This window comes from Sorex araneus, chromosome 1 (assembly GCF_027595985.1).
Source record: "Sorex araneus isolate mSorAra2 chromosome 1, mSorAra2.pri, whole genome shotgun sequence".
NCBI lineage: Eukaryota > Metazoa > Chordata > Mammalia > Eulipotyphla > Soricidae > Sorex > Sorex araneus.
This window is the reverse complement of record NC_073302.1, coordinates 361,073,002-361,216,413: the sequence shown is the minus strand read 5'-3', so window position 1 is coordinate 361,216,413 and position 143,412 is coordinate 361,073,002. Positions and strand designations below refer to the sequence as shown.

The 143,412-nt window shown below is 47.2% G+C and overlaps 2 protein-coding genes across 3 annotated transcripts; both read right to left on the bottom strand.

Moving 5' to 3' along the window:
• Positions 1-22,605: 22,605 nt before the first annotated feature.
• NOD1 (nucleotide binding oligomerization domain containing 1) lies at positions 22,606-62,894 on the bottom strand. Of its 2 annotated transcripts, XM_004604250.2 has the most exons (12): positions 62,831-62,894; positions 44,315-44,730; positions 43,287-43,461; positions 39,907-41,731; positions 36,719-36,802; positions 35,289-35,372; positions 33,775-33,858; positions 31,315-31,398; positions 30,830-30,913; positions 27,297-27,380; positions 26,462-26,545; positions 22,606-23,584 (listed from the first exon to the last, which is right to left on the bottom strand). In XM_004604250.2, the coding sequence occupies exons 2-12, from the start codon at positions 44,513-44,515 to the stop codon at positions 23,512-23,514; spliced, it is 2,862 nt and encodes a 953-aa protein (XP_004604307.1). In that variant the 5' UTR covers positions 44,516-44,730; positions 62,831-62,894; the 3' UTR covers positions 22,606-23,511. The 2 variants fall into 2 exon arrangements, with proteins under 2 accessions (XP_004604307.1, XP_054997014.1); XM_055141039.1 differs by lacking the exon at positions 31,315-31,398.
• Positions 62,895-67,505: 4,611 nt separating this feature from the next.
• On the bottom strand, positions 67,506-77,904 carry GGCT (gamma-glutamylcyclotransferase). The gene is made up of 4 exons (XM_012931804.2): positions 77,634-77,904; positions 73,011-73,156; positions 71,929-72,064; positions 67,506-70,065 (listed from the first exon to the last, which is right to left on the bottom strand). The coding sequence occupies exons 1-4, from the start codon at positions 77,775-77,777 to the stop codon at positions 69,922-69,924; spliced, it is 570 nt and encodes a 189-aa protein (XP_012787258.1). The 5' UTR covers positions 77,778-77,904; the 3' UTR covers positions 67,506-69,921.
• Positions 77,905-143,412: the final 65,508 nt, after the last annotated feature.

The following is a 143,412-nucleotide window of genomic DNA, read 5'->3' as shown; positions in this document are numbered from 1 at the left end:
ATTGGCTCCCTGCACAGGCCGGAGACTGTCTCCAGGCCTGGTGCTGGGGCCCCGGGGTCTCCGGCCAGAGATGCTTAGGGGACCGTGTGGTGCCGGGAGCTGAGCCTGCGTTAGGCTTGCCCACTCACTGCTGTCCTATCTCCCCGCCCCTGCAGAGAGACATTTTAATCAAATGGAAGGTTTGCCAGTACATAACATGCACAGCTTGCCACTTTGTCCTCTTAGTCGTGTTTTCTCTCCTCCTCTTCGTGGTGCTGGGGTTGGGGGTGTCAGTCCCGTCTCCTGAGCAACACATACGCTCAGCCACGGAGCGATGGTCTCCAGCCCCTCCAGTGACTTCCAAAGAGTGAGATATAAATTTTTATCAAGTCCAGCTTGCTTGTTCTCTCCCTATGTGTGCACGTGGCGTCCTGTCTTAAGGTCCTTATGTAATAAGACCCGCAACAATCTTTTTATACCCTCGCATTAAGATCTACAATAAAATTTAATTTTTGTATATTGTGTGACAGATGGCAGATATTAAGGTCCTCGAGTGTATTTCACATCATTTGTTGAAACGGTTTTCTGTTTCAAAGAAACCTGGCATCTCTGTTGAAAATCAGAGCTAATATACATGGGTCAGTTTCTATGATGTATTTAGTAAAATTAACCTATTTATACTTATGCCAATGTCATACTTACTTGATTACTGCAGATTTATAATAGCACTGTAGCACTGTCATCCCATTGTTCATTGATTTGCTCAAGCGGGCACCAGTAATGTCTCCATTGTGAGACTTGTTACTGTTTTTGGCATATCAAATACGCCACGGGTAGCTTACCAGGCTCTGCCATGCGGGCGAGATACTCTCGGTAGCTTGCCATGCTCTCCGAGAGGGACAGAGGAATCGAACCCGGGTTGGCAAGGCAAACACCCTACCCGCTGTGCTATTGCTCCAGTCCACAGATTTATAATCCATGAAATTATCCTGCTCAGTTTTAACTAATCTGGAGACTATGTTTTCTCCCCACCACTCACCCCACCCCACCCCCTTTTCCCTGTTGCTTCGGTAGTGACCAGGAGTTGCACGCATGGTGATGATCTGATGATCGCACCAGGGAGCGCACTCTTGGTTTCGGACACACTTTGGTCACAGCATGCTCTGGGATCTGCATGTATGGTTGCCATGTGCCGAGGAACCCAGGCAGCACAAAGCCTGGAATCAGACTCAGGCACGTGGGATGCAGTGAGGGGTGGTGGGGGGGAGAACTGAGCTTCGCCTCATGGCCCCTTGCTCTCTCCTACAATCCTTCCTCGGCCTCTTACTTTCTTTCTAAGCTTCTTCTTCATGGCCTTCTCCCCTTTTCACCGCCAAGCAAGCTCACCGTCTTTTCCACTCACATCCCTTAAAGGCTCAACTCAGTGCTTTTAGTATATTCACCTGGATGAAACCACCACCCCACTTTCTCTTGGTCCACAAGACTTGCATCACTTCCAAAGACACTCATACCCTGTAGCGGTCCCTTTCCACCCTCCCCTTTCCCTGGCAACCTCTAGTCTACTTTTCTCTCTACAGACCTGTTTAGAGTGGACATTCCGTTAAGTAGGATCATAGATGCCCTTTTCTTTCTAACCCACTGCTCACCTTGGGGTAATAATATTCTCAAATGCTTTTTCATGGTTTAGTCCATATGTCAAATATTCTTGTTGGACCGTGTATTTTTTACTCATTGGCTATGTTAAATAATGCTGCGATGAGCTTTATGTGTACAAATCTTTTTGTGAACATGTGCTTTCACTTACCTCAGGTACATATCAGGAGTAGAATTGTCATCCATCTGGTGACTCATTTAACTTTCTGGAAACTGCCAAGCTTTTTCCAAAATGACTACCATTTTACACTGCTATTGGCAGTGTGTCAGGGTTCCAGTTTCTTTGGACCCTTACCAATATTTTCTGTGTTTGTTTTTGAGCCATGGACTGGAGCGATAGCACAGCAGGTAGGGCGTTTGCCTTGTACACGGCTGACCCAGGTTTAATTCCTCCGTTCCTCTCAGAGAGCCCAGTAAGCTACTGAGAGTATCTCGCCTGCACAGCAGAGCCTGGCAAGCTCCCCGTGGCGTTTTCAGTATGCCAAAAACAGTAACAACAAGTCTCACAATGGAGATGTTACTGGTGCCTGCTCGAGCATATCGATGAACAACGGCACAACAGTGCTACAACAGTGCTACAGTGCTCCATCATAATTATAGAAACTAGGGACTATGAAGTGGTATTTTATCATAGCTTTGATTTGCATTTTCATGATTAATTACAGTCTGTGCCTTTCAAAGTTTGTTGGCTATTTCTCTTCAAAGAAAAGTGTTGAAATCCTTTCCCCATTTAAACCATCTTTCTCTTAATGTTGAGCTTTAAGATTTCTTACATGTTCTGGATTCTTACCAGATATTTAGTGGACAGATTAATCTCCCTTTCTGTGGGTTATCTTTTAATATTGAACTTGGTTGGTTCAATAAGCACAAATGTTCTTAATTTTGATGTCTGGTTTATCTGTTTATTTCCTTTGCATAGATACCAGATCCAAAGTTAAGAAGATTTATACCTATGGTTTCTAAGAGTATATCAGTTCTGCTCAGACACTAGGTCTTTAGATCCACTTGTAGTTAATATATTTTATATAGTATGAGCTGCCGGAGTACAACTTCATTCTTTGACATGTGGGTATCTACTCATTCCATTACTATTTCTATACTTCATTCCATTCTATTACTATTGAAGGGACAATTCTTAGACCCTTTTGATCTATCTTGCCTCCCTTATTAGAAATCAGTTGACTATAAATGTAAGGGTTTACACTCTTAATTTTATTCCATTAGTGTATGTTTCAATGATTGTGTTTTTGTAATAATTATCTTGGCTATGGAATTCCTAGAGGAATGAGAGCTCAAGTATGAAAAGGACTTGGGAGCTTTCTGCCTCCAAAAACAGATGACCTGGAGACCTCAAAGCTAGGAGTAGCTTGGAAGTTTATCAACTTGAAGAATATAGAGATAAATGCTTACTGTTTTGTTCAGGTACTAGATTGTTTGTGTTTTGTTTTGTTTGTTTTGGAGCTATGCCTAAAAGTACTCAGGGTTTACTCCTGGCTCTGTGCTCAGGGATCACTCCTGGTTGCACTCAGAGGACCATATGGAATGCTAGGGATCAAATTCAGCAAGCACTCTATCTGTCCAGCTAATCTTTGTATTCTTTTTAGTAGTTAATTCTACATTTGCCTACATAATTCAACAGTCTGCCAGTATCAACATTATACTACTTTAAGTGGAGTGTAGAAATAGACCAGTGGGTATTCAGGATTTTATTTCCTTTTTGTGATAAAACTGCTCTCAAGTGAACAATGTTTCCCAACCAAGTTTTCCCAAAATGCTTCCTGCAATATCTAATTGGCCTGGATGAAATTAAGCAATTTGAAAAGATAGGTGCATGATTTGACCAAATAACAGAGAATCATGAAGCTTCCTTAAGAATGTCTGGTTTAAAGAGAGTGCAGACTGAACTAAAAAAAATTCCTTTAGAGAATATTACAGTTATGATGTGTTCGTGTGACCATGTAGTCTCCAGTTGTGCCAATGGAGGACTCATCGTGGACATTTTAGCATCATCACTGCCACCAGTGCCACTATGGTCATCATCATCATCAAGCTCTACAGAGAACACAACTGATGAAAGAAATTCTTCAAACATCTTAAAAACAGAAGGTTGTGCATTGAATTGTGTTTCCCAAAAGGATGTGTGGAAGGCTAAACCCCAGGTAGCTGTGAATGTGTCTGATTTGGAAATCCGGTGAAGCTGAAGTCAGAATGGAGGAAGGTGACACCTAACACAGACTGGCATCTTTCTAGGGAAAAGGAGATGGATTACACAGGTACAAAGATCCCATAGACCATATAATGACAGAGAGGTTGGGGTGCTACACTCACTACACACCCAGGAACAGCGACCAGGAGCTAGACTAGGCTCTTCCCTACAGACTTCAGAGTGAGCATGGTCCTGCTGTCCCTTTGAGTTTGGATGTCTACTCTTCAGAGATGTGTAAGAATTACAGTCTGTTGTTTTAAGTCCCCTGTTTGCAGTGATTTGTTATGGCAGTCCTCCCAGACTAATGCAGTGACCCAAGACAAAGTTTGTTCTAGTGGTCATGTCTGATCAGACTTTCTGAATTCATGACCCATCAGAAGTAGGGTTTTTTTTTCTTATAGAGCTATAACAGCCAATGCCACAAGCAACTAGATGAATAAGAAGACTGAGTTAAGAAATGAGGTGTTTTCTTTGTTGTTGTTTTTGTTTTTTTTTCCCACTCAGGAGAAGTACAAACTGGTTAGAATTCAAAAGCCCTAGCAGGAACCAAATAGAAACCTAACCCTGAAGGGTTTACAAATTATATTTGGAGTTCATATTCAGCTATTTTGTCCTAGAAATATGAATATTTAAGGTACTTGAGAATTGTGAAGGGCTTCCTTGTAAAAATATTGGATCAAAATTAACAGGTTTAAATTTGTGCCACGTGATTCAAGAAAACATTAACAGAAGTTGGGATCTTATATTCAGTGTCTTCTAATACTTTCAGTAAACAGTGTCTTGCTATTCAATAATTATTTTCCTTAGTAATTTTAACCAGGAGGAAGTACGTGGAAAGCAAAGCCAGATGTAATTTTCCGTCTGGTTGCATTGTTTTGTCTGTCCCTTGTTCCAGTGAGGGTCACCGTTGCTATGCTCTGACTTGGTTGACTATGGTGCAGAGTTGCCTTGTCTGATCATTGTATGCTGTGACCATCTTCACACACTTTCACATCCCTTCTGTCTGCTGTCTTTCTAAATGCTCAGCCCTGGAATAGCAGATGCTACAGCTATGTACATTTCAATGATTATAATGTAGTCATGTTGGCTATAACCATGACTGGGAAGTGGATTTTAATTACATGCCTAGAAGGTAATGTGGATCAAGTTTAGTAGTTACATAATATTACTCTTAACATGGTGGCGGGGGGGGGGGGTGCGGAGTGGGGTTTGTTGTTCTCTTAAAATTATTTTCTCCCCTTCTTGTCCTCAATCCCATACATAGAAACAAACATCCTACTATTTTTAACTTATGTTCTTCCAATTTGCATGATCCATTATTTATTTATTTATTCTTTGTTTTGGGGTCGCACCTGGAAGTGCTTAGGGCTTACTCCTGACTCTGCATTCAAGAATCACTCCAGGCAGACCATATGGCATGTCGGGCATTGTACCACGGTCAGTCAAGTGCAAGGCAAGCACCCTACCCGCTGTTCTATCGTTCCTGTCCTCTACTTTTAATTGGATTTTAACGAGCCTTTGAAAAATTAATAAAATTGCCTGAAACGACTGTATTATTAACAACTTTATAAATCATGGTGCTAAAATTTTTACTTTAATCATAGGATTGTTCTGTGCTTTAAAATTAGTGTTCATTTTCTAATAATTTTTTCAGTCTGCTTTTTGGTAAAGATGTATGCTTCTACATAGAAAGCTGATACATCACGCTGGTTGCTTCAAAATATGCCATGTTATTTATTTGTTCAACTTCAGTAGTTGGGGCTGGGGTTTGAGTCAGCTGCAGGGCTCCTGGATTCAGCTCATGTACTCTGACCCTCCGAGCTATCTCCCAGCCCTCGCTTATTCAGCTCATGGCCAACATGTGACAGCTGTGCCCTTGCTTCCCCAAGTACAATATTGTTATAAATAAAACTTGTGGGCCAGAGCCATAGTACATCGGGTAGGGTGTTTGCCTTGCACACAGACAACCAAGAGTCCATTTGGGCATCCCATATGGTCCCTGGAGCACCACCAGGAGTAATTCCTGAGCATAGAGCCAGGAATAATCCCTGAGCATTACCAGGTGTGGCCCCTAAATAAAAAACAACAACAAAATTTTAAATGAAACTTTCAATTTCATCCATCAGTGCTTCAGTGTATGTGTATAAAAGATAGACTCTTTAAAAACATAACACAATAGGGGTTGGATAGATAATATGGCAGTAGGGCACTTGCCTTACATTCAGTCAACCCGGGTTCAATCCCTGCTACAACATATGGTCTCCGGAGCACTACCAGGAATGATCGATTCCTGAGTGCAGAATAAACCCTGATGATAACTGAGTATGGTCCAAAAACCCCCCAAAATTATTTTTTTTAAATCACATTTAAAATCTAACAGATTTTTAGTTAGATTTTAGTTTAGTTTTTAGTGTGAGCTGTTGACACACGCAAATGTTTATCATAATTGGCAAATGAAGTGAAGATATGTATGGGCCTACAATCTGGAGAAAAAAATGTATCGTCTCTGAATCTACATTACAGGAGGTTCCAGTCTGTCAGGTCTTCCTCTGCTGCTGAGGGCAACACCCATCTTCCGATCCTAATAAATCCCCTCTTGTGATAACACTGGGTGACCTAGACATTTGTCACTTATATTAGGCAATTCCATGACTAACACCTCTGCTGTGAGATGACTTGGTTATCACTATTTTCTCGCTGGACTCTGACTTATTCCTCAAAGCCTTCAATTTTGTCATAATGATAACACCAATAGCTGTATTTATTGAAAGCTTGTCCCATGAGACACACTAGCAGGCACTTTATAGTCAGTCCCCACAAAAACCCACAGAAGTTTCCCTGCCTTGCTAATGAAATGAAGGTTTACATGCATTAGGTCATTTGTTCAGGTTATATATTTAGTAAGTGTGGCATTGAAGTACTGTCTCAATCTTTCTAGCCACACCACACTGAATCTGAAAGATGCGATTTTTTTTATTTCTCGGGAAAAAAATATCCCGTAGCTAGAGATAATACAGTGGGTAGGATGTTTGACTTATGTGGTTAGTTTCAATCCCTGACACCATATATGGTCCTGGAAACACTACCAGGACTGATCCCTGACTAAACGCCAGATATGGCCCCATACCCAAGAAGACAGGAAGACCCAGGACAATTCTACAGCAGACTGTCTGCTCATCTTTCTAGGCACACTACTAAACTTTGTTGTAGTTAGGCTTGGCAGTGCTCCTGCCTGTGCAGAGAGAGCAAAAGAGAGAGCCCCTCGTTCCTGACCGGGCGTGCTGGGAGCTCCCATTTGCCACCTCTCTGCTCTCTGCATTTGTTCTCTAGCTCGAGCCGCCTACGAGGACTTGAAAAAATACACATCAATGGTGGCGGTGTCCCCAGCCTGCGTTCCTAAGCTCCTTCCCACCAGTCTGAAGCAACCTTGGACTGTTTACATAAGCACCAGGTAAAAGTCTATTAGCGGTAAAGCACTGTGTGGCTGGTGGTGTATTTATTAGCACAGTTGCCCTTCTTTATTTTTTATGTCCTATTTAATTAGCCTTTGCTGGGAAACAAGCCACCCAAAAATTAGTGGCTTAAAAGTAGCTTAACACAGCCTTAATTAACTCATGGTTCTGAGTCAGAAGTGTAGGCTCTTGTCTTTGCTTGTTCACGCGGAGTGTCTGGGAAGGGTCCGCTGGGGACTGCTTAGATCTTCCTTCTCCCGTCTGGAGACAGGGCTGCAGCTGGTGGCACCACGCCCCTCATTCAGGCAGGTCTGACCGGGCTCCTCACTTGCCGGCAAGGAGGAGCCTTCTCAGAGGCAAGAGAGGGCAAGCCCTGAGCTCCAAGTGCCTTTCAGGCTCCTGTGGCTTGCCAGGGTGCCGTTTCCAGCGCAGGCGGCACAGGTGGAGGATATGTGATTTATTGAAGAGCATTTACAACTACCACCCATATCATAGCACAAATGTGCACGTTGTGCGAACAAGTTGTAGACAGACCTAAGCCATGTTGGGTGACAGTCTCCTGTGTCGCTGTTTTGGGAACAGTGCCCATGAACCAGCTCCCATTTCAGAGTTGAGTAGAATAAAAATCACAGGGATTTTACTTCAGACTTTTACTTTCGGTCTCTACGTAAGAGTGAAACATTTACCAATACAGCTGAAGTTTAGGTTAAAAGGATTGGCATTTATAAGAGTCATTTCTCTAAACCAGTTGTTTTCAACCATAGCTCCTGCCTCTCCAAAAGAGTTAATGCTGCCAGATGGGTGGGATATGCTGTAGAGCCCCCAAAAAATAACGTTTTACTAAGATGCCCGCTTTGCCAGAGATTCAATGCCTAGAACACCTCAAGGTTCCATGAATTTGTAGTCAAATTCCTAGATACAAACTCGAACTTCTAAAGAATTTTTTTTTGCTTGTTTTATTTTGGGCCACACCAGCAAGGCTCAGGGGTTACTCCTGGCTCTGCACTCAGGAATTACTCCTGGCAGTGCTCAGGGACCACATTGGATGCCAGTGGGTCAAACCTGGGTCACCTGCGGGCAAGGCAAGCACCCTACCTGCTGTATTATCTCTAGACCCAAGAAATTATTTTTCTAAATTCCTTGTCCACTTTCTTTTCATGTATGCTACATTGAAAGCAGAGTTCTTTCTTCCTCTGGATTAGGGCAAAGTGCTCCCCGAGCTTTAGCTCCGTGATCTGAGGTGTGGGACGCTGGGTAAGAGCATGAGATGTGGAGCCAGAGTCTTCAGGTTCTAATCGATCACTTTTGTTTATTATATGACTGGGCACATGGTAAGGGACATGATTCAATTTATGTCTCAGTGTAGCCAAGAGTGGAGATAAAATGACATTGTAGGATTATTATGAAGACTGTATCACTGTATCACTGTCATCCTGTTATTTATTGATTTGCTCGAGTGGGTGCCAGTAACGTCTCCATTTGTCCTAGCCCTGAGATTTTAGTGCCTCTCTTTACTCATGCCACACTGGAGGCTCTTTCAGGGTCAGGGGAATGAGACCCATCATTGTTACTGTTTTTGGCATATCAAATATGGAATAAGCTCCACAGGGAGCTTGCCAGGCTCTGCCATGAGGGCAGGATGCTCTCGGTAGCTTGCCGGGTTCCCCAAGAGGGAGAACGAGACAATAAGAGGAGCTTTGTTTTATAGTCTCTGGATCTTGGCCATTGGTGGGATTACACGGCACCGGTGGTGGAGGAAGCCCTAGACCGCTGAATTCACCTCTGCCTCTGGCCCAGAGAAGAGCCTCAGGTGTAGCCACTAATGACTCGTCAGTCTTTCCCCTGGCATTGTACAGGCAGGTTGAACCTAGTGTCTTCTTGACACAAAGATTCTCTAGTTCTTACATCCTGCAGGACAGAGATAATGACTTAAGGGAACCAGATTATTTATGAAGGATTTTTGACATGGTGCAACCCACCCACAGATGGAGTCCCATTCGGTGTGAGGTAGGGGTGAGGGGTGGTGTCAAAGGAAGAACGAGAAGCAGGGAAATGGGAGCTCTGAGATTTTTCTTCTAAGAGGTTGGCTCAAACAGTTGGCGTGCGTTCACAGCATGCTGGAGTCCTGGGTTTGATCTGTGTTGGGTTGGAGTCCTGGGTTGGAGTCCTGTGGCACAAAGCTGGCTACAACCCCTGGATACTGCCTGCAAAGTATTCCTCAGAATCACCAAATTTCATACAGCCAGGAGTACACAGAAATGAGTGAATTCATTACGGGATCTTTTAATCTACCAGCTGCTACATCAGAAGACAGAAGGTGGGACAGACAAAGAGCTGCAACTTTCCTGGTCTGTCCTGGGGGTTCCACCCTAGCCAGTGCTGGCTTTCTGTCTCCGAATTGAGAGAAAACATCTAAAGTTTTAGAGCCAAGCCCAGTTTGGTTACATTGAGGATGTTCGTTTTATTTATCTGTAAATAAAAGGGTGGATGTGGGTGGTGGATGGTGTTCAGGGCTGACTCCTGGCCCTGTACCCAGGGTCACTCCAGGTGGTGCCTAGGGAACCATATGTGGTGCCGGGAATCTAGTGGATTCAGCCACATGCATGGCAAGTGCCTTAATCCCTATCCTACCTTTCTGGCTTCTGGTCTTACTTTTAATTTTTCTTCAGGCATATATGAGAATGAAATGTTTGCCAATGCATCATACATTAGATTTTCTAGGAGACTGTTTTCTTGGGAAATGGATTCTAACATATGGATATAAAATTTCATGATCCTTGTAACTCTCAAATGCTAACAGCCAAAAGCAAAATCCATTGAAAACACATAAGAAATAGTGTTGTATGTTAAGACTTGTTAACGTCTAGAGCATGAATGTTGGGTTCAAGGTTTCTGTAGGCTTGAAGAGTAATCATAATAAAAGCTGGAGGTGGCAGAGGGGTGGAAACACTTTTACCACTTCTCTCGGTCTCCATTTCGTCTCCATCCTCACTCCCCCATCACGTCTCCAGGTCTTGTCCGCGTGGAGCCTCATCCTAGGCCCTCACTGGCGGCAGCAGTTCCACACTAGGATGGCTCAAAGGCCAGTGCATATGCTCTGTGGCCTCTGTGGAGTGACAGCTTTTCTGGAGCCATGAGCAACCCCCAGGCCCCCTAGCTTTGTCTCTCCACCCCCCACAAAAATAGCAGCATGGCATAAGTGGCTAAATATCTCCTGACATCATCCCTCTGTTCAGTGGCAGGCGCCCTAAGGAAAGAAAATTGAACAAGACTGCAAGAGCTTCTTTGAGGTCTCTTTCAAACACAAAAGGAAGTGAAATTGGAAAGTGAATTAAAAACTGAAAAATACGTCCACACTTAGGATATACATACTTTGGCTTTACTTTCTCCTAAAAACATAGCTAACAGTTAACCATCACATTAACCCTGGTATCAACAGCCTACCAGCGTTTGAGTCTACTCCCAAACTCACAAGTCTTCTAGTCTGCACCCCTGTGTGTTGTTATTTTGGGGTCACCAACAGTGCTCAGGGATCACTCCTGGCAGTGCAGACCATAAAGGATGCGATGACTGAACCCAGGTCTACTCCATGCAAGGCCAGCACCTTACCCCTGTACTAGCTCTCCAGGGCCTCTTTTTAATTCTTTTCCTTTCTTATTCTGAGAATGGTGAGGCTCTTCTCCTGGGGGGAGTTTCTGCCTCACCCATGCTGCAGGTGCCAGCCCCGCTCCTGCTCCCATGCTCCCATTCTCTCTCTGCTGCTCCCTCTGTGTTTCTCCCAATTACAGCTTTCCATCAACTGTTCAGTGCCGCCCCTGAAGTCAGATGAGGTGACCTGAACTTGGCTGCATAATCCCTTAGACTCACTGTCCTTCACACAATATTTTTGAGAGAGAGCTACCTCCTCCACGTACTCGTCAACCCGTCATCATCTAGCTTGCCTTTGCCATGATGACCGTTGTGAAGGTGACCAGTGATCTCTGTGTCACTGAATCCAGGATAGTTTTTTTTTTCAGGACTAGTCTTATACTGACCTGAAAGAAACATTCATTCACATCGACTGTCATCTACATTGTGAAACTTTTTTCTCACCATTGGCTCACTTCTCTTCTCAGAATATTGAAATCCTGTGTCTCTGACCCAAAAGTTTCATGTCTTTGGCCAACCTCACTGAAACAGAGGTTGAATGTATTAGGGTTACATTGTTAGGAGGTAGACAATGGGTCAGCGGATAAGGTATGTTCTCAGCTCTGCTTAGTACATTGCAGATGGCTGGAGTAACAGGTACATAAATAATAAATATTATTTATTATTATAAATAATTCAGAGAGTAAAGAATACAGAAAGTAGAGTGCTTGCTTTGCATGCTGTCGACCTGGGTTTGATCTCCGGCATCCCACATGGTCCCTTGAGCACTGCCAGGAGTGGTGATCCCTGAGTGCAAAGCCAGGAGAAAGCCCTGAGCACTGCTAGGTGACCCCCAAACCAAAAAAAAAAAAAAGACATTTCAGGGATCAAATCATAAGAAAAAAAGATTAATTTGATCTGTGTTTCTGAGAATGTGTTGAATTGGAGAATGTCTTCATTTGCCAACTTCTGTTAAAATAAAGAAACTGCCTGACAGGGGGAGATACTTAGATGCTTGCCTTTAATCTGAATTAATGTTGCGGGCAGGTATAACGCCCTGTTCGTTGACTGCGACCATGATACTTTAGGACCTGGAGCTGATGTCGCAGCCTGGGGCGTGCAGAGGACTAAGCTCTGTTTCAAAGGGGAAATTCTGAACATTTCCGGGTCTCTGGGGTGCTGGGACGTGTGAGAGGGTGGGGGAGCCAGGAAGTGGGAAAAGGAAGTGGGAGGAAGCAAAGGCAGACGCGGTCAGCCTCAAGTTCTGTCCACAGGCCTGGTGGCCACAGCCAGAGACACGTTCGTCTCTGAAGCTGCCATTGCGGGTGTGATTAGACAGCGGCTGTCCCTGTCCGGAAAGGCTGTTCCCCTTTTGCAAACAGAACTTACTTTATAGCAAAAGCAAGGCTGTTGCGTTGCAGGGAAAACAAAAGGTGAAAAAGAATGAGAATGTTAAATTTATAAACTGGATAAGATCTATTGGGTCGGGCAGAACTATGCCTAACCACAGAAAGGCAAAGGGCGTTTCTGATGACGGCGGCACTGCTTGGAGATGAGGCCCACTCCTTGTGAACAAAACAGAACTCAGATCAGAAAGAGCTGGAGAGGTGGGACGGGGGAAGCCTCTCACACAGCTGAGCTGGGCTCCATCTCTGGGCCCCCAGCAGGGACATAGCTAGGTGTGGCCCCAAACAAAAAAACAACTCCGTGGCTATTTAGTGGTTTCTGATCCTCCAAAGGGCAAAAGTCCATAAACACAATGGGAAACACAGTGTCTGTGTGGGGCTGCAGCTCACTGAGGGGGAGGAGAAGACAGGTGGGCTGGCCGGGGGGGGGAGGGGGGGTGGAGTGGAATGATAAGGCTGAAAAACACTGAACTAAATGGAAGGATTTTGTTGACCACCAGCCTCCTGGGAAAATTCACTGCAAAGTGTTTTATTTCAACAGCAAAAAAATATTATGCATTGCCTAGTGAGTATCCAAGAGGAACTCTAAAATCATCAGCGGGACGCTGGGGCATATGTATCCCTGAGAGCTGCTCTATTATAGGCGAGGGACTGTGGGTCCCCCTAATGTCAGTGCCCAGGGCGCCAGGCTGGAGGCCCTGGGCACACAGAGCCAGTTCCTGGAGGGAATAGACAAGGCTGCAGGTGGTAACCCAATCAGCCCCCACCCTCCCTGTCTCCTTTGTTCTCCAGTCTACTGTCTGCCTGATGCCTGCTCCATCTCCTCCATTGCTCACCCAAGAATCATCACTCCTTCCTGCTAGTCATCCTTCAATAGTGATGACTAAATGAAAAGAATTCCAGAAACAGACCCATGAGCTGTTTCAAAGAAAGAAATGACCTCCAGCATATGATTGAAGTGAGGTAGCACTGTAGCACTGTAGCACTGTCATCCCGTTGTTCACCGATTTGCTCCAGCGGGCACCAGTAACGTCTCCATTGTGAAACTTGTTGTACTGTTTTTGGTATGTCGAATATGCCACGGGTAGCTTGCCAAGCTCTGCCATGTGGGTAGGATACTCTCGGTAGCTTGCCAGGCTCTCCAAGAGGGACGGAGGAATCGAACCCGGGTCGGCCGCGTGCAAGGCAAATGCCCTACCTGCTGTGCTATTTATTGCTCCAATCCAGAAATGAGGTAATCCAAGTAATATGCTAAGACATCTGTGAAATCAAGTCAGAATGCAAACAGACCTTTGCCTTTCCTAGCCAATGCTTCTGCCCATGACCTGAACGTGCAGCTCCTGAACAGCACTGGAGGGAAGGTCCTGGTTAGGTCACAGGAGTTGCTACTGGACCCCCCACGACTGGTCAGACAATGAGATTATGCATGTACATAATACACATACACACATACACAGAAATATTTTTAATACCAAAATAAAAAATATTTTTAATGCTCCTCTGTGAGGAGCATTATTGTTCTGCATAAAAACTCAAACACAGAAAAACTAAGTTATCTGTCCTTGGTCACAGAGCCACTAAGTAGCACTGGCATTTGAACCCAGCTCCTCAGGACACAAAGAACTTACCATGACTCGATTCTTCAGTTGACCTGCATAGGGGCTGACTCTTCCTACTAACCAATGTCTTTGAACTTCTGGGTGAATGGAAATAATGTGAAATTGACCTTTTTTAGGGGGTGGAGTTGGCGAGGGGGATAAGTGTACACCTGGCAGTGCTCAGGGCTATATAATCAGGCTATATAATCAGGTCACTCCCTGGGATGCTCAGGGACCATATAAGGTGATGGGGATCGAATCAGGGTCCACTGTATCCAAAGCAAGTATCTTCCCTGCTGTACACTCTTCGGCCCAGATAAAATTGCTCTTACCACTATCAATATACTTTGGCTTGAGTCTTACTGAAATATTAGAAGAGTCCCCAGGCCCCTGTACAATTGAATCCTTACATAATGGACTAATTGCTGGAGACGTGCTGCCCTCTTGTGATAAGACACATCCAAACATAACCCTCTCCAGCTTTCTGGAATGTGCCAGCTTCCTGGAGTCCGGTTCCAAGGTGGAGGGAGCTGTGTGGCCATCAAGCTGCTGACCCTGTAGTCACTCTCATGTCACGACATTCTCCAAGGGTGCCTGTGGCCTCGTGGCTCCCAGTGTGAGAGGCTGTAAAGGCACAGCCCTGTGTAACTTTAAGCACTGTGGAGACAGGAACAAAGGATGCTACAGAGCCCTCTGCACGCCCTGGGAGAAGAGGTCCCTTTTGTTTCACTTGCCCAACTGGATTGGGACCGCATTTAACCGACGGGGAAGAAAGACCATTGCAAAATGAACTGAAGACCACAAGGGTGGCGGGGAGGGACTCTCTCTGTGACTTTTTCTGAAACTGGTAAGCACTGTTACAGATGCTGAGCAGAAAGTGTGTAGTTAGGAGAAAGGCTTAACAACTAAGATGCTCATATTCTGCATTCTTATATCCAGCACCAATGAACGTGAGGTCACCTGGCAGGTAAGAAGACAGGTGACCCTGGGCTGGTCACCTTTGCACTCTGAGTTTCCTCACTGGCGGGATGAGGGGACTGAACCTGGTGAGCGTGACACTTTCCATGTTGCCACAGGAACATACCAAAGGCCCTTTTCTGAGGGTTTTGCTCTCCCAATCCCAGTGTTTATGCAAGTCCTAATTAAACCATCCATATGCATGAATTCTTCTTTTCCTGGGTCATGAAATAATTCCTGCCCCATAGGATTGCTGGGAATAAGCAAGTCTCCATTTTATCCCATGTTCCTGGGTTAGTCAGACCGGGATCGTGTATGCAAAGCTAGGGCACGTTAATTCGTAGTTCTTTAGAGTCAAGGAAAACTTGTTTTAAAGATGGCAACAACTGCCCACTAAAGAGCCACTTGCTTCAGACCACTCAGCAAAGCCATGCCCACTTTTGCCTTTTTCATTCTTTAGTTCAGTATTATTACTACTGTCGTTCTGTGTCTCTAACACGTCTGTATGTTTGGAGGGGCCTGACTATCTAAGGTTAGGGTCAGGCCAAGGGGCTCATTGCTGTCCCAAGAAACCCTCTGGATTCACATTTCATTTTCTACCTGTACGTAAACCATTACCCCAAAGTCTGGTTCGGTAACACAGATCAAAAATGAAAATTTCACCGTCAGAATTTGACTTCATAATCCTACTTGAAGGAAATAACCCAAAAGATATTTACCTCCAGAGAAGCCTGGTAATAATCACCACTGCTAATGGCAAGCTGAGTATCCAACATTTAGGATATAATTAGACAAATTATCAAACGAAGGGACTCTGAGCTTACCATTGTAAAGGTGGAAAAATTGGGGGAGTATCTGAAAGAGCAGCTACATGCTGAGTGGAACTGAAAGGAAGTCTCCCTCCATCAGTCTTACTGGGGCTGACAAACACGGCATGGAAAAGGCTTGCAGCAGTCACAGAAAGAAACGCGCCATATTACCCAGGGCTAAGTACCCCCAAAAGGGAATTGTTGGGTCATATGGCAGCCCAATTTTAAGTTGACTGAGAACTCTCCACACTGTCTTCCACAAGGGCAGGACCAGACAGCATTACCACAGGTAGTGGGTGAGAGTTACTTTTCATTCAAAAGGATGCAGGCACACCATTACTCACTGCAGCACTCAGTACAGTAGTGAAGATTTGGAATCAACCTAGATGTCCAATAACAAATCGGTGGTTCATGAAGATATGGTATATATACAATGGGATGCTATTTGGCAGTAAACAATGATGAAATCATGCAATTTGCGGCAATAATGATGGAACTGGAAGATAAATATATGAAATGAGGTAAACCAGAAAAATAAACAAAGGATGATATCACTTAGATGTGGGATTAAGAGTAACTGGATGTGGAAATGCAATGGTTTAAAAGAGGGATGGTTTGATCACCCTCGGTCCCAAAGTATAGGGAGGTGAAGAATAGAAAAGGTGGTGGGAGAAGACAGATGAGAAGCAACGAGGGGCAAGGGGCAAGGTAGAGCAGTGGTGCTAAGGAATGATAGAGCTGAGTATCAAAACCACAGAGCCAACAACACTGAAATCATGAAACCCAACCTTCACTGTATCACTGTATCACTGTCATCCCGTTGATCATTGATTTACTCGAGCAGGCGCCAGTAACATTTCCATTCTTCCCAGCCCTGAGATTTTAGCAGCCTCTCCTTATTCATTTTTCCCAACAATTGGAGGCTCTTATCAGGGTCAGGGGAATGAGACCTCTTATTGTTACTGTATTTGGTATATCGAATATGCCATGGGGAGCTTGCCAGGCTCTTCCATGCAGGCAGGATACTCTTGGTAGCTTGCGGGCTCTCCAAGAGGGATGGAGGAATTGAACCCGGGTCAGCCACATGCAAGGCAAACGCCCTACCTGCTGTGCTATGGCTCTAGCCCATATTATATATATATGTATATATGTAAACATATTATTATATGTATTTCCCTTTATGAGGATGTGCCACGTGGCTGGCTGCACGGTCCAAGAATATGTTTACTCATGTGTGAGGATGGGCCCGAGCATGTGAAAAGCGGCCTGGAGCATGGCAGCAGTTGGGTGGTGGAGGTCCGTTGCCGGGGCTGGGTTCCTTGGGGCGGGGAGGGCTCTCACCCACCCCCCTCTGGGACACCCTTGGTGCGGAGTCCGGTGACATGGTTATAGGGCCTCATTTTATGCTCCCGGGAGAAGCAGCCATGAGTTCTGGAGGGTGGCCGATGAGATTATCTGGTGCCAGCAGGAGGTGGCTTAGGGGTGTGACCCCTGGGTGACCGGACACTGGGGGAAGCAGGCAGAGGATCTCTGCTCCCGGGTCCCACTGAGCCCAGAGTCCCAGATCACAAAGTTCCACATTACCTGGGTTCTGTGCGAAATCGAAGTCTCATGCGAAGGCCCACGCACACACACATAACACCCAAACTTAAACAAACAAACTCAAAAGGTGCTTGAAAAGATGGCAGAGGGTGGGGGTGGGTGGGGGTGAGAGGGGAAACCTGGGTATTGCGCACTGGCGGTTTCCCAACCTGGTGGCAGGATCGGAGATGGAGCACTGCATGACTTAAACCCGGCTATGAATAACTTTGTAAATCACGGTGCTTTCATAGAATAAATTTGGGGGAATAAAGTGCCATATGATTCCACTCACAATGGGGCCCAGGGCATGAAGGGTGTAGATAGTAGAAGGGGAACTGCCAGGTGCCAGGAGAGACCAGACTGGGGAGCTGCTGTTCAATGGACACAGAGTTTCAGTTTTACAAGAGGAAAAGACTTTCAGAGGGGGGAGGGGTGGTGACTGCAGGCAGGGACGTGGTCACAGTGCTGCTCTGAAGTACGGTTAATAGGGCCCAGAGCATGGACATGGAGAGTATCATGCTAAGTGAAAGGAGTCAGAAAGAGAGGGACAGACATAGAAGGACTGCACTCATTTGTGGAGTATAAAACAACATAATATGAGACTGACACCCAAGGGCAGTAGAGACAAGGGCCAGGAATATTGCCCATAGTTGGAAGTCTGCCTCATAAACTGAGAGATAAGGCAGCTGGAATAGAGACGGGATCTCTAAGTCAACGATGGTTGGAGGAATCATTCGGGATGGGAGATGTGTGCCGAAAGTAGATAAAGGACGAAATATGATGGCCTTTCAGTATCTGTATGCCAACCATAACGCCCCAAAAAAGAGAATATGGGGGAGATTGTCTGCCATAGAACCAGGGGGAGGGGTGGGTTGGGATGGGGGATACTGGGGACATTAGTGGTGGAGAATGTGCACTGTTGGAGGGATGGGTGTTTGATCATTGTATGACTGAAACTCAAACATGAAAGCTTTGTAACTGTATCTCATGGTGATTCAATAAAATAATAATATAATAATAATAATGATGATGATGATGATGATGATGAAGGGTCGGAGCAATAGTACAGCGGGTACAGCACTTGTCTTCCTCATGGTCAACCTGAGTTAGATCTCTGACACCCTACATGGTCCCCCTGCCCCCAGTCTGCCAGGAGTATTACCTGAGCACAAGACCAGGAGTAAGGCCTTAGCACACTGTCAGGTGTGCTCCCACTTACCCACCCCCACCAAACAAACAAACAAACATTGAATGTCTGGTGGGGTGGCAAGGAGAGCGCAGTGAGAGAACACACACAAGCTCTGGGTTTGACCCTCAACTCTACACGTCACTGAGCACTGTCAAGAGTACCCCACAAGAAAACTATTACAATGGTAAATTAGAGGGGGGGAAGTACTCTGGGCTGTTCCTGGCTCTGTCTTTAAGAATGTCCCCAGGCTGTGCCGAAGGTCAAACCAGAGTTGCAGCTTGACATAGCCACATGCAAAGCAAGTGTGGTACGTACCTCCTGTGCCACCCTGCACTCTCTCTGGCCATGCGCACTTGACTGAAATGATGGAAACTGGGAAAGCGTCAAAAGAGGCCCAAAATGAGACAGCCTGCAGGAAGTAAAGTAGTTTTGCAAGCATCATGTCAATCTGAGCATTTTTCAAATCTTGGGGGACCATATGGGAGGTTGGGAATCGAACCCTGGTCTGCCGAGTGTAAGGCAAACGCCCTACCCGCTGTGCTGTCGCTCCAGCCCCAAGATCCTTTTGGGTTTTATTGATTGTACCATTGTTTCCTTGAGCTCCCAAGCAATCATTTCTTCTCTAAAGTTCTTATCAAGAAGGTCATGTAACTAGCCGGTTATTACTGGTTGAGCCTTTAAGGATACCATCTTGGTTCGTTAAGCGTGCTGGGGTTCTGTGTTGCTTTACTGTTGTGACATTTGCACTCTGGAGGTGGCTTTTTTTTTTTTTTGCATGTTGTTTTTTGGAGGACTGGAGCGATAGCACAGAGGGTAGGGTGTTTGCCTTACATGTGGCCGATCCGGGTTCGATTCCTCCATCCCTCTCGGAGAGCCTGGCAAGCTACCGAGAATATCCTTCCTGCTCGCACAGCAGAGCCTGGCAAGCTAGCTGTGGCATGTTTGATATGTCAAAAACAGTAACAAGAAGTCTCACAATAGAGACGTTACTGGTGCCTGCTCGAGCAAATCCATGAACAACGGGATGACAGTGCTACAGTGCGAGTATCTTGATACTGCTTTTACAACCAAAAACCCACAGACAAAAAAAAAATCCAGGAGGAAGATGGGGGGTATTTTATTATGTAGAATATGCTGCCCCACACCCCAAATCACTCACAGACTCACAGGGGAAGCCTTTGACTTGTTTAACAATCCTTGCCCCGATTTTATAATTAATGTTTCATTTTTCCTACAAATCCTGAGGGGCTAGAACCTTTACAGTGCTGAAAAGTTTTCAGCGGGTCTGGATTGGGTTTACTTGTAGCCACCTGGCCAGGGCGCCATGCCACATCCAGGCCCACTGTGCCCTCCTTCATCCTCGAGAGCTGGCATGGGGTAACAATGGTGCCACAGAGTTACCTTTCGAGCAAGGCATTGCTCTGTGCGCAAGTTTTTACTTACAAGGACGGGACTTGTTTGAGCAGTCGGGAGAGATCAGACGGGGTCAGCTCCCCAGTCAGCCTCCGTGTTGAGTTCCACAAGCGTGGGCCCACGGCTGACGCTGGCAGCCTGCCTTGTTGGAGGTGCTGTGAGGCGGATCCGTCACAGACCCAGAAGAGACCTCAGAGCCTGCCACCCAGCATTCTGGCCGCTCACTAGGGCAAGGGAAGAAACGAAACTGTCTAAACCTGTCTTAAACGTCTGTGGGCAAAGACGACACTTAGCTCGGTTATCAGCATGGCCATCAGCGGCAGCTGGCGGCTGGCTGTCAGCAGGGAGCCGAGCTCTCACAGTTATTTGTCTTTAAAAAAAAAAACCAAACTGGGGCACTGTGGTTCACCACATAATTCAGGACTGTTTCAGGCGTACAGCGTTTTAACACGAATCCACCAAAGTCTACTACGCTCCACCAGGGCCCCCGGTTTCCCTCCCGCCCCGCAGCCTGCCTCTGGGACAGGTGCTTTCTTTTCTCCTTTTAGGCACTGTGGCTCACCATTCTGTCACTGACAGGGCTTCCTCATAACACCCCTCCAACACCCCGTCCTCCCCGAGTGGCCATTCCCTTCCCACTGGCATAGAGTCCCCCTCCCCTTCCTATTTACTCCACCTTCAGCTCAGCCCCTGCCTAGTAGCTCGCCTCCTACTGAAGACCAGTCAGCAACTTCTTCGTTCCTATTGCCTCTGGGCACTGTCATTCCCCTGCTCTGCTTCTTCATAGCGCCACGTAAGAGAGAGACCATTTGAGAGGGAGCAGGGCAGAGAGAGGGCCGAGCAGGCACAGGCCTCACGTGCATCAAGGCCGGAAGACCCCTGACCATGAAACAAATTACAAGTGAAGTTCCTTGCACTCGCTCGCCACCAAATAACAGGCCACTGGAAACAGCAGACATATCTGGAGTGACCCAAAGTATCCATAAGCCAAGTGCTCCTGTCAGAGTTCAAAGGGGCTTATAGAGACAGCCCAGGGGTTAAGACACTTGTCTTGCATGCAGCCAACCCTAGTTCAAATCCAGGAAGTGCAGGATCCCCCGAGCATCACCCAGAGCAGCTGCCAAGCACAGAACCATCGCCCTGAGCACTGCTGGGTGTGGAGCAAGCCAGAAAACACTTCAAAGGGCAACCTACCAGGGCCTGACTCTGCCTGGTCCCAGAGTGACCTCTCCACAGTGACCCCTCAGTGGGGGGCTCTTTGGCAATAAGGATGAGAGAAATCTAAATGCAAAGCTCTTCACTGACAACCCTAGGCCGTTGCCGGGAGCTTGCAGTTGAATATTTCTGGGCGGATTTTGAGTGCTTCCTGTCCTGTGCCATTATCTGTTGGGAACTTCCAAGGTGAGAACAATCTGTGGGTTCCATTCTGAGCAGAAATGAAGAATGGTTCTATAAGCCAGCGTACTGTTGACCTGTGACTCCTGAGCACTGTTCATGTCGTGTCATGTGTGGGAAAGGATTCTCAGGTTCTTGTTTGCCAGGAGGGAATTGGCATTCATGTCACACAGGGAGTTGAGACCACATTTTTTTTGAAATATGAGAATTATAGTCATTCTTTTTCTATTTTCAACTTTTTTTCTGGACTAAGGAAAAAAAATCTCTATTTCTCTGCCCAGAAGCTCGACTATGTGTGAAGGAATGTTCTTAACTTTCTCCTCAGCTCCTGAACTCGGTTTGCTGCTCCAGCCTTTCAGGAGAGGCAGATCTCTGCCGAGCTCACTGGCCCTCCTCGGTATGAGATGCAGAACCCTCCACACAGCCCCTGCAGCCTCCACACTTAACTGCGCTGTAGGGCTGGGCCCATCCACATCTCACAGATCTATATCTGTTTCACACAGCTCACAGTTAGACTTCCTGTCACTGGGTGAAGACAGGCAAGGAAGTAAAAGAGCAGCTCCCAGCCTAACCCCTCAGAGTCTCTCAGGGGTCTGACTAAAACACTCACCCATGGACAGCAGGAGCACCAGAGAAGTGTACTAGCAAATTAGGAGCCTGATTTCACTTTTAGAAGAGAAATTGAAAGTCTGTCACTCACCATCACAAAGAACAAAGTGTTTCCAAATGCAGTGTCAACCAACCCCCTGCAAATTCTCATTCCATTGAGGCTGTGGCCATCATGGAGGTGGCCACTAAGCTGGTTGGGCAGTGCTGAGTGAATGTGGGTGGGGAGGGGTGTTATTAGGAATTTTGTTCAGCTGAGAAACGTGGTTCCTGTAAAAATCTGAGGTTTAGCCTGAGCACCTTTGACGAGTTTATTTGTCAGAGCGTTCTGGACACTTGCTGGCTAGAGCCTATGGTCTGGAGAGTTTGTCTGACAGGGCACTCGAGTGAACTCTCCGAGCTCGGGGAAGATGAGGGGAGGGTGGGCTGGCGCTGTAGGGAAATGGTGCCACCACTGCTGGGCTTGCACACGAGACCGAGCCGGACGCCTGACACCTTCCCACTGGCTGCTGCACAGCCAGACCTGTACGGCGGCCCCCAAATGTTGGGTGCCCCCCATCATCCCACTGTATGCATCGTCCCTCCTGGGCCTTCCACTTAGCACCTAACTCTGAGGAAGGTTCTGAGCTGGCCTGAGGGTTCATCGAAGGAGCCAGGCGTGCGACTCTGGGACACCAGCTCACCGTGCTGAGTTCTCTGAAAACATCCCCGACTTGGACTGAGAGTGTTTCCGTATTTTATTAACAAAAGAATTGGCAGAGGAGCAAGTTACCTGCCCACGTTACCCCTCCCCCTGCTCAGCATTCACCTCCCAGCCTCCGTATTGGTCAGCAGTGAGCAAGGCCTCTCGGGGCTTGTCAGCTCGGGCACATTCTCGACTACTCAGGGGCAACTGCACCAAGGCTTGTGATCGCTTCTTCCTTCTGGAACACAGGAGGTTTTTCTTCGGGGAGCAAAACACCTTTGCCCATCATATTAGCCTTCCAGAGGAGTCAGCGGGACTCAAGGTCAGAGGCTTGAGTGGAAATTCGGCATCGTGAAGGCATTGTCCTTTCCCTTAGGCCAGCTAAGAGGATCTTCAGTGTTAGCAGTGAGACCCCGGAACTGAAACACAAGCCCATGACAAACCCTTTTCCCGGCACCAATCCCCAACAAAACCTTTGGATGAATCAAATCCCAGGCCTGTGCATAGCTCAGCTGCTGCAGCTGGGAAACTGGCAATCACAGCAACACACGGGCAAGGGGAGGAGAGGAAGGGAATTTTCAGGTAAAATATTTCCTGTTCATTGAGCACCACTTCTCCAGGCAGCTTGGCACCAGGTGGGCACTGCATTTTCTCAGACAGTGGTGAGATGGTCCTTAGAGACAGATGGGCTCTGGTGAGCTCGTCTCAGTCCTGCAGACTCTGGGAGAGCTTTCGGACCTCTTTCTAGTACTGTGGCGGTTCCTCAGACAGCTCACAAGGGCACTCTTCGGGAAAACTAGCACCTCCTGAGCTTGCCGGTCCCATATCCACAAGGAGGCTGAGGGAGAAGGTTCTCGGCTCCCATGGGGAAGACTCCTCACTGGGCACTCCCTTGGCCACTGCACGGCACAGGCTACGGTACCAGCGCCAAGATTACATGCAGGAGAATGTTCTCTCAGAAACAGACGATCCGTTTGTCATCTTTGAAGACACTGGTCTCCTCGGGCTTTATGGGGTTTCCATTTAGGCTGTGGGAGGGAAGCAAAACAAGTCAAATGTCAGGGGCTGCTGCATACCTCGTTCCATTCAATGTCGCTAGCATGCTTCGGTGCTTCATGTGAATAGGAAATTAAAGCTACGGGTGTGATGCAGATATTAACCCTTTGCAGCCAGTGTCACTCTAAGAATGGCATCTCACTGCTGTCGCCAACCTCTGTAACCATGAACTTAATCAAAGTTTCGGGTCCTTTCTTGTGCTTTGGAGGCATTTAGCCTGTGTTCTTTTTTCTGAAGCAGAATTGGATAGGCTCTTTATTTTGAGTGTAAGACATAAATGATTCAACATTTGGATACTTCATGATATGGTCTTCACAGTGTTTACTGACCATATTTTCTTGGATTTTTTTTTTTCAGTTTTCATATGACATGTTGAGGTTCAAACCACGGTCAGCCACATGCCAGGTAAATGCCCCACCCACTGTACTATTGTGCTGGCCCCTGTTTAGCCTTTTTTAATGTGCCAGTTGGCCATCTGCATATCTTCTTTAGGAAAATCTCTATTTCATTTCTTTGTCCATTATTTTTATTCAGAGTTTTTTTTAAAGATATATCATTTCTATGTATAGTTTTTTTATTACCCCCTTATTAGATATATGATTTGTAAATGCCTTTCCCAGTGATCACCTTTCCATTTTGTCAAAAGCTTCCCTTAATTATACAAAAGCCTTAGCTCCATTTGCTTATTTTGCTTTTGCTGCCTTTATCTTAGAGGGCAAATCCAGAAAAATATCACAAAGACCAACATCAAGGAGTTTACTATGTTTTATTTCAGGAAATCTATGGCTTTAAGGCCTTATATTGAAGACTTTTCATTCATTTTGAGTTAACTTTTATGTGTAGTAGACAGGAGGTCCAGCTTCACACTTTGGCACGTGACTGTCAATTTTCTCTGCATGTACCGAAGACAGTCTAACTATATTTAAATGATAAATGAATGTTGAACTTTGTCTATATCTGTTGACATGACCATATGATATGTATTCTTCCTTTTATTAATGTGTGATATAACATGTTGTTTTGTAACATTGAACCATCATTGTATCCCTGAAATAAAACCCATTTAATCATGGTGAATAAGCTTCAATTCTTTTTTGTTTTAGTTTTCGGGCCATACACAGTTGTGTTCAAGGCTTATTCCTGGCTCTGTGCTCAGAGATCACTCCTGGTGGGGCTCAGGGGACCATATATGGCAACAGGAATCAAGTCTGGGTTGGTCACATGCAAGTCAAGTACCTTACTTACTGTACTATCCCTCTGGACCCCTTTACACCCATTTCGTCAGGAATAATGGCCTATAATTTTTGTGTGTGGTGTTTTTTGCCTGATTTATCCTCTCAGGGCAATTTGGTGTTCGATTTCTCCACCCTTCTCGGAGAGCCCGGCAAGCTACTGAGAGTATGGAGCCCGCACGGCAGAGCCTGGCAAGCTACCTATGCATATTGGATATGCCAAAAACAGTAACAATAAGTCTCTCAATGAGAGACGTTACTGGCGCCTGCTCAAACAAATTGATGAGCAACGGGATGACAGTGACAGTGACTGCGTTTCAGAGTCTCCCTCCTCTTTAATTATTTGTAGAATTTGAGAAATGTAAGTATTATTTTTGAATGTTTGGTAGAAGTTCTCTTTGAAGCACTTTGATCATAGGAGTGAAAATCCTCAAAATACTAGCCAGCCCAATTCATAAGACATAGAAAGGTTTACTCAGGGTCCAGCTCAGTGCGTGTTAGAACGTTTCTATCCTGACACGTTCAAGGACCGGAGGGGGCACTAAGGGGCTGTCTTGCATGTGGCCGGCAAGATGCTCGTGCCTCAGCAGCTCTCACCAGCTGCTTGGAGCTTGGCTCTCTTCTCTCAGACACTGCTTTTCAAACGTTTGACCGTGTCCCACATGAAAAAGACACTTGGCCCAGTGAGCCACATCCATGTGCAGAGAAATAGGTGAGACAACTCTGTGCACTGCCTTCTCCTCCTTCCAGCCTAGGACCAATGCTACAACCACCGCAAAGGACATCCCAACCCGCTAACGAGTTTCAAAGCAGAATTTGGAAAAACTCTTTCCCAGAAGCGAAGGTCAGGGACTCTGCTCTGTCTGATTTCTGTTGTTGCTGCTTTGGCTGTGAAATTCTCCTCTCTGGTCACAAAGAACAGTAGTTAATGAGCAGCTACCCCTGGACTGAGTCTGGGATCACAGCATGGTTGCACTTCAGCTCCCGAGAAAGCCCCCGGCAGCTGCATTCCAGGGAAAAACCTGCTCAGGGTCCACCAGGGTCTCCAGGCCATGCCGCTTGCTCACTCGGCAGGGCAAGGCAGATTCCAGACACGGGTCCTCTGTGCTTCCTCACGCTGACTGCTGTCCCACAGCCCCTGTGTCCCCAGCACCTCTCTCAGGGCCTATGGCCACACTCGCAGAGCCTGCAGGCCCTGGCCCCATGCCTCCTGACTGCTCTCCACTGGCAGGAGCAAGCCCACCGGAAGTTGAGAAAGGCGGCCTGGAGATGGCTCCTGAATCCCACAAAAGGGTACAAACAACCACCCCACCCCACCCCCGGCACCCCAACTCCAGCCACCTGCCCGTCCATGGCACAGACTCATAATCACCAATTAATTCATCCTTGGTGGGAACCCCTTTCCCAGGGCCAAGGTTCTGAGCTGAATCTTGTTTCTCCTCTCAGGTGAGATGCTGGTCTGGGCGTCAGTTTCTGCATCTGTGAGATAGAGTAGCTCCCCACCTGACAGGTTGCTGGAAAGGCCAAAAATGGACACAAATCTGCCCCTGCCTGGCGCACAGCACACGGGCTGAGCACGTGGCCACGGCCAGAGCAGGAGCCGGAGGAGCGGCTTACCATATCTCCTTTATACCAGTGTTCTTCTGTAAGGCATCCGCCAGGCGGGTCACCCCCTGGGCTGTGATCTGATTCTGGATGAGCCTGAAAAATAGATCCTGTGTCACATAACGAGAGGGCATCAGATCTGTCGAGGGAAGATCATCTCTGACCACTGCATCCCACCTGCCTAAGACTGTCTAGATCACACAGAGCAGTATAAATTGGTGGATTTGGGGCCAGGAATATAGCTCAGCAATTGAGCTTTTGCCTTGCATATGCACAGTACTGGGGTCAATCCCTGGCACTAAATAATATTAATAAATTTGGAATTTGGAACTCAAACTCAAAAGGGAGCCACGGGACTGACTCAGTGGCAAAAACTGAGGGAGTACATTGCAAGACCCCAGGTGCAGTTCTGGTGCTATCCCTAGATCGCAGTGGCTCCGGAGCGCCACCACCTGGTGTGTACGAGCACTGCAGCCAGAGTGGGACACCCAAGAAGGGGTCTAAGCACCCAGGGATCCAGGGTGCACAGAACTGGTGCCTGTGACTCTGGCACACGTCACTGGTGCACGTGCCCTGGGGAGGACTAAAAGCTAAAGTCGGATGTCCACATCTAGTGGGAATGAAGGCCAAGCAAGAGGCAGCAAAGATCTGTGTCACTGAGAAGCTTCTGCATGGCTGCAGAAATGAACCAGAATAAAAGGACGCCCCAAGCACTGGGAAAAAATATTTGGCCAGCACTCATCTAATAAAGGGTTAATATCCAAGGAAGCACCAGCAGGATTTTACAGATACGAAACAACCAACCCCATCCAAAAAAACCTTTTCTTGCAAGAAGCACATGAACTACCATAAATGTTCCAGGGTCTGGTTGACTTTCAGCATTTCTGCGATGCTCTCTGCGGCTTCATCATTGAGCTCATTTTTGGTGAGCCTGGAAAGGAAAGAAGTGCTGATTCAGGACAGTCCTCCAGGCCTGGTCCCCCTCTAATGCTCTCCCTTCTAATGAGGCCAGCCCAAGGTGCTCCAGCTCGTGCAGCCAACCTCTTGCTGGGAACCCTGCAGCCAGCCGGGCCCTTGGGCTGGCCCGGAGCACCACGGATCCAGAGAGATTCATCTCCAGGGCAAGTCCTTCACACGCGCTCCTCTTTCCGGGAAGCCTGCACTTCCTCCCCAGCCATTCTCAGCCCTCAGGTCTCCCAGAAAACACGAGCCCACCAAGAACAGGTCAAGTCTGCCTTGTCCGGTCTCAGCCACCAAGGCCCCTGAATATAAGTGATAGTGTGTCACCCAAGCCAGTCCTATGCAGAGCAAGCAGAGCTGGCTGCCTGCGAGTTAGACTGCCTAGTGTTGCGTGTGGCTGGTCTGGACTTGATCCCTATCACTCTTGAGCATTGCCAGCTGTGATGCTCGAGTGCAAAGCAAGGTGTAAGCCCTGAGCACAAATAGGCATGGTCCCCAATCAAAACGTGCCCAGTGCCTTGTGCGGAGGCCACTGTGAAGGACCCAGGTCTCATGAGTGTGGGCACAGGAAGGTTCTCCATTGTTCCTGAACCAGAAGTGGTATGGATAAAGCAGGCAGGGCCTGGAGCATCCCAATGTCAAAAGAATCAAACCCTGTTGTGCCAGTAGATACAGAGAAGAATGTAATTGTTATTGGAATGGAAGAATTTTTTTTTTTAGCATTTTGGATCACAACTGGTGATGCACAGGGGTTACTCCTAGCTTTGCACTCAGGAATGACTCCCGTCGGTGCTTAGGGGACCATATTGGATGCTGGGAATTGAACCCGGGTTGGCCACATGCAAGGCAAATGCCCTACATGCTATACTATCGTTCCAGCCCCTGGAAGCAATTTTTAATTAAAAAAAATTCTTCCTTGAAGGATAATTCAATGGTGTCTATCCAGACCTTCAGTGTGTTTTTGCTTTGGGGCAATGATTAGATGTCTGGGAATGGCCCTCCAGGGTGCAAATAAGTTCACACAAGGATCCACCTCTGCACATGGGGCTGATGGCAATATTATCCACCAGAAACGTGAACGATGAGCTCAAAGAGACAAGGCAAATGGTAGAATAGATCGGGACTGTTCAATGGGACTGTGCAGCCAGAAAGAGAAGGTGCAAAGAAGGAGGCGGAGATTGGGGTGTCTGAGTGCCTTGGAGCTGCAGGGGGACTGGGACTGGCTTGGCCTGTCTCCAGAGAGACCCTGCAGATCGAGGTGAGGGTCGATGAACAACGTCTTCCCCCAATGAGAAGACGGGGAGCAATGCACAGACACACCAGCACTGGAGAACCACCCTGACATGTCACTGGGGGAGCGGTTCTCAGTAAGGGCACTTCCCCTTCTGGCAGTGGCTGGGGACACTCTTGATCATCACTGGGGACACCGAGTATTGATATGGGACATCATTGGGAGCCAGGAAAGCTGTCAAACATGATTGAGTGTACAGGTGACCCTCCCATCACGGTTGATCTACACCAAAATACCCAAAGCCTTGAGTAATGGGATGTGGTAAAACTGTCCAAAGTAAGGTACAGATTGTTTGTCTGGGGACGGACCTGATGGTGTTGAGGATGACTCCTGGCAGTGTTCAGGGGACCGAATGAGGTGTCAGGGATCAGACCCAGGTTGGCTAATTGAGAAGCAAGTACCATACCCATTGTACTATCTCTCCTATCCCCAAAGGTTCAGATTTTTAAAGACACTTGCTAAATGTGATTCTGTGTTATTATAAGTTAAAAATAATTTAAATATATGGATTGGAGCAATAGCACAGCAGGTAGGGCATCTGCCTTGCATGCGGCTGAACTGAGTTCAATTCCTCCGCCTCTCTCGGAGAGCCTGGCAAGCTATCAAGAGTATCCCACCCACACGACAGAGCCTGGCAAGCTACCCATGGCGTATTCAATATGTCAAAAACAGTAACAACACATCTCACAATGGAGACGTTACTGGTGCCCGCTTGAGCAAATCGATGAACAACGGGATGACAGTGCTACAGTGCAGTGCTACGTAGGCATGCATTCGAATATTCATCCAAATGCTAGAAAACTGGAATACAGTCCGAGACAGGAAGGAAGATTCTATTTGGGAAATGGGCAGGGATGGGGAGGGATACTTTCTCTTCCTGTCTCTGTTACTGTCACCCCGTTGCTCATTGATTTGCTTGAGTGGGAACCAGTGATGTCTCCATTGTGAGACTTGTTGTTACTGTTTTTGGCATATCAAATACGCCCCGGGGAGCTTGCCAGGCTCTGCTGTGCGGGCGAGATACTGTTGGTAGCTTGCCGGGCTGTCCGAGAGGGGTGGAGGAATCGAACCCGGGCCAGCTGCGTGCAAGGCAAACGCCCTACCACTGTGCTATCGCTCCAGCCCTACTTTTCAAATTTCCATCTCTTTTTCCTTTGGTTCAAACCATATATTACTTTCCAAAATTTTTTAAAACATATATTCTGAGGGGAAAAGCCTTAAGCAATGAACCCAGAAGGTACCAGAACTGACATCAGCAGGTCTCACTGGAACTCTGGGTGAGCCAGCCCAGAGCTGAGCTGTGAGCAGAAGAGACAGAGCTGGCGGGTGCGGCTTCCTCCTCCTCGAGCACCGGACCCAGGGGAGCAAACACCAATCAAGATGAACTGAATGGCATGTGCAGCCATCCAACATTCTCCCTGTCTGAGGTGGCATCCCTGAGCAGAGGGGGACTGTGGTCCCCCTGGGACGGGTGACAGGTGGCTGACAGAAAGCCAAATCCTGGCGTGGCTCCTAGGACAGGGAGTGGTGGGGCAGGGGGAGAGCCACGTGGACGGAAGCTGGACCCCTGGCTCCCCGAGGGCAGGGCAGCACAGAAGCTAGAGTGTCAAACCCCGTTCCCCACTTTTGCTTTGGGAACAGCGTTTCTCCAGGAGGAGGTAAAATGATGAGCCTCACGTTGAGGAAAGGCCTAGAGCTTTTCCCATCTAGAAGAAGCTCTTCAGTTAAGACTCCAGGCCGGGGGTCCAGATGGATAATACAGGGGTCAAGGCACTTCTCTTGCATGTGGTCAACCCCGGTTCTATCCCTTGTACCACATACGGTCCCCTGTGCTGGGGATAACCTCGAAGCACCTCAGGGTGTGGCCCCCAATATCCTGCTGGCAAAGGGGGGCAAGATTCCAGGCTGGGGGTTGTGTAGACAGACGGCTTAAAAGACTGCAGTCTGTGCTCTGCATGTGTTCAATGCCTGGGGACAGGTGGTGGGTCCCCACCCCAAGAGTAGCCCCTAAGCATTACCAGGTGTACCCCATCTCCCAGTACCATTCCCCCCCACACAAAATTTCAGGCAGTGACAATCTTGGGAATCATTCCTGAGCCCCACCCCACCCGGCCGACTGTGGCTATTACCAGAATATTCTGAGAGTTGTGTTCTGCTGCAGGGCCTGTGCAAGGCTCTTCCCACCTTCTGCAGAGATGCCATTGAACGCAAGACTAGGAAGAAACACACGCTGTCACATTAGACCATCTCACAGCCCCCCAACATGCCAGAACTCTACCTGCAAGGGGGTGTCCGCTGGGGCCCACTCACCCCACCAAATCAGCAGAAGGATTGACTTAACTGTCTGTCCTGTCCACATCAGGAGATAATTTACACATCCACACACATGCATACACATGCAGGGAGAAATGCGCACACAGACACACACACATACATACATACACACACATATACACATACACGCACATACACAAACACACAGATTCTCACACACACAGAGATACACACAGACACACAGACACAGCTGTCTGAGGAAAGTAACCACTTCCTGACGAACAACAGGGCAGGAAGTGGGCTGACAGCCCAGGAGCAGGGCCTCGGGGGCTGCAGTCACCTCAGGTTGACCAAGCTGGGGTGGTTCCTCAGCGCCTCGGCGAAGGCCACAGCTCCTTCATCTCCGATCCTATTGCCCCACATCCTGAGGGCAGAGACAAGGCCGTGAGCGTGGACCCCACACGGCCCTTCTCTCCTGCCGGCTGCTCGCCTGCACGTTCTCAGGCAGGAGAAGTGGCGACCCGCTGTCTGCCCGGTGCCTGGAGCAGCGGCGAGCCCAGCAGCTCTCAGCCAGCTACTCTCAGTTTCCGCTCAAAGGGAAAGGGGTTCCCAGCACATCAGCAGCCGGGAGCCCGGGGTGCATGAGAGGGACAAGCTGGCTGGGCGCGAGCACTTGTCACCGTCCCAGAAACAGCAGCTGTGCCAGCTCTCTGCCTCCACTCCAGACCTGACTTCACAATGGTGCAGTGACTCTTGCTCCATGGACTTGAATGCTGGTCCGGCCCCAGGTGGAGGTCACAACACTCCTGTTTCCTCAGGCACGGGTGCTGGCAGCAGACCCCACCCCGGTCAGCCATGCCCTCCACCTTCCAGTGCACTGTGAGGTCAGCACTCCAGCTTTAGAGGTTTCTCGCTGTGAGTTCCTCTGGGCTCAGCCATCATAAGCCGAGGACACCCGTACCCACAGCTCCTGGCAGGCGCCACTCTGTACTCGATATCATGCCAGGGGACTACATGCCAGGCACGTGCCATCCTCCCAGCCCTGCGCTGGGCAGGAACTGAGACACTTTTTTATGGTGTGGGGGGGCAAGGTTTGGGCCATACCCAGCTGTGCGCAGTACCCAATCCTGGCTCTGTACCCCGGGACACCCCATGTGGTGCTGGGCTAGGCTGCTAGTTCACTGTAAATCTGTTATTTGGCTTTACCGTTGGGGATGGGGAGATGACACACCTAGAGGTGCTGGGCAGGGGCACACAGTGTGGGAATGGAAGCCGGGGCCTGACCCCTGGGAAGCTCGTGCCACGGCAGAGCTGCAGCCTAGCCTGAGACAATTCTCAGGGGGCACCAGCAGAAACTCCCTGGCCTCAGCCCTTCCCCATGCAGGGATGGCAGCCGGCCTTGCGGGGAAGTGGCTGCCATTTGGCTGGGCCGAGCAGAAACTCTACTCTCCTCCCTCCAACAGACACCCTGAGGGACCCACCTCAAACAACCTGCCAGAGACAAGCCACGGGTGAATGGTGGACACGTGATGCCAAGAGAAATAAGGGTTACGAGAGACAAACCCTTTCCAGTGGGCACTGAAGGGCGAGTATCGGGCAGACACGGGCTGGCAACTGTGATGCCCTGAGTCTAGGCCACAGCAGCTCATGACATCCCCCCAAAACCATGGATGTGGCCCCTATAAAATGCTTTTTAATTGAAAAATGAAAATAGGGGCTGGAGTGATAGCACAGCGGGTAGGGCGTTTGCCTTCACGAAGCCAACCCAGGTTCGATTCCCAGCATCCCATATGGTCCCCTGAGCACCGCCAGAAGTAATTCCTGAGTACAGAGCCAGGAGTAACCCCTGAGCATCACCGGGTGTAACCCAAAAAGAAAAATAATGAAAATAAATTTTAAATAATAACAAGACAAATACTAGGCCAGGATGTGCCTTGGTAATATAAAGCATGTTTCATATGTGTGAGGCCCAGGGTTCTGTGCTCAACACTGCATGTATATGTGCACATGCGTGCACGTGCGCACACAGACACACACATATACATTGTGGGTGGATAGAGAGAGATAGTGCAGTAGATGGAGCACTAACCTTGCACATGGCAGACCCAGGTTCTATCCCTGGCACTACATATGGGTCTTGCCAGAAGTGATCCCTAAGCACAGAGGCAGGACTAAGCCCTTAGCACAGAGACAGGAGTAAGCCCTGAGCACTTCCGGGTGTGGACCCACCTCAAAATAAAAAAGCAAATAGAAATATTGGTGGTTCTGGGGTTGGAGGAGAGGTCAATGGGAAGGCCTGGTTATGGGGAAAGTTAAGGAAAGTCATGCTGGGTGTGGTGTGAGGGCCGCACAAGAGGAAGAATGTCCTGGGCTGTACACACAAGACTGGTGCAGATGGTTGCTTTCCTGTTACACACACTCACCACAACCTTCTAAGAGAACATAGCGTATTGGAGGTTTCTGCCCCTCCAACTTGACTTAGTTATTGTATTTCATGATTGTTTGTGGTTTTCTCCTCTATGACTGTGCCGTCACTTATAAAACAGACTCCTAAACTGCACATGTGCCTTAGAGATGCGCCACACCGGAACAGACTGACTGAATCCACAGGAATCCCACGAAGTCTATGCAGGCTCGAGCAGACCATCCCTGGCCTCCCCACACTCCCCAGAAAACATCAGTGGGCCACACAGGTCTCAGGAGCGGGCGTTCACTGCCTCTCTGCATGCTTGCCCCGGGGCCTTTCAGTATGGTTACGGACAAAACACCACCATGCACACACATGCGTACCTCTACTCACCCAATTTCAAGGATGGACTTGCTATTTTTCACTGCCAGGGCGAGACGCTTCCCTCCTTCGCTTGTGATTTTGTTTGCTCCCAGTCTGTGGAGAGAGGGGGGCCCTGTCAGCCTGGAGTTGTGAGGAGACACGGCCCTGGCACACAGGGCAGAGTGTGATGCTCTGACCTTCCTGGAAGGTGAGCACTTCCGCCCGAGGCATCCTCTCAAGGGCTCTCTATAAGACACCGGGACCTAGGCCTTGTCAAGGGTTTGAAATGGCCTCCAGTGTCCCTCATTTCCTGGCTGGTGGGGAGTTTACTACGTGAGATGCACATGGTCAAGGAGTATTCCATCACAGGGAAGAACCAGGCTCTAAGGCTGGCCCTGTGTCCAGGACACGCCAGGGCTCAGGATTAAGTGCTTGCTTACGACTACGTGTGCGTAGACGTCCCCCGCAAATTCACAAGTTAAAATCCTAGGGCTGGAGCTGGGAAGTTGAGCCTGTGAGAGGGCCTGAGGTCACGTGAGTAGAACTGCCAAAGTGGCATCAGTGAGTCCATGAGGCCCTGAGAGTTCCACTATCTCCTTTTCCACCATGTGAGGGTATGGTGAGAAGAGCAGGAAGTGAACCAGGAAATGGCCTCTCACCAGGAAGCAAACCAGGAAATGACCTTTCACTAGGAAGTGAACCAGGAAACGGCCTGTAATTAGGAAGTGAACCAAGAAATGGACTTTCACAGAAAGTGAACCCGGAAATGACCTTTCACTAGGAAGTGAACCAGGAAATGGACTTTCACAGGAAGTGAAACAGGAAATGGCCTGTCAATAGGAAGTGAACCAGGCAATGGACTCTCACCAGGAAGTGAACTCAGAATTGGATTTGAGGCTTTAGCCCTCTAGAAATGTGAAACTTATTTTCTGGTGCTTAGAAGACACCTAGTACATGGTATTTGGATTTAGTCCTGTCAAAGACTAGGCAATGAGAAGCTTCCTCAAGAGGAAAAAGGATTCCAGAAAGAGGGATCACTGTGGTCTTCTTCTGCAGGCAATCAATGTCATCCATATGCCAAGTGTGTCCCTCCCTCCCACCTACACACACACACACACACACACACACACACACACACACACACACACACACACACTAACCAATGTCCCTTCCCAAACTCAAGCTCACTTTCCACAAACCAGGTTCTTAATCTGAGTACCATGGCTCAGGGGAAAGCAAACAAGACTTTGGGGGTGAAGGCTCCTTATTATTTAACTAATGAAGGGGTGATAAGAGAAACTGGGATGGGAGCAATAGTACAGCAGGCAGAGTGCTTGCCTTGCACACAACTGACCCAGATTCAATCCCGGGTACCCCCTATGGTCCCCTGAATCCACAGGAGTGACCCCTGAGCACAGAGCCAGGAGTAAACCCTGAGCACTTCCAGTATGACTCAAAAACCAGAAAGGGAGACTACTGAGGAAATGCACTCCCTCCCCTCCACAACACACACACCTACCCCCTCCCTAAAAACACACACTTACTTGAGGTGTGTGAGTTTTTGGCATTCTTCCAGGATCCTGGCTACATAGCCAGCCCCGACATCAGTGATCTGGTTGTTGTATAGCCTTTGAGAGAAAACACAGCCACAAGACTATAAGTCCCAGTGTTCTGTGGAAGGTGTGACTCAGTAGCAGAGCATCAGTCTTACACGTGTGAGACATGGATTCAGTCCCCAGTAATACACACATAGTTGCCCTATTTTGAGCATCAGTCTTACACGTGTGAGACATGGATTCAATCCCCAGTAATACACACACAGTTGCCCTATTTTCAACTGAATATGAGCTACTGCTGCTTCCTGAAATCTGGGTTGGAAGGAGAAAGGCAGAGTACGGAGAAGCCCAGCATGGCGCACGAACGGGGTTCAAAGCAGGCCTCACTGTTCCAGCTTTTTGACGATAGACAAGTCGCTCACCCACAACCCTCATGCCCCTTTCTCCATCTACAATACAGGACAGGAACTGTGCTCTCAGAATTGTCACGAAGGGTTGATGAGACCATTCCAAGCCCACCCCTTCCCAAAGAGTCAGTAATGGTGCATGATGGGTGGCTGGGATTAAGATGACAATCAGCATCTCAGAAGGGAAATGCCACTTTTCTGGAAACCTCCACACTGTCTGGCTTCCAGTCACTGCATCACTATCATGACACAGAAGGACAGAAAGAAGAGAAAAGTGGAAATCAGACTCCAGCTTTGTGGTGGCACAAAAGTCAAGCTGGAGTGGGGAAGGCCCTCTCAGTGTCCTCACAGACAGCTTAGGGGACACAGGCTGAGAAGGCAACTGACTGGCTCCAGCTGAGCTGACAGGAGGGCTGGACTCAGCCACGATCCCTTATATCCAACTCCCAGACCCCAAAGGTGCTAAAAATACAACATTCTTCATAACTGTTCTAGCAGCCATGGTACAGGTCTTTATCTTTACCCACCTGGCCTGAGTATGCATGCATTCTGCTGCAAAACATTAAAATACTTAAGGAGGCATGGGGGGCATTATCCTCACCCCATTAATAGCAGGAGCCATTGTCACATTCCCTTAATTCAGAGCATGTACCTGAATCCAGCCTCATGTCCTTCCCCACAGGGTGTAGATAAGGGCTATGGACCCCTGGTTTGAAATCTAACACATAAACACTCCCTGGCATTCACAGAGCACATCCCCTGGTATTTCATCACATTTCCCCCCGACAGCCATAAGTGAAACTGCTCATGGGAACCAAGTGAGGGGGCTGGGACTGAGTTCTCCTGAGTTGCTCCAGTCCTGGGCCGTGGCAGAAGCGGCTCCTGGCACCGGACATCCTTTGCTGGGTGCCTGGACCTCAGTGACAGCCCTCAGGGCCACATGTTAAGCACTGTGCTGCTGCTCTATTGTATAACTTCGTAGCAGGCCCGATGCTCTCAGGAGATACCTACCCTAAGAAAGTGAGAATTTTGTATTTGGTCAGCTCTTCACAGAGTACCTTTACCCCACCGTCCGTGATCTGGTTCACGCTGAGTCTGAAACAAAATAGGGGGAGGGGAACAGATCGGAGCAGCTGCTCATTAGGAAGAATTCCACAGGGATCCAGGGACCCAAATACCCCAGAGATGCACACAAGATGAATTTCCCTGAGTGCATTGAACACCCCCGCCCCCCTCTACAGCAGAACAGCCCCTCTCAAACCTGATTATCGGCCACACCTGCGCCTGCCCCTCAGCGCCTGATTCAACAGGGGGAGATGTGGGGACACGTGAAGGAAAGGTGGGGACAGCGCCTCTGAACCTCTGAGATCCTGCTCCAGAAAAGCGTCAGGCAGACAATCTCTCTCTCTCTCTCTCTCTCTCTCTCTCTCTCTCTGTCTCTCTCTCAGGCAGACAATCTCTCTCTCATACACACACATACTCTCACATACACACTCACACACTCTCTCACACACACATACTCTCTCACAACAGTCAGATATTCTCTCACACACACATCCTCTCACATACTCTCTCTCTCACACACTCTCTCACACACACTTACACACACATACACTCTCACACATGCATATGCACATATTCTCTCACACATTATCTCACAACACACTCACATTCTCTCTCACACACACATACTCACACACTCACACACTCTCATAACACACTTACACTCACACACATTGATTTTCTCTCTCTTTCTCTCTCTTTCTCTCTCTCTCTCTCTCTTCAGTTTCTTTTAGGCCCCAATATCTTGCAAGTGGTGGGACCAGAGAGGGTCCCTCCCAGCAACTTCAGAACAGTCCACCCAAAGTGCCAACAGTCTCTCAGCTGCTAAGATTAGCTCACATGAGCAAAACCTGGCATGATGGAGCGCGAGCAGTCACCACTAGAATGGGCAGGTCTGGCACCATCATGGCCAGCTCATCCTGAATGCAGACGCTGCCTCGGTGGGCCCAGCTCGGGAGTGAGAGCAGGACAAGCGCCTTCAGGATGGGCCCACCCTGGCTGAGGACGGTCAGCTTGGCGGCCCAGCGGAATTGCTCTAGCAGGCTGCATGAAGTGGCTACCTAATCCATCCCTGGTCCTTTCTACAGCAAACTGCTTCTGTCGGCCCAAGCCTCCAAGGAACAGAAGCAGGATTGGATTGGGAGGGACAGGAGTGAGGAAGGAGGTCAGGGCTGGGGGTGAGGGAGGAGACAGACTAGTGGTCAGCACACGTTTCTCTGAGGGGACAAAGATCAAATACTTCAGGCTCTCCAAGACCTTCAGTCCCTTCACAACATCCCCCTGCCGTGTGAAGCGATTGATATGCAAACAAACAGTCTGTTATTTTTTTACAATACAGCTCAGGGCTAAACTGGGCACACAGGTTGACCTCTATAATGAGTAAAAAGCAGCAGGTAAAAGTCTTATTCTTAGGCCACATCAAAGTGGCTGACTAGCTACTTTGGAATTACCTCTCCACCGCCCCGGTCCCCTGTGCCCACTGTGTGGCAAGACACAGGGGGTATCATACTGCATGGCCACCACAGGCTAGCAGAGGCTAATAGTCACTCCCCAAAGCTAGACTTTTTTAGAAATAAGATTCCCCAATTTCCAGCTGGGCACAGCTAAAGATCTGCCCACTGAAATTCAAGCAGAAGTCTCGTGAGCAATAGCTGAGAAGTCTTCTGAAAAGAACGAGATGTGTCAGTCATGTTCTTTCTTCTTCGAAGTGGTATGCTAACTTGATGGCTGAAACTCGGCAGCCACCTTAGTCCAAGAGGTGAAGTCAGGAAGTGAATAGGGATGCATTAAGGCAGGAGAGAGCCTGGGGTCCGAGCAGGCAGGGAGGTGCCAGAGCAACTCAGAACCGCCCCTCAATAGACCCTTGCCTGATAAGAAATGGGCTTGTAACTTTCTCTTCCTCCCTCCCTCCCTCCCTTCTTTCTCCTTTTTCACTTAGTTTTGTGATGCTCAAACCCAAGGCTTAGCACATGCAAGGCATGTTGTCTGACCACTAAGTCACATTCCTGGGCCCCACTAATATGTTTTTTAAGTTTTCTCTGTCAACCTAATCTGATCTTTAGTGCACCCTCAGGCAGCTCCAAACGTTGGGACTTCTCAGTTCCCCCTGCTTTCTCCTTTGCTGGTTAGGAGTTTTCTAATGACTGTCACTTGGGGCCAGCACCTGGGCCCAGCCCTCTATGAAGCATTTCTTACAGGAGGAACTGGCTGAAACTGTGGGTGCGGAGGCCCAGGCAGCAGCCTGGTTCTTCCCTAGGACCAGGGAAGGTTCTAGGCCCTCCTAGCCCAGGCCAGGGCATCCCTGAGCTCTGCACAGCCCTCACACTTGACACTCAGGCATGGTCGTGACAGGCACCCACCTTAGCCCCAAATCTCTCCTGCTCTTCAGGCATGCCTGAGCCAGTCACGGGGATGTGAGAGACTGCACGGTTTAGCCGGTGGTGTTTGCTCCAGAACTGCTCACTGGGGAAAGAGGCAGACTTCACTGCTCCAGGCCAGGGGTGGGGAACAGGCGGCCGAGGGCTGTGTGAGGCCTGAATAGTCCTTGTCTGGCACGTGACGGGTCAGACACGGGTGCTCCCAGGGCTGCCCTCAGCCGGCCTGCCTAGACTGATGTCTGAGCCCTTTCTCCGCCCTGCTGCAATCAGGGGCAGAATCCTGCTTGCTCAGACCCCTGGTGGCTCAGGGTTGCCAGTTTAGTCCATGAAAAGCATCTGGACTAAACCTGCCACTCCTCCCTCGTCAGCACTCTACGGGCCCTGCGGCACGGGCCCTCTCTGAGCTTCCCGGGCCTCACAAGCCCACGTCCTGCTGACTCAGTGTCTACTGCGGTCCCACTGCGCGCCCTGGCCCATGTGTTCCCATCTCTGTGCCTCCACTCCCCTCTGCTTTGCACCCGTGTGCAATCAAGGCCAGTCAGCTTGTGCCTACTGGGTCACGTCTGCACTGCCACTCAGAGAGGCTGAGCAACTAGGTCGGGGTACCCACCTGGGGCTATTCTGCTGCCTCTGTTTAAAGCTTTGCCCCTCCAAGGTCCAGAAGACGGGGATGTCCCCATGCTAGAGGACATCAGAGAACCCAGGAGCGCCCACTCTCTGCTAGGACGCCCCCACAGCCTCCCAGACCGGTGGCCTCACCTGATGACCGTGAGGTGGCTGAAGCAAGGCTGCAGCTCCCGCACACCGTAGTCGTTGAGATTGTTGTTGTCCAGGTCGAGTGCCAGGTTCTTGTGGAAATGGCGCAGCACGAAGGCCAGGGCGCTGCAGTCGGCTGAGTGGGCATTGCAGTAGGTGAGCTTGAGGTAGTTGGCACAGATGCCCTTGGCCGCCAGCTGCCCCACCTTCTCACTCTGCGTCTCAAAGATGCAGCGCACCATCCAGATGAAGGTGGGCATGGCCTGCACCTGGTTGAAGCCTCCGCTGTGAACCCGGGGCAGGCCCTTCAGGTAGGAGCGCAGGCTGGCAAAGAGGTGGCCGCAGAGGGCACGGCGCTTCCTCCGCAGCAGCGCTGCGGGCACCAGCTGCTGCAGGAGCTTCTGCTTGGCCTTGGACAGCAGCCCGCACAGGAAGAGGTTGGTGAATTGCAGATGGTCCTTGGTCCGGAAGGGGTCTTCCCCCGCCAGGCTCCGGCCCCCCAGGCACTGGGGGCGGGGGAAACAGGAGCCGGAGGGGGCGGCGGGGGCCTTCCCAGGCGGCGCCCACTCCTGGAAAAAGCGGAGCAGCTCCCGCGTGCCCACCTTGTGGTCCACCACCAGGAAGAAGGCGGCCAAGAAGGCCTGGAGCGTGAGGTGGAAAAACTCGTAAGTGGGCTGCGCCCCGTCCAGCCCCAGCTCTTGACCGGCCCGCAGGAAGCCCAGCTGCAGGTCCTCGTCCTGGACCTCGGCCGCCTGCACCTCCTCCTGGTTGAAGACGAAGAGGTTTTTCTCCAGGCCCCAGCGGGCCACGCGGCCCAGCGAGAGCAGCGTGGGCCGGCCGGCGCGGAACGTCTGCATGCGGCTGCGCGTGTTGCGCTGCACCAGGCTGGTGGGCTGCGTGCGGTTCAGGTGCACCTCGGTGACCAGCAGGAAGATGTCGGTCAGCGTCAGGCTGCGGGAGGGCAGCTGCGGCGCGCAGTCGGCGGCGCGCGGGAAGTGCTGGAAGCAGCGGAAGATGATCCAGCAGAAGAGGGGCACGGCGCACAGGCTGCAGAGGCTGGGGTTGGCCTCCAGCTGCTCCAGCAGGCGGCCGTGCGTGGCGCGGTCGGGGAACACCCTGCGGGTGTAGGCGCGCAGGTGGTCGGGGGAGAAGCCGCGCAGCTGCACCTTCTTGCGCAGCAGCGGCCGCGGGATCTCGGTGCCCGTGCGCGCCGTGAGCACCTTGCGGGCCCCCTTGAGCAGCCGCCCGCTGAGCAGGCTGGCCAGCAGGGCCAGCGGGTGCGCCGGCTCCCAGGGCGAGCAGGCGTCCGGCACGCCGCTCAGGTCGAAGTCCGAGTGCAGCTCGTCCAGGCCGTCGAAGGTGAAGAGCGCCGTGTGCGGGAAGCGCAGCAGGAAGGCGAACACCTCCTCGGGGTCCTGCTCAGGGTAGCAGTAGTGCTGGAAGAGCAGGTCCCGCAGCGGCAGCGCCGCGCTCGCCTGGAAGCAGCTGAACATGCGGCAGCGGAAGTGGAAGAAGAACTTGAGCCCCGCGTCCAGCTGGCCGGCGGCCCACAGGCTCTGCAGCCGCTGCAGCAGCATGGACTTGCCCACGCCGGCATCGCCCACCACGAAGACCGTCTCGGCCTGCTCGTTCAGGACGCCCGCCGAGTGGTCCAGCAGGCCGGCCGGGCTGCCCAGGCTGCCCAGGCTCTCGTTGCTAAAGCTGACCAGCTCCGCGATGGTGTCCACATACAGCTCCTCCAGCGGCAGCTCCTCCTTCTGCGCGTAGCACAGGATGAACTTGGAGTCACGGCCCAGCTGTTGGCGCAGCTTCTGCGTGTACCTGCTCACTGCAGGGAGTGTGTGGGGCGGAGGGGGCAGACCAGGGGGTATACAGTGAGAGGGGGGAGATAGATGGGCAAAGAGAAAGGGGCAGAGACGAGTGTTGAGAGAAGTAAACACAAATTCACAACCCCGGCTGGTGTGATGTACAGTGGGTAGGGCGCTTGCCTGGCACACCGCCAACTCAGGTTGGATCCCGGACACCCCATGTGGTCCCCTGAGCCCCACCAGGAGTGAACCCTGAGTGCAGAGCCAGGAGTAAATCCTGAGCACCACTGGGAGTGGTCCCAAAACAACCCCAAACTACCAAACCCACAAGACCCAGTTCAACAGGGGTCAGGGCTTGAGACTGGCCTCTCCCATCCGCCCTGTATAGGCTCTCCCTGAACTCCCCTCCCCACCTTGTTGAATCAGCACCCTTCGGTTCAGTGAGCTGGAACTCAGGAAGGAGCCACCGCCCAGCATTCATTCCCGTGTTCCTTTGCCCTTGAAGGAACAGAATCTCACGACCCTCAAAAGCCAGAACTTCCATGAGTTGCAACCTTGGGCATTTATGTGCAGGCCAGACACACAGTGCCTGAGTGACCTCAGCACAGCCTAGGGGACGAGGGAGATCAGTGACCTTCCCACGCCGGACATTACACCCCAGGCCTGCTTCCCCCAGGCTATGGCCTGGGGACTGGGCAGCCAAGCGACTGACCCACAGTGAGTCCTGAATGCGGCTCGGGGAGAGGACCCTTGCAACCCACATGGGCCCCATGGGGTACCCAGCAAATCTGGCCTACAAATGAGGCTAGCACCAGAAGGAAGTGCTCCTTCCCCAGACCACAGAAGCTTCCTTTAAATTCATTTCTGGATTTTGTTCATAATTAGAGAAACTGACCCCATTACACAGTTCCAAATTCATGGATAACTATATCCTAATTGTGGTCCAACCTGAGTGCCTAGCCTCTGGGTCATGGATCTGCATATTAAAGCCAATTACTACTTCATTTTTGTTCCATGAAGACATTGCTCTTATGCACAAAGCGGGGTTTTTAGTAAATGTTTAACCTTATACCAGAGTCACTACAACCCGCTTCTAGAAGAAAGAACGTGCCAAGACCAGAATGATAGTACAGTGGGAAGGACACTTGCCTTGCATGTGGCTGGCCCAGGTTCTATCCTTGGCATCCCGTATGGTCCCACGAGCCCTGCCAGGAGTCGTCTCTGAGTGCAGAGCCAGGAGTCACCCATGAGCAATGCTGGGTGTGGCCCCAACTCTCCCCCAAAAAAGAAAAAAATGCCATGCTGACTGTGTGTGGCCATAAATGCCTCATTGCATCAAGCAGGCTGTGTGCAAAGCTTGGAATAGAGGTGACACCCCAATCCACAGACACGCTAGATGAGGTCCCTTTCGTGAACCCCTCACCACTGGGGTGACAGGACCAGCTATTTTCTCCTGGGGGACACAGCCGCCTCAGGACATACTTCCACGCCGTGCTGGACCCACCTCCTACAGCACTTCCCAAGTCCAAGTCCAGGCGACCTCACCCCCCCACCTACCCAGCCAAGGGTCAGTACCTGGGTCTGTGTTGACAACAGTTTTATTCTGAATGAAGCAGGAAGGAGAGAAACCCGTCTCGGACAGCCAGGGCTTGAGGTCCACGTATGCATCCCCGAGCTGCTGGAGCACGTGGAGGAAGAACTCGGACACTTCCTCGCCCTTGCTCTGGACCAAGTCCAGGATCTTGCGGACCTAGGGAAGGTTTGTGTGGGAAGGCGTGAGCTGGCAGGTGATGTCAAGATCACGTTCCAAACAGGTTCTGTCCTTCACTAACTGGGGAGGAGTTTCTGGTGCCTCCAAAGAAGGTGACACAAAACAACATGAAACCCGGGGTGACAAGAGTTCCCAGAGCAGAGAGCAGGAGACTCCCTCCCAGCCGGGATCCCATATTCTGGGTGCATCCTTTCTCAGTCTCCCCAGAGTGTAAAGACCCTGAAGAAACAACTCTGCTGGCTTACTTCTTTGTCACTGGGGGGATCTCACCCTGCAGTGCTTCTGGCTCTGCACTCTGGATTCACTCCTGGCGGGGCTCCAGGGATCACAAGTGAAGACCCATGATCATATGATCAAACTCATGTCAGCTGCGTGCAAGGCAAATGCCTAACCCATGGCACTACTACTCTGACCCAATTCTGTGAACTTTCTCTTCTCATTTGCTTGCTTTCACTTTTGCTTAATTGAAAGTTGAAAATGAGTTTTGGAGCTGGAGAGATAGTACAGCGAGTCGGGCATCCAGATCCGGTCCCCAATACCCCAAATAGTCCCTTAAACCCCACCAGGAGTAATCTCTGAGCACAGAGCCAGGAGTAAATAAACCCTGAGTACCACTAGGTGTGAACTCCTCAAAAACAGTTATTTGCTCCCACATACACAGCAAGGAGGGCTGAGAGGAACAAGGCACTTTCTCTCGTCATGAACACGAGGATGGTATCTAAGCCCACAGCTCGGGGTTCAGCCCTGCAAACAGCCCACCCCAAGAGCCTCAGCCCCATGCAGGGGGCTCTGCCCAGCTCACCCTGGACCAGGCCCTCACCCAGCCCCACACCTGGCTGGGCTTCGTGGAGCAGGCACCCACGATCTCCGCGTCCTCGATGGTGAAGTAGTCATTCTCCAGTAGGTTGTCCAGCAGACACTGAGTGTTGCGGATGTGTGTGACCAGAAACTCCCGGTGAGTTTTCAGCAACCTCCCGTATGACTGGGCCACATTCAGCCCGGGATCCATCTCACCGGGGCCTGGCATGGCCATGGCTGAAGGAGCAAGCGGCCATTTTCTGCAGAGTCATCTTGGGCCAGTATGTCTTCCCAGCGGGGGGCTGTCAGATCGCCAACTCCTGGCTCTCAGCGCTAAGCCCAAGGAGACCAGAGCACTCACCCCAGAGCCGGGACCTTGGGGGTGCTGAGACCTGTTTCCTGGTCCTGCGGCCTCACCACTTGGAGCAGGAGTGAGTCATGCTGAAGGCACTAAGATGCATTAAAGAAAGATTCGTCATTGCACTGCCTCTTGTGTGGGTTAAGTCTTTGTTTCTCAACTCTTCCCCACCATGGCCCCTTCTGGCCTTCTTCCCTTCCTGCGCGCCCCCCGACCCTCTGAGTCTCAGGCTGCAATGACCTTGTTCACAGGATTTTCCCTTTGGAATATCCCGACTGGGAAATGCAAGGTTGCATGATGGGATAGTAGACAACTATCCTGTGAAGCAAGGCTTTAGAGCAATAGAGATATAAACACTTTTAGAAAAATAAATAAAATTGTACCTCAATCCTAGACTTTGACAGATAAAGATAAAAAGTATTATTTTACATGATCACATTAAAGGGAAACCTTGTGCTGTGTTGAACTTCCTTTTTGGGTAGGAGCAGAACCAAGTTACATTTTCTAGTTTTGGTTTTTATTTTGGGGAGGTGGGGTGGGGTTCATATGTATTACCCCACAATTGCAGTGCTTTCCTTTCTCATTGCATAAGACACCTTCAGCCACTTCTTCATTCATGCTTGTGTATATAATTCTTTTTTATTTGTTTTTTTTTTTTGGGTGGGGGCCACATCTGCCTCTGCACTCAAGGATCATTTCTGCCAGTGCCCAGGGGACCATATGGGAGGTGGGGCATTGAGCCCTGGTCAGCGGCCTACAAGGCAAATGCCCTACCCGCTGTACAATCTCTCCAACCCCACTTGTGAATATAAAATGGATTGTAACCTTGCAAGGAGGTCCTGAATCAACCACTTTGTTTAGATATGAAAGCCCACACATTGCCAAAAGATCATTCCAGAAAACTTTCTGTTTCACTCAAGAAGTTCCGAACCTCTTACACGGTCAGAGCCTTTGTGCCAGAAGTCACATCTGCGAGCACTCCAACCCCGAAGTTCTCAGATTGTTCCCACTGCACCACACGAGGGGTGCCTGCTTGCTCCCACACTTCTGTTTTTAATTCTTTCCCTGATCAAGTTACTGAACATTTCCAGCCTTGGCGTCTGGCGGCCTCCCAGTTTTGTAACAAGAACAAGAGATAGGACAAGTTACCCAAGGAACAGAAGATAAGAGAGCCTTACTAAAAGGAACTTAAAGGAATGGGCAGAGAAGGAGATTCCAAGGCTGGAGCACGCATGGAACCCAGCACTCAACCCCGGTACCACATGCTCCTCTCTCCTTCCCTCCCCTCTAGCCCCTTAGCATTGCCTGTGTAGCCAGGAAAAAAAAAATTAAGAAAAAGAAATAACTTAAATGAAAACAGTTATTAGTCGCTAATATATGCTGTTAATCTATGAGATGGTGATCCAGCCTTTTCTACGGTGGTCAATTCTGTTCACTTTAAATCCACAGCATTAGGAAATGGTTCTCTTAAAGGGCTGGAGTGGTAGAACAGGGCACCTGCCTTGTATCCTGCTGGCTGTACAGAGCACAGAGCCAGGAGTAGCACCTAGCTCCACGAGCTATAGCCAATCCCTCCCCACCAAAAAAAGGAGTACCAGTTTATAATATTAAATTAAATTACTAGCTAATTATACCTTTATTAAGTTTCTGGCATCATTCTTTGAAGTCAATCAGAATATGTTACAGTAACATTCTTTCCTTAAGTCTTCAATTCCAACTATTTTTTATGGGATCTGCAAACTCAAAGAATGTATGAAAATCTTAATGTCCATCTGACTTATGGTAAACAAAGAAATGAAATTAAAATAGGAAAATTGTTGGGGGGATCCCCAGATCCAGCCGTGCTCCTGGGTTGCTGTGGTGCTCCTCTGGGGGCCAGATGCAGGGTCGGGGGTTGAACTGGTTCCGCTGGTTCAAAGGCAACACAAGAACCGCACCCTCTGGACTGTCTCTCTGGCCCCCAGGAAAACCCTCCAGACCTGCCCTCTACTTCAGGACATGTTTCTGAAGCAGCAAGTCACTCTTGGGGACGCTCACCGTGCCTTGTTTGCTCTGACTCTGGGCTGGAGAACTAGTCAAGCTAGTGAGGTTGAGGCACGTGACTTGCCTGCAGCCGACTCCAGCTTAAGCTTAAGCACCATGGCCACATTTTTGCTGTTGTTGTTTGGTTGGTTGTTTTTTGGTGGCCCCAGGCCACACCCAGCCATGGTCAGGACTTACTCCAAGGTGCTCAGGGATCACTCATGGGGACCTTATGAGGTGCCGGGGATCAGACCCTGGTCGCTGCGTGCAAGGCACGCACCGCACCAGCTGTGTCATCTCTCTGGCCCCCAGCACCACCCTGGGGCCCCACCATGGTGGCCTGGTGAATTGCTGGCACCAAGTCCAGTCTCCCACTGAACCACAGACTGGCGGCAGGGGGTCTCCAGGCGGGGCTCCAGGGGCTCCTGAGCTCTGTATGGGAGGCCCCACAAGTACAGAAAATAAAGTAAGGTAGTTTTATTTTCAATCTCTAACAGAGGGGTCCAGTGCAGGCACTACATAGAGTTCCCTGTGCACCCCCCCACCCTCATAAGTGTTCTGCGAGCATCGCCAGGTGTGGCCCCAAACCAAAAATAATAACTCTAATAGGTTAACTTTTGGGGAGAAGAAACCAATTTTAAAGAAAATTTGACCTCACGGAATGCACCACTATTGTAGATTTTTAAAATCAAGGGTTCCATTCTCCAGGGAATGGAACACACACTTTCCATGTTGGAGGCCCAGGGGGAACCCCGGCACCACATGGCCCCTCGCCCCCACTGCCAGGAGCACCCCCTGACACTGCTGGGCAGGGCTCAAGCCCTGGCTGGACGTTTCGTCTGAGTCACTGGGAGCCCGAGTGGGCAGGGGCCTGGCAGGGCAGGGACGGGGAAGAGGAAGCCAGGCCGAGCCTCCCTGGCAGACAGAACCCCAGGGGAGGCCAAACATCACTGGGCATCCTCGGGCAGGGCATGGCAGTCCAATTCCCGGGCATCCGGCCGAGGGAAGGCCCCAAGAGATTTAGGGTGCTCCTGTCTCACCAGGGGCGGGGTCCTTAATTTGGTAAAGTGTGTGTGTGGGGGACACATCTGACAGCCAGCAGGTCTGATCTTCGAATATGCTTTGTCCAAGAAACAGAAGATCAAGGCTGCTGCACGAAGGAGCCAGGAGAACAGCACCCAGCCTTGAAAGGCGGAGCTAACCGGGAAGAGCCACCCCCACCTTGCCAGCCCAGGGCCAGGGCAAGCTGGGGCAGAGTGCTAGCAGGAAGGGAGCCCCTGGAGAGTTGGGGAACATGGGACAGACGTTCGAGGGGGAAACGAGCTAGGGACAACAGAGCAGATGGTGGACTCAGAATAAGACACCAGTCATAGGGGCAGCTGAAATACTCTTGGAGACACATTCATAAAAGTGAAAAATAGTGGGCAACAAAAGTAGAGAGAGAGTATGGGGAATACTGTTTGCCATGGAGGCAGGGGGAGGGTGGGAAAAGAGGGGTATACTGGGGATATTGGTGGTGGGGAGTGTGCACTGGTGGAGGGATGGGTGTTTGATCATTGTGAGATTTTAACCCAAACATGAAAGCTTGTAACTATCTCACGGTGATTCAATAAAATTTTAAAAATTAAAAAGGAAAAGAAAAATAGTGGGCAGGGGAGATAGCACACAGGGAGTGGCCAACCGGTTTGATTCCAGCATCACATACGGTCCCCCCAGCACCAGGAGTGACCCCTGAGCTCAGCAGCAGGAGCAAGCCCTGAGCGCCATTGAGCGTGGACCCAAACTGTGAACAGATAAATCATCAAAGTGGGAACAAACTATAAAAATTTTAGCTAACCCGGGGCTGGAGCGATAGCACAGTGGGTACGGTGTTTGCCTTGCACACAGCCAACCCGGGTTCAATTCCCAGCATCCCATATGGTCTCCAGAGCACCGTCAGGAGTTAATTCCTGAGTGCATCAGTGTGGAGTAACCTCTCTACACTGCTGGGTGTGACCCAAAAAAAGAAAAAAAATTTTTTTTTAACCAAAATGTTAAAAAATTATTTTAAGGGACCAGAATGATAGTACAGCGGGTCGGGTGCTGCCTTGCACACGGCCAACCTGGGTTCGATCCCTGACATCCTATATGGTCCCCCAAGCACCGCCAGGAATAATTCCTGAGTGCATAAGCCAGGAGTAACCCCTGAGCATCACTGGGTGTGACCCAAAAAAAGCCAAAAAAAATTTTTTAAGGGGACAGAGAGTTAACACAGGAGTTAAGGGGCTTGCCTTGCATGGCCAACTCCAGTTTGATCCCCTGAGAAATGCCAGGTTAAAAAAATTTTTCAGTATGAAATAATAATCAGTATTAAAATAATTTACATTCCTCTTTACAGCAATTTGCTTGACTCTTCCGGCTCCTAGCAGTGCGAGCCGCACAGCCTCTGGGGCGGAGAGTCACACGCTTCCTTGTGGCTTCGGGAGCCCACTCGGCAGCGCCCGCCTGGAGGAAGCACCAGAGTCGGGCCAGGGTGATGGGGACCCCCGAGCTTTCAAGGACTCCGACTGCCTTTTCCCATGAGAGTCTCAGAAAGGCAGATGCGAGAGACTAAAGAAGTGCGGCCACTGACGATGCTTCAGACTCGGGAGCACGGGGTGTGCATTCTGGTCCCAGCACCCCGGGGTGTTTCTGAGCTCCAGCACGGCACAGCTCTGTGGAAGCAGCGCCAGGTGAAGACAGAGCAGATCCCCAGCAGGAGAGGCAGGGGAGTACATTCTAAAGTTGGAGAATTCTTTTTAAAGGTGCAAAAAGATGGGCCTCTTAGTTTGCAGTTCATCTGAAAATACCTCTCAACTATGAGATGCCATTTTGTAGCAAGCCCGCCATGCTTACAAAGATCAGAATAGGAGATTTAAAAAGCGCCATGACAGTCTGTCTGTATGAGAAGCTCACGGAGCACAAAGCAGGAACAAACTCTGCTGGAGAATTCTTGGGAAACCCATTCCAGTTGTTACCTAGAGCTTGTAAGAAGGCCCCGACTCTGGGGGCTGGAGCAATAGCACAGTGGGTAGGGCATTTGCCTTGAACGAGGCCGACCCGGGTTCAATTCTCAGCATCATATATGGTCCCCTGAGCACTGCCAGGAGTAATTCCTGAGTGCAAAGCCAGGAGTAACCCCTGTGCATCACCGTGTGTGACCCAAAAAGCAAAAAAAAAGAAGAAGAAGAAGAAGGCCCCGACTCAATAATATTCCATTCTAGAAATGTGCCTTCTGAAAAGCTTCGGACAGGTTGAAGAGCTCAAGGATGCTTGCCTTGAACCCATGCATTCAGCCATCCCTGTTTGGTCCTCCCCAGAGCTGCCAGGAATAATTTCTGAGCACAGAGACAGGAGTAAACCCTGAGTACTGTTGAATATGACACAAAACAACCAACAATAACCAACAACCTTGCAAACAGACAATTTAAGTGCTAGGGACCTCAAGCAATGTCTATTGAGGGAATGCTTCATGATCATCAAACATTCCTCTTCGCCTCTGCCTCATATTTCCTGTTCCTTTCATGTAACACAAGCCTCAGATGCCTGGGAAGTAATCCAATTAAGCCTTTCTGTGTAACCCTTAATATTTCATTTTGATGGCATGTATCCCTTCCCACCCAGTATTTCTATTCCCCACCCAAAAGGTCATTATGACCAATAAAATCATTTTTGAATTTTCCTTCCTTTCTCTTACGTATATCCTATTACTAAATTGAAATTAGTAAATACCATTGCCGGCAGTCACAACCTGCTCTGCGCAATATGTATGGCTTCTAAAACATGCTGTCTACCATGTTTCTAGAAAATAAAAACAGATCATTTGTATTTCTTGACTTCAATTTTAAGATAAGTCAACTCATCATTCTCTGACTATCTGAAAATCATTTGTAAACCTCGAAGCTGAGATTACTCAGATTGCAAAGTTTTTGTTTGTTTGGGGGCCACATCCAGTGTTGTTCAAGGCTTATTCCTAGCTCTCTGCTTAAGAATCACTCCTTCTGGGCTCTGGGGACCATATGGGGTGCCAAGGATCAAACCCGGGTCGGCCGCGTGCAAGGTAAGCACACTTACTACTGTACTATTGTTGCAGCACCCTGCAAAATGTTGATGAGAACAGTCTCCACCAACCTGATGGTAAAGCCCAACAAGACAGGAACACACGTGCGCATGAATGTTAAGGACTGTGTTCTCAAGAATGCTAAATGAGATTTTGGTCAAGAGACCCCATAGCCTATTCCTGAGTTCAGTGCTCCTGCAGAAGAAAACGCTAGAGGGAGACCCAAGCTGGAAGCCCAGAGCGGGCATTTGGCACCGACAGAGCATTCTGGGGCTGGCTCCCTCCGGGAGATGCATTAGTCACCCGAGAGGCCACAGTGAAACTCGGCCTTGAACAAATAAGCGCTCTGAGAGCTGGCCAGAGCACGCGGCTGGAGAGGGTGCAGGATCCAGAAGAGCCTGCGGCATCCACATTCAAGCAGCCCTTAGCTCAGCTGGAGGGGCCCATGGATGTGGGGGTGGGGTGGGGGTGGGGGGTGATGTGGGCCTGAGGGCCACCATCTTCTCCCCACTCCCAGGCCTGCCCAGTGCACCTGTAGGCTGCACGGGCTCCTGACCCCAACAAGGCACACCTGTCCTATGTTGCCTTCTGCCCTGGAAGAAGAAAGGGGGTCCTGGCAGATACCCCCAAGCATGCGAATATGGCGGACATGGCGGACATGGCGTGGCAAAGGTGGGGCCCCTAACAGGAGAGTTGGAGGCTTTCTCTGTGATCTTTCAAATGCAAAAAGTTCACTGGTGGGCAAGAGATACAGTGACCAGAATACAAAGACTATCCACAGAATGGGAAAGGATATTTACACAATACCCATCAGATAAGGGGTTGATATCAATGGTATATAAAGCACTGGTTGAACTCTACAAGAAGAAAACATCCAACCCCATCAAAAAATGGGGCGAAGAAATGAACAGAAACTTTACCAAGGAAGAAATACGAATGGCCAAAAGGCACATGAAAAAGTGCTCTGCATCACTAATCATCAGAGAGATGCAGATCAAAACAACCATGAGATACCACCTCACACCACAGAGACTAGCACACATCCAAAAGAACAAAAGCAACCGCCGTTGGAGAGGATGTGGGGAGAAAGGGACCCTTCTTCACTGCTGGTGGGAATGCCGACTGGTTCAGCCCTTCTGGAAAACAATTTGGACGATTCTCAAAAAATTAGATATTGAATTCCCATTTGACCCAGCAATACCACTGCTGGGAATATATCCCAGAGAGGCAAAAAAGTACAATCGAAACAACATCTGCACATGTATGTTCATCGCAGCACTGTTTACAATAGCCAGAATCTGGAAAAAACCCGAATGCCCCAAAACGGATGACTGGTTGAGGAAACTTTGGTACATCTATACAATGGAATACTATGCAGCTGTTAGAAAAAAGGAAGTCAAGAATTTTGTAGTTAAGTGGATGGGCATGAAAAGTTTCATGCTGAGTGAAATGAGTCAGAAAGAGAGAGACAGACATAGAAAGACTACACTCATCTATGGTATATAGAATATCAGAGTGGGAGACTAATACCCAAGAACTGTAGAAATAAGTACCAGGAGGTTGACCCCATGGCTTCGAGGCTGGCCTCACGTTCCGGGGAAAGGGCAACTCAGAGAAGCGATCACCAACTACATTGTAGTCGAAGGCCATGTGGGGGAAGGGAGTTGCGGGCTGAATGAGGGCTAGAGACTGAGCACAGAGGCCACTCAACACCTTTATTGCAAACCACAACAGCTAATTAGAGAGAGAGAACAGAAGGGAATGCCCTGCCACAGTGGCAGGGTGGGGTGGGGGGGAGATGGGATTGGGGAGGGTGGGAGGGACGCTGGGTTTACGGGTGGTGGAGAATGGGCACTGGTGAAGGGATGGGTTCCCGAACTTTGTATGAGGGAAGTATAAGCACAAAAGTGTATAAATCTGTAACTGTACCCTCACGGTGATTCTCTAATTAAAAATAAATAAATTATATATAAAAAAATAAAAAATAAAAGTCTATAAACACATAAAAAAAAAAGAAAGCTGTCAGACACGTGTGGCTTCCAATAATTCTGGGTCAAAAAACCATAAAAAAAAAAAAAGTTCACTGGTGGTTGAGTTTGGATTTTAAAAGATGAACGAGGCTGTGTGTGTAGGGGGTGGGTGGGGGCATCGGGGAGGGCTGCCGGTATGAAGTGAGGTAAATTGAATTACCCTTTTCTAAGCTTTTTGGAGAAAGCCCAGGAGAACAGAAAGAGTTAGCAGGAAAAAAATGCCCAGGCCCCTTTACCCTGGTCTCCAAGAGGGTCTCCCCATTTCATAGCTGCAGACCTAGACCCTGACATTCACACTCCCAACCTCCCTCCCCTCCGTGGGGCCTTTTGTCCCCATTTCCCAGGGGCCAGTGAGGAGTCCCAAAGTTGTTTCTGCCATTTTCACTTGGTGTTGGGTTTCAGTTCCTTCATCTAAAATTGCAGGGCACCATTTCCATCCCCAGAATTGGCCCACAGACTCAGGAAGACTTTATAAACCTTACTAAACAGGGATTCTTTTTCCTCGTAGATTAGAGAAGCACAGGTGAGAGAGATTTCCCCTCCCTAGAGTTTCTCCCATTATCCTTCATTGTGAAATTCCAAATGTTTTCCAGCACCAGAAGATCCATCTGGTCCGACGTTGCTTTACTCAGCTTTTCGCTTCTCTTCGTTCCCTCCTCAGTGCACCATACTCTTTCCCACTTCTGATCATTCAGACATGCTGTTCCCTGTGCTTGGCATGGCCTAATGCCTTCTCTCTGGGCTGGAAACTCTCCTAATCCTTGTGACACACTGTTGTCTTCACTTCCTGTCACGAAGAACTACACAATTCTGTGTGAGTTCATCACCTCTCTCTTCTCCAAGAGCCTGAAAATACCACTTGGGAGATAATGTGCTGAAGCATGAAAGCCCCACAGAGCCAAGAGGAAAGAGGAGTGCTGACTAGCTAACTGCCTTCAGGATGAGGCTGGGTGGGCATTAAACCAGCCCCCACCTTGAGAGAGTCAAAAACACAAGAGAAAAGCTACAAATCCACAACCTGTTCTGAGGATGTGGCCTTCCAGTTAGGTGCAGACCGTTTGGAAGACTTGCAAAAGCTGCTCAGGTGCGAAGAAATGAGAAGATGAGCAAGGACAGTCCTGGCAAAGGCAGTGCTCTTGGCTGCAGAGACTCAACAGTAGATCATGAGCCTCCCATACTACATTCATGCTAGGTCCTGTATTTGATCACTGCACAGCCCTAAACACCCTGGGATGCAGACATGGTTGCCCTCACACAGTCACTGAACTCTGTCATAGTAGCCCCAGGTGCCTTCGATATTGCTGGCTACGGCCCCTAAGATGAGCCATTCACTGATGACAAAGGAACCAAGAACTTACAATGGAGAACATCTCTTCAACAAGTGGTGATGGGGAACTGAACAACTACCTATGAAACTATCTCACACCATATACAATACATGAAAGCATAACATACAGAGAAAACTAACGAAAAATGAAAAACCATAGGCAAGGGGCCAGAGAGATCATACAGGGGTTAAGGTGACTGCTTTGCAGATGATGTAGTTCAAGCCCCAGTCGCCCATGGTCCCCTTGGCATCTCAAGGTTAGCTCTGAGCAACACCTCCAGTCCTAGCAGAGAACTACCAGCCAGCTTGGCCAAGAATTGCTGGGAGGGGCCCCTGGCTTCCAGGCCCACTACCACCATCCCCTCTCCCCAAAAAAAACAAAAAAGGAAAAACTTTCCAAGATACTAGCTTCAGTGGTATCTTTGGATACATGACTCTAATGGGAAGAGAAATAAAGGCAGAAGTAAAAATCTGGAGCTTCATCAAATGGAAAGGCTTTTTTCTAAAGTGAAAGAAACTATCCATAGCACAAACTGACACCCTACTGAATGGGGGAAAAATATTTGCTTATCATTCATCCAACAAGGGGCTGATATCTGAGTCACATTAAGAACTCAGAAGACACAATAATGACAAACAAAATGCCTCCATTGAAAAGCGAGCAGAAGAAATGACTAGACACACAGTAGACACACAGAGAAAGCAAGTACATGAGAAAAACTCTCATCAACACTTATGATGGGGCGATGAAAACCAAAGGTACAACAGGTCACCATTCCATACTCATGGGAAGGGTCTGTGAGGACATAGAGGAGAGCAAATCTTTGCACGTGCTGATGGGAATACATGAAGTAGTTCAACTTCTTTGGAAAATAGTTCTGGAAAGTCCTCAAGATGGTGGGGGGGGCGGGGTGAGAACTGTGATACCACCCAGCTATTCCACTCCTAGGAATCTACCCAAAGAGTATAAAACACTCACTTGAAAACACAGACACCTTCAGCGCAGCACTAGGGGCAATTGCCAAGGTATGGAAACAATCCTAGGGCCTACCTGGATGAGTGGAAGATGTGGCGCAGGCACGGTGGAATCCTACTCAGGTCTAAGGGAAGATGAAAGCTTGGCATATGCAGGAAACAGAGAAGCCCACCCAAAGGGAGCTACTGGGTTTAAATCATAAAATCAGGTATCTATATGGGGCAAGTGGAGGACACTCAAGACGTGATGGAGAGGTATTGGCCCTTCAGGGTAGGCATGGTCCAACCCTCACATGGAAATGTGTGGAAAAGAACTCCTGCAGCATGTCCAACGAGGTAAACCAATGGCACCTCAATACAAAAATTAACAAGTCAAAATTGAAAAGTCAAAACCACCATTCTTGTAAAGGGCCATGACACTTTTGATGAAATGTTTTTCAAATATGGGTGTGCCACCTGTACCCTGGGAAGCTTGAGCCTGACCTCCTGTCCTCCCCCGCAACCCTGCACACCTGTCTGTGGGGAGCTGTGTTTCCTAACACCCAGGCTAACAATATCAGGGCACTGATATGTCTGCTATCTCAGAGAAACATCATATTCCACTCTAATAGCATTTGCCAAGGCCAACAACTGGGTCCCATCAGGTTCCCAACCCTTCCCTCCTTCAGTGGATATTGGATTAGTAGTGAAAACAAAGGTTAACACTGAAAAGTTACAAATATGAGGGGTGGGTGTGTCTCACTTTGGAAGCTGGGACCCTGGGCCCAGAAACAGAGTTCTCTGCACCCTCTCCCACTCCGCAGGCATTAGGACACTGTGGTCAGCATCAGGTAGATGGGTGCAAGCAAGACTCACTCCACAAAAAGGTGTCTGGAACACCCCCCTTCAATCCTGGAGCAATTATCAGTCTTTGTGGGCTTTGATGCTAGTTACTTCATCACAGTGTGCTTCCGTTCTCTCATCTGTAAAATGGGGAAAATGATAACTTCTACACAGGGTCAATAGAAGATTAAGCAAGCAAAATCCAGACCGACCTAAGGATGTGGGCCAGGGCCAGGGCTGGCTCAAAGGGCTGGAGTGTAAGCTTTGTATGTGAGAGTACCCAGTTTACTCCTGGCATGGCATGATCCCCAGAGCCCCCAGCCAGGAGAAGCCTCCAAGCATCACTGGGTGTGACCTCACAACAAAAAACAATAACACAAAAAGGAGCACAAATCAGTGTGGCACAGAAGACCACTGAGGTGATGGCAAGTATGTAGAGTCAACCAGACCAGACATATTAATATTCATTTCATTTAATCAAGTCTGAAAGCAACCCTTCCAAATAGAGTTATCCACCTGAAGATGCACAGAGTCTCTTGCCCCCTCGCCTGGCTGTCTTCCACAGGGCCCCTCGGAGGGGGTGGACTTCAGTTTCCCTCCCCACCCCGAGCAGAGCTCCCAAGGCCGAAGACCTCTGGAACCCAGTCACAGCCATGCTCAAGGCCCCTCTCCACACATTCGGATGAGTCTCAGGCATGAAGGTACCAGCAGAGGAATCCAGGTTTGTGGGACCCGGGGCTGAGACCTCCAAGCCTGCTCGTATCAGGACTGGGCCTCTTCCACCAGATTCCTCATTTTCCAGTAGTTAGGTGGTCACACCTAGGGACTGCCCCCGGCATCGTGTAATCCCACCAACAGCTAACAAACATCCAGAGACTATAAAACCAAGCTCCCAGAAGCGCCACATCTTATAGCCTAGTTCTCTCTCTCCAGGAGAACCTGGCAAGCTACTGAGAGTTTCCTGCCTGCATGGGAGAGCCTCACAAACTCCCCATTTCATATGCCAAAACCAGTAACAATCTGGTCTCATTTCCCTGACCCTGAATGAACCTCCAATGCAGCACCATTGGAAAGGACGAGTAAAGAGAGGCTTCTAAAATCTCAGGGCTAGGATGAATGGAGACATTACTGAGACTGCTCAAGCAATTCTAAGATCAATAAGATGATGATGATGATGATGATGATGATGATGATGATGATGATGATGATGATGATGATGGAGATACAGAAACAGAGGTTCATAAATATTTTCCCAAAGCTGCACAGCTCAAAGGATGGCAAACCAGCACTTGGACCCAGGTAATCATTATAATCACTATCAACTAAAATGAAGTTGGCCTCTTACCCAGGGCTTCCCTTCCCAAGACTTCAATTACTCAGCCAACCTGTGGTCTAAGAAAATTCCAAATATAAGACACTGTGAGGAAGAAAGAGACCCCAGCTCTAGTTTCTTATAGCTAGTAAATTCTGCCTCTCGGAGACTTGTATCAGGTCTAATATCAGAAACCATCAATCTGCCTGGTTTGAAATTAAAAATTAAAAGCAAAATTAAAATTAAAAGCAAACCAAGAGCCTGCTCAGAGCAGCTCACAAGCTCACAAGGCCCTTTCCCATGAAGGGGGCCATTGTTCTAACTAGGGAACTTGATTATCCCAAAAGAAAAGCCTAGTTTTCCACCCAGTTCATTCTAGGTTTAGTTTGCTTTCATGAACGGCAGCTGGGGAGCGTGTTGAAACAGAGCAAAAGGGTGGAGAAAAGACTCAACCGGAGTGAGCACAGACTTTGCATGTGGGGAGCCTGGGTTCTGCTGCCCCGAGCACAGAGTATTCCCTGAGTACTACCCTTGTAGTCCAGAACACAAAACAAAACTGAAAGCACAGGAAGTTTTTAGTCGGCAGATTTTACATTTGGGCTATTAGTATAATGCAAGGATTTTCCCAAATAAATCATCATATGCTCTCAGTTCTTCTAGCAGGTAAGGATTTTCCTAGGAAACTGCTGCTCTGGAAACATCTATCACCTTATTTATCCTTCCATTACTTTCCTGACCCTCACAGGTTTGGGGGAGTAGACACAGAAGAACAAATACCTAGTAACTTTTCATGTTTTATTAAAATATTAACCTATCATGCGGTCAAGCATAGTAATGGATAAGTGCTTTCCTTGTACTTGTCTGACCCAGATTCAGTCCCTGGTACCCCATCTGGTGCTCTGAGCACCACCAGAAGTGATCCCTGAGCACAAAGCCAGGAGTAAGTCCTGAGCACAGCAGAGTATGGCCCGAAAACTAAAATAACGGAGATGGGCACTCAATTATATAGGTCTTCATTTCTTTATTTACTGGGATTGCGATTTGGGGTCCGCACCCGGCCATGCATGCGGGCTCTTTCTGGCTCTGTGCTCTGGGATTCCCTCCTGGCTGTGCCACGGGGACCACAGGTGACCCTAGGGATTGGACCTGGCTTCACGTTAACTCTCTAAACCAGTTTTTCATAATGTAAAGGAAAATTATTTCTCAGAAAATAAATCCCAAAGTAAGCTACCAACTGAAGAGTACTCTTTGGATTTTAAGGAAGCACAACACAAGTTTGAAAATCACTTTCCTACAACGAGCACTGATGTATTCAAAAGGTTTCCGTGAAGCAAATTTGACTTTGTGGATGGATCAGAGGAAATGCTCTGAATGAGACAGAACCACCTTTGCCTAAAAGGAAAAAAGAACACAGAACGTCCAGAAACTTCCAAATACCTACAGATTCCGCATGACAAAAAATTTGCACAAGGGCCTGGAAGATAGCTCAAAGGGGTGGTATGCTTTCATTTTTTTTTTAGCATGAGAGAAATGAGCTTTATTATACATAATGTTATTTTCTCATTCTAAAGGAAAAATATATTTTCATAAACTAAACTGGTTCCTAACAATAACAAAATTATTTTAAGCAATGACATTTCTAACGTATAAGATAAAACCCTAAGATGAGAAAAATTAAAACATAGTACCTTTGTAAAAACAGGTAGTATACTTAATAAAAATCGAAAATGCTAAAAATTCATTCAGCTGTTGCTCAAAAGTACTATCCTTGAACTTACGTTAATATTTTTTTTTCTTTTTGGGTCACATCTGGCAATGCACAGGGGTTACTCCTGGCTCACTCAGGAATCACTCCCTGGCGGTGCTCAGGGGACCATATGGGATGCTGGGAATCAAACCCAGGTCGGCTGCGTGCAAGGCAAATGCCCCACCCGCTGTGCTATTGCTCCAGCCCCACATTAATATTTTTTAATCATGTGTTAGGCCTTTTATGTTTGGATCACCCTCTTTCATCAGATATCTTTGTTCTTTCCCTGGTACCAGATTCACCTTAGACTACACAAAAATGAAAAGGTGATAAAATAGAATGTGATACAGTTAATTAAACCAATTAGCAAATATAGACAGACCTCTAAGGTGGTCTCGTGGTCTCCTTTTTCATTTCAATAAACTTCAGATACTCGTTCATCTTTAAAAATTTTTTTCCTTGGGACTTTCTAAATGTCTCGTTCAAATGATTCTTGTTAAGTCAAGAGTTATGCTGAAACAAAAATATTTTTAAAAGGGGTAGGTCTAGAAAAAACAGTCTCAAAGGGGTGGTATCCAAGCCCTAGCACCCGGGCCTGGTGTTCTGTCCCACTCCACCTCATCCCCCATTACCGGATCCTACTTTAGCATCTAAGCATCAGGTAGGTGCTACTGGGAAATACTGCCAGGAGGCCTCCAGGCCCTGGAACAAAGCTGGGGAGACCCCTAGCCACCACCCCCACCCAAACACACAAGCACACACACAAAAAGTCAGCACACACATATTTTTGCTTCTCTCCTTTCTCTTTGCCTAAAACCCTCTTCAGAAGAACTGCAGAAGATGCTGGTACCTTCATAGATTTATGTCTTAGATTTCAAAGAACTCGTGAACTCTTTTCTTTGGATGAGACAAGAAGTTGCTCTTATCCCTTGAGGAGTATCCACCATCATGCTCACCCTGTAAAAACTGTCACTATCACTGTCATCCCATTGCTCATCGATTTGTTCGAGCAGGCACCAGTAATGTCTTCTCATTGAGAGACTTATTGTTACTGTCTTTGACATATCCACATATCCAATATGCACGGGTAGCTTGCCGGGCTCTCCGAGAGGGGCGGAGGAATCGAACTCCGATCAGCCTCGTGAAAGGCAAACACCCAACCGCTGTGCTATCACTCCAGCCCACCTTGTAAAAACACTTGCTCTATATCCCAGATATAGCACTGTCCAGATATAAACTATATCCCCTGTTTCTGAGGCAAATCTCAACTCCGCTGTTATCAAGGCCAGAGCAGAGTGGGGACCTGGGAGACAGGGTTGGCTGGGCCTGGAGCAGTGACAATGGCAGGATGTGGCTCTCCTTTTCCTAATTCCCATTCTTGGTCATCAAGATTTTATGGTTCCCAGAGCCAGGAGCCTTGCAAGAGCGATGATGGCGGAAGGAAGGGCTCTGGGTCAGTGGGCAGCAGGAAGTCCCGAGGGCCCACCCCCTGCCTGACAGGAGAGGACTGCTCAGCTTCCTGGGAATTCCCCGTTTAGTATTTTTTTTCCTTTTTCAAACATCTGTTTTCATTGAGGCACCAGGATTCAGAAGGTTACTTATGACTGTCAGGCAGGCAACACTCCCAAACCAATCCATAACCAATGTCTACTTCTGTTCACATGTGTCCCCGGTTTCTCTCCCACCCCCCAGCCTGCCTCTCTGATAGACAACATTTGTTTTCCTCTCGGGCACTGTGGTTGTTTACAATCCTATTTCTGCGCCACAAAGTTCATACCTGCTCAAAGGACCCACAAAATGTCGGACACCACGCCTTCTCCCGGAGGGGAGAGAGACCAAGAAAGAAGGATATTTCCTCCGTTAGCCGGCGTGGGGCAAAAGCTTAGTTCACAGTCTCCATACATGGTTGCAAGCACTCGCTGGAACCCCAAGTCCTAAAGCTGTCTCTGGTTCCTGCTCGTTCCACATCCTCGCGGCTGTGCAAAGGCATGGCCACCCGGGTCGAATCTCGGCCGGAACCCGAGCTCCGGCCCCGGCCTGAGACTGCCCAGGTGTCCCGCAGCTGTTTCAAGTTCAAAGCACTTTTTTTTTTTCCGCGCCACAAAGTTCATACCTGCTCAAAGGACCCACAAAATGTCTACAATCCTATTTCATGCATAACAAGTTACCCACCCCTGACACCCTGTCCTCCCGGGCGACCCATTCCCTCCACCATTGTCCTGGGGTCCCCTTCCCCATCTATCCCGCCCCACCCTCTCCCCCCAGTGGCTAGCCTCCCAGCGCTTCTGCTCTTCTATTTTTCTACTGCTTTTGGGCATTTGTTACGCTCCGATTATGTTTCTTTATCCCACTTACGAATGAGACCATTCCATGTCTTTCCCGTGTCTTTTCCGCTATCTCGGCAGCTGACTGCTACGTGGATGGATCTGGAGAGAATCGTGCTGAGTGAAGTGAGTCACAGGGAGACGGACACAGAATGACCTCTCTCATCAGCGGGATATAGGAACCTCAATTTTGAAAATTGTGGCGGCGGGTGGCGGAAGTCCTGAGATAAGAGAATTTACTTCCCTTTATCATGAAATGTATTCCTACCACATGGAAGCCGCTCCAGTGCCACTCGCCAGCCCTGGAGAAGCCAGCGGCCAGATATCCCAGATCCAAAGCCCCCAAAGGCCTGAGGAGGTAGGAGTCTTCCCTGGGCTGGGCATAAGCAGGGCTGAGGAAGTTGCTCTGTCCTCCCTCACCTCAGCCTCCTAACCAAACAACTGGGCCAGCAATCACAGCTCTAGCTAACCATGACCGCAGATGACCGTCTGCCACACACTCCCTCATCCTGAGGCTGCTCTGTGTAAGCAGCATCTCACTTCATTACACGATTTCCAGAAGACTCTCATTTATACCCATTTTACAGTTAAGGCATTGAGGGCACAGGGCGGACTGCAGCTACATGCCACAGAAAGGGCAGAATCTGAATGGCGTGCAGGTTGGACGGGCTCCAAAACTAGGGCTGATCTCTCCTTTGCACAAAAATAAACCTCTTCTCAGATCCCCTGGAAGCCTCTCTTCTCCTGCGGGGAGCCCAACGGCTGCATCCTCCGGGATGAGAGGACAAAGCTATGCTGAGAGGACAAAGCTAGCAGTCTCAGGGTTACTGAGACTCGCTAAGGCAATTTCAAGTGCCAACAATGGCATTTCTTGGAATGCAGAGCGCTTGGTACTCCCCACACACATACAGCCTGTGTGAATAGAGGGACTACTCTACTTGCTGCTTTTTGTTTGTTTGTTTGCCTTTGGGGGCTCACACCTGGTGATGCCAGGGGCAATCCCTGTGCTCAGGTTGCTAGGGAGACCGCGCGGTGCCAGTATCAAGCCCAGGCCTCGGGAGTGCAAAGCTAGTGCTGGATCTTCTCCTGAACAGGTTTTTGGGGTGACCCTGCAGCGTCTCCTCTGGAGATCAAGTTGCCCCGTGCATGTGCAGGGTCCCCACAGCCACGCAGGGTGTGCACCAGCCACCGGCGACCCAGTGACCGGGCTGGACGGGCAGGAGTCTCGCGGAGTCCGGTGGCAGAGCCGGTGTTCCCGGTGCCCCACGCTTATCTGGAACTTTCTAGGCTAGAGGCCTGGGTCCCACCCCCAGGGATTCTCCGGGGATTGGTCTGGGCCTTGGGAGTCGAACAACGCCCCCAGGTGTAGCTCTAAATTGCGGGCGAGACCGGAGTGCCCAGCTTTGGACCACGGCCGGGCGAAGGTCCCGGGCCGCAGAGATTCATCCCCGGGAACTTTGCGCGGCGTTTCCGAAACTCCCGGGTCTCTGTGTCCTCCCCGCTCCCCCAGCCCTGCAGCCCGCCGACCCCGCCGCGGGCCCCGGGACTTCCTTACCTGGCGTCTGCGCTGCAGGCCGGGGAGCGCGCACAGGCCGCGCGCGGGGCAGGGCGGAGCGCCCGGAACGGGAACTGCCCGCGCGGCCGCGCCCCGGACCCGGCGGCCACCCCGGTCGCGCGAGCCCGCCCAGGGCCGACACGCGGGGGGACTCGCCGCGCCGGAGCCCGGGCCCGGCGCCCCTCCGAGTGCCCACCCAGCTGGGCTGCAGCCGGAGACCACGCCTGAGCCCCGCGGGGAGGCTGGTGACCACAGACACCCGCTCCCCAGGGCAAACCCGGGCCCCGCCAGCAAGTCAGCTTCCCACCGCGCCGCCGGCGCCCCCAGACTCGTTTCTTTCTGTCCTCAAATCTTGGCAGTGTCCATCTTCTGTCCTGCACACCGCTCCGTCATGGTTTGTCCAGAAGTTAATGTATTAATCCGTTTCCCAGTGAGGTGCACGTTTGGAGCCGGGAAGGTCTGCAGCAGACAGACGGGTGCTGTCAAAAGTTAGTTGACGCCAAGGAACACTCAGTCATGAGATCATTCAGCGTCGAGAATAAATTCCTGGCAAAGGCGGTCAAGTCTTTCTTCTGAGAAAAGGAAGTATTCCCATAACCCAAAAGTGAAACTTGGCCCGCAGTTTGCCAGGCGGGCTGCAGTGCCTAAACTTGGTGAGCTGCGAAGTGCAGAGCTGAATCTACCAGCTCCTCCAGCCAAGGCTGAAAGATGTTCTTCTGGGTTTTCTTTTTTTTTTTTTTTTTTTTGCTTTTTGGGTCACACCCAGCAATGCACAGGGGTCACTCCCGGCTCATGCACTCGGGAATCACCCCTGGCGGTGCTCAGGGGACCATATGGGATGCTGGGATTTGAACCCGGGTCGGCCGCGTGCAAGGCAAACGCCCTACCCGCTGTGCTATCACTCCAGCCCCCCTCTGGGTTTTCTTTTCATCCTATGTCTTATGCTTCTGCTTCTCTGCCTGACTCCTGGGGAACTTCATCTCCCTCTCTTTGCCTTCAGGAATTGTTGGGAGTTACCTGAATCTGTCTTTTTGCCCATGGGTGATTGGTTCCTCCCTTCACCAGGCTGGCTGCACCAGGCACCTGTGAGTAGGGCAAAGAACTCAGGATGCTCTGGGAAGGAAGGGTGCTATCAGCTGACCTGGGAAGACCATGACCCCAGATCGCCGCATGGGCCCTAAGTTATCACTGGCCCTTAGCAGCAAAGAGGGAAGAAGGAGCGAAGCGGAAGCAAAGGATGGCAGTGTGAGAACTTCCCAGCTGCTGGCCCAAGCCCTGGAGGAAGGGGAGTGTCTGGGAGCTGGAAGAGGAGAGGAAATTCCTCTGAAAGGAATGCCGCTGGCCTCACTGTTTAGCCCAGGGAGCCCCTGTTCAGACTTCTGCCCTGCCGACAATAGGTCACAAAACTGTGTTGTTTCAAGTTATTAAACATGTGCCAACTTGCTGTAGTGGCAATAGGAAACCAATACAGCACCCAGTTAAGTTCTTTTTGTTGTTGTTGTTGCTATTGTTGTTTGGGGGGTAGGGGCACACCCATCAGTGCTCAAGGCTTACTTCTGGCTCTGTGCTCAGGAATCACTCTTGATGGACTCAGGGGACCATAGAGGGTCCAAGTGAGCTTGAGCCTGAGTCAGCCACAAGCATCCTACCTGTCATACTATTCTCCAGGCCCCAATGAAGTTTTAATTGCAATAATATATCTACTTTTTGAGAATTTGTTTGCAATGCTATATCTACTTTCTGATAGTCTGTTTCTTCTTTCCTTGGTAATTTTTAACAGTCCACTGTTCTTTGCTTAGTGACTTATCAAAGATTCATATATAAGGCTGGGAGGGTAACTCATCTGTAGAACTTTTGCCTCAAATGTGCGAGATCCTGGGTTTGATCCCTGGAACATCAGGGGGGTAGGAATTCAGTTGTAATTGTTTTTTAGGTAAGCTTTTTGCTTTGAAAGTATTGTAAATTCTCACGCAGCCAATAAGAAATAATGCTTCGTGGTCATTTTTGCCTTCCAGGCATGAAACCAAGAGTTTGATCCTCGGCATCACCACACATGCCACAAGATCCCTGTAGCACTGCTGGCTGTGATTCCCAGGGGCACAGCAAAGTGTGTTATCTCAGAGACAGTGCAACCAGGTGTGTGTGCCGCCCCAGCCAGTACTGCAACCTAGTGTGTGACTCTGGGTCATTGTCAAAACAGGAAGGGACAAGAGAAATTACACATATTGATGTATTTGGAAACAATTACAGACACAGGAAGATTTACATACAGTGATCACACCTCAGAGCTGCAGTGCAGATCACATATCCCACAGGAGGATGTTGGCATGATTCATCCAAGGTACAGAATGTTGCTCTCACTGCAGCTATCCCTCATTTAGACCACGCCCCCTCCTGACCCTGAGGTGATCACTGAGCTCCATTACTACGGTTTGCCATTTCAAGAATGTTTTGTAAAGAAATATAAAATGCATCTAGGCAGTAATGATGACATACACAATTTATTTAAGTGTACAGATTCAAAGCTTCACTACATCTGACTAGTCACTAGGCCCAGGAGGTGGCCAGCTCCCACAAGGCAACTGCTCTGAGAACAAGAGGGGGCTGGTTACTCCCTGGGGTGGGGCACGGGTGGCAGGGGATGGGGTGCCATTCCCAGTGCCAGCCTAAATTCTCCAGGTGTCCCAGGAGAGAGGGCGGAGCCAGTAATTTTTCCCAGTGGTATTGGGTGTAGAGTTTATTCTCTAAAGTCCTGGTTACTAGGGCGTGGCTAGCGGCAGGCTTTGGTGGTCTGTGTTTGTTGGTGCTGAGGGTGCCATCAGGCTGCCTTCTTCCACTACAAGTCTGAGATACGGGCCCTCGCCCCCCAAACAGGAAGTTCAGTGCCATGTGGTACCTGTGGGCTGAGGTTCCGAGTTTGGCTGCGTCCCTCCACCCTCCAGAGAGTTGTGTGGAGATTCAAGACAGAAAAGAGAAATCTCCCCACCTCTGAGTGTGTGTGTGTGTGTGTGTGTGTGTGTGTGTGTGTGCATTCTTTTAGGTTCTTTCTTTTAGGTTCTTTTAGAAGTACTAAAATCCTTGAATTCTCTATGTTCACATATCACTGAAGTAAAGTTTTCTGAGATTTCATGGTATGCAACTAAAGGAATAGTGGTCTGTCTCCTGTCTTCCTAGAAGAGAATGTCTGCTAAGATGCTTACTTCAGTCTGATTTTAGAGGATTTAAATATCCTAACACCTTGGGGTTGTACATTTGTTTTATTTTTCTCTCACTCATGATGTATCATTTCCTGGCTATGTTTTCCCCTCTCATTTACCAGGAACTGAACCGAGTCTCCTATCTGTGAAGCACACACTCTGCTACAGCCTTCATTAGGGTTAGTGTCGTTATTGATCATCATATTGAGTACCCACTGACAATATATTTTTTATCTAGGATGGAGAAAGAAAACATATTCATACAGATGGACAGACTGATTGATTGATATCCCTGTCATTTACTAAGGCACAAAGCACAGCTTTTGCCATTGAACCTGGTTTAACCACATTAGCTTGAAGGGAAGAAGAAAGAGCCTGTTAAACAGGGGCAAGAAGTGAACTTGGAGTTTGGAGCCCTCCTGTCTCCCTGCACCAACCGCCGTGAGACCAAAGAGCAGACTTCAGACTGTGTTCCTTCTAATCCCTGCATCACTGCTGAGCGTGCCCCGAGCCTGGGGGTGATGTAAACTGGTGTGGAGTTGTCATATGTTGAGAATCCTGCCTTCCTTTGAAGTGAGCAAGAACAACTTATGTACCCCTTGGCTTGGAGAAATAAAACCAACGTTTAGAGTCCAACCTGGTTGTGCAATTCTCATCATGTCCACAACGGTAACCCACTAGCTAGAAAATGACCTTGTTCAGTGGAATCCTAAGGACCCAATTAGGATTGTGTTCTTCAGAGTATCTGCCTCTGCTGGAGATCACTAGGCTTCTCAGTAGGGGAGAGTCCTGGCTTCACCAGGACTCCCACCAGCTGAGCTGCTCTTGGCATCTGCACCCCAAAGCACCAGGCTCATCTCTTTACCAGTACACCCAAGCTTCTTAGCTCATTTACAGCCTCCTTTCCACAGGGATTGGTTGTACCTCAAAGTTTTCATTTTCTTGCAAGGCCAGAAATGCTGGTCATGTTGTGGTTAGAGGAACTAAAATCCCTAGCAGAAACAAAAATCTCTCAATATATCATCTGGTAGTATGACCCTGCGAACAAAACCAGTATAGCAGTGTTAGCCTTTGGAGCTGGGGGCTATATTCAACAATTCTCAGGGATCTCTTCTGGTGATGCTCAGGAAACCATCAATGCCAAGTATCTAACTAGGGCTGGCCACATGGAAGGCAAGTGGCTTAACCCTTGAACCATCTCTCTGTCTCCCCATTGTTATTTTTTTTTTAAAGCATTTGACCTTTACTGAGTCACTAATGTACTGGGTCAAGTAAAGTCCTTTTGGAAGTGGACATAGCTTCTGCTGCTGCAGGGTGGAAAAGCTGACAAGAATTCTTCAGTTTGAACCCTCTTTTCCCATTCCCGCTGCCTTGACTGTGTTAGGACAAGGGGCCACATTGGCATGTCCCAGGCTGGACTCTCTGGCACCAGAAAGCTGGAAAGGTGCACGATCACCATTTGAGCACCTGTGCTGCTCCCCTCAAACTCATGGATCCCCAACTTAGCGTGGTCCTCTTGGCTTGGAGAAATAAACTGTTTATTGTGCAACTCAATCAAGCAGCGTGATTCTTGGCTCTGCTTGGGTAAAAGCCCATCTGTAATGGAAACTTCCCCATTCACAAGTACCCCACACAGTCACCCAATTTTTGTTAGCATGCTAAAGATTTTATTGTTTGTATTTTCAGTTCCTCAAAGTTGCCATTTCATGTAGGTAAAATATATTAGTGTAATAATATTCCATTTTTGGTGCTTATAGTAAGTTCACTATGTTACCACAACTGGGATCAGGGTTCCCAGATAAATGTGATCCTCTTGGAAGAAATTAAAATTAGGAGAAAACTAAAACGTTGGAGGTATACCTGACAGGAGTGACGACTATAAAATATAGTTGTGTGAGGGCTAGAAAGCAAGGAGAGTGGGCAGGGTTCTTGCTTTGAACAGCCAACCCTGGTTCAACCCTCAGTACCATATATGGTCCCCACAGCACCGACAGGAGTGATGCCTGAGCACAGAGCCAGGAGTAAGCTCTGAGTATTGTGGAGTGTGCTAAAATCCCTCCACCTCCCTTAAAATATATATATATATAAAGGAATATTTATATATAATCATACAATTTTATATTTTAGCTTTTTCTTCGAGCCTGTCTTCTCCACTCCCCTTTTTTATATTGCATTACATTTTATTTTATACTTGGATCTCTGTATGGTAATAATCATGTCTTACCTCTCATTAATATAACTTTCAAAGCATTTTTATGTTAATATATTATGGAGTTTATATGAAATAGGTAAGGCCTACATATATAAATTTTCCCCCTATACTTTATATATCATGATAGAGCCTGGCAAGCTCCCCGTGGTGTATATGATATGCCAAAAACAGTAACAATAACGAGTCTCATTCCCCTGACCCTGAAAGAACCTCCAATACGGCACCTTTGGGAAGGACAAGTAAGGAGAGACTGCTAAAATCTCAGGGCTGGGATGAATGGAGATGTTACTGGCGCCCGCTCAAGCAAATGGATGAACAATGGGATGACAGTGATATATAATATAGTTTCACCTATGCTCCATGGCACAGCCTCACTATAGAACTGTAGCCATAGTGGATACATCCTTAGTCATTTCCCCGCAAAAGAACAAATCAAATCTTTAGCTTATGCTCCTGTGGCAAGTTCACGCATTCTCGTAACCTGTTCAGCTCACTGTGTTCCAGAGCTGGAGAAGATGATTTTGTAACCAGCATTGTTTTATTAATGACTCTTCTCCTCTATTCATTTAGTAATTAAGAAGATGACCATTTCTTGATAAACCCTGAATCCAATGGAAGTTTCCAGAAAACATTTCCTCTTCATAATCTTGACTCTTCTGCTTTCAAATCCCTTTACAATGATGGCCTTGCACAAACTGAATTCTTCAGGAGAACAATAATGATGGCTAACAAACAACTCTTCTAAATTTAGTTGCTTATATGTACTCCTTAGAATAATTCTAATAGGTATTTTTCACAGTTATTTTACAGGCAAAAAACCCCAAAACAAACAAACCAAATAAATGAGGCACAGAGCCATACCCAAGTATCTCTCCATTAGAAAGTGGAGAAGTTGATGCTTGATCCAAGACTACCTGTTTTGAGCCTGCAATAATCCTCTACTCCCGAGCTTCACAAAACACTGATTTATGACCCCATATGATGTCATGCAACTGATCATCAGGGTCACAAAAATTTGTGAGGCAACAGTGAAAGGTTTCTGAACACGCAATAAGCAACCATGATCAATCTATGGTGTTTCTGGTGGTGGTCATTCATGTTGCATTTCTCAGGTGAGGAGGAGTCATGGGTGGTCAAACCTCATGGAGCACTTCTCTGGAGTGGACTAGATACAGCTGGAACAGACCCAGTCCATGTAACTGCTTTAGTCTCGCTCCCTAAATGAAACATAACACTTAGGGTTCAGGTTAAACCACAAATGCATTTATTCTCCTTAGAACAAATGCCATCTTTAAAATTTCAGTTTTTATGGGCAACTGTCTAGTTTGCTTGCTCTTATGCTGGTCATAAAACAGTCCATAGCAGAGCGACCCACCAGCACCATCAGTAAAATTGCAAATCTGTCCTTTACCATAGAGCAAGAAAATTCTTGAGTAGTATTCAAAGAGGAAGCACCCACACCCATTCACCATCCCCTGATACCTTCTGCCCCGCAATGGTCTAACTCCTAACCTCATTTCTTTATATAGTCTGAAACAAGAAATCACCCAAGTGAGACATCTCTTCGGTCCATTATTGGAAATACAGTAAACAGAGATATCTCAGATTTCTGTCTTAAAAACACTAAAAATGCTTTAGATTAGCACACAGAGAAAATAACATTAGACATATTCTAGTATGTTCTAATGAGTTCTTGTTTCCCCCTTTCTGATAATGTCTTCAATTTCATCTGAGACTTTTCCTTGATAGTTATTTGGTTCTATTGCATTTAACTTCTTTTGATACTCCAGTGGCAAACCATTCTCTTTTGCACCCAGGCAAATGACCTAGAAATGGGAAAAATAAAGATAATAATTCTCTTTAGTTAGGAACATAATTTAATAGACTACAGCCTTATTTATGGTACCAAAATATAAAATATCAGTGTTCAGATAACAACAGAACAATTGCAGAATAAATGATTAAAAACAAAAAGAGAGGAAATATTCCTCTCATATTAAGCATGAATATTATTGGGTATTTCCAAAGCTATACCATGAATTCTAAGGAATATCAATTTGCCTTAATATGACAAAGAATAGTTTGAACTTATTTTGGAGGAAGTAGCACACCCGACTGTGTTCAGAGATTTCTCCTGGCTCTGTGCTCAGTGATCACTCCTCGTGGTGTTGAGGGGACCGTGCATGGTATCAGGGATAGAACTGGGGTCTGCCGCATGCATTCTATCTCTTCTACACAACAGAATGAATTCTTGTATTATAACTACATATACTATTATATAGAAATTACATAACCATTAGATATCATTCTTCAAAAGATTGAAAGTTCAGGGAATCTACTCTTATTTCAATGAACATGAGGTGTAAATGACAGCTGTGTTCAGTGGAACTTCCCAGATCTATATTTTGCTCAGAGCAAAGCTGGGTTACCTACTTCAGGTATATCCATATCCTGACTGCACCTGCCAACAAGTCCCTAACTCTGGGCTCTAACATCTGGGATGCTGACATTTCTAGTCCAGATTCTTTTCTGGTACTTAGAGCAGTGGCTTCCCTAATTCTGAAAGGCAGGGTGTGAGTTTTTCCTCTCCACTTGACATGGAAAACATAACAGCAGTTAGAAACTATTCTTCTTCATAAAAGGGGGTTTGGGGGCTGGAGATGTGACTCAACTGATAGTGTGCCTGGCTTCAGTCGCTGGCACCCCAAACAAGCAATATCTAACAATAAAATTTTTTTAATTTTTAAATTAATCTGAATATTCATGATATGTATGTATACATATGCATATGTACATGTACATATATATCTATATATGTCTATTAAAAATACATTTGTGAAGCCAGAAAGATGGTACAGTGGGTAAGGCACTTGCCTTGCACAGGCTGACCTGGTTTGATCCTGAGTATCCTATATGGTCCCCCAAGCACCACCAGGATTCCTGTGTGCAGAGCCAGGAATAAACTCTGAACATCACTGGATGTGGTCCAAAAACCAAACAAAAAAAATTTTTAATAAAAATTAAAAATATAAAAATACATTTGTCTGGGGCTAGAGCTATAGCACAGCAGGTAGGGCGTTTACCTTGCACGAGGCCAATCCAGGTTAGATTCCCAGCATCCCATATGGTCCCCCAGCACTGCCAGGAGTAATTCCTGAGTGCAGAGCCAAGAGTAACCCCTGAACATTGCTGGGTATGACCCAAAATGCAAAAAAAAAACACACAAAAAATTTGTCTAAACTATTTTCTACTTTAAGAAAGATATTATGCATCTAAAAATTCAAAGAGTTTTAGAGACAATTCTATTATTACAAAGCGATGTAGCCAGTTTTGACTTCGCTTATCAGGAAATTTTGTATTAAAAACATTTTAATTAAAGTGAATTAATCATCGAGATGGAAGTGACAGTACAGCAGGTAGGGCATTTGTGTTGCACGAGGCCAACCTGGGTATAATCTCTGGCATCTCATATGGTTCCCTAAATCCACCAGAAGTGATCCCTGAGCACAGGGCTTGGAGTAAGCCCTGAGCACCTTAGGTGCTTTGGTTTTGGTGTGACCCAAAAACAAAACAAAAAAAAAATAATAAAATAAATTGATCACAGATAACTTAAACATACAAAACCAACATAGTCTCTACTTCAGAAAAAACTGAAAAAGAATCACTAAAAATCTCTGTCAGTAGCTCACCTGTTTATACTGCGGTGATGGGGGAGCACTCTCATAATTCCTCATCTGATAACTTCGACAGGTTATTTCTTTTCCTTCTTGGGTGTGAACAGTCACTTTTATTACAACATAGGTTCCACTTTTAACACCTTCTTGCCTGAAACCAGACCAGCCAAATCTTACTCACTTTGGACTTAGCCAAGTTAATTTCTAGGTAAGGTCTTTTAGTCAAGTCATGATATACGATTAACACTGTATTTGCACATACACTTGCTTTCCAAGTGTTTGGGGATTTTGCCGAACTTGTGAATATCACATCAAAAGTAAATTTCACATTTTCATTACAAAGTCTAGGACTCAGCATATTTCTGACAACTCTCCATAATTTATGCCATCTACAATCACGTTTCACTACCATTCTTCTGATCTTTATCCCTAACCCAGTGCTTTGTCAGCTACCAAAATGAACTATGTGCTGTGACAGCAAGAGAGTAGTTAGCCAAAGAAAAGGAGTGAAGAGTTATTCTTGTCCACAAATAAATAGGAGTCAGATATGTCAAATAATATGTCAAAAGCTCTTTTCAAGTCCTACTTTTCCCCACTAACTTTCTTTGTATTGAGCTCTCTGCCACACAACTCTAAAGAATTCTAGTTACAAAATGTTCTGCACACAACTCTTCAAAGATCAATTACAAAAAGTATCAAGGCATTTATAACATGCTTTAAAATTTTACATATTTAATTGTTTCAACTGCTGCCTTAAAGAGTAAAATTAGGTAATAATGACATTCTCACATCTTTTCACAAAACCGCAATATTTTTATAAAAGACAAACAGAATGAAAATAAGGGCTGCTCTAAAAGATATTTCACCTTTACAGGAGAGATTATAAATGACCCCCTGAATCTCAGTCAGAATGTATAAACCGTCTATGTTTTTCTTTTAAGCAAATGCACATTCTTATACTGTTTATATTAATCCTAAGACTTTAAAGAGTATATCTAGTATATGGTTTTGAATCCCCCTCCACTCACAGAAACACAATTGCGTGTGATCACTTTCTGAATTCAAAATTATTTAACATATAATTAGAAGTCACCTACTCATCCAGAGAACTTAAATTGCTTTTGTTCATTTTCCACACTACTCCCCAAACTTCATCGCCAGGACTTTGAAAAATGGTGGCTATACCTCCATGCCAAGTTTCGCTTGTTTTGCCTTGAGAATTGCCAAAGTCAAGCTTATAATCCTACAAAGGAAACCAAATGATAGATAAGCATTTACTTGATTCAAACTTTTCTTCAAAATAAAAAAAAATTTGTAGAATTAAAACATTCACTTTCAGTTTTTCCTGTATACAAGAAGCGAGCAAAGGAGCCAGGTCTCTAGTTCAGTGTCTTCTCTCAGAGAGAAGGGAGGTCGGGGCCAGAGAGATCAAAGGGGCCAGCGTAAGCCTTGCAAACACAAGGCCCTCCATTTTAACCCCTTGGCACGACATGGTCCTCCAGAGCATGGAAGCACCGCCAGGGATCCCAGCCTCCCTGCGAGGGAGACTCTATCTAAAGGAAACTGCAACTCAGGAGATAGCTCCAAGGCCAGGAATACATACCTTGCGAGCTAAAGGCCCTGAGTTGGATCCCCAGCATCTTATGACCCCTCCAAGCCATGCTGGGTGTGGCCCCCAAACCTCAAGGGCTAAGGACAGACATTTCAGGGCACTGCCGGGGTAAGTCTTACTGGGAATGCTTCCCCAAATATCCCTGGGAGTAGCTCCCCCTCAAAAATCCATACTGGGATGGGGGATCTAGAATTTTTTTCTATTGTTTCAGTGTTTCATTTCCTTCATAATAAACGTAAAGGATTAAACTAAATAATAAAGCTAATACTTATAATCTCATCCCTGCCAGCTTTTAGTTCCTCAAAACACCTTCTGGACTTTAGAGAGGAAAAGGTGGTTTTAGTTCCCAGGCCCTCTGACTGGCATCTGGGTATCTGTTCTTCTAGAACCGAGTATCTGTGGTAGGATATGGAGCAATCTGACAGAATTAGAACCACACTGGGAAACCACACTTTTGCTTTCAAAAGAAACCCCACATCAGAGCCAATAAACAAATTCTATTCCTCATCTTGTTCCACTTTCCAGCTAGTTCTAACTCAGGCTTCTCCACTCTCCCCGTCTGCCTCCTTGCTGGCTCTCAGGCTGTTCTGGATCTCAGCTCTATTTTGCCAACTCCTCTACTACCTGGTCTTAAAACGTGAACAGTTGTTCAGGGCTCAGTTTTGGCCCCTTTCTCCATTTCTTCAGCAGTTTTCTCAAGACATTTTCATCCTTTCCATTGGTTTCAAATACCATCTTCTTTTACTCAGGGCCACATGTTCAGGGGTCACTCCTGACAGTGTTATGGGGACCATGAAGTACTGGGGATTGAACCAGAGTGTCCTGAATGGTAAGCACGCAAGGACATCTTTCTGGCTAATTCAGTAACTTCTAATCCATCTGAGTTCTTTCTACTGAGCTTCAAAAGTATGTAGGCCAAGCAGATGGCTCAGAGGCCTGAAGCATATGCTTTGTAGTAAGTCTTGGGACCACACAGTCCCCAGAGCACTCCCAAGAGCAAGAGCACTGGACCAGGAGCAGCCTCCCAGCACTGCCAGCTATGCAGCCCCATGTTAAAAAGTGCTTAAAAAATGGCCAAGCACTCAGTGAATACTTAAATGCTTACACACATGTTGCTCATTTGGATACAGAACAAACATCTCAAACCCAATAGTTTTAGGTTTCAAAATCTTGAATTTTTTCCTTTCCAACTTGATTCTCTAGTTTTTGGAAAGTTCACCATCATCCACCCTGTTTTATCAAAAAAATACGTCATACAAACAATGTCACAGAAGTTGACATTGGTGATAAGTTGGTGTTTAGCCATTGTATGACTAAAACTAAATCATAGATAATGACGTCTAAAGAAACAAAACAAAAACCATTCCAACGGTCAGGCAGTAGCTCCCAGTGCCGCAGGCCAAGCCTGGCACGCACAGAGCCCCTCACTCTATCCTGGGCTCTGCACTGCTGGGCTAGAGCAGCACCCCATCATCAGACCCAAACCACCTGCCCAGCTGGCTGAGTATCCCTGGAAGCAGCCCCTAAACCTCTAAGCACTGTTTGGGAAGCCCCTAAAATCTCTAGAAGCGCCTCCTTGGTGATTTATAAAACCAACCACCAAGGGCAATTCTGTTGCCTCCCAGCAACTCTCAGACTCTCTGCCCTGCAGAGCTGCTCTCTAGCTTAGCGTGCCACTATCTGTGGCCAGCTCTGCAACAATTTGCTAAAGCTTGCTCACCGGGTCCACATCCTCCACATTTTCATAGCAACCAGAATGAGCTTTCAAAGACATAGATCTGGTCTTTCCTTTACTTTTATCTTGCCATGGATCTTTGAAACGTCCTTGAGATAAAGCCCAAAATCTCCTCCAGACTCTGTTCCTGTCTGACGCGGTCCTTCCTGTTTTACCAGTCTCACGGCACACACCAAACTCCAGCCACACTCTTGGACACATTATTTCTTCCATTTTGCTTTGTTGTTGTTATTGTTGTTCCCTACGACCCCCCATCAAAACCATCCCAGTCTCAGCATGAAAGGTCAATTTCAGGGGGCTGGAGTGATAGCACAGTGGGTAGGGCGTTTGCCTCGCACTCGGCCAATCCGGGTTCGATTCCCAGCATCCCATATGGTCCCCTGAGCACTGCCAGGGGTGATTCCTTAGTGCAGAGCCAGGAGTAACCCCTGTGCATCACCAGGTGTGACCCAAAAAGAAAAAAAAAAGGTCAATTTCAGGAAGGGCTTTACTGAACATCTCAGCCAGGTCAAGCCCCCAATCCATATACTCCTAAAGCAACCTGAATATCTCCTCCCTTTTGGCAGAGAGTGGGGATTTTTTTTGGGGGGGCGGGGTTGTTACATTGGTGGTGCTCAGGAATCATTCCTGTCTCTGAGCTAAGGTCACTCTTATAGGTATTCATATAGGGTACAAGGAAGTGACCCTGGGGTCAGCCACATGTAAAGCAAGCATATTACCCTGTACTATCTCTCTGGCACCTCCTGACGTTACTTTAAGACTTCATTTTTTTGGGGGGGAAGGTGGGGATCACACCCAGCAATGTTCAGGGCTTACCCCTGATTCTGTGTTCAGAGATTACTCCTGATGGGGCCTAGAGGACCATATGAGGTACTGGGACTTGAACCCAGTTCCTCCTCATGCAAGATCTAACCACTGTACTTTCTCTCTGGCTCTGAAGACTTCTATTTCTTTTTATTCGGATTCACAGCAAAACAGAAAGGAAGGCATGTCTCCCTTTTAAGACTGACCATTTCTGTAACTAAAGAATCACAGACATGGTATTCCTTCCCCCTTTTTCCAGACTATGAGCATCTGAAGTTCTCTGCCATATTTGGGGAACTCCTGTCTCCGGAGCTGGAAAGGTGGGTATCTGACTCCCAACTAGAAGCTTTCAATGATAGAAGTCGGTTCTCCTGGCTTTGCTGGAGGTCAGGGCATGACACCTGGCGAAGACTTGGCCCATTAGTCCCCCACCTCATTGTGATCTGAATTAGACTTGTGCCCCAGGGCGTCAGCAACCCCCTCCTGGGGGTGGCCACCTCCAGACTTCAGGAACTGCAGCGTGCGGTGACAGTGGCAGACTTCATGTTTGCAAGTTCAGCAGTGGGTCCCTGGGCGGGTCTGTCCCTTCTTTGCGGTTCTGCAACAGTCGCTACCCGTGCTTTGTGCCGCCTGTTTGGTCAGCTTTGAGGTCCAACCGTCCCGGTCCTGGGCTCTGGAAGGGCCCTTTCAATACAGGATTTCTGCTTAAATCAGCAACTTTCTTTTTTTGGTTTTGTTTTGTTTTGTTTGGGGGCTATACCCAGCATTGCTTGGGGCTTACTCCCGGCTCTGCACTCCGGGATCAATCTTGGGGGGACTTGGAGAACCCTATGGGTTGCCGGGGATTGAACCTGGTTCAGCTTCATGCAAGGGCTAGTGCCCTACCCACTGTACTATTTCTCTGGCCCCTTCCTGCAACTAAGAACACCAAGGATACAAGCAGAAAGCAGCATTTCTTGATGGTCTCGGTCACCATGAATAGCACAGGGTGTGCTGCATGGCTTATCTGCACATTTCCCCTGTAGCCTGGAAAGTCTCGACGCAAACACTGGACCTTGCTTATGTTTAGGGATGGGAGAGCATGTGCTCAGTGAACGGCTGGGCGAAGTGCAGCGGTCTTCGAGATAGGCATTGGCTTCCAGGCTCACTTGACTCCAGTCGCGACGGTGGGTGCGATGAATGTTCCAGCTTCCAGACCCTAGCAGGCCCAGCTCGAGGACAGGGAGAGGGGTGTTCCAAATGCCTGGAGAGCCGCCCTGGGGCACAGACCGGCCCAGGGTGAATGCCCCGACCCCCGCCCAGCCCCCGGGTTCCTGGGAGACACCAATGCAGGACCAGGCGAAATGCGCGGGGTGTGGCCACGTTAGGAAGGGGGGTCTGGGGCGCCGGGGTGGCGGGGGGGGGGGGACAGAGGGGGAACGCGGAGTGCAGAAAGGGACAGCCAGAGGACCCTCAAGCACCGCCCTCGGGAGCCGCTGCCTCCTGGCCCCGCTTGAGGGAACGGCCCCTCGGGACCCTGGAGCCCCGGGCGAGCGCGTGGGGTGGCAGACACGGGGCGGGGACACTGACCTGCAGGCGGGCCACGCAGCAGAACTCGGCCGAGGGGTTTCGGAGGTGGATTCGCTCCGTCAGCAGGTTGCTGCCGTAGGCAAAATACAGGAAGCTCTCGTCCTCCTCCCCGCCGCGCAGGCCGGTGTAGCCCGAGCTCGCCATGGCCCGCCGGACGCTCGCACGGCCGAGAGATGGGCAGCTGGCGGCGGAGGGGCAGCGCGCGAGTCAGAGTATACAGCCCCGCCGCCCCACGCCGCAGCCGGGGGCGGGGGCGGGGGCGGGCGGAGAGCGCCCTTCCGATTGGCTACCAGGGCCCGACAACTTGAGTCGCCCCCATTGTGATTGGCCAATCCCGCCGACTCCCTTCACTCCTACTCCAGAAATACTTTGGCCTGCGGCGAGGAGACTGAGTCCTCATTGGACACGCTTCTTTGTAGTCCCACCTTCCTGCTCAAGACACACTCTGATTGGCGGGTAGGTGGGCGCAAGGCGGAGATGGGGCTATCCGGGAGGGGGTTCTCCCAGGCCGCTCCAGACCCTGATCTGGACCCTAAGGACCCTCTGTTTCCCAGGTCCCCTTTAATGCTTTGGGGACCTCCTTGCCTGCGGGAAGTAGTGAGTCCAGGTTCCTGTCCCGACGCAGCTGGCCCCCGTTAGAGACACCTTGAACTCCCCTGGTCACTTTTCCTTCTTACAAAGTGTGTGTGGGGCTGAGGGTAGGTAAGATAAAGAGACCAGTATGACAATGATAGCAGGGAATGATCACGCTGGACAAGATCTGAGGGTTAAAAGTAGGGAAAGGGATATTCTTGATAACCTTTCAGTGTTAGTATTGCAAACCTACAATGGCCAAAAGGAGAGACAGACAGAGAGAGACAGAGACAGACAGAAATGGAGGGGGAGGGGGAGAGAAGAGAAGCATCTGCCATACAGGCAAGCAGGAGGTGGGGGTGGGGTGGGGGGGTGATGGGAGGGAACCTGGGGGCACTGGTGCTGGGAAATGTTCACTGGTGGAGGGATGGGTGTTGGAACACTGTATGACTGAACTCTAATCATGAACAGCTTTGTAGGGTCTATTTCTCAGTGATTCAATAAAAATTTAAAAAATAATAAGATTAAGATTATGAGTTTGAATAACATTTTGTTTGATTCCCTCATTAGTGAAAGTATCCAGATGAGTAATTTTAGGCCATGACAATTTGGAGAAATTGCATATAAATTCCCAAAGGAGTCACTCTCTTCTGCCCCCTCCTGACCCCAACTTCTCTCTCTCTCTCTCTCTCTCTCTCTCTCTCTCTCTCTCTCTCTCTCTCTCTCTCTCTGTCTCTCTCTCTGTCTCTCTCTCTCTCTTTCTCTCTCCCCACTCACATTTCCCTAAGCACATTAAAAAAAAACACTCTTTTACTTAAAAGGGAAAACAAATGGGTAATTTTGCTAATGTTATTAAGTAAAAAATTGACAGGAGTGTAAAGATGAAGTAAAAACTTTATGTGAAGTGAAAAGTAGTTTTACAAAGTAAGGGCTTGGAAACAATGGCTCCTTCTGAGATCAGACAAGATCAGGCACGCTCAGAGTGGTGTGGCTGTAGACCGCAATGTCTCCTTACCCAGATTTTCACCTCTACATACCACTGCCCCGCTAAAAGGTACCAAGGCTCCTCAAAAAAGTAGCTGATGCCAGGACAGGAGCTGGGAGTGGATTATGCTAAGAAATTCTTTTTGTCTGTTTTGAACCTAGCAGTGCTCAGCGTATATACCTAGCTCTATGCTCAGGAATCATTACTGGAAGGGGAACAGGGGACCACTGTGGTGCCAGAATAGAACCTAGATCCACTACATGCAAGAGAAATGCCTTATCCCCTGTACTGTCTCTCGCTACTGTTCTTGAAACATCTTATGGCCGAAAGCCAGGAAGTAGCCAAGAAAAATGAAATCCTTTCAAAAGACATGGGAGGCAACTTCTAGGAATGTCTGCTGAGCGAAAGCGAGAACAAACTGAGCCTTAAAAAGTAACAATGGCTGCAATTAACTGTAATAGCCAGACAAAACACAGGCAGGTAAAGATAGTTCTCGGTGGGTGAGAAGTGTAATTTATATATATAAACACACATATATGTGTGTGTGTGTGTGTGATGTGTTTGTGTGTGTGTGTGTGTGTGTGTGTGTTATTTTTGGTCCTCCCTTTGTCATTGATGTTCAGGGGTTACTCCTGGCTCTACACTCAAGAATTACTCCTGGTGGAGCTCAGGAAACTGTATGGGATTCCTGGGATCAAACCCAAACCCAGGTCAGTTGTGTGCAAGGCAAATACACTGCTTGCTGTATTATCTCTCTGGCATATATATATATATATATATATATATATATATATATATGTAGACAATATTTATTTCCTCATCATGTACTGTTTCCTCAGTTGGTGGTCTGTTAACTGGGGGTCTACACATGCTTTGGTTGTGGTATTCACACATTTTGATTCCAGCTACACCACAGCCAGGTTTGTGTGAGCACCACAAAGAGGGGTACAACCCCTGAGGTGCACAGCAACTAAAAGGTCCTGAGGCGCCGCAGAGAGGAAGTGTGATCTGCTGCTAAGCCTGTGTGTGGGCACCGCAGTGACCCCCCCCCCACACACACAAGCACCACAGCCATGACCTGGGGCCACCGACAGATGTGTTCCAGAGCCACAGCTGAAGGAGGCAAACCTCAGTGAGCACACCCAGGCGAGTGCACAAGCCAGATAAGCACGCACACAGCCAGGATACATGGTACCATGAAAAACCAACTTCTGACAAACTAGGATCTTAGCATGAAGTGTAAGGAAGAGTAAAGAAAGCAAAGACTTTCAAAGGAATTCATTAAAGAATACTCACATTCATCTCTTCAGCATCAACAGCAGTGGGTGGCCGTAAGGAGACATAAATATGTATTTTCTGGGCGGCTGGAGTGATAGCACAGCGGGTAGGGCGTTTGCCTTGCACGGCCAACTGGGGTTCAATTCCCAGCATCCCATATGGTCCCCTGAGCACGGCCAGGGGTAATTCCTGAGTGCAGAGCCAGGAGTGACCCCTGAGCATAGCTGGCTGTGACCCAAAAAACAAAATATATAAATATATATATTTTTTTTTTCTAATTTGAAGAAAGAGATTACACTTGAAAGCAGACTGCAGTGGATCCCCTTTGTCCCTGGGGGATATGGTCCTCTAGTGGATGCCTGAAATTGCTGATAGGGTCAAATCCTATACACACTATGTATTTTCCTATCTATACATGCTTATGGTGAAGTATGGTGGTTTACAAATTAGGCATGGTGAGAGATTAACAGCAATCACTGATAATACAATATATCCATGGACACTTACAATATACTGTCATAAGTCATGTAAGTGGGATCACTCACAAAATAGTTTGCAGTAAGTAATATTGTCAGAATACAGTTCACTGTAACTGAGGCCCTGGAGAGTAACGCTATGAGTAGAGGGCATTACTCTATAATGCCCAGTTATGTGTCCATAAGTAGGACTTCATAGCTGGGGACACTGCAGCAGGAAGGGCCTGTCAGCTTGACGCAGACAGCCAGATTGCTTGGCTGTTCATTTCTGCTTTGCTGAACATGACAGTGGCAAGAAATTATTCCACTACACCTTTGTTTTCTTAATTGAAGATAAAGGAAGATAAAAAATACTTTTTTCATAGGGTTATTTCAAGATTCCAGGATAAATGTATAATCACTTGTATCACTTGTCATCCCGTTGCTCACCAATTTGCTCGAGTGGGCGCCAGTAACATCTCCATTCGTCCCTGTTGCATGCTAGTGCAGTATAATATACATATAAATTTAATTTAGTGAGTTTAGTGAGTGCCTGGTGCATTATATGTGATAAATGTAGACTGATCTTAAATAGATTTGATTCAATTTGAGAAAGAAAAAGAAAACAAGGGCCAGGGTGAAGCTCAGTGGATGGCATTTGTCTTGAATGTGTGAGACTCTGGGTTCTAGCCCTGACACAAGCAAACAAAAACAAAACAAAAAAGCAAACCAGTGGGGACTGCCCCCTCCATGTGAATTGACTGGTCAGTATACCGAAATCTGTACTTGGAAGCTAAATAAATGCTTCAGTGGAGTAAGAAAAGATTTTTGTGTTTGTGGAGCCATCAGTGCTTAACTTTAGAAAAAAGTGTTCAGATGGTACAGTGAAAAACCAGCTTCTGAGAAATTGGGCTCTTAGCATCAAGTGTGGGAAGAGAAAAGAAAGCAAAGACTTTCAAAGGAATTCATTAAAGTGTACACACATTTTCAGCTCCTGAAAGCCATGTGAAAGGCAGACAGACCTCACACATTCCAGACTTGCGCCATCCCACTGAGCGTCCCCCAGGACTGCGTGCTTGGGAGCAGAGAGGGGGCGCACCGGAGAGGAATCCTGCCCAGAAAGATGAGTTTTGCTTGACCTAATACAAATATGATCAAATACATATTTTAAGTTTCTGCTTTGATATTTGAAGGTAGGGTATGAATATAAATTTTTCTCTTTGCAGATGATATAGTCCCAACGCTATTGCTTATTTAATGTTCATTATATGTCAAGTACTTTTAAAAAGTCATGCTTTTTTCCTTTTTTATTGGTTTTGGGGGTCATGCCCTGAAGTGCCCAGGGGCTATTGGGCTATTGATGACTGGGTGCGGGGAGCTAGGGGGTCACTCTTGGTGATGCTGGGTGGGAGACCATGTTGTACTAGGAATTAAACCTGGGCTCTTGAATGCAAAGCTGGCACTCCAATCCTTTGAGCTATTTCCATAAGCCTCTCTTTCCTTTTTATCTTTTAATGTAAAAGTGTTCAATACATGGAAAGAATAGAATAATAAGGGACCAGAGAGATAATACAGGGGTGAAGGTTCTTGTCTTAGATCCACCCCCAGCACTGCATATGATTCCCAAGCATTGCCAAGAGTGATCCCTGAGTACAAGAGTCAGGAGTAAGCCCTGAGTACTACCGGGTGTGACCCAAAAGTCCACTCACTAAAAAAATAGAATAACAAGATGAACATTGATATATACATTATGTTGGCATTTAATAGTTCCCACATATATTTTTACAATTTATTAAGATGTAAATATCAAACTTTTAACCCCTAAGTACACCCATACATGTCTTTTAAAATAGATATTTTTCTGCAAGGGTACATGGTATCTACAATGCCATGATTGTGCCTAATGTTAAAACATTATCTAACATCATTTGACCTCCTGTCCATATTCAGATTTACCCCAGTTGTCCCAGAGTATCTTTTCCACCTGGTTCACTAAACACCAAAGAAAGAAAAAATGCTGCAGTTGGATATTATGCTTCTTGGGTTTCTTTGATCAAGAAGAGCTCAGCAGTGGTCCTGGTTGTTCTTGCTTTTCTCATGAATGATACTGACCTTAACTCAAGAGTCTAAAGCATTTTTTCTGAGGGTGGTTCCATATTTCACTCTGTATTTTTTCTGATTCTTTATTTTTCCATCTTTGAGGCATATACATAGATATATTGAAGTTAATGATTTATAGAAATGATACTTCATTAGGGGATACTGGTGCTCTATATTTTAGCGCATCAGGAGACACAGTCCCATACGGTGGGTTCCCTTTCAGTGATGGCTAAAACTCATCATGGACAAGGTTGGGGTGTCAGACTTCACCAACATTGTGTTTTCCCCTTGATTATGGCAACTAATCCCTGGGGTTAATTTGGCGGCTTGAATATCCTGTTCCTTATCTTTCACCAAATGGTTTTACTGATGATTGTGGCGTGAACCAGTGATAGCATTGGGGGTGCAAAGGAATGATTTATAATTCTATCTTTTATTTTTGCATTATATAGTTGGCATGCTCTTGTAAGAGAACTGTTTCCCCATCCACTGCAGCTAGCTTCCCTGAAATACAACTACAACTAGAAAGGCAAGATACATGTTTAATGAATTGGTTGATTTCCTCAGCAGAAAAAAATCCGGTGGAGCTTGCTTGAGGGACCTAGGCTTGCTCAGCCTAGTCATCAGGTGCTCAGAGGCCACCAGAGCTACACCCAGAGGTGCAGCAGGGCAGCAGGTGCCACCAGGGTGGAACTCAGGGCCCTGAACGTGCTGGCATGTGCTCTAGTACGTGGGCTATCTCTCTGACCTAGTTATTCTTTTCAATGACCTCTTTCTGAGAAAAGAGTTGGCAGAATAGTCGCCACCCCTATCCTGACCCCTGCCATGAGGTCGCAGGGGTTGGGAGATGAAGCAGTCAGGAAAGCGCCTGTCTAGTAGGCGCGAGGCTTGCGGTCCCTCCCTGGGCCAGGGCTAGCCTGTGCCCTGGACTCCTGGAGTTTGTGCATGGCAGCTCTGCTGTGTAATCCCCACAGGCGATGCCAACTGTGCGTAGGCTCTGAAACTAAAGGCAAGACCCTCCAATGAGCACCGGATGGGAGTCTGAGCAGCACCAGTTGTGTGAGTGCCATGACTTAAGTCTGAGACTTAAGCACCACCACCTTACATGGCAGTTCCAGCCAGCACCACTGCAACTAAATGTGTGACCACCATGCCCAAAGTGTGACCATGAGATTGTGGGTTAACACAACAGCAACAGAGAAATGGTGGGTGGGTGAATGAAATTATATATACATACATATGATATGCATACATGTATGGTACAAGTTTTTTTAAATTTAGTTTATTCTTTAGTTAGTGAGTCACCATGAGGGTACAGATACAGATTCACACATTTTCGAGCTTGTTTTTCCCTCATACAATGTTCGCAAACACATCCCTCCACCAGTGCCCGTTCTCCACCACCAATAGACCCAGTATCCCTCCCACCCCCAATCCCATCTCCCCCCCACCCAGCCCTGCTTCTGTGGCAGGGTATTCCCTTTTGATCTCTCTCTCTCTCCAATTGAGTGTTCTGGTTTGCAATAGAGGCATTGAGTGGCCTGTATGGTGCAGTTTTAAAATTGGTTTTTCAAGCTCACTTATTCTGGAAATACTGTATATACCTAACAATCCAATTAATTTCATTGTTATTTTTTAAGAATAAATTTGTTCTAATTTATACAGTGTGGGGGGGGCGGAGCGATAGCACAGCGGGTAGGGCGTTTGCCTTGCACGTGGCCAACCCGGGTTTGATCCCCGGCATCCCATATGGTCCCCCAAGCACCGCCAGGAGTAATTCCTGAGTGCAAAGCCAGGAGTAACCCCTGAGCATCGCTGGGTGTGACCCAAAAAGAAAAAAAAAATCATCCCTAATTTACACAGTGGACCTTCCTAGAAGCTATTTCCCATGTCTTTGAGGAAGACTTTGTTTTTTTTTGACTGATTCCTGACTTTAGGCCATAAAATATACCAAGAATAATTCATTCCCAGCTGTTGTCCTGGCATCAGCCACTGCCCAAAATGTCTTGATACATTTAAGGGTTGGGAGTGCTATGCAGAGATGAAAATCTGAGAAAGGAGGCATTGCTTCTAAGGAATTTAATTGGTGTGACTATTTCCCTTCAAGTAGAGTTTTGACTTCAGAGGTTTTATACTTGCATTTTATTCCACACATGATAAAGTAAGGTTATCAGGGGAGTTTGCACCTGATAACCTTAACCACATGTCACCTTTTGAGGACAAAGGTTGCTGGGCAGGGCTGCCAGTTTCAAACAGCAGAATGAATAGGATCGTGTCCAGCGTATGTGGGCCTTGTGACCTCGAAGCCGTCTGAGTCCTGTAATCCCTCTCCTCTCCACAAGGATGCTTTAAAATGGTTCTGACTCTAAGTCACTTGATAATACAGACAGTTCAGACTTCTTCCAGGTGCCATCTTTTAACTCGGTGGCATTTGAAGTTTTTAATTGTGTATATTATATATGCATAAAGACAGGATGCAACCACCACAAAATCACTGCTTTAACTCTCATGTTCATTGTGATCATTTCCATCAATTGTTGGCCAGTCCTGAAGCCAATGTGCATGCAGGGAGAGACCAATCAGAAGATGGTGGCGTTGAGCTGTAGCTCAGCAGCAGTGAACCTGCTTTGTCTGTACGAGAATCTGGCTTATACCCCTGCCATCACACAAAATAAATTGTTTAAAATACTATGAGGGCTGCAGCAGTGGGGGGTGGGGCGGGGGTATCCCAGTAGTAGAGAACTCACTTTGCATGTCTGAGACCTTGGATTCACTCCCAGGGACCATAAGAGGCAACCAGATGTGTGTGTGTGTGTGTGTGTGTGTGTGTGTGTGTGTGTGTGTAATATATATGTGTGTAACTAGAACTCTCTGTTTAAAATAGTCCTTCCACAAGTCTCTACTTTTTCACTGACCATATGAGATCTTATTATATCATCATTTATTTTTAAATACCGGTGATAGAAAACTTGTACAGAAGACAGAAATGTCAACCCTGTCCCTTTCTTCTTTCCATGTGTTTGTAGTTTTAGTAAGAACCTTAGTTTAGTTCTTTGCAAAATTTTTACTATGAGTGTTAGTTCTCTGTAAACCCACTAAGCCAAGGACAGATCAATTACAGTTAGCTATGAGGCACCAAAGGGAAGGAATGAGTGAGGGACAGCGTCCCGCCACTGGCGAATGTTCTATACTAGTGTAGAAGCTTACTCACTAAATAGAGTAGAGGTAAGGACATAGTATGCTGAGGCAAAAGAATTCTTTCTGATATTTCAGATTAAAAGTAAATTAAACATATAATTTTGAGCATAATTTCCTGACCCCGTGCCAGACTATCTTCACAGGGGCACCTGGGAGGGGGGGTAGGTTGAGTTTTCCTCCACCCTTTTATACTCTAGCCCACTTATACACCAAAAGTAGCACACATTTGTCTGGTTTTAACATACTTGCTTATATTCTCTTATATACAGGTTTAAGTGGCTCCAGAATGAAATTCAATAACATAAAACAACAAAAGCAGCAAACAACAAATATATATGTATGCAATTTTGATTGTTATCAACTCCCTCAATGGATCGGATTGTTCATCCATTTTAAATAAGATTTCTGCAACTGATTTTAGCATTATAATTTAATGAATTAAAAAAGCAAAACATTGCAATGTAAAATGTTTGTTTCTCATGGCAAATTCGAAGAGCTGTATTGAAAGAAGGCAGCATGTCTGCAGAGGATAGCCACTGGATGCTGAGGCCAGGGCCTTTGGGACAGTGGTACTTTCATAGGATGGGGACTAGGACTTCTGTGACTAAACTCAGTTTGGGATCTGGGAGCATATTTACCGTAATTAGACTCAGAAGCAATGGATTCAGAATGCCAGTTTGGGGATTTAGAAGATGGCTCAAGGCTTACTGTAGGATAACATTGGCTTGTCCTTTCTCCCTAGAGGCAGGGAGCTTAGGTTTATTGGGTTATACCTACCACAATGCTCTGGAAACACTTCTATTTCCTTGATATTCATCTTTAACTTCTCTGTGCTCTGCTCGCCCTAATTACCTATATCCCCAATTCAGACCCTGTGACTTGTAAGGTCAGATCCTTATAAAGACTCTGTATTTTGTATTATAAGTGAAATATTGCTTTTCTATTTCCCTTATGTCCTTCACTTAGTTTACTTTAAACAGTGTCCTTTTCGTATAGACACAGGATGACAATTAATGCTATGCTTTTGTAACTTCGGAGTTAACTGACTTCAGATAATAAATACTCCTGGGCATCTGTCATATTTATTAGACTTGAGCCTAGATTGCCCTCCCTTAATTCCTAGCACCCCAAAAGCAGGGTTCTAGCAAACAGACTGGATGGACCCAGGGCAAGCTGTAAGTTACCCTGGCATCGAAATGGGCTAGGCTAAGTACCATAAAACTTATAATAAGCTAAGAGGATGGTCGTGGATGAATTTTGTCATGACCCAAATAGAAATGACTAGAGAAGGACCCTCTAGGGGTAGGGAGAACTAATCTGGCCTGACAACTGTAGTCTGGGGTCTATAGCAAGATGTTCCCAGTAGAGTCACCCTTTAAACTTAATATATCTCCTACTGTGCCCATACAAAATGACTAGAAAGATCATTAAGAAGTAAATCTAAGATAACTGTTTATGGACAAAGGAAAGGAGAAATGTGCCCTTAGATGAAATTCTGCTCTTAAGTGGATCTCCTAGCAGGAGGAGATCTTTGTCTTGGAATAGCTTCCCTAGAAGGAAGGGAAGGGCTTTACATATATTTATTGTGCTATCTGACCTATGTGTAGTTGCTACCCCCAACCTTGGTGGTTGGGGTCTTGACTAAGGCTGCAAGACTGGGTGCAGGGAGATTAGTATGAGGGATAAGAGGAGACAGGAATGAGAACTGTGAGACTGGAATGGGGCACACAGTGAGATTGGAGGAGGCACACGGGGAGAATGGAATAAATGGCAACTGATCACCAACCAGCTTGGCGGCCCCATTCCCTCCTTCATGCATCTGTTGGCGGCGGCTGGAGGCCAGGGTGGGGCTCGTGGTCCCTGAACACATGTGACGGAAGAGAGCCCAAACAATTTTTAAACACACAGCTTACCATGTCGATGCTGGCATGAACCACGGTGGTTCCCACTTGAGTGTAGTTCAACACAAACTACAGTGCTGGAGTCATGTGTTAAAGCACTCGTCTGGTAAATAAAAAGCTGGGAGTTCATTTGTTTTGTTTTAGGGCCACACTCAGCGATGCTCGGAGCTCACTCCTGGCTCTAAGCAGGGCGTGGAGGTCCACACAGAGTGCCGGGTATCAAGCCTGGGCCAACGCATGCAAGGCCAACACCTTACCTGCTATACTGTCTCTTTAGTCCCAAGACCCAGGGTTCAAACCCTGATACTGCCCACATTTGCCTGTTGAATCTTTTTTTCTCACTTTTTAAAACTTTATTTAAACACCATGGTTTACAATTTGTTCACAATATATAGTTGTTTCAGATAGTCAATATTCTAACACCAGTCCCACCATCAATGCGTGCTTTCCTCCACTACTGTCCCTAGTTTCCCACCCACTCTCCAAGCCTGCTCCCATATGAATTTACCTTATATTGCTTATTCCAACACACATCTCATAACGGTGTTGCTAAAGCCAAGTCCTGAGGATTACTGAGCTGTTAGGTGTGAGTGGGGCCTTCTGTGTTACTGTTTCTCTCACTGAGCGTCTGGGCTTCTACTCAATGTTCCACCTAATGTTCTTGTTTCTCCCGGGCTCTCAGCTCTGTGAAGTTGGGAGGTGTTTCAGAGCTGCATATGCAGCTGTTCACTTCAGGGGCTTTGGAGCTGGCATGATCAGTTGTGGGGATCTCGCTGGCCTCTGAGTCCTGAAACTGGGCCTCTTCTCTGGAAGTGGTGGGTGCTGTATGTGGGTGGAGCGATTTGGCAGGGTGGGAGCTTATCTGCCCCCATCCTGACTCGGGTACAGAGAGATCTGGGCCTGGTGGCAGCAGGCCTTCCAGGGATAACTCAGCTGCTGGAGTCTGTCCTGCCTAAGTAAGGAGTTTGATGAACTCACAGTCTGGGATCCCAACAAGGGGAGTAAAATCCAATTTTTAAAAAATATACACTAAGCAATATAAGAAACCAGATACTTCTGTTCAATGATCATTTTCTCCCACTAAGAAACACAGACAAGACGTTTGGGGGCATGAGCTTGGCATGTTTGAGGAACCAGGTAGGGTGGCTTGATGGGAGGAATTAGAGCAGTGGTTGAGGCCTAGAATCGGCCAACGGCTGGCTCACACAGGCCCTGAAGGCCTTGGGGACCAGAATCTCCTGGGTCAATGTATGCACAGATATCAGCTTAGGTACTTGTCAATGCGGTGACTGCGGGCTGGGTGAGGATCAATTCCCAGGGGATTTTTAAAAATGATTGTTAAGAGGTGTAGGATAACATTGGTTTGTCCTTTCTCCCTTGCCACAGGGAGCTTAGGTTTATCAGGCTACACCCATAAGTGCTCCCAAGTCACTCCCATTCCTTTGCTTATCTGTAAACTCTTCTCTGTGCTCTCTTTCCCAACCAGTCTATCACCTTTTCCTCCTAATCAGATTCTGCTAACTTATAAGGTCAGATACTTCTAAGGACACTTGACTTGTATGCATAAGTGAAATATTGCTTTTCTTCTTGTCTTATGTTCTTTTGCATAGTTTACTCTAAAGCAATGTCCTTTTGTATAGACACAAAAAGACAGTTAATACTATGGTTCTGTAACTTGGGAGTTAATTGACCCCAAATAATATTCACTCCTGGGCATCTGCTTTCTTGACGTAAGCCTCAGTTGCCCTTACTTCCTAGCACACCAAATGCAGGGTCCTGACAAGGGACTGGATGGACCCAGGGCAAGCTGTGAGCTACCCTGGCATCGAAATGGGCCAGGGCAAAGAGTCACAATACTTAACTATAAGGTAAGAGCATGGTCATGGACAAATTCTGTCATGATCCAAAGAGTAACAACTGGACAAGGATCCTGCTAGGGTTAGGAAAGACAAATCTGGCCTGAGCACTGTAGTCTGAAATCTATAGAGAGATGTCCCCAGGAGAGTTGTCCTATAAGCTTAATGTATCTCTTACTGTGTCCATAGAAAATGACTAATATTATGAATGTTTATATGTTTGTTGGACTAAGGAGAGGAGAGATACACCCATATTTTGCCCTTAGGCCAATCGTCGTGCTGGATGAGAATCTGTCCTAGAAGAAGCTTCCCCTGAGGGAAGGACCTTACATCCATTGATTGTATGACGACACCTATGTGTAATTGTTACCCCGACCCCTCATGATTTGGGATTTCATGAAGGCTGTAAAAGGGACTGGGGGGAGGCAGAAGCAGGAAGGAGAAGTATGAAGGGGCAGGATGCAAGAGGAGGATGAGGGAGGTCGGGAGGAGGAAGAGAATGGAGATGAGAATGGAATAAACCGCAACTGACACAATCAGCCTGACCCTCGTTCCTTCCTTCACCCACCCATCACCATCAGCCGCCCTGGTGTGGGGGAAGGGGCACAAGACCACTGAATGCAGGCGGCAAGAGAAAGAGCCCCGGCAGCCTTTAAATTTATTTTTTGAATACACAAAGAGGTAAATAAAGATGTTGCAGCAAGGGTTTGACAAAAGCTGAATGTGGCATAAGAATGGAGTGAATGGAGTAAAATGGGAGAGTTTTGGAGGATTAGATATATGATTTTGGTGTCAGGGACCAGCCCAGGCCTTTTAAATGTTTCTTATATTATTTTTAATATAATATTTATATGCTACATGACCTGGTCACAATGGTGTTAATGTTTGTTTTTGATTTTTATTTGTTTGGGATTCACACCTGGCTGTGCTCAGGATTTACTCCTGATTCTGTGTTCAGGGACCGTATGGGGTGCTGGGGATTGAAACCAGGTTGCCATGTGCAAGACCAGGGGCCTCCCTGCTGTATTATCACTCCAACCTATCTTTATGTTTTTGAAAAAAAGTTTCCACACTTCACTATGAATATTCCCAAGATCTTCCACCCATAGTCACCAGGACCTTATTCATGGGAGCATCTAGTCACCACTGAGCCACATCCCAGATTCTTTTTTTTTTCTTTTTGGGTCACAGCTAGTGATGCTCAGGGGTCACTCCTGATTCTGCACTCAGGAATTGCCCCTGGCCATGCTCAGGGGACCATATGGATGCTGGGAATCGGCAGGGTGCAAGGCAAACGCCCTGCCCGCTGTGCTATCACCCCAGCCCCACATCCCAGATTCTTTCTATGTCTGTTCCATTGGTTTGGCTTAGGGGCCGCCTGGAAGAGCTCCGGGGCTCCTCCTGGAAGTTGGTATTTAGGAGTTTCTCCCAGGGATTCTCAGGGAACCGTGTGGCACTGGAGATCGAGCTTAGAACTCCCACAGGCAAAGCCTGGACTTCCAGCCCATTGCGTTGTCTCCCCAACACATGGGGTGTATTTTTATTGTAAAGAAAGTTAGACTTCCAACTAAATTCCTTAAACAAAAACATTAACACAGAAGGCTCAACTACCAACAACTTAAGTAACCCCTCAGACAAAGACTTAATCTCCCCCTAGTGATATATAACAATTTCACAAATTTTCTTTTACTGAAATATTTTTTTGCTAATTCCATTGCCATTTAGTTGTAACAAGCAATATAAAATACTTATTTTGGTCTTGCTAAGGGGGCTGACTTGGGGGTGGTTGGGACAATGATGGAGGTAAGGTCACACTGGTGGTGGGATTGGTGTTGGAATATTGAATGCCTCTAACAAATCATGAATAACTTTGTAAACCATGGTGTTTAGATCAAGTAGGAACATTTTTTAAAATATAAAGCTAGATTTGCTAAGGGATTGGATGTGAGATCCCCTGCTTACCAAACAATTTTACAATTATAATTGGTCATCTTAGATTTTAGATTTTAGTAGATTTTGTCCCCTTCCATTAGAAGTCCTGATTAGTTTTCTTGAGAACTTGAATTCTGAGGAGTTGGGGTTACTCTCTGGGTCTTACCTTATATTTTATGCCCCTCAGAGCTGTGAGCAGTCTCATTTACAGATAGACCATGGAGAAAGGAAGGAAGAGGAAATAGATAAACTTGAGTCCTGAGTATGTGCAAATACTTTGCTGTTTTCAAGATCCAGTCAAATTTTTTACTTTAGGTTTCAAAAATTTGATAAGCTTGTCCTTAGTCATGGGGGCAATGAAATAAAAGATTCTTATTTACTACTTCTGTCTAGGGTCCAGAGAGATAGTACAGTGGGTAAGGCACTTGACTTGCAACCTGAGTTTGATCCCTGGCATCCATCCCATATGATCCCCCAAGAACCACCAAGAGTGATTCTTGAGTGCAGAGCCAGGAATACCCTGTGAGTGTCACCAGGTGTGTCCCAAAACAAGCAAACAAACAAACAAACAAACAAAAAATGCTTATGTTTAAGTGGAAAGTATTTTATTTAATCATGGACAGTTTTTAGAGTTTTCTATGCTTATATTATTTTAATAAATATATATTAGTAATTATACCAAAATAATCATTAATTATATGTGGCTTCACAACATAGGCAGTATGAAATAAAAATGAAGTTCTAGCAACCCCAAGGATGGATAATAAGCAGTTCATGGGAAAGGATCCTATTCACTTCCCTATAATCTGAGTTCCTCTGACTCATCTCTCCTTCCAACTTTACATTCAATTAGTTCCTGCAATCTTCTGCTACTCCCTGACAGCCCTCTCTGCATTCCCACACTCCCACCTGCCTCCCCACGTCACACATGGTCCAGTATAGCAGCCTCCTGACTGCTTTCCCAACCCTACTCTTCTGTGGAGCATGGGGGAAAGGGTGTGAATCACATGGAGACTGCATCGGGTGCTTTGTGGAGTGGGGGCCATTCATGTCGATCAAACAATGGGGTCATACTAGGAAACTAGAGACAAGTTTTGGTGAGGGTTTGGAACTTTGCTGCAAGAAAGTCAAACTTGGAGCTGGACCAATATTATAGCAGGTAGGATGCTTTTCTTGTATGTGGCCAATCCAAGTTCAATCCCCGGCATTCCAGAGGGTCCCCTGAGCCCCACCAGGAGTGATTTCTGAGCCTAGAGCCAGGAGGAAGCCCTGAGCACAGCCAGGTGTGATCCCAAAACAACAACAACAATAACAACAAAATAGCAGACTCTTCGATGGTCAGCAGAGAGAGATTTTCACTTCTGAGCATAGATGAGTCTCCTGCACCTGTAGAAAATCATTCATATGGCCATAGAGGACAGCCTGAGAGGGAGGAGAAGGCTGCAGCAAGCTGACTCCGAGACTTTTGCAGTGGACAAGGCTCTAAAAGTTTGCCTGGACACCATCTTCACCATGTCTTCAGGTCATATAGTTATGGTGTTAGTGGAGGGCGGGGAGGAGTGGGGCTTCCTATTAATTTGCTTCCCTGTGATGCTCAGTCCTGCAGAAAACTCCTGAGGCCCCATTGCTGGTTGCTTTATCAGGTTCCAGCTCTTGTGCAACTCTGTTGTATCTGACTCCAAGCCCGTGTCTGGCCAGTCGGATTGCCCCACTGATGGCAAACTTCGAGCAGGAACCACACCTGATATTGGTGTACCTCCCATGCCCCCTGAAGCACAGATGACTCATAAATACCTGCTGAGCCACTGAACTAGAGCCAGAATCACCCCTGCCCTTCACACAGGCTTCCAAATCCCCTTTCACTCTGATTTTTTCCAACGTGCCTGGATCAATGTTACTGAGCAACACTTGTCATTTAGATCTAATTTAGGAATTTAAATTTTGTACAAATGCATTAGCAAAATATATATATATTACATTAACATACATATGTACATGGGCATTTGCCTTGCACATGGCCCAGACGAGTTCAGTTCCTCCGTCCCTCTCGGAGAGCCTGGCAAGCTACCGAGAGTATCCCGCCCACATGGCAGAGCCTGGCAAACTACCCATGACGTATTCGATATGCCAAGAACAGTAACAACAAGTCTCACAATGGAGACGTTACTGTTGCCCACTCAAGCAAATCGATGAGCAACGGGATGACAGTGACAGTGACATATATACACATATACATACACATATACATACATATACATCTTGCTGGGTATTCAACCCCCACATCTGAAGCACATAGGTCAGTGGACCTATATTCCCTGCCCCTAGTGGTATTTATACTTACATTTTATCCCAGTTTATGGCCTGACACATGGTAGGTAAACATGCCATAGATACTAAACCAGAAATATTCAGGGAGGAGAAAACATTAAGATCCATATTAAGTGTCTGGGATGCTAACACAGAGATTGCCCGGGTTTAATCACTGACACCTCAGGGCCTTTGGACCACCACTGAGAGCAGCCCTGGTGGTCCCCAGCACTGCAGAGCCTGAGCAGCACTGCCTTCAGGACCTTGTATGGACCACTAGCCTAATTGACCAAGTATCACAGGGAGTGGTCCCCAGGCCCCTGACCACCTCTTGGGAGCCCCCCACTACATCATAGTATCACTGTCTCACTGACGTCCAGTTGCTCTTCAATTTGCTTGAGCGGGCACCAGTAACGTCTCCATTCATCCCTGTCACATGCTAGTGTAGCCCAATGGCGTCTGCTCACTCTAGGAACACGAAGAGTATAAAACCATTATAGCACCCTCTTCTTACTCATCCTCCCCAACACGGCCATATTGGGGGCTCATTCAGGGTCAGGGGAATGAGACCCATGATTATTGCTTTTTTTGGCATGTCAAATATGCTACAGGTAGCTTGCCAGGCTCTGCTGTATGGGCGGAATACACTTGGTAGCTTGCCAGGCTTTCCAAGAGTGACAGAGGCTCCAGGAGATTCTGCCACCCACTACATACATAAGAAAATTAAATAAGGTCCAGTATTGACTTTGTACTACAAAATTTATTAGGGGATATCAATATAATACAAAATAAATGACAAAATAACCCCACCAATAAAAAGTAATTGCTCAGAATGTTTGACAAGGACTCTGTACTCCTCTTCATCTATTAATCCTGAGAAGTAATTCTAATACTTAACTTTTAGTAGATGTTCACCTTTGATCAGTAGATTTATATCTATCATTGTAGATAGACTATATATATAACAGGATAGACAATACTTAGAAAAGGCATACCCTGAATGTTACATCTTGTAGTGCTTACTTACAGGGAAGGAAATGGAATTGGAGGTGTGGAGATGAAGAAAACAAATAGAAAAAAAAGTTTTGTTTTATTCTTTTTTTTTCCTGGTCTGACGAGGTCAGACCTGAACACCTGAAGAATCTGCCATCCGTACTCGTCAATACACTGGCTCAGCTCTTCACATGCTACCTGTCCGAATGCAAGGTTCTGTCCCAATGGAAAACCAGCAGGACCGTTCTGTTGTACAAGAAGGGAGACATCCACGACATTGGCAACTATTGCCCAATCTGCCTGTTGTCCATCATCTACAGGATGTTCACTCGAGTCATCCTGAATAGAAAAAGCAGAACACTAGATGAAGGACAACCATACGAGCAAGCCAAGTTCTGAAAAGTATTCAGCATGATTGACCATATCCACACAGTGACCAAACTCATTGAAGTTTCTAGAGAGTTCAATATGCTGCTCTGTCTAACGTTCATTGATTTAAAGAAGACCTTCGATTCTGTTGAGACTGAAGCAGTCATTGAAGCCCTAGCCAAACAGGGCATTCAAACTCAGTACATCAAGATCCTCCACAAGCTGTATTATGGATTCACCACCAGGATCTCACCTTTCTACAAGGAAGTGATCATTGACGTAAAGAGAGGGGTTCGGCAGGGTGATGCCATTTCACTGAAACTCTTCAGTGCCACCCTCGAGAATATCATGTGATGACTGGAATGGGAAGGAATGGGAGTGGAGATAGATGGTCGGCAGCTACACCACCTCTGCTTCGCTGATGATATTGTTCTCATAATGTCAAACATTAGCCAAGCGGCACAAATGCTGGCTGACTTCGACTGAGAGTGTGGAAAGGTCGGACTGCAGCTGAATCTCAGCAAAACGATGTTTATGAAAAACGAACTAGTCCCTGACGTTCCATTTGCTCTCAATGGAACGAACATCTCCGAATGCAGCAGCTTTGTGTACCTGGGTCGAGAACTCAACATGAGGAACGACTTGGCGCAGAACTGCACAGGAGGAAGGGAGTGGCGTGAAATGCCTTCAAGAAGGTCGAAGAAGTGGTTAAGAGGATGAAGAACCTCCGGCTCTAGGCACATCTTTTCGACTCCACCATTCTTCCTGCACTAACATATGCCTCAGAGACCTGGGCCTTACGAAAACAGGATGAGAATGCTATTAGGGTATCCCAAAGAGGAACGAAAAGAGCCATGCTAGGAATATCATGTTTCACTCAAGTGAGAGAAGGAATTTGGAGTTGCGACCTCCATCGAGGATTCAGAATCAGGGACACTGTCTCGTTTGCCAAGGCGTCGAAAATCAGATGGGTCGGAAAAGTAATTCGATTCAGAGATGACCACTGGACTAGAGCTGTTACTGACTGGAGTCCAAGAGACGTCAAAAGACCACGTGGCCACCCACCAATGAGATGGTCAGACTTCTTTGTCAAAACCCTGAATGAACGATTTGAGGCTCTTCCTGTTCCTGGAGCAAGCAGATATCATTGAGCTACACTCGCACATGACAGGGACAAATGGATATGTTACTGGTGCCCTCTCGAGCAAATTGAAGATCAACAGGATGACAAATAATACAAATGATTCCTGGTTCTGTATTCCTTTGTATTTTCTTCATGTTTTAGCAAGTAAACTCCGTCACTCTTACTCTCTATAGACAGACAGACAGATAACAAAAATTCTTGTCTATTAGGTTATTGGGTCAATATCTGAACATCTAAACTCATAATGGATGATGTAAAGAGGCTGATGACTTAGTTCCCCAAAGAGAAATAGTGGCAAACCTTCTTGGGCATGCTGCCTCCTCACACGCCATGGGGTCATCAGGTCTGCTCACGCTGCCTTGCTCCATGCAAGATTTGTCAGTCTGAGGCCCAAAGTCGCAGAACTGCTTGGTGCTCAACTAGATGTTATGTCTTTGTCTTTGAGGTGTCAGTAAATACTGTCACTGTCATCCCGTTGCTCACTGGTTTGCTCTAGTGGACACCAGCAAAGCTTCCATTGTGAAACTTGTTGTTACTGTTTTTGGCATAGCGAATATGCCATGGATAGCTTGCCAGGCTCTGCCATGCGGGCGAGATACTCTCGGTAGCTTGCTGGGCTCTCCGAGAGGGATGGAAGAATTGAACCCAGGTCGTCTGTGTGCAAGGCAAACACGCTACCCCCTCCAACCAGTAAATACAGGAATCAAATATTTTCCCAGTTTTATATTTCAAGGGTAATGACCTGCTAGATACTATTGCCAATCTTTAGTCACTCCTAGAAGATTCTTGGAATATAGCAATTCAGTTATCTCCACCTCATTTACCATAGCTACATTAAATTGAGATATGCCAATCCCAAGATTCACTTACATTGAAGGCTGACAAACTATATCCTTGCTTTTAGACTCGTTTCCTTAGCCTATGTGCCTGTGCTATTTGTATTATTCTAATTCAGTTGTAGTTAAAATGCATCAAACAAAGTTAGTTGCATATATCTACTGCTAACAGCAGCAGTGAAATAAGTAACAACACTGTAAAGTGTCTCAAACTAGCTAATTCATTTGACTCCTTGATTTATTTTATTTGATGTCATAGAATTATAATGACAGCATTGCCATGCTAAGGTATCTGAGAATACCTGACTTCTGTTCTGAGTTCTCAAATCTCTGTGGCCACAGAACCTCCTTGCTGGGGGAAGAAAAGTATCAAGAGAATGGGAAATTCTTTTTTTTTTCTTTTTGGGTCACACCCAGCAATACTCAGGGGTTACTTCTGGCTTTGCACTCAGGAATTACTCCTGGCGGTGTTTGGGGGACCATATGGGATGCCGGGGATTGAACCTGGGTCGGCCGCATGCAAAGCAAACGCCCTACCCGCTGTGCTATCACTCCGGCCCCAGAATTGGAAATTCTTTGGGGTGGCAAGTTGACCTGGGTTTGTTGAGAATTGTTGTTTGTTTCTTGAAGAATCATAGAACTAAGGTCCAAATTGATGATAAGCATTGGGGGTTAGCTATTTTGGAAAAAGTCCAAATCTTTGTACTGCTCTATTCGTCACTGCCTGATTCAGTGGGTGAGAACCTCTTATCATGGAATTAACTTGTGGAAATACTGCACGACTTTGCTAATTCAGCATTTTAAATCAGTCTGACATTGCAGATTTTTTTTATATAAAGTTACCCATAAACCTCCAACCTCTGTGGAATTTGCAAAAGTGGTTGCAAAGTGGTACAAATAAAACTTCGATTTCAAAGCTGAAAGAGTCCCAAATCCTCAGTTAAATTTGGAAAAATTTGGCTTCTTAGCACATTCTATCTTCCACTCTTTTTTACTTGGTTTCTTCTTATTTCCATTGTTCAAGCAGTTTACAGGCTGGATGGAACAGGTTAGACAACTTCATGGAAATATGCCTAATTATCATTGGTAACAACGGCAAATCTTGTTAGGCCAGTAGGCTCTTGAAACAAAATGTTTGATTTTGCCCCTGAAAACATTTTAGTAAATGTCAGAATTGATTTATATTTCCTGCTGCAAATGAGAGTTCTTTTTAAATTCTGAAATTGAGTGAACTATTGGCTTAGCAAGTTCTACTTCCTACTCTAACATGATTTTCCATGTAATAATGTTATTAGGGAGTCTCAATATCTATAATTACTAATAAATTGAAAAAGACAAATCCTATTATTTCTCTTGGCTGTTCTGACTCCTTCTGCCAACCTGGTTGTCTGGTTTGTTTGTACAGTATCTGATGCGCTTCTGAACTGCTCTCAAGTGAACAACCTGATCCCATCTGAAGTGAACCAGTAATAGTGACTGCCCACCTGGGAGGAAACAGGGGCATATTTTCTCAGTTTCCAGTCAGGTGCCAGAAAAGAGGGTTTAGAATTAATGGGGGATCTGTTTCAGGAAGACTGTTTTCCATTTAGCTTGGAAATGACATGATATTAAAATATATCTCAGGAAGAAACTCAAGTTTTACCCTTTATTTCTTGAATTAATTTTTTGCCATACTGTAAAAAATAATGTCTTTTACACAATTTGTTCCCATCTCACTTTTCCAACCTAACACTGCCTAGAGAAAAACTAAAAGCCCAAAAATAAACTCAAAAGGTTGAGTGAGACACAGCCACAAATATTATTCAATATTTACCTTCATCACTTAAGATCACACTGGACTGAGGAGAGTCCCTCAGAAGTCGTTCCTGTGAGGAGAGGTTTTTTGTTTGTTTTTTTTTTTTCAATTTTTTCTTTTTAAAAAAAAATTTTTATTGAATCACCATGTGAAAAGTTACAAAGCTTTCAGGCTTAACTCTCAGTAATACAATGATCAAACATCCAACCCTTCATCAGTGCACATGTTCCACCACCAAGAAACCCCAGTATATCCCCCACCCCCACCCCCACCCCCGCCTGTGTGGCTGATGATTTTCACTCCACTTTCTCTTTACTTTGGTTACATTCAATATTTCAACAGAAAACTCACCATTATTATTTGGAATTTCCCCCCAACAATCAGGTCTGCCAAAAAGGCATCATTTGATAATTTATTTTCCATTGCTGAGAATGAAGAGTAGATGAGGTCACGTGACTATAATAGCGGTTTTGGATATCTGGTATTTTAGTAATTAAGTCCAGAGAAATTTCTGCCAGAAGTACCTCTGTTTAGTGAGCCTTATACGATGGCGGTTGCCACACCACCGGGGAAAGGAAAGGCCGAGAGAGAAAAACCTTTCCCCTCCCAGGGCGGCATGGGGCCGTAGCTAAGTTCACAGCCTAGAGGCATTTCTGCAAGAAGCTGCTGGCTGCAGAAAGTAGTTGGTTGGCCTCTAGTTTTTTCTTTTTCAGTTGATTCACCGTGAGAACAGTTAGAAAGCTTTCCAGTCTAAGTTTCGGTCATACACTGATCAAACACCCATCCCCTCACCAGTGCACACCCTCCACCACCAAGAACCCCAGTATACCCCCATCCCGCCCCTCCCCCAGCCTTTGTGGCAGTTGATTTCCACCTTACTCTCTCTCTGCTTTGATCACATTCAATATTTCGACAAAAGATCCACCATTACTTTTTAAAAATTTTTATTTTTTAATTAGTGAATCCCCGTGAGGGTACAGTTACAGATTTACACATTTCCATGATTGTGTTTCCTCATACAATGTTCAAGAACCCATCCCTCCACCGGTGCCCATTGTCCACCACCAATGAACCCAATATCCCTCCCACCCCCAATCCCAGCCCCCCACCCCACCCCACCCCACCTCTGTGGCAGGGCATTCCCTTTTCTTCTCTCTCTCCTTTTGGGTGTTGTGGTTTGCAATAGGGGTATTGAGTGGCCATTGTGTTCAATCTACGGTCTACTTTCAGCACACATCTCCCTCCAGAGCAAGTTCTCCAACCACATTTTACTTGGTGTTCCCTTCTCTCTCTGAGCTGCCTTTTCCCCCAGCATGTAAGGCCAGCTTCCAAGCCATGGAGCCAACCTCCTGGTACTTATTTCTACTATTCTTGGGTTTTAGTCTCCTATTCTATTATTTTATATTCCACAGATGAGCGCAATCTTTCTATGTCTTTCTCTCTCTTTCTGACTCATTTCACTTAGCATGATACTTTCCATGTTGATCCACTTATATGCAAAGTTCATGACTTCATCTTTTCTAACAGCTGCATAGTATTCCATTGAATAGATGTATCAAAGTTTCTTCAACCAGTCATCTGTTCTAGGGCACTCGGGTTTTTTCCAGATTTTGACTATTGTAAAAAATACTGTGATGCACATATAAGTGCAGATGTCATTTTGACTATACCTTTTTGCTTCTCCGGGATATATTCCCAGAAGTGGTATTGCTGGGTCAAATAGGAACTCCATTTCTAATTTTTCGAGAGGTGTCCATATTGTTTTCCAAAAGGGCTGAACAAGTTGACATTCCCACCAGCAGTTTAGAAGGGTTCCTTTCTCCCCACATCCAAAAGAACAGCGGTTGCTTTTGTTCTTTAGATTGTGTGCCAGTCTCTGTGGTGTGAGGTGATATCTCATAGTTGTTTTGAAGATCCACCATTATTATCCAAGAGAGGTGGAAGAATCAAACACTGGTTGGCCACATGCAAGGCAAATGCCCTACCCACTGTGCTATCTCCTCCAGCAATAGAAAACAAATTCTCTAATGATGCCTTTTTGGCAGGTCTGAATGTTGGGAAAAATTCCAAGATCCACCGTTATTATTTGGAATTTTCCCCAACATTCAGACCTGCCAAAAAGGCATCATTAGAGAATTTGTTTTCTATTGCTGGAGGAGATAGCACAGCGGATATGGCATTTGCCTTGCATGCGGCCAACCAAGGTTCAATTCCTCCGCCTCTCTCGGAGAGCCCGGCAAGCTACCAAGAGTATCCCGCCAGCACAGCAGAGCCTGGCAAGCTACCTGTGGCATATTCAATATGCCAAAAACAGTAACAAGTCTCACAATGGAGACATTACTGGTGCCTGCTCGAGCAAATTGATGAACAACTGGATGACAGTGCTACAGTGTTATTGCTGATATGAAGAGCATTTTGGATTTCTGATATTTTAGTAATAAGCCTGGAGGGATTTCTGCCAAAAGCTGCTGGATTTTGAGATTGTTTTGTGTGCCTCTGGGATCATGGCCATTCAGGAGTCAGGAGCCGTTCTTGGGCGGCAACTCAGGGCCTGGACAGGGCAGGGAGAGGAGCTGGTTCCACCCACCATCCCATGAGGCCCCACGTGTCACGTCACTTTAATCTCATACCTGGTTGTCCAATAGGCTCTAAAAAGGTGGCAGCCACCGCACCACTGGGGAGAGTAGGCAGAAGGGACAAACACCTTTCCCCCACCGGGATGGCACAGCGCCATAGTTTAATGCTCAGTCCAGATGCATTTTTGCCAAAAGCTGCTGGGTTCTGAAATTTGTTTGTGTGCCTCTGGGAGCATGGCCACTCAGGAGCCAAGAGCCATTTGTGGATGGTAACTTGAGGCTTCGTCAGGAAGGGAAGAGGGGCACATTCCTCCACCCATCCAGCAATGCCCTGTGTGCTGCCGCTCTTTCTGTAGTTTTGGGCAGGGGCAGACACTAGATCATTTATTTTCCATTGCTCACTTTATTTATCAGGAAAGGTCGGAGCCATACTTGTAAAAACTCATGGTCGCCAGGATTTTATCTGGAGAAGGCGGGGAGACTGGACCTGCTCCATCTGGGGGTCCCAGAGATATCGACTCGGTATGGGGCCCGGAGAATTCTCCGGTGTTGTGGTGCCCGCTGGGGTTCTTTACTGCTGAGTGCAGCAAGATGGCAATGAGGAGAGTTGTTCTGCCTGCAAGACCTTTCTTACTTTCTTTTAAGAGTCCCTCAGAAGTCGATTCCGTGAGGAGAGTTGGTCTGCCTGCCCGAGAGACCTTTCCTTCCTTTCCTGTGGGGCTTTCAAAAATGTGTCACTTGGCACGAAATTATTTCAAGCTAAGGTTAGCTGGGGTTCACAAGAAAATTTGGTCACTCCCTTAAGTATGTACAAGAATTAAAATTGGAGATACTGTCTAGAATTTGGGTTTTTCCCAGAAATAACATTCAACTGGAGAACTCTGTCTGCATAGTAGACAAAAAAATATGTTCCAGTCCTTCTCTGTTTATCATAGTCCCGCCGTCCTTGGCCAGCCCCCCTTTTCTCACCTTGAACCCCAGCCCCTAATCCCATACCTTAACTCTTCCATTTGGCCTCATTGTCTTAGGAATCTGTGAAGATCTGTGAAGATCCTCTGTACACATGGAATTAAATATGTTTTTTTTCTTATACTCTTACTGATACTTATTTGTGTATTCAGTCAGTTGGAGAAAAACTTAGAGGGGAAGCGGAAAATGTCCTATCCTCAGTGACAGCTGGAAAATTCTGATTTGTTCTCCGAGATCAAACAGATATCACCTTCACGATCAAGCCATTGCCAACTTCCAGGGGACCCGGTGCTCTGTATTTCTAGCAGCCCATCAGCTCTTTCACTGAATCATTTCTTTCAATTATTTGTTGACATTCCTCTTTCTTTTACTACACTGGATTGTTCAGAGAACAAAAATTAACATCCATTTATTCATACAACACATATTTAAGGGCTTATTATGTGTCATCAGGCCATTTTGCTACTACCAAGATCCCAATATTCATCTTTTTGTTGCCCCCATGGTACTAACTGACCCATTATTAAGTAAGCACTCAACAATGAGTCGTTAAATAATTGAATGACTGAGAGAGTGACTGAGTGAGTGAGAGGATGGATGAATAGAGGGCTGCTTCTATGACACAGGAAAGTTACCAACCTGCCCGTGAAGTTTCAGTTTCCCACTTTTTTTATTTATTATTATTATTTTTTGCTTTTTGGGTCACACCTGGCGATGCACAGGGGTTACTCCTGGCTCTTCCCTCAGGAATTATTCCTGGCGGTGCTCAGGGGACCATATGGGATGCTGGGATTCGAACCCGGGTCAGCCGCGTGCAAGGCAAACGCCCTACCTGCTGTGCTATCGCTCCAGCCCCTCAGTTTCCCACTTTGCAAATAGAATCAGTGCCGAAAGATGCTGAGCTCCCCAGGAAAGTTTTCATCCTGCAAGGAGACAGAGTGCCTCAATTTTGAGTGGGCCTTCAGTGTTTAAAAAACCAAGGTTAGGGGTCAGAGAGATAGTACAGTGAGTGAGGCACTTGCCTTGCATGTGGCCTACACAGATTTGATCCCCTGAGCAGTGATCCCTAAATGGAGAGCCAGGAGTGAGCCCTGAGCACTGGCTGTGACTCAAAAACCAAAAAACATGAAAGAACCAGAATAGAAAGCAGCATACCGTTGTGGGGGCAGGCAACCTTCTGAGTGTAGCGTTCCTACTCTGAGATAAAGACAGCAGAGTGGACATATCAAAATTCCTAGGCTGCCCTCCTAGGAATGAGAGTTTTCTTTTTCTTTTTGTTTCATTGTGTGTAGATTTTTTAATTTCTGTGTTGAGGTCACACCCAGCAGTGCTCAAAGCTCACTCCTGGCTCTGAGCTCAAAGAAAATTCCTGGGGTGGCTTGGGAGAGCATTATCCACTGCTAGAAACTGAAGTTGGGTCAACGGGGTGCAAGGCAGGCACCCTTCCTGCTGTACTATCGCTTCAGCCCCCTCGGGATGGGAGTTGAGGGAAAGGAGAGAGAATGTGGGGGACACTAACCCAACAGGAATGAATATGCAAATGAGCCACTTGAAAGACTGTGGGTCCCCCCTTTATTGCAATATGATTGTTGCAGAATGCATCAGGCTTGCTGATTTTTATCTAATCATAGTTCCCTCTACCTTTCTATCCCTCTTCATAAATAATGTGTTAGCCTCTTTATAGCTGTCACAATTCATTCTTGACAACAGGGAGTGCTTTATCTAGATAAGTCTGCATCACTCTCCACCCTGCACAAAGTCATCAGCAGTTTTTCCAAACCCTAGCCTCCAGGGCTGGCTCCGGCAGGCCATGGTGCTACCGAATTTCACACCTGAAATGAGCTACTAGTTCCATGTAATTGTCTGTGGTTGGTTTTGGCATAAAGGAAGGCAGGAACCAAAGAAAACCATTTATCTTCTTTGTGTTCCAAGTCTTCTTGCACGGTTCCCTCTTGTCAGCCTTGTTGAGACAACTTATGGTCAGCAAATAATATTACAATGTATCTTGCATTGTAATCTTCCAGAGAACAGAGGGACCATCAGACCTTCTCTCCTTTCTATACCATACGTGTCTTCACCTGTCTTTCTCCTATTTCCTTCTGCCTCAGGGAGAAGGGTATATTCATTTTCTCTTGCCCTATGACAAACTAACCTCAAGTTTAGTAGGCTAATAAAAACAAGCATCTGCCATCTGGGTTTCTGTGAGTTGGGGATTTAGAAATGACTCAGCTGGGAGTCTGGCTCAGGCTCTCTCATATCTTTTAGTCAAGATATCAGTGGGGCCTGCACTCATCTGAAAGCTCGGTGGGGTTAGTGACCAACTTCCAGGATGGGTTACTCCACGTGTCCTCTCGATAGGGGACTTGTATGTTCTCACGAAATATCACCCATCTTCTCCCAGACTGAGACATCCAAGAAAATGAACATGAAAGAGACCCAGGCATTTTATAACTTACCGTCAGAGTTGGTTATTATCACGGAAGTTACTTACATAGTTCCTACAAGAGATGTAGGGGTGAGTCTCCTTCAAAAGATGGAGTTATCAAAGAACCGGTGGCATCTTTCAGAATCATTACAGTAAGACCCTTCCTTCTTTTGGGGGATAATTCTCTCTATAACCTTGATCCCATCCTTTCTGAACTAGATTTAACCAATTATTTAAGTGCTTTCTAAAACTTTAGTAGTAGATTCCATTTATTGAGTGTTTAATGAGTCCTAGCCATTGTGCTATACATTTTCTGTAGATAATCTCACTTATTACATGCCAAAACTCCACGAGATAGGAAAAAAATGATTACTCCACTCCTACAAATGAGGAGACTAGGGCTCAGAGGTTTAAATGAAACCTCCAATGTCAGGTGAAAAATAGGCTGGAACGTTATTACTCGAACCTAGCTCAACTCCAAAGCTATGCTCCCTGGGTCTCCTCCACACTGTCTCTGATGCGCCTGTGAATTCTACCTCTCCATCAGCTGCTTCTCATTTGCTTTAAAACAGGTTCTTTTACTTCTCACATCAAAATTACCTTCCTTTATATCCAGTCTCATCTCAAGCTGTATCACAACTTCTCTATGCCCCTGAGTGATAATGCAGAGGGTAGGGCATTTACCAAGCATGCGGTTGAAAACTATGGCCCCGTGCCACCCCAAGTGGGAAATGGCATTGTCCTTTCCGACTTTTCCCCTCAGTGGCAGCATGGTGACTGCCATCTTTCAGAGCCTATTGGACAAAGGTATGATCTTGCAGTGGAACTCTCCGGATGGGGAGTGGAAGCAGCCCCTCTCCCCGCCCTGAGGAGACCCCGAGTTGCCACCCACAAACTGCTCTGCCCGATCCTCAATGGCCATGATCCCAGAGGCACACAAACCAATCTCGGAAACCAGCGGTTTTTGGTAGAAATCCCTCCGGACTTAATTCTAAAATACCAGAAATCCAAAATCATACAGCCACTATCGCAGCCACACGACATCATATGCTCTTCATTATTAGTAATAGAAAACAAATTATCTAATGATGCCTTTCAGCAGGTCTGATTGTAGGGGGAAAATTCCAAATAATCATGGTGGGTCTTTTGTCGAAAAATTGAATGTAATCAAAGTAGAGAGAGAGTTAAAGTGGAAATCCTCTGCCACACAGGCAAGGGGAGGGAGGTATGGGATGAGGGGTAGACTGGGATTCTTGGTGGTGGAACATGTGCACAGGTGAAGGGATGGGTGTTTGACCAAAACTTAAGCCTGAAAGCTTTGTAACTGTTCTCACGGTGATTCAATTAAAAAAAAAAAGTATGCGGTTGACCCAGGTTTGATCCTTAGCAACCCATGTGGTCCCCAAACACTGCCAGGAGTGGTTCCTGAGTGAGAGCCAGTAGTAACCCCTGAGCATTGCTGGGTATGACCAAAAACTGAAACATTCAAAAAAAAACTTAAAAAAAATCTTATTCAATACAATAAGCTGTATTTTCATTCTATATACATTTTGCTTTTTATTACAAAAGTTTTTCAATTTAATGTAGTCCCAATTATTTATATTTATTTTCATTTCCCTTGATAACCCCCCAAAGCATCACTAAGACTGGTCTTAGAGAATGATTCGCCTGTGTTATCTTTTATGCACATTATGATTTGGGGCTTAGATCCAGATCTTTGTTTCAATTTGAACTTATTTTTGTATACGGTAAAATGTAGACCAGTTTTACTCTTTAGCATTTGGATCTTTGGTTCTTCCAACATAGTTTGTTGAAAGACTTTCTTTTTTCCCCACTAGATGATCTTAGGTCCTTTGCTGTGAATTAAATATTGATTAATGTCTGGGCTTATTTCTGGGTATTCAGTTCTATTCCATTGACCCGTGTGTTTATTTTTATTCCAATAACATATAAATGATAATTAGTATCACTTTGTCATATAACTTAAAGACTGGTAACATGATATCTAACCCTTAGGATAGCCACAGCTATTGTAGGTCTTTTCTGAATTCACATAACTGTTAGAGATTATTTTTTTTATATTTTCCTTTAAAATGTTATTTGTGAGGACTGGAGACATAGTACAATGAGTAGGTACTTGCATTGCACAAACCTAACTCAGGTTCAATCTCAGGCACCCCTACGGTCTCCTTAGCACCACTAAATAGATCCCTGAGCTCAGGAGTAAATCCTGAGCACCAATGGGGATGGCCAAAGGAACAACCCCCAAAAAATGTTCTTGGTGAGCTAGAGATGTGACTCAATAGTAGAGCACATGTTTTGCATTCAAGATGTCTAGGGTTCAATCCCTAGTACCACAAAAAGTGTCATCGGAATTTTTATTGGAATTTTTTAAGACTGTATATTGCTCTTGGTAGAATGCATATTTTAACTATATTAACTGTCCACATTCAAGTGTATAAAATGTCTTTTCATCTCTTAATATCTTATTTTGTGTCTTTTAACAGTGTCTTGCCATTTTTTCACCTCCTTTGTTAATGATATTCTTAGGCATTTAGTTCTTTTGGATGCCAGTGTAAGTAGGTTTGTTTTTTATCTTCTCATTCATCATTTATAAAAAGTAATGCAATAAATTTTTGTACTGACTTTGTAATCAGCTGCTTCAGTTTATTTACAATGTCCAGTTAGAGAAGAACTTTTGGGTTTTTGTCTTTTTGGTTTTGGGTTTTATTTTTTGGTAATGGGGATTGAAAACTCAGATGTGTTTCCCATTTAAACAAAAAAAAAGCAGTAGACAGTTATTTTCTGTTTTTTTGGGGGGGTTTTGTTTTTTGTTTTTTCCCTTTTTTGGTCACACCCAGCAATCTTCAGGGGTTACTCCTGCCTCTGCACTCAGAAAGTACTCCTGGTGGTGCTTGGAGGACCATATGGGATGCCTGGGATTGAACCCAGGCCGGCTACATTCAAGGCAAATACCCTATCCGCGTTACTATCATTCTGTACTATCATTCCGGCCTCTCTTTTTGTTTTTGATCTACTCTGCGATTTTATGTTTTAATTTTTAAACTCAAACCATTAATATTTAAGGTAATTTTTGATATCTAAGTATTAATTACCATTTTATTATTTATTTTAAAGGTATTTTCTTGATTTATCCTTGTTTTTTGGTCTTTCACATACTCTAACATGATATTTTTGTATACTCTCGAGTTCTTTCTCCAGTTTGTGCTCTTCCTTCCACAGATTTGATTTAAAGTTTTCCTGAGGTTCATATTTAAAGTTCTGTAATTATAACCTATTAGGGAGATTAATCTTATGTTCATTTTAGTGAACCATAATTTTAGTCTTGAGAGAAGACTAAAACCAGATCTTTCCCCCACCAGCATTATATAATTTTGTCATCTCACTATTTTTAAGTAAGATTACCTTTGTTTATATGAAACTTTTTAATAATTTTTAAAAGGCTGGTTTAGATATGCTGAATGCTTTAATTTTTTTTATATGTAAAACTCTTTATACATCTGTCAAACGCAAGTGATAAGCTGAGAGAGTATTCTCTCTTGAGAACCTTTTCCCTTCAGAACTTTTGGATAGTGTCCTTCCCTTCTATCCTGTGTTATATCTGTGGAAAAGTCTGCAGATAAACATGTAAGCTCCTGAGTCTGAAGTTTTATCCTTGAAGTAGCCTGTTCCTACCTTTAGTTTTTAATACTGTATTATAATATGTCTTGGAGTGTGTAAGTTTGGTTTGGTTTGGAATTCTTTGTACCTCTTATATTTGCATATTTATCTCCTTTTGTAAATTAGGAGAGTTCTTGGCTGCTGTTTATTCAAGTAGGATTTCTCCTTCTTTCTTTTTATAATTTGAGCCCCCTACAGGACTTGGGCTATTTTTACATTTTAAATTGTTTTCTAGTTGCTGTTGGGTGTTTTCCATTACCACACTTTCCAACTGATTGTGTATTTTGTGGACTATTTCTGAAATGAGTCCCTAATAAATAAGAGCTGAATTCAAAATTATAAAGACAGCTAATTAGGCCCAGGATGCTAGCTCTGAAGGGTGGACTATATTCCTTGCATGTGTGATGCCCTGAGCTTGATCCCTGGTTATTTGTGGTTCCTGGAACGCTGTTAAGTGACACCCCAGCAAAGCAGGCGAGGCCCACACCTGCAAAAGAATCCTAACAAGCTTTGGGCATAAATGCAAAGCATGTTTACTTTCTCACATCCTTCCCCAAAAACCTATGACATGGAAAAGAACCTTTAGCATGAAATGTTTGTTTTGGTTTACAGACGCAATGAAGTACGCAAAGGAGTACGTCACTGGGGACCGGCCCACAAGGGGATCTATTGATCTTTCTAGCACCCATATGCATGCACCTTCCCTTCTTAAAATATACTTCTCAGTTCTTGTACAAACTGCTTCTTGTGTGCATGCAGGCTAATAAAGTTGCCTGTCCTCTTTCAACCGCTCCCTTTTCACTCGTGAAACTCTTTCTCCACCCATTGTCTGATCTTTTGATTTTAGTCCTTTGAGTAGCAGTGGAACTGGACTTTGCTGCTTTATTCCTTGTTTTGTTTGTGTGGTTATATTTTGTTGGGGGATTTTTTGTTTTGTTTTTTTGGGGAGGGAGTAGGGAGCCACACCCAGAAATCCACAGGGATTATTCCAGGACCTGCACTCAGGAATTACTGGTAGTAATTGGGGGGGGGGGCATATAGGATGCCAAGGATTGAACTTGGGTCGGCCACATGCAAGGCAAACACCTTACCTCTGTACTATAGGTCTGGCCCCTCTTATTCCTTGTTTAAGCCACTTGATTGTATTTTTCATTTTGGCTGTTGTATTTTAAAGTTTATTGTTTCTGTCTGAAGCTTTTAAAGTGTGTGTGTGTGTGTGTGTGTGTGTGTGTGTGTGTGTGACCCCAGGAATTTAATACAGGTATCATGTTTGGAAGGCAAATGCCCTCCCACTGGGCCATGTCCCAGGTATGTCTGAAGCTTTTAAATAACTCTCCTGTCCTGTTATAAAATCATACTGTTTATCTTTTGTACTTCTGGCTTCCTTTAGCATTATTATGACCATTGTTTGGGCACACTGCCAATTTACATGGCATTTTAACTTTGCCCTGGGTTTTGTGTCTCTCCATCCCTTGTGGCAATTTTCTCATGTGGTTTATAATTGTTCAACAGCTTGCTGATTTAGTGGCTGTCTTCTCTTGACTGGCTGTCTGAGCTTGATACCAGGCTGTAGGATAGAGGATTTCATGCAAGAAGCAATTTCCGCTATCTGTCCAGGAATCTGGGGTGTCTGTTCTATGGCTACTCATTCCCCCGCACCTGTTTAGACATGGGGGTTCAGATGAGAGCAGACAGGTCTCTGCTTGAAGTGGTCACAGATTCAGGCCTCCCAGGGGGCTGCTAGTGTTGGAGGTGAGCGGGCTGAGATCTGCCCTTCCTTCTCTTCCTGGCTGGTTCTGCAATCCAGACCTTCCCAGTCATTTCAGGCCATCAGCTCTCCCTCTGGCTTTAGCATTGCCCTGGAGGGTGCATTGCTCAGCTCTTTGGCAGGGGAGACAGGCGGTGGGTGAGCTGGGAGCTGCAGCTTCAGACCTAGGTCGGTCAGCAGGCTCGGTGGTGATCGCAGGTGAACATAATGAGGGCGAGTCTGTAGGGGTCCCCGGAGAGATAGTGCAGCAGGCAGGGCACTTGCCTTGCACAGGCCTGACCTGCGTTCAGTATGGTCCCCAGGAGCCCCGTCAGGAGTGATCCTTGAGTGCAGAGCCAGGAGTTACCCCTGAGCACTGCTGGGTGGGGCCCCAAAACCAAAATAGATAACCGAAGCCTGTCTCCTCTCCTCGCTGCCTCTGATGCTGGCGTTCTAGGCCCTGGCCAGGGAGTGACTCTCAAAGCCAGGTGCATTCTGGGATCCCCAGAGCAGATCAGAAAATGCCGAAGCTGAGTCCCCTCTCAGAGGAGATGCTGACGGCCTCATGCGTGGCTGAGCTCTGGCTCTCGGCCGTGCTCTCAGCACCGTTGGAAAGATGTCCTACCCTGGAGCAATAGTACAGCAGGTGGGGTGCTTGCCTTGCTCGTGGCCTGCCTGACTTTGATCCTCTGTATCCCGAGTGGCCCCTGTGATTGATGAGCACAGAGACAGCAGCGGCCCTGGAGCACCAATGGGCCTGCCTCCCTCAACAAAATAATAACAGAGAGACATTAAGGGTTGTGCAGCTCTCCCGGTGATTCCCCAGAGACAGGAAGTCTAAGGCCCTCTGGGCTGGAGCTAGGAGCAGCGCAGCAGGTGCCGTACCCACAGTGCCTGGGCAGGGTTGGAGCAGGTGCCCGGTGGAGCCCCAGTGAGCTCCTTCCACCAGCGCCAACACACTCCACTGCCGTGTGGACACCTGCTCAGGAATCACCGGTGCCGGTCCCCACCCTGGATCCCCCAGTGGCCTCAGGCTCTGTCCCTTCCAGGCGGACCCTGCCCCCGCCCCCGCGCCCACATCTGTCCTGGCTCCATCCCACTGCTCCAGCACTCGGCCATGGGGTGCCCCGAGCCCGGCAGGAAGCTGCTGCTCAAGTCCTGGCCCAGCTCTCAGCTCTCAGCTCTCGCATGCCCTGCCTGGGGAGGGAGGTGCCCGTGCTGTTGTTCCTGTATCTCTGATGCCTCCCTGTGCTCCCCCACACTCCTGGCAGAGCCTTCTTCAGGGCCTGAAGCGAGGGCAGAGGGCTTGGTGGATCCCTCTCAGGAGACCCTCCTTCCCCCACCCCGCACACGCAGTCTTCTGGACACAGATCTCCCCTGGGACTGGCACCGGGCATCATGGATCCAGAGCCTCGGCCTTAGAGTTTCAGAGCATTTTGGGTATGAATGGGGGCCCAGAGAGGGAGCCCAGTGGTTGCAGCACCTGCCCTGCATCAGCACCTGCTCGTTAGAGTAGCCCCTCAGCACTGTCAGCTTTGGCTTTCAAGCAAATAAACTAGGAGGGTACCTGAGGTGACCTTTCCCTGGAGAGCTCAGGTGTCTAGGGAGTTTCCTGGGTTTGAATCAAGCAGGAATCTGCTGAATGTTGTCTCTTCCGAGGTCTGTCATTTGTACCTGTTGAGCACGTGACATGAGCCAACACGCTTAGGCCGTGGTTACAGGACTGTAACAGGCTGTTGAGCTCAAGATCTTTCTCTATAAATTTCTACCTGAATTTCTCACAGCAGAGTGAGGTTGTGGGGAAGATACCACATTTCCTGTAGGACCAAGAGTGAACCTAAGCCCTCTATAAAATTTGAGTAGTTTTGATTTTAAAACACCATTTAGTTTACCGTTACAGACCTCTGGGATAGTGAAGACAACATTTCTGTCATATCTGAAGATTCTTCATATTTCCTAGGTTTAGAACCTGGGAAGTGTGTTGCTCTATCCAAGGAGAAAAACAAAATCCCAAGGATTATTTTTCTTATTTTTATAACATACTATAGAAATGATCCCTGAAATATTATAGGTTTTCCAGGAGTAAAACCAAGCTCCCGGAAGAGAGGGACGCAGAGTCTCTTGCCCCCGCACCTGGCTGTCTTCACTGGGGCCCCTTGGAGGGGGTGGGTTGAGTTTCCCTCCCCGCCCTGAGCAGAGTCCCGGCAGCTGAAGACCTCTGGAACCCAGCCACAGCCATGCTCAAGGCCCCTCTCCACACGTTCGGACGATCCTCGTGCATGAAGGAACCGACAGAGGAACCCAGGTGTGTGGGACCCGGGGCTGAGATCTCCAAGGCTGCTCTGATTGGGACTTGGCCTCTTCCACCCAGATTCTCCATTTTCCATGTGCTAGGCGGTCACACCCAGAAACTACCCCCGGAGTCCTGTAATCCCATCAATGGCCAACATCCAGAGACTATAAAACCAAGCTCCTGGAAAAGAGCGATGCAGTCTCTTGCCCCCACACCTGGGTGTCTTCACTAGGGCCCCTCAGAGGTCGCGTGCCATCTTATAGCCTAGTTCTCCCTCTCGGAGAACGTGGTAAGCTACCGAGAGTTTCCTGCCCGCATGGGAGAGCCTAGAAAGTTCCTGTGGTGTGTTCATATGCCAAAACCAGTAACAATGATGGGTCTCTCAATGATAACCCTGAAAGAGCCTCCAATGCAGCATTGTTGGGAAGGATGATTAAAGAGAAGCTTTTAAAATTTCAGGACTAGGATGAATGGAGACGTTACTGAGACCACTCAAGAAAATCGACCATCAACGGGATGATCATGATGATGATGATGATGAATTTTGTTTATATATTTTTACATGAATCACTTTGTAAATCACAGTTACAGACTTACAAACTTTCATATTTATGTTCGTCATACAATGATTGATACCCATCCCTCCACCAGTGCCCATTTAAAGTTTTTAATTTTTAATATTTAGAGGTAGGCAGAATGTGAGTTTAAACATTACCCTTATAGCAAAAGCTGTTCAGGAAAAGGTGCAGGCTATTATTGCAATATATTTATTTATTTATTTTTTAATTTTTATTGAGTCACCATGTGGAAAGTTACAAAGTTTTCAGATTTAAGTCTAAGTTATACAATGCTCGAACACCCATCCCTTCACCAGTGCACATATTCCACCACCAAGAATCACAGTATAGCTCCACCCCGTCCCCCCCCACCACTAGCCCCCCCTTGCCTGTGTAATTGATAAATTTCACTTTACTTTCACTTTGATTGCATTCAGTATTTCAACAAAACTCACTATTATTGTTTGGGGAGTCTCCCCCCTAAAGTCAGACCTGCTGAAAAGGAAGCATTTGACAATTTGTTTTCCATTGCTGAGAATGAAGAGGTATGAAGTCAAGTGACCGTACCTAGCGGCCTCATGGTTTTGGGTTTCTGTATTTTAGTAACTAAGTCCAGAGAAGTATCTGCCAGAAATTGCATTACTGCCAACTTGCACTCCTCAATTATATTATATTCCACATATGAGTGCAATCTTTCTATGTCTGTCTCTCTCTTTCTGACTCATTTCACTCAACATGATACTTTCCATGTTGATCCATTTGTGTGCAAATTTCATGACTTCATGTTTTCTGACAGCTACATAGTATTCCATTGTGTATATGTACCAGAGTTTCTTTAACCAATCATCTGTTTTGGGGCACTCTGGTTTTTTCCAGATTCTGGCTATTGTAAACAGTGCTGCAATGAACATAGAAATGCAGATGCCATCTCTACTATACCTTTTTGCCTCTCCGGGATATATTCCCCAGAGTGGTATTTATTGCAATATATTTAAAGCTTTGAAGCTTGGGCCATGGAATGGCTCTGTTTATGGATGTTCAGGAGAACCCCCTTGTCCCCCACACCCATCCCACCACATGAGGATGGCTGGGGTCACAAACATGCGGGCTTGTGGTGCTCATGCTTTGGCATTGGCCCTGGCTGTGGTGCACACACCCGTCCCCAGGCTCACACTCCTTTTGCTGGGCTACCCCTTAGCTTTGGCACTCACGCCCCCTGGCTGTGGCAGCTCAGAGAAAGAGCCTGCTAGGCCCAAGGAACAGGGAGCTGGAACACTCTTGGTGCACGCAGTGGCCCCGGGGACCAAACTCACAGCCTAGGGCACAAGCACGGAGCTGGCTCCCGACCTCTGCTCTGGAGAGTCTCAGGGTGGATCTCTGAGTCTGGCCCTTTTTGAGCTGTATGGTTTTCCGGGGGGGGGCACATGGGGGAGTATGAGTCGCACCTGGTGGTGCCGGGGGACTCCTCCAGCTCGTGAGGAGGTGTTGTCGGGAATGTTCAGGGGACCACACAGTGTCAGGAATCCAACTTGGGTGGGTTGCACGCAGGCAAGAATCTGAACCCCTATTACAGCTCCCAAATTCTTTTGACCTTTACCTAGATTTTGATACTTGTGGATAAGGGAAGATTCATTGATCCCCAATACGGAAAAACAAACAAAAACAACTCTAGTAAGGACAGTCCAGCCAGCTCTTGAGCTTTAGGTAGTTTTCCCAAACATATTTCTGCAATTTCGACCAGTGCAGCCTTGATAGGGTAGATACCCCCAAACATCAAATGCAACAAGGCCTGGAGATTGATCTGGAGCCTCCAGTGGCTGCGTAAGACCTGAGAGTTCTCCAACAGTCACTATCTTCCCCTGTCCTTGCGGGAATGCCACTGATTCCAACAAGGCCTTTTGGACTGGCAAAATCCTATCAAGTAACTGTCTTTCCAAGAACAACCTTGGGAAAATCCAGAAGAGCTATTTGTAGTAGTAGAGTAGTAGAAGAAGACTAAGTCAGCTTTCTTTCTCTTCAAAAGTATTATTAGGGCTGGAGCAATAGCACAGTGGGTAGGGCGTTTGCCTTGCATGTGGCCGGCCCGGGTTCAATTTTCAGCATCCCATATTGTCCCCTGAGCATTGCCAGGGTAATTCCTGAGGCAGGAATAACTCCTGAGCACCACCAGGTGTGACCCCAAAAAACCAACAACAACAAAAAAGTATTATTAGCATGTATTTGTAGTAGTATTTAAGTTGTATTCTTTTTTTTTTTGGCTTTTTGGGTCACACCCAGCAATGCACAGGGGTCACTCCTGGCTCATGCACTCAGAAATCACCCCTGGCAGTGCTCAGGGGACCATATGGGATGCTGGGATTTGAACCTGGGTCGGCTGCGTGCAAGGCAAACGCCCTACCCGCTGTGCTATTGCTCCAGCCCCATTAAGTTGTATTCTTAATAGAATTTCAAAAATATTCATTTCAAATGCTGTTTCTATAAGTTGATTCATTTTTTTATACCTTGATTCAGAAGCCCATATATAAGGAAGTGACATAGCAGATTTGCTGTCCTAATCTGAGTGAGCAGAAGGTGTGTCTCCTATGGAATTCTTCAATCATCCAGCAGTGCCAAGCCGGGGACACATGTGATGCGGAGACCGACTCAGGGCCTTGACTCAGGGCCTTGCTCGAATGTGCTCTACCACTTGGGCTATCTCCCCAAGCCTCAAATTCTTAATTCTTTAATAGGGTGACCTCCTCTTGTTAAGAATCAGGGGTTCCAGAGTTACAGCATTGAACATACATTAATTACTTTTGAAAGAAGAACCATGAAAAGAATACTCATATAGCAGCAATGGCTGGTGTATAGGAATAGGTCATATGTCATGTATATGTATATATAGGGATAGGTCATATACATGTATATATGTGTATATACATGTATGACCTATGTATAGGTCATATATATGTCCCACAAGAAAGGGAAAAGACAGTGACTGTGGAAATAGGTCCTACACATATATATGACCTATTCATATATATACATGTACATATACACATGTGTATGACCTATTCCATGTATACATATATATTCCTATTTCTATTCATATATATTCTTTTTTAAAATTTTTTAAATTTATTTTATTGAATCACCATGTGGAAAGTTACAAAGTTCTCAGGCTTATGTCTCAGTTATACAATGCTCAAACACCTGACCCTTTACCAGTGCCCATATTCCACCACCAAAAACCCCAGTATACCTCCCACCCCCCACCCCCAACCCCGCCTGCATAACTGATAAATTTCACTTCATTTTCTCTTTACCTTGATTACATTCCATATTTCAACACAAAACTCACTATTTTTGTTGGAGTTCCCCCCCCCCAAAGAAAACAGCCCTACTGACAAGGAAGCATTTGATAATTAGTTTTCCATTGCTGAGAATGGAGAGATATGAAGTCGCAAAGCCACGGTAGTAGCTGCGCGGTTTAGGATTTCTGTATTTTAGTATTTTAGTAATTAAGTCCAGGGAGATTTATGTTAGAAATTGCATAATTTCCCTTCATTGTATGGGGCAATGGCTTAGTTCACGTCTAGAGACATGGCTGCAAGCAGTTTCTGGGACCAAAAGTAGTCTAGCTGGCCTCCGGATCGTGATCAATCAGCAGCAAAGCAGCCGCACCAAAGTGTGTGGCCACCCAGGTCGAGTCTCAGCGGAGCACGACATATATATATTCTTAACTGACAGGAAGCATTACAAGTGTGAAAGCTGTTAAAGTCAGAAAGAATGGGTTATTCTCTAGGATTGGCTGATTTGGGCATGGGTGGGAGATAGACACTCAAACACTGATCCTGTGTTCTTTGGGAAGTGTTGGGTTTGAAGCACACGCTCTAGAAGGGCAGTGAGTGAGGAGGAGCTGGAATGATGCCTTGTGAGGCAACAACTGGCTCAGCTGTCTGTCCTGCAGCCGTGACTCAGTGGAGAAGCCTACCTAAGAAGGAAGGCAGGCCTGCGGCGGTTTTAGCTCTTGCTGAAGTTTAAAAGCCACAATTTGCCTTTTCTATCTAGACAACGGGCTGGGATGATAGCACAGTGGGAAGGGCGTTTACCTTGCACGCAGCCGACCAGAATTCGATTCCTCCACCCCTCTCAGAGAGTCCGGCAAGCTACCAAGAGTATCTCACACTCACAGCAGAGCCTGGCAAGCTACCCGTGGCGTATTCACCAAAAGTAGTAAAAACAAGTCTCACAATGGAGGCATTACTCATGCCCGCTCGAGCAAATCGATGGACAATGGGATGACAGTGACAGTGATACCTAGACAACGTGTGAAGTTTACCATGGTCAGGTTGCCCAGAGTCAGGAGTTGTTGTAATGACTAAACAGGAAAGAAAAATATCTAATTATAGCTGGCTGCCAAAGGAGGGGTCCTGGAACATGGACTTTAGTAGCTCCCACAGTGATTGAGCTAAAAAGGAGTACAGAAAGCCGTGCACATTACCTCTACTTCTCTGAAGAGACCCATGTTGGTGCCACAGAAGCAGCTGAGGGTCATGACAAAATCGGAACCATTTTTGCAATTTTAGATTTAGAGCTTGACAATGGGAAATGCTACATGAAAGGGTAAGTGATGAACACACATAAAGACAAGGCATGGTAGGGGTCCAAAGATTTCAAATTAGGACTGTGAGAAACAGTATAGGGGCTCAGACATATACCACAGTGGTTCCTCCTGAGCTCCGCCAGGAGTGACTCCTGAGCACAGAGTCAGGAATAAGCCCTGAGCAGTGCTGGCTGTGGCCCAGAACCATCCCCCAACCCAAACAAGAACACCAAAGACTTAAAGAATTACTATAATCTTGGTGAGATGTCAGTAAACAGCAACCACCATTATTAGGAATTCTAACTTTTGCAGAAGTGAAGAATTTTTATTTGAAATGTTTCAAACACACGGAAAAGGTTGAATAAAAGTGATTATCTCTTTAACTTTCTTTAACTAGCTCTCTATTAATTTTAGTATAAGTACTTGTTTAAACATATATAGAGAGAGTTAAATGGTAACATATTTTAACTAAGTTTTTAAGTGTACCTTATATGGGGCCAGTGGATAGTCAACCCAGATTTGATCCCCAGCACCCCATATGGTCCCCTGAGCGCAGAGCCAGGAGTAACATCTGAGCATTGTTGAATGTGTCCCAAAACTTAGAAAAAATCTTAAAAACAACAAATAAAGTGCTCCTTATCAACAAGTTAAGATAAAACATAGGCCATACTGAATTTTTTTCAATGAATTGGAGCAAATTCCTTAAAAAAAAAAAGGAACTTATTGCCTCATATATTTATAGCTGTTATTTTAGTACCTATTTAATTACAAATTTTAAGCAAAGAAATTAACCCCTGTAACCTCTCAGGTACAGAAAAAACTGGAAAGAAAAGTAACCCATTTCTGGCTGACCAACACGCAAGGATCTGAGCCGACGAGGGCTCCACAACGCCACCTGCTGGTGCATCATTAGCACTGGCTACGTTGTTCACTCCGCCTGCCTTTAACAAGGTGAGTGATTCATGTTTGCTAATGAGACCCAAGAAAGACACTTGCAATCACTTATTAATCTACTTGCTGATACGAAAAACAAAAATAAAAGGAAAAGGCATGTATGCATTAATACTATACCTTTTTGTTTTTATATTCTCCACCTTTTGAAATCTTTAATCTACTAAAATAAGTGCTTTCAGCGCCGAGTCATAAGGTGCTTGCCGTTCACACAGTTGACACGGTTTTATCCTCGGTGTCCCGTATGGTCCCCTGAGCACCTCCAGGAGTTATTCCTGAATGCAGAGCCAGGAGGAAGCCCTGAGCATCGCTGGGTGTGATCCCAAAACAAACACAAATTGTCTTGACATTCAAAGATTTTTTTATTAATCAATTCACTTACACAATCTCAAAGATATATGCAGGCTAGAGATAACATAAAGGGCTGGAGCTCATATTTTTCTCTTTTTCTGTTTTTTTCCATCTTTTTGGTGTCGGGGCCACACCCAGTGGTGCTGAGGGCTCCCTCCTGGCTCTGCACTCAGGGATCACTCCTGGCCAGGTGCGGGAGTCCCTGTCCCTGTGCAGTGTTGGCGACTGAACCCAAGTCGGCTGTATGCAAGGCAACTGCCCTCCCCAGTGTATTGTTTCTCAGGCCGCTGGAGTCACGCTCTGCACACAGGAGCCCTGGGGTCCGTCCCGGGCCCGGCACGGTCCCTGGAACAAGAGTGGGAGTAGCACCAGGCACCACTGGGAAGACCCCAAGGCAAGCAGAGCACCAGGGCATGAGAACAAGCTGAGATGCTCCTCGGTTATGGAAAAGACAAAGCTGTGTCTTTTGCCACATTTGGATGGAACTAAAGGAATTTGTGTTTAGTGAGACGGGTCAGGATGGAGGTCAAGCCTGGGTGATCTCACTCACGTGTAGTATGTGGTTCTGTAGGAACAAGGCAGTGGCCAGTGGCCACTGCCTCCAAACCCTTGGATTCTGACAACAGAATTGAGCTTGGCAGGTGGGAGCCTGCAGGTAGGGAGGGACCAGGTGGGCAGTGATGGGGTGGGGACAGTAAAGGAATGGGGACAGTGATGGGGGGGGACAGTGATGGGACAGTGATGGAGGGGACGGTAGTGTAGTAGGTTTAGTCTGACATCTCAGATCAGATTATGTTTTTATGTTGAAAATAAATGTTTGATAAACAAATGGGACAACATCAAACTAAGAAGCTTCTGCACTTCAGAAGAAACAGTGACCAAAATACAGAAAGAGCCCACAGAATGGGAAAGAATATTTACCCAATACCCATCTGATAGGGGATTAATATCCAGGATATACAAGACACTAGTAGAATTGTATAAGAAGAAAACCTCCAACCCCATCAAAACATGGGGAAAAGAAATGAACAGAAGTTTCCTCAAAAAAGAAATACAAATGGCCAAAAGGCACATGAAAAAATGTTCCACATCCCTAGTCATCAGGGAGAAACAAGTTAAAACAACAATGAGATATCATCTCACACCACAGAGACTGGCACACATTCAAAAGAACAAAAGCAACCAGTGCTGGCATGGATGTGGGGAAAAAGGGACGCTCCTTCACTGTTGCTGGAAATGCCAACTGGTCCAGGCTTTCTGGAAAACAAAAGGGACAGTCCTTCAAAAACTAGAAATTGAGCTTCCATATGACTCCACAATGCCACTTCTAGGAATATATTCCGAGGCTGCAAAAAGCACAGTAGAAATGACATCTGTACCTATATACTCATCGAAGCTCTGTTTATAATAGCCAAAATCTGGAAACAACCCGAGTGCCCTAAAACAGATGACTGGTTAAAGAAACTTTGGTACACCTACACAATGGAATACTATACAGCTGTTAGGAGAGATGAAGTCATGAAATTTGCTTATAAATGGATAAACATGGAGAGTATCATGCTAAGTGAAATGAGTCAGAAAGAGAAAGACAGACATAGAGGGACTGCACTCATTTGTGGAGTATAAAATAACATCACATGAGGCTGACACCCAAGGACCGTAGATACAAGGGCCAGGGGGATTGCCCTATAGCTGGAAGACTGCTTCATGAGCGGAGGGGAGAAGGCAGATGGGACAGAGAAGGGATCACTAAGAAAATGATGGCTGGAGGAACCAGTTGGGATGGGAGATGCATGCTGAAAGTAGATAATGGACCAAACATGATGACCTCTCAGTGTCTGTGTTGCAAGCTAAGCTATAATACCCAAAAGTAGAGAGAGAGTATGGAGAATATTGTCTGCCATAGAGGCAGGGGGAGGGTGGGAAAGGGGGGGATATACCCGGGATATTGGTGGTGGGGAATGTGCACTGGTGGAGGGATGGGTGTTAGATCATTTTGAGATTGTAACCCAAACATGAAAGCTTGTAACTATCTCACGGTGATTCAATAAAATTTAAAAAAATTAAATCAAATAAATAAAATAAAATTTTATTCAATCCAAAAAAAAAGAGAAATGTTTGAATAAGACAGTTACTGTGGTTATTTGAGTATTGAGTATGGTCTCCTTTTGTGCAGGATTCATTTGCCTGGTACCCATTGTGACAAGTTCATTCAGGAAGTCAATTTAGCACAAAAATAAAAGATGTGTCATTTAAAGAGCCAGAGTGAGAGTATAGTGAGTCGGACTCTTGCATGCAGCTGGCCTGGATTCGATCACAGGACCCTTGTTACCCCAAGCTCGCCAGGAAGTGATCCCTGAGTGCAGAGCCAGGAGTAAGCCCCGAGCACCACCAGGTGTGGCCCAAAAAACTGAAAAAAGAAAAAGACAAAGATCCCTTAAATGCATTTGATGATGGTAAAATGCACACCTTCTCAAGTCTCTCCCATGAAATTAGCTCTAAAGGAGACAGCCACCCAATGGGGAAGCCCCGGTCTCCGCGGGCCTCACGCTTCCCCGTGACGAAGGAAACCTGGCAACCTCAGTTTTTTCCACGTTGGGGCTTTGCTCTGTGTGATTATTCTTGAGTACCTCAGGGTCAGTGGCCGGTTGGCCCTGGAAGAACAATGCATGGAACTGAAAACATAAGTCTTGCCACAACCCCTCAAAAACAGAGAGTGAGAAGGTTGAGGCGGAGCAGTTAGTTTCTTGAAGGAGGTTCCACTGCTCAGACTCTCATCCGTGGCTGCTGGAAATGTTGTCTGCTTTATGAGGAAAACAGTTTCTCAAAAAAGAACAGAGAACAGAGCTCCCATAGGAGCCGGCAGTTCCCGAGACACAGAGCAAGCCTGTGAAAGGAGACACGTGCACACTGTCATTCACTGCAGCACCTAGTATAGTCATGGCATCACCCGGGTGGGCGATGAGTGGGCAGCGACAGTGGAGACACAGCCAACGTAGACAGGACTTGGGGTGGGGTTGGGGTTGGGGCTGTCATCCGAGAGCACAAGCCCAGCACATGAGCCTGAGTTCACCACCTGGACCACACAGCCCGATCTATACAGTGGCCCGATGTCCATAAGCACAGCTGGGTGTGGTCATGGCCTCTGCTAAAACAATGTGAGGGATTTCTACAGATGGGCTGGTAGCCGGGGCTGGGAGAGAAGGCGCCACCAAGACACAGTATGCAAAGTTAAAGCTAGCAAACACGGTCTAATTATAATGATTGTCGGCGGGAAATTCTGTTTCTGAAATGAAAAACAGAGCTAGTTAGGGATTTGATCGAATGGATCTATTCTCTCCTTGCTTCCCCTTCCCCAGGCAGAAGTGGGACCGGGAGCTTCCTCCGGCCCCCAGAGCCACCTCCCTCCAGGGCGTCTGGCTTTGGGAAGCACTGCCCTCGTGAGGACACCCCCTCTGCCGCCTTCTCTCCTGGCTCCTGCTCTGGTAGTGACCACGTGTAAGACTCTGCCCCCTCCCCAGCTGCTCCTTGATCTGAGATGGCCATTCTTTGACTGGTCACTGCAGAGGGGAAAACAAACAAACAAAAGTCTCCTTCCTCTCTGCTGCTCATCATTGTGTGTTCAAAATGCCACGCTCACTCGATTTCCGGGTAGAAAAACATCAGGAGCTGGCAATGAGCCCCAGACGACGCAAAGGGGCAATGGTGAGGTCCAGCCCCAACACAGAACTAGAACACTTGGATCTCACCAATCACCTGACCCCCCCACAGGGCTGAGCCACATCAAGAGCCCAGTGAGGAGGGGAAACGGGGCCCGAGGGGCCTCTTGCAGAGGCTTGCCCCTGGAGCAAAGGCCGTCTGTGACTATGAGAAGTGCCGCTGTGACCCATGCCAGCTAGTTAACCCCGTCTCTTAACGAGCCCGTGGTTAACACCCGGCCAGCTCCCTCCACCGGCTTGCGAATGTGGGGCCTCTCTGGAGTTACCTTTGCCCACCTCCACAGGCTGCCCCAGGACCCACCTGGTCTGCGCGGTGAAGGAACTGCTCACGACCACCAAGGTTTGGGGAAATGTGGTTCTCAGGCTGGAGCGAGGTTTGACTCTTGGTTGGAAAATGAAAGTCATTCCTGACCCTGCACGGCTCTCCCAGGTTTGTTCTTGAAGCAGGAGACACAAAGAGTGCAGGAGAAGACAAGGGGGACGCCAAGGAACTGCATTGAAAGTGGGGTTCTTCAAAGCGCTGGGGAAGCAGAGAAAGGAGTGCGGGTGGCCCCAGAAATGATGGCATGCTGCTGGCGTGGGCAGGGCTGGGCGCCCTGGCCTTTTTCCGAATTACTGAGTTTGTGATGGGTACGCTTTTTACCTCATTTATTAAGATGACCCCTCCGTATTTGATTCTTAATGAAATTGTAAATAGAGTTGCTTTTCATCGTTTTCTTTTCTTGTTAAATGTGTTACTTGTAGACAGACTTGAATCCCAGATGGTCCCTTTTCTCTCTCCAGAAGCAGCTGCTCCGAGGGGCCTGTCCTGTCGTCGGGGCTGGCTCCTTGAGTCTCCACAGCCTGTTCTGGGATCAGCCCCAGGGCCGGCTGTGGGCGTGGGCTGGTGTTCCGAGCCTTGTTCAGGTGAGGCCTTTCCAGATCTTGTCTTGGTTTTACGACTTCCCAAACTCATTGCCAAGAGCATCCTCCTACCTCACGCCCACTCGCCCACCTCCTGTCCACTCATCCATGGGCGCCTGGGCGACTCCCGGTTCTGACTAATGGACTGGAGTGATAGCACAGCAGTAGGGCATTTGCCTTGCACAGGGCTGACCCGGGTTCGATTCCTCTGCCCCTCTCGGAGAGCCCGGCAAGCTACCGAGAGTATGGAGCCCGCACGGCAGAGCCTGGCAAGCTACTCGTGGCATATTCGATATGCCAAAAACAGTAACAACAAGTCTCACAATGGAGACATTACTGGTGCCCGCTCGAGCAAATCGATGAACAGCAGGACGGTCAGTGCTACAGTGCTGTGAATCATGCTGCTCTGATGTACGGGTTTGTCTTTTCTCTCTTCTCTTGGTCTTGCATCTTCTTCTACCCAGGGATGCTGACTGTTCCCTCCAGGACACTGGTCATGATCAATGTTCAGTTTTTCAATTTGATATTAATTTAATTTGCTATATTTGACTTGTGAAACCTTTCAAATGGGACACTCTAAGGATGTTAGAGAGCCTTACATTTATGTCCAGCTGGACCCTTCTTGTTTGCTTTGGGAGCACTCTGGTGGGAGCATTCTGGTAGGTCTGTGCTCTGGGAAGCATGCGGTGTCAGAGCTCATACCCAGGGCTCCCACATGCATGCAAGCACTCCGGGCCCCAGTGCCAACTCCACAGCCCGAGCAGGAGGTTTGGGGAACAGAACAGACCTTCCTGGCCCTGTCCGGCTGCACTGGGGGCTTGGAAAGGTGTCAGTTCCCAGGCCCGAGCGCCTGAGTCTGACCTTGCTGAAATTACCTGCAAGCTTTCCAAGCCCCAGGAGCTGAGAACTGCCTAGTGGGCAGAATGCCCCAGTTCTCCAGGTCAGTTTATTGCCAGCGGGGCCTGAGAACCACAGCACACACACCCCTCTTTGGGGGAGGAGCCTACATGGTGTGTATGGGGGGTGCAGGGGAGCCACTCCCTGGGCCTGCTCATCCTCTCCACTGTCAGTCCACACGGTGTGCACAGCAGATTGGGGCTGGTCTGAGGGTCCCAAACACAACTTTCGAGAAGCCGGCAGAGTTCCCAGGAACGTCCCCAAGGGATGAGCCACAGACACACTTTTACCTGCACAAGTGATCGCAGCGGGCCTGAGAACCACAGCAAAGCCCACCCCTCTTTTTTTTTTTAATTTTTAAAATTTTATTGAATCACCATGAGATAGTTACAAGCTTTCATGTTTGGGTTACAATCTCACAATGATCAAACACCCATCCCTCCACCAGTGCACATTCCCCACCACCAATATCCCCAGTATATCCCCCCTTTCCCACCCTCCCCCTGCCTCCATGGCAGACAATATTCCCCATACTTTCTCTCTACTTTTGGGCATTGTGGCTTGCAACACAGACACTGAGAGGTCATCATGTTTGGTCCGTTATCTACTTTCGGCATGCATCTCCCATCCCAACTGATTCCTCCGCCATCGTTTTCTTAGTGATCCCTTCTCTATTCCATCTGCCTTCTCCCCTCCGCTCATGAAGCAGTCTTCCAGCTATGGGGCAATCCCCCCTGGCCCTTGTATCTATGGTCCTTTGATGTCAGCCTCATGTGATGCTACCCTACATTCCACCCTCTTTTAGGGGACACCAGTATGGGGTCCCTGGGGGTGCACTTTCCCCAAAGTTTCCCAAAACAAGGTACATTCCCACCACCACAGATAACAGCTGGAGTTTCTTTGCCCCCTCATCAGCTCTGGCTGTGATCGGTTCTTATTTTGGTCATTCTGGAACAGGTAGCGTTCTCTATCATGGTGACTGACAATTGAATGTTTAGTTTTTTACTAAGGAAACCAATGCATTCTTGAAATAAAAATGAGAGAACATAAGTTGGCAACTTATTCCCCAATTATCAATTTTAAAACTTCCCTTAGGGCCAGGCAGACAGCTCAAAGGACTAGAGCAGGCACCTTGCTCAGGGAAGACCCCAAGTTTGACCCCCAGCACTGCCCACCCTCTGGGCTCCCTGAGTCACAAGCAGCCCTGGGCCAGTTCTCCAGGCCCCCACGTACCACTGGGGATGCCCGTGGCTTTAACAAAGCAAATGTTTCTCCAATCTTTTATTATAAACATTCCAATACAAAACAAAGAAGTTCCTTGTGAGATAGGTCGGGCACTTTTTATTTGATTAATCACATCTCTCCACCCATCTTCCTTAGAATGCTTCAATTAAATTGCAGACAACAGTACCTTCCATTTTAAATACTTCGCCTGACAGATTATCGCTAAATTTGGGTATTCAAATGTTTCTTTTTTTTTCTTTTTTAAACTTTTTTTCTTAATTGAATCATCATGAGATAGAGTTACAAAGCTGTTCATGGTCAGGTCATACAGTGTTCCAACACCCATCCCTCCACCAGTGCACATTTCCCACCACCAATGGCCCATTTTCCTCCCACCCCATCCCCAGTTTATCTCTATGGCAGCCACTTTCCTTTCTTCTCTCTCTCTCTTCTTCCCTGCCCCCTGCCTCTCTCTGTCTCTCTACCTGCTTGTCTGTCTTTCTATCTATCTAGCTAGCTATCTCTCCAACCCATCCCTTTGGGGCATTATGGTTTGCAAATGTTTTCTTTTCTTTCTTTTTTATAAAAACGTGTGCCTGGGGACCAGATAGATATAGTACAGCAGTTAGGGCATTGGCCTTGCATACGGCCAACCTGAGTTCAGTTCTTGGCATCCCATAAGTTCCCCTAAGACTGCCAGGACTGACTTCTAATTGCAGAGCCAAGAGGAGCCCCTGACCACAGTTGTATTACCCAAAACAAAAGAAAAGCAGAACTTGTGGCTAAAAAGATAGTACAGGGATTATGGCAAACGCTTTGCATGTGACCAACTCCGGTTTGATCCCTGGCACTGCATGGTTCCGCAAGCACCTCAGGGAGCAACCCCCAGACTCTGAGCCAGGAGTAGCCTTGAGCATTAATGGGTACTGCTCAATATCCCTCCCAAAAGAAAACCATGTAACAAGAAAACACCCAACATAAACTGTCCCCCTCCAACCCCCCATTGAAGACATAGTCCAGCAGAGTTTGGTATGTTGACATCACTCTGTATTCATCTCCGTCATCTTTTCACCGTGAAAAGCTGCACCTTTCATCTGCACAGAGAGTACAGCAGGTTGGGCACTTGTCTTGCACACAGTTGACCTGGGTTTGATCCCCTGCACCCCACATGAACTCCCGAGCACCGCCAGTAGTGATCCCTGCATGTCAAGCCAGGAATGAGCTCAAAACACGGCCAGGTGTGACACCGCCCCTCCTCCTGACACTTCAGTGCTTCTCTGCCACCCAGGCCACCCTCTGAGTGCTTGAGCTGGAGAATGTGTTGCTGTTTGACTCTTCAGTGCCAGGAACACACCCTGTGACACTGAGGGGGTCACACGGGTGCCAGGGATCAAACCCAGATTTGGCATGTGCCATAACTTGCCACTGTCTTCCCAGCCCCAGATTGTTGTGTGAATATTCGTTCAGTCGGAGGCGCTGAGACAGGAACGTGAAAGAAATTTATGTCATGGAGGGTCCAGGTTCTCAGACCTGTGACAAAGGTAGAGAGCCCTGAAATCTCCTTTTATTACCATCCTACTGTTCATACTCTAAAGGGCTCAATACAGTGATGTCATCAAAAGTTACAGAAAGCGGGGCTGGAGCGATAGCACAGCGGGGAGGGCGTTTGCCTTGCACGTGGCCGACCTGAGTTCGATTCCCAGCATCCCATATGGTCCCCTGAGCACCGTCCGAGTTCATTCCTGAGTGCAGAGCCAGGAGTAACCCCTGTGCATTGCCAGGTGTGACCCAAAAAGCAAAAAAAAAAAAAAAAGTTACAGAAAGCACAGACTGTTTCCTTGTATCCATATCCGCAGGCCAGTGCATTTTGGCCTAGGGATAGAGATACACAACCAAAGCTGAAACCTTTCTTGGCTTTGCATCCCAGAGGCACCTGATATTTACATCCCAAAGTCAAATTAGACAAGCATTTGAGATTTGCATCCCAAAGACTAGTCTGGGCCAGAGCCTGGAATCTACATATCAAAGATCAGGCTGGGCTTCTGTGAGAAAAGGAAAAACTGACTCTTTCAATATACTGAAATTATTTACTGAAGGCAGTTTGAACGGGAAAAATGTTCAGCTTCATGCAAACCAGTCAGGACACAAAAGAAATCTGACCCATTTTCACAGGTCCCTCTGTTCCTGCCTGTTGTGCAGTATAGTTTACATGGACTCATTCTGATAGCTCAGTCCAGGCCCAACATGAGATCACTTGTTTCTACAGAACCTTCTTTTAATGTCAATGGTCTTCATGTTTACAGGACAGTCATTTTCACACTGAGCTTCTCTAACCCACAGACTTCTAAAGTGGTCGAAACCTTGGAGTCACCCTAGACCCCTTCAGAAACCTTGGGGGGAGTCCAAACAGCTAAAAAACCACACATCTAAGTCAGTGAGTTTTACTAACAGATGGAATTTAAAATTGTAGCAGCGGACACTTTTGTTATCTAGATAAGGAAATGAGTGGCTGGGGTCCCCAACATCCCCAAGCTATGATGGCAGAGTCACACTCAGAATGTGTGTGTGTGTGTGGTGTGGGGGTGTTTGCCCCCTTCTCCTACTTAACTCAGACTGTGTCTAAAGGAGAACAGGTGGGAAGTCTGGCAAGGTCCCAGAGAAACAAACCACAGGTGTGATTCCTCAACCAAATCCATGAGAACCAAAACATTTGTTTTCAAATAAGTTACATCTAATCTTTTTTCAAAAAATTGTTTTAAATAATCATAGTAGCGTGCGTGATGTTGATCAACATTAGAGAAACCCAGGGCTTGAAGGACCATCAGGCAATGATTTTGAGCCTTCCTTTGAGTAACAGCCATTCTCAGATGCTCCCAGGACAAAGGGGTATGTTTTCAGACAGATTCCATCTTGCACGAGACTCATGGTGTGTGTGGACTCCTGGAAGCCTGTCCAGATGTGATATTGTGTGCTTGGCAGACATCCAGCTCCACTGACATTTAAGCAAGATTTTCTGTTGGTCTTTGGTAGGAACTTTAGAGTTCCAAACCTCTTTATCTTTTTTTTCAGTGTCCTGATACTTCTTTTTAAAAATTTTTATTAGTGAACATCATGAGATAAAGTTACAGACTTACAAACTTTTGTGCTTGCGTTTCAGTCAATGATCGAGTACCCATCCCTCCACCAGTGCCCATTTTCCACCACCAATGGTCCCAGCATCCCTCCCACCACCCCCACCCTGTCCCTTCAACCCCACCCCTCCTCTGTGGCAGGGCATTCCCTTTTGCTCCCTCTCTCCTTTTGGGTGTTGTGGTTTGCTATAGAGGTATTAAGTAGGCATCACGTTCAGTCTGTAGTCTATTTTCAGCTTGTATCTCCCATCCCTAGCGGACCCACCTAGTACTCTTTGCTTGGTGATCCCTTCTCTATCTGAGCTACTTTTCCCCCCAGCGTGTGAGGCTGGCTTCCAAGCTGTGGAGTAATCCACCTGGTACTTGTCTCTACTATTCTTGGGTGTTAGTCTCACATTCTGTTACTTTGTATTCCACAAATGAGTGCAATCTTTCTATCTGTCCCTCTCTTTCTGACTCATTTCCCTTAGCATGATACATTCCATGTTAATCCACCTATATGCAAATTTCATGACTTCATCTTTTCTAATAGCTGCATAGTATTCCATTGTGTAGATGTACCAAAGTTTCTTTAACCAGTCATCTGTTCTCGGACACGGGTTTTTCCAGATTCTGGCTATTGTAAATAGTGCTGCGATGAATTTATAGGTGCAAATGTCACTTTTACTATACTTTTTTGCTTCTCTGGGATATATTCCCAGAAGTTGTATTGCTGGGTCAAATGGGAGCTCAATTTCTAAATTTTTGAGAAACGTCCATACTGTTTTCCAAAAGGGATGAACCAGTCGGCGTTCCCACCAGCAGTGAAGGAGAGTCCCATTCTCCCCACATTCATGCTGGACTGGTCACTTTTGTTCTTTTGGATGTGGACCAGTCTCTGTGGTGTGAGATGGTATCTCATTGTTGTTTTGGTCTGCATCTCCCTGATGATTAGTGATGAGGAGCATTTTTTAATGTATCTTTTAGCCATTTGGATTTCTTCCTTGAGAAAGTTTCTGTTCATTTCTTCTCCCCATTTTCTGATGGGGTTGGATGTTTTCTTCTTTTTTTTTTTTTTGGTTTTTGGATCACACCTGGCAATGCACAGGGGTTACTCCTGGCTCTGCACTCAGGAATCACCCCCGGCGGTGCTCAGGGGACCATATGGGATGCTGGGATTTGAACCCAGGTCGGCCGCGAGCAAGGCAAACGCCCTACCCGCTATGCTATCACTCCAGCCCCGGATGTTTTCTTCTTATGGAGTTCAACCAGTGCCTTGTAAATCCTTGACATCAACCCCTTATCAGATGGATATTGGGTGAATATCCTTTCCCATTCTGTAGACTATCTTTGTATTCTGGTCACTGTATCTTTTGAGGTGCAGAAGCTTCTCAGTTTAAGGTAGTCCCATTTGTTTATCTCTGTTTCCACTTGCCTGGTCAGTGGCGAGTCATCTTTGAAGATACCTGTAGCTTCAATGTCATGGAGAGTTTTGCCGACCTTTTCTTCAATGTACGTTATGAATTCTGGTCTGATGTTGAGGTCTTTAATCCATTTTTATCTAACTTTTGTGAATGGTGTTAGGTATATGTCTGAGCCCATTTTTTTGCATGTAGTTGCCAGCATCATTTGTTAAAGAGGCTTTCCTTGTTCCACTTTACATTTCTTGCTCCCTTATCAAAGATTAGATGATCATATATTTGAGGGTGTGTGTATGGATATTCTTCCCTGTTACATTGGTCTACTGCTCTGCCTTTGTTCCAGTACCATGCAGTTTTAATTATTACCGCTTTGTAGTAGAGTTTGAGGTTGGGGAAGGTGATGTCTCCCATCTTCTTTTTCCCCAAAATTGCTATAACTATTCATGGGGGGTTGTTGTTTCATATGAATTTCAGGAGTGTTTGGTCCACTTCCTTGAAGAATGTCATGGGTATTCTTAAAGGGATCGCATTGAATCTGTATAATGCTTTGGGGAGTATTGCCATTTCGACAATGGCAATTCTCCCAATCCATGAGCAAGGGATGTGTTTCCATTTCCTTACATCCTCTTTTATTTCGTGATGTAAGTTTTGTAATTTTCTCTGTACGGGTTCCTCACCTCCTTAGTTAAGTTGATTCCAAGGTACTTGATTTTCTGAGGCATGACTGTGAACGGGGTTGCTTTTTTAATATCACTTTCTTCTCTCTCATTATTTGCAAATAGGAAAGCCATGGACTTTTGGTTTTTGATTTTATAGCCTCCAACTTTACTATACAAGTCTATTGCTTCGAGGAGTTTCTTGGTAGAGGCTTTGGGGTTCTCTAAATATAATATCATCTGCGAATAGTGAGAGCTTGATTTCTTCCTTTCCTACTGGATGCCCTTAATGTTTTTTTCTTGCCTAATTGCTATTGCAAGTACTTCCAGTACTATATTGAACAGGAGTGGTGAGAGTGGATAACGGGTAGGGCATTTGCTTTGCACGCACCCAACCCGGGTTCAATTCCCAGCATCCCATATGGTCCCCTGAGCACCGGTCAGGAGTGATTCCTGAGTGCATGAGCCAGGAGTAACCCCTGTGCATCGCCAGGTGTGATCCAAAAAGCAAGAAGTGGTGAGAGTGGGCATCCTTGTCTTGTCCCTGATCTTAGAGAGAACAAACCTTTTTATCTTTAAATGAACTTCATAAAGCAAAGATCACACTCCTTTAACTTATGTTAGAAAGGGTAATAATGAGGAGAATTGAACCAGGTCATCATTATTCATGGGACCCTTGCAAGAGCCACTTTGACCAGCATTAGCACCCAATGGTCGAAATTTTTCTCATCCTGAATAGTGAAATACCCAACAGCATTGTCCAACCACTTCCTCTGTGCTCTCTCCTTGATATTAAGAGTCTCAGCTGCCTCCTGAAGATACCCTAGCATATCACTTCATTTTCATTTACTAAGTATTTAGAGTATATGAACATTGGAGGTCATCTTATTGTAACCAGCATAATGGCAGCATTTTTTTTTTAATGATACAGGGAAACATACATAAAGAGGAGTGTATCTGAGACTTATCAGGGTGTGAGGAGAATTAGGGAGTCACTGAATCAGTTGCAATTTTGCAGGGGGTGGGGGACAGTCCTGGCTCTGTGCTCAGAAATCATTTCTGAGTGTTGCTCAGGAGAAATATGGGGCGCAGGGTCAAACCCAGCTCAGACACGTGTAGGGCAAGCGTCCCACCCATTATACTATCGCTCCACACCCCCAGCCCCCTCCACCCCCCACAAATCCCAGTTACAGTTCTTGTCCTTTTGCTGAGGCAAGGGTTTCAACTTGTAAATCTTTCTCCGAACATTTCTCCTTCCCGTCTGGCTGGACACTGTTCTACACCCCTATTTCCACCAGGTGGCACCACTGTGCAAGCAGGCGTGGTCCCCGATTAGCTATTCTGTGCCAAGAACTCCTCTCTCCACTTTAATGAGTTCTTGAGAAGTCAAATCTTGTTTTGTTGCTGTGATGTGTGTTTAGAGCCGAGGGCTTGTTCTGTCTCTGTTTCTCTGTAGGAATCAGAAATTAATTGCTTGAAAGTGACCTGAGTCACAACCACGGACTCTCCCTGCCATCATCATGAGAAAGGTTTGGCCCTTGCTTTCTCCAGGCCCCTGGACTGGTTGAGAGTTTGGGAATAAAACAGATTTGATGCCTGTGTTTGGGGACAGGGTCGACAGGAGAGCTCCATGTGGTCCTTGCTCTGGATTCAGTCCCTGACACACCTTAGCTGAGCCCCACCTCTGCCTACTGTGAGCGCTGAGATTTGGGTCAGGCTGACCTCTGCTTTTTTATCTGTAAAATGGGATGAAGAGACTCCACAATCAAACTGTAACCTAGTCTCTGGTACACAGAATACAGTGTTTGTACTTAGTGTGGCCATATGTTAACTATGAAAAGAGATAAAAATTAGTCATAGTGATTATCTCTGGAGGAAGAATAACAAATGCTTTTCAATTTTTCTTTATTTCCAAATTGTTTTTAATGAACAGTTTTCTTTTATTAATCAGAAAGGTGTGGAGTTCGTGCCTGGTTCAGTCAGCTTAATCAGTGACTGAATAAATAGCAGTACTCCTACATTTATAAAAAAAAAAAAAGAAAGAAAGAAGGTTTGAAACATTATTGTCCCAGTTCCTGACGATTCCTTTGTAATATTCAAACATTTTCTCTAGAGGGCCAGAGAGATAGTACGACAGGCAGGGTGCTTGTTTTGCACATGGCCAACCCAGATTCAATCCCCGGCACCCCATATGGTCTCTGAGCACTGCCAGGGGTGATCCCTGAGCATGGAGCCAGGGTAAGCCCTGAACACTGCCAGGCATCACCCCCAAACATAACAACAACAAAAAAGCAAGTATTTTCACTGCTTCTCATTGTGCTCTAAATGGGTGGGTATGTCTTATCTGTTTTGATATCTCTAATATTAATTACCTCATTTGACAACCTGCAGATAAGTTCTATGAATTTCCTAAGCAAAATGTCAACAGCAAATTACTTCAGGTTTTTAGTACTTGGTGTAACCAAGATCTTTATTCTTTTCCATAAATTCTTTGTTCGTTACTTAGATCTAATTTATAATCCTTTTGCCTATTTAGTTGAAGCCTCCGCAAATGTAGTTCTCTCCAAATTCCCACCAGAATCTCTTGGAAACTTGCGTGGCTTTTGGTTGTCATGCTGTGTCACTCATGGCACAAAAGCCTGTGAGTGAGATTAAATCTTTTCAGAACAAGGGGGACCTAGATTCTGTGGAGATCCTCCAAGGAAATCAGCCTCTGGGGATGGGTCATATTTCCTATGGCGGGAGGCTGGCTGGGTGTGGCCCTTGGCCGTGATCAAGGTTGTTGCTGCCGACATCCTTGCCTGTGGCATTCCCACAGTGCTTTTGATCTTGAACTTGGACTGGAGCTGGTTACATCATCAGGAGAGGACAGGCCCCAGCAAGGCTGGGCCCATGTTTCTTCATACAAGTAAAGGAAAATACGTGATATTAGCCCTGGGCAGCTGACACAGGTTAGTTGTTGTTTTCTATCCAGTGTTGATACACATACATGTAGCTCTCTCCTTTGGAGTGAACCCAAAGATGAACCCAGCAGAATCACCCTGACGGAGGGTCCCTGAGCCTCGGAAACTCCAGAGTAACCCCAACACACAGATATTCACTTCCTGCTTTCACCCCTGACCCTCTCGCACTTTCTCTTTGGTAAAGACATGCTAAAAATTAAACTGTAGCACTGCACTGTAGCACTGTTGTCCTGTTGTTCATCGAGTTGCTCGAGCGGGCACCAGTAACGTCTCCATTGTGAGACTTGTTACTGTTTTTGGCATATCGAATACACCATGAGTAGCTTGCCAGACTCTGCCGTGTGGGCGGGATACTCTTGGTAGCTTGCTGGGCTCTCTGAGAGGGACGGAGGAATCGAACTCGGGTTGGCCATGTGCAAGGCAAAGGCCCTACCTGCTGTGCTATCACTCCGGTTCAAAAACAAACCAAGAAGAAAACAGGAATTTTAAAAGAATACTCAGAATGTTGGCTTTTTTGTTTGTTTTAGAGGGCACACCCCAAAATTAAGGTTTTTTTTTTTCTTTTTTGGATCACACCCAGCAATGCTCAGGGGTTACTAGTGGCTCTGCACTCAGGAATTACTTCTGCTGGTGCTCGGGGATCATATGGGATGCTGGGGATTGAACCCAGATTGTTTGCGTACAAGGCAAATGCCCTACCCGCTGTGCTCCAGCCCCAAGGCTTATTCTTAACTCTGTGCTCGGGGGTCGTTCCTGGGGGGTGGGGTGCGGGCATCAAACCCAGGTCAGCTGCATGCAGGACAAGTGCTTTACCCACTATACTCTCTCCCCACCCCCACATTCAGACTGAGGTGGGTCTTCAAGGGTTCTGGCCTGCGCTTGGATCCAGAAGCCCAGCGTCAGAGGTGAGGGGTGGGGGGAGATGGTAAGAAGGGGGGAAGGTGGTGCTGATGTTGACAGCGGCCCCTGTCAGGACAACGCGGAAGGTGGAAGGTGCAAAGAGCACTGGGAGCCTGTGTCCGTGTCCAGCTGGGATCCTGTTCTCTAAGATTCGGCCAATAAGGCGCCAACGCGTAGCTGGGGTCCCTGTCCAGGAGCCGGGGTCTTGGCAGGAGTGGGGGGAGTCAGCCCCGCCGCAGACTGCAGCAACTCCCCGAGTTCCAGCCCGGAAGCGGAGGAGCTGCTGTGTCCAGACTGTTGGAGCCCGGATCCTGCGGAGCTAAGACCGCCGTATCTCTCCCCCCAGGACAGAAACAGACAAACAAACACAGAAGGGGCCCACGAGGCCACGCTGAAGGGAAGGTGCGGGCCTTGCGGGTGGCTGGACCCAGTCTGAGTGCAGGGTGCCACAGAGGGTCTCCTGAGCACCGAGCCAGGAGTAGTCCTGGAGCACTGCGGGGCAGAGCTCCTCAAACTAAGTCAAAGGAACCAATGCCCAAAAATCCAGTCAATTCCTCTGCACAGAGCCAGGCTCCCCCCACTGCCAAACTTGCCCAAGCACGTCTGCGCTCAGAAGTTAAGACGATCAAGCTCACATGTGACCCCTGGGTCACAAGGAAAATTCCAGCAAGCTCGGAACTTGTCACAGGACGCTCCGTGGAAAGGAGCTGGTCCAGGACAACACCTCTGGCTTCAAGGTGAGCGCGGGCACGGGAGGCTTGGAGGAGCCCCCGGCCCAGCAGCCGCCCCTCCCCAGAGGGCGGACCCCAGTCCTTGCCGGCAAAGCCTGCCGAGAGCCCGAGAGAGCGGAAACCAAGTAGTCACCAGGCATTTTAAAAGCGAAATGAAACTTGCTTCAAAGTACAAAGAGCACAGGGAAAAGAATAGTAAGGCATCAGGAGCCAAAATACGGGCCCAGAATTTTTTTTTTAAAAAGGGCATATTTTCATTTCAAGTATAATGAAAGAAAAATAGAAATTAAATTATTTTTTATTTATTTCATTTTTAAATGAAAATATTGCCCCAGGTGAAATATTGCAGGAAATGTTAGAAGAACACAGAGGGCAAAAATGACAAAAATTCTCTGGGACTGGAGCAATAGTATCACAGGTACTGTTGCAGGTAGCCAACCAGGGTTTGATCCCAACATCTCAGATGGTCCCCTGAGCCCTGCCAGAAGTGATCCCTAAGGGGCAGCCCCGGCCCCGCTCTCTGCCGAGATGTGATCCCGGGGCCCCACGTGTGCGGCCTCACCGCAGCTGCACGAGCATGATTCCAGAGACCAGCTAAACTACTTTTGGTACCAGCAGCTCCTTGCAGAATGTCTCCAGACTGAGAACTAAGCCGAGGCCCCATGCTTGCCCAGGAGGGGAAAGGTTTTTCTCTCTTGCCTTTCCCTTGCCGGGGGGTGGGGGGGCGACCGCCATATTATGAGGCCCACTAATGAGAGATGCAAGCTTGCAGTGATCCAATTTCTGGAAGAAATTTCCCTGGACGTAGTTGCTAAAATACAGAAATCCAAAATGGCGCAGCCGTTATTGCAGTCTCATATCTCTTCACAGCAGGTCTGTCTCTAGTGGGGAACTCCTAGCAACAATAGTGAGTTTTTTGTTGAAATATTGAATGTAACCAAAGTAAAGAGAAAGTAAAGTGAAATTTATCAGTTACACAGGCGGGGGGGGGTGAGTGGGTGGGTGGGGGATGGGAAGTATACTGGGGTTTTTGGTGGTGGAATATGGGCACTGGTGAAGGGATGGTTGTCTCAGCACTGTATAACTGAGACTTAAGCCTGAAATCATTGTAATTTTCCACATGGTGATTCAATTAAAAAAAAAAAAAAAGATCCCTGAGCACAGAGCCTGGAATAAGTCCTAGGACTGCAGGGTGTGACCCCCAAACAAAACAAACAAAAGTTCAGCAAAATGAAATGGAAAGAAAGGGACATTACATAATTAATTAGACTAAGACACCTAACGTTGATTCATTTATTAAGCATCTATGACAAGCCAGGTGACCATTCCAGGCACAGAAAGCAGCAGCTCCACAACACACCTCAGCACCTCAACACACTGGCCAGGTCCTTCCAGCCCTTGAAGTAACTGTGTTGTTAAGAGTTGTGGTGGAGTGAACGGGGGTCCCAGAGCCCAGGGAGCCGTGACCGGGTGCTGCTCCCCAGCTGTCACCTGTGGCCGGCGATGGCTTTGTCTGGGACGTGCCAGCGAGAGAGGGCTCACAAACGCCTGCGCCCACCCCTCCACGCTGTGGCTGCTCTGCTCTCCCGGCCTGTGAAAGATCCTGCCAGACGACCACGAGGGCTGCGTGTTCTGCACGACCTGGGGTCTGGGCCCCACCGCCCAACTGTGCCGGGAGCCAGGGACCTCAGGCCAGAGCCAGGCTCCGCTGTTCTCGGGAAGAGGCGACATCAGTCCCGGTGGTCCCCTACATCTTTGGAAAGGAATTTCAGAAGACAAATGGTGGCGTGAAGGAATTGTATCGGAAGGGAGTGAAGTGGGGAGAGAAACGGCCAAATTAGGAGTTTAATGAAACAAAGCAAAAGGCTGGACTGGCTGGCTGGGTCCAAACCCCAAGCCTGGCCCCCAGATCTGAGCAGACTGAACTGTGGGGTGTGGGCAGAGGACTGGGTTAGCTGAGGTTTGTGAGCGCCTTTGGTGCTCTTGGGATTGGCCGGGGATATTTGTCCTACTTTTCCTAGCGATGTTTCTGCCTGCTTTTGATATCAGAGTAACACTGGCCTCAGAGAAACTGGGAGAATTCCTCTTTCTTTGACTTTCTGGAAGAGCCTGATGAGGAAAGGGAAAGGGTTCTCTGAAGATTTGGAAGAATTCACTCGTGAACCCATCTGGGCCCAGGTTTTGTGGGGAGTGAGGTTTTCGATTGTGTTTCAATTTTCTTTTTTTCTTTTGGGATCACAACCCAGCAGTGCTCAGAGCTTACTCTCCAGTCCCTGAACTGAATCCCAGTGTCTGGACTTCTTTTAAATAAGGAAACGCAGGGGTCAAAGTGCTAACACAGCAGGTAGGGCACTTGCCTTCCACGTGGCCGACCTGGCTTTCCTCCCCGGCACCCCATAAGGCTCCTGAGCCCTTCCATTTAGGAGTGAACCCTCAGAGCAGAGCCATGAGTAAGCCCTGGGTGCCAAGTGTGACAAAACCAAAAATAAAAACAAAACAAACCACCACCAGCAACAAAGACTGCCCAGTGCCTTGGGTTATTTTCACTCCTGTGTCCTGATCTTTCTCCTTTCAGTTTTCGGGGTTTGATTTTTTCTTTTTTGACTTTTAGGGTCACACTGGGTGATGCTCAAGGGTGATGTCTGGTGGTGCTTGGGGGACCATATGGGATGCTGGGGATGCAGGGCCCAGCTCTCTGCCTAACTCTCCTTCCTTTCAGTTTGTGGACCCCCCCTGGCGGTGCTTGCAGTCTGCCCCTAGCTCGGTGGTACTTGGGAGAACAGGCCTGCCAGGCTGGAAACTGCTCCACCCTTTGTGCTCTCCCCACCTGCTTTTCCTGGTTCTTCCAGACAGCAATTGTGTTGGCTGAGGGTTCACCAGCTTAACTGAATCCCACCTGCCATGGCCCTTTTCCCATCTCATCTTTCAGGGGGCACCATTCACAGCAGGATATAAGTACCCAGCCAGCTACAGACTTCTCGCTCCAGAACCCTCTCTTCCCCTCCCTCCTCCTCCCCCCTACACACACACACACACACACACACACACACTCACACACACACACACACACACATTCCACTCCAGCGAACTTTCATTGGCCTGTTTACCTGTCTGTCTCGTCTTCCTAACTTGCTCAAACCTCTTCCTTGCCCCAAAGTGGCAAAGCCAGAGCCCCAACTAACTTTCCACGATGGCACTCCGCTCTCTGGGGGAGAGGTGGGGACCCGGGAGCCCCTTGGATGAGAGCTGCGTAAGGGCTGAGCTGCACTTCCCAGGGAAAGGGCACCTTGTGCTGACACAGCTCCCAGCAGCCCCCAGGGGGCTGGTCTCTTGGGGTGCTGTCCCCCCTGCTGGACAGGGGGAATCCTGCTCACCTTCCAGGTCTTAGGAATTTTGTTTGCGCAAGTCACAAGTTCACAAACCCAGGGTCAGAAAAGGAAGGGGCCAGAGGGCAGCAGGGATGGTCCCTCATCGACTGTTCAGAGGGGAAACTGAGGCCAGAGAAGGCAAGTGCTATCTCTGGATAGAGACCCCCTCAGGGGGCTGTGAGGGGAGCCAGGATAGATGTGGGGTCCCCCTTCCACACCCAGTCCTGGTGGGGGGTTGGCGGGAGGAGGTGCCAGGGGAGGCCTGTGTGGCTGACTTCAAGCTTGGGGACAGCTGGTGAGACCCTGAGTCACAGGATCGTGCCAGGACCACCTGCCCACCACTCACTCCCATGGTTCCCCATCAGCCCATGTGGCCTTGCCTGACTCCACACAAAAACCCACCAGGCAGAGCTTTCAGAAGCGAGTCCCCTCCTCCTCCTGTTCCCCCAGGGCTCCTGTGACCTTCCCCGTACAAGCACCGTGGTGGTCAGAAGGTGCGGCAGGTTACTCACGGCACAAACGAACCATAAGTGTGACGGAGGCTGGGTACATAGTACAGGGGTTGGGGCACTTGTCTGGCACGAGGCCGCCCTGAGTGATTCCCCGGGAATCACATATGGTCCTCCCCAGCATCACCAGGAGAGACGCCTGAGCACAGAGCCAGGAGTAAGCCCAAGCGCTGCCCGGTATGGCCCAAAAGCAAAATAAGCAAATTGAATAAATAAAATAATAAATGTAGTTAATAAATGCAATGGAAAAAAAGAAAATAAACCCTCAATGACATATAACTGCACTGAAAAGACATGAGATGTTTTATTTTAACCGTAACCTATATGCTCTGCTCTCTGCTTATCTCTCTGATATTATTTTATACCTCTCTCCACTCACAGTCTTCTAGACACATGCAGTTTCTTACTAGTCTTCATACAGGTCAGACAGGCTCCCACCTCAGGACCTTTGCACATACTTCTACCCCGGTCTTCTTATGGCTGACTCTGCCATCTTCATATCCTAGATCAAATATTGCTGCTCAGGGAGTTGGTGCCTACCTTAACCCCCATCCCTTGCAGTGCTTTATCTATTTTCCCTGTCTTATTATTTTCAGTTTTATCACTGTATCACTATCTGGAGCTATTAATCAACTTGTTTTTATTTATTTGTTTGTTTGTTTGTTTTATGATTCTCCCCTCCTCTTCCCCTTTTGTTGCTATTCTCTTGGGTTCCTGTGACGACCAGGGGTCACAAACTTGGTTGTGAGCCTGGCTCACTGGGGACCGCACACTTTAGTTGCAGTGTTTGCACATACTTGGCAGCTATGCTGGGAATTGCACACTGTGCATGCACCAGGGATGCACAGTGGCCGTTCTTTTCGTGTTGCATTCCGCACGTGGGGACTGTGGGGGCCCCAGCTCACAGCCTCATAGCTGCAAGGTGAACTCTCCCCACATCACATCAGCTTGCTTTTTGTTTTTCTTTTAAGTTCTTTTTGAATCACGGTGAGAGAGACCCTTACAAGGCTGTTCATGATTAGGTTTCAGTCATACAGTGTCCCAACACCTGTCCCTCCACCAGTGCACATTTCCCAGCACCAGTGTCCCCAGGGTCCCTCCCATCACTCACCACCACCCCCATCTGCCTTTATGGCAGGCAGCTCTCTCTCTCTCTCTCTCTCTCTCTCTCTCTCTCTCTCTCTCTCTCTCTCTCTCTCTCTCTCTCTCTCTCTCTTCCCTTTTGGGCATTGTGCTTTGCAATACAGATGCTGAAAGGTTGTCACGTATATCCCTTTACCTCCATTTAACACTCAGTTCTTGTCCAGCATGATCATTTCCAACTATTACTGTCATACGTGTCCCTTCTCTGTCTTACCTACCCTCCACCCCACACTGTGGAGCATGGTGACCGGCACTGGAGCAGATAAGACCCGACCTTGCAAAGTGGCCCAGAAGCAAAACCTCGCAAGAGGGAGTATCTGGGCAAAGTTGGCAAGAACAGGGTGTCAGCCAGCACCGGGTGTTCGGCCTTGAGCCTCACTCGACCTCTTGGTCACATGCACCCAAGACACAGAAACTGTCACATATGCTTAGCAGGTCATCCTAACCACAGCATCGAGCCTTGATTGGGATTGAACTGGGGAGAAACAAAGAAGAAAAGGTGGTAGGCCAATAATGCTGAACTTCCTGCGACTGAACCTTCTTGTAAGCCAAGACTATAAAATATGTGTATATTTGGCAATAATGTGAACAGCCATCAGCTGCTCCCAGAGGGTATTTCTCCACGTACCCATCACCCTTCGCCTCACATCTGCCTGGCCCCGTGCACACCACGTCCAGGCACATTGGGGAGAACTCTTCCCCAATACCACACACACTTGCGGTAGATTCCCATCACCGACCAGTCCTCCTAGACCTGTTTTTCCTAGCCTTGCTGTTCCACAATATATAATATTTAGGCTTTTTGGGTCACACCTGGTGATGCACAGGGGTTACTCCTGGCTCTGCAACCAAGAATTACTCCTGGTGGTGCTCCAGGGACTATATGGATTGCTGGGGATCAAACCAGGGTCGGCCACATGCAAGGCAAATGCCATACCCACTGTACTATCACTCCAACCCCCTCTACTATATATATATATATATATATATATATATACACACACATATGTATAAAATTATATCCCACCAATGAGTGCAGTCACTCTATGTCTGTCCTTCTACTCCTGACTTATTTCACTCAGCATGATACTCTCCATATCCATCATGACTTAATTTTTCCTGAGTGCCGCGTAGTATCTCATTGTGTAGCTGTGCCATAGTTTCTTTATTTGTCTGTTCTCAGACACTCGGGTTGTTTCCAGATTCTGTCTATGGTGAATAGTGCTGCAGTGAACATAGGAGTGCAGATGATGTTTCTGCTGTGTGTTTTGTACTCCAGGATATATTCCCAGAAGTGGTATTACTGGGTCAAATGAGAGCTCAATTTCTAGCTTTTTTGAGGAACGTCCATATTTTTTTCCTGAAAGTCTGGATGAGTCGGCATTCCCACGACAGTGAAGGAGAGCCCCTTCCTCCCCGTGCCCGCGCCCGCACATCAGCCTATTTCCAGACGGTCAGTGATTCTGAAGACTGTAAGCTTGTGGTAAGGAGAAGGGTGACTCTCAAGGCTTGTTCGGTTTTGATTTTCTTCGGGGGCCACATCAGGTGGTGCTCAGGGGCTATTCCTAGCTTAATGTTTGTGGTCATTCCAGGAGGTGCTCAGAGGGCTGTGCGGCACAAAGACGGAGCGCAGAGCCCCTGTGCGCCCAGCACATGCTCCTGCCTTGGGCCGCTCCCCTCCCTACCTTCTTTGTTGCTCGCTGTTCCCTCAGTGTGTAGCGAGTTGCTGGTTGATGTTTCTTGAAAGACTGTGGACGGGCGTGAAGCCCAGGTGACTCCGGAGAACACTACTGCACTCTTGTGGCATGCAGGGCTTTGCGCCCTTCTCCTAGCTGGAAATTTGGTTGCTCCTGTGCCAAGGGAGTCCCTGGAGGGGCTGAGTTCCAGCACCAGGACAGCCCCCTAGGACCCGCAAGTTCCTTAACAGACCCTGGCGCTGTGTCCAGAGACTGTTCGGCAACAGGTTGCTGAGTTTCATTTGCTCTGGGACTCACAGCCCAAGGCTCCTTGGGTCAGAGAGACCCCCCCAGCCCCTCTGCCTCTCAGGGTCTCTGCTGGCAGCGTTTTTCCAATACCTGGACTGTTCTAGAAACTAAAGTCTTCCCTGAACCGAACCCTGGGAATCAGTAAACTCAAGATAGAAATGACTGAGACAAAAAATCGCCCTGGTTCAGCCCTTGCCTTACCACTCAGGACTCGAGGGAAGTGGAATGCTTATTCTGTGAGCAGAGGCTGGCGGTTAAGCCACTCAGCAGGAGGGCGTGATAGAGGACATTTCTGTCATAATCCACTTAACTTGGAGCCCAGCAGTAGCACAGCAGGTAGGGCATCTGCCTTGCATGCAGCTGACCAGGGCTGGTCCCAGCACTGCACTATGA

What these genes read in the sequence shown, in the direction of transcription:
- NOD1 (XM_004604250.2), bottom strand. Translation starts at nt 44,515, where the DNA reads ATGGCCATGCCAGGCCCCGGTGAGATGGATCCCGGGCTGAATGTGGCC. An exon ending in TGTTGTCAACACAGACCCAG is followed by an intron (nt 41,732 to 43,286) that starts GTACTGACCCTT and finishes CACTCCCTGCAG; the next exon opens with TGAGCAGGTACACGCAGAAG. An exon ending in AAAATTCTCACTTTCTTAGG is followed by an intron (nt 35,373 to 36,718) that starts GTAGGTATCTCC and finishes TTTCTCTCAAAG; the next exon opens with GCTATACAACAACCAGATCA.
- GGCT (XM_012931804.2), bottom strand. Translation starts at nt 77,777, where the DNA reads ATGGCGAGCTCGGGCTACACCGGCCTGCGCGGCGGGGAGGAGGACGAG. An exon ending in GCTGCGTGGCCCGCCTGCAG is followed by an intron (nt 73,157 to 77,633) that starts GTCAGTGTCCCC and finishes TTTCCTTTGTAG; the next exon opens with GATTATAAGCTTGACTTTGG. An exon ending in CATCACCGCAGTATAAACAG is followed by an intron (nt 70,066 to 71,928) that starts GTGAGCTACTGA and finishes TCCCATTTCTAG; the next exon opens with GTCATTTGCCTGGGTGCAAA.